Source organism: Larus michahellis, chromosome 4 (assembly GCF_964199755.1).
Source record: "Larus michahellis chromosome 4, bLarMic1.1, whole genome shotgun sequence".
In the NCBI taxonomy this organism is placed as follows: Eukaryota; Metazoa; Chordata; class Aves; order Charadriiformes; family Laridae; genus Larus; species Larus michahellis.
This window is the reverse complement of record NC_133899.1, coordinates 42979380-43081698: the sequence shown is the minus strand read 5'-3', so window position 1 is coordinate 43081698 and position 102319 is coordinate 42979380. Positions and strand designations below refer to the sequence as shown.

Sequence of the window (102319 nt, the reverse complement as noted above, 5' to 3'; positions counted from 1 at the left end):
TTCAGGAGTTTAAATGATTCGGGTTAATATTGTACAAGAGCAAAAACCAATAGGAAATAGAAAGCTACTGCATGTATAATACTATATTGGCCACAGTAATATGAATGCTTTATTCACTGCTGCTATTCTACTGGGTTTGTATTTTAATATTACCAAGTAGAACTCTGAGTGATGCTAAATTACTGTAATGCCAGAGTTTTGCATGAGAGACTTTCAGAGCTAATTTGCTAAGTATCAGTTAAATCTTTGTCAGAAAAATTATAAATTCTAATGAAATGTTTATTTATCTATTTGTTTGATTTTCCTCTTTCTTCCCGCACCTTCCAAGCTACCCTTCATTTTAACTGCAGTTCCAGAGCTTTCTCTTACAAATAAGATCATCTTCAGCTAATGGAAGAATTTATGAGTCTACATTGTTCCCATCTCAATGTGTAGTCTTCATAACTGTTATCTTTTATTCCAACTTTTCTAAGGTTAGCACAAAGAGATTCAGTTTCTATGTAGAAATATATTTTCACTGAAACAGCCTCTTTTCTTTTCCCCTTCCTCCAAATCTAATCTTCTCTTTTGAGAAATTGGTTTACCGTGGTGGATTTGAGGTATAATTGCTAGAACTACTTAAATGGAAGAGAAAAGTATGCAGTGTTGAGAGTGGTCTCTAAAACAAATATGAAGAAATACGGGGATTTAACCAGATTCCTGTGTAATTTCTTGAGGAATGGCGTTCCTTAGTTCCATAACTCTTGATGCTTTGCAGCATTACTGGATCTCAAGGTGGTTTAGAAAGTGGCTTAGCTTCTTCTGTCTTCCAAATTTCTGTTGTCTCGAATGTGTTTTAAGTCAGCCATTCTTGGTATGTGTGTTTGCAAAGCTGCTATGGCACAAATTTTCCAATTATAATATATTGCAAATGTGTTTTCTTTTTGCCTCTGAATGTCTTCCCCTGCAGGGCAGGGAAAATTATTTTACTAAAAACATTGGTATGTAATGTATATGTGGGAGGTCAGATAATGTGAGATGTATAGACTTGTTTTTTTAAGTGGTCTCATGATATGCCTGGTCATGTTTGCTATCAAGGGATTAAACTTGCTAATGAAATAAAATTGAGGTGGCCTTTCTGTTCTTACTTAGAGATGTTTTCACATCAAATATGTTGATGACGGATGCAAAAGTATATTCAGGGGTCAGTGTTAACGGTTTGTATTGGTTTGCATTTGAACAGAATGAAAGTGCTCCTGTTCCCTTGGAAGTACTGATAGATTCTTTAATATATTTTGTAATTAATGCAGAGCTATATTTCTGACAAGATTTTAAAAAATAAACTAATTAAACTGTGCACTGTATGTTGCATCTTTATTCATATGGATGGCTATTCAAAAATATTAACTGGTAGAGGACCTCTGTGGTAGCTTCTCTGTCTTGTGTGTTTCAGAGTTGACAGGTTTTTGATGAGAGATGCCGTGGATCATAGAGCACCAAGAAGGCAAAGAATGTATTTCAAGGTAAAAAATTTTGTTATTTATAAAGGGTAGTGATAGTTTTATTCATTACTAGAAGACAGTGTAATTGATGATAAATCGAGTGTTCTCATGATCATCCTGTAATTTAAGATGCAACTCTGAAAAATACTGCACACTCTCACCTCTGGCCACATCCTGCTTGCTTGTTATAGTTGTCACAAAAACAACTATGCCTTGAAACTTTTTGCAAGGTACTCAAGATCAGAAACCAAATCTCTGTTGGTAAGAGAAATAAGTGTTTGCTTCATGGCAATCAGGTAATTTATCTCAGCCACAGAGGCATTCCGGATCTGCTTTTTAACAACATCTGCAGGAAGGGAAATTTTGACTGTGAACTTCATGCCCTATAGAGTGTATAATATTCAAGACCTTCAAATTCTTCTGAGGAAACTTAGTGGTATTTACTAGACATAATATCTAATGCAGTGCAGTTAAAGTCAAGTTAATTATGACTTTATCTTTTATACAAATTGGTCGTAATAGCTTCCATAAGTAATGGATAGGCAAGCATGCTCAGATACCAGTATCTGTTCTGTTAATCCATTTTTAATGGTCCATATTTTTAAGTACACTGAAATCCTCTTTTGATGAGATGAAGTAGTAATGGCCTTTTTTTAAACAGGAAAAATAGGCATATGCAGCTGCACCTATTAATAGAAAGTCAACACACAGCAATAGAAGATGCCAGGAATATAAAAGTATATTCACACCCATGTAAATACAAGTGTCCCAGGTACCTGTACATTTCTGAAAAAGCTTGACTTTGTACTACTGAACTAGATGTGGCCCAAGATATTCTGACTAAATGTTTTATTGGGCAAATACCAGTTTATTGCAGCAACTTCACAGGAAGAGTATGTTTGTTTTAGCTAAAATCCTTACTGGTGCAAAACCAGTTGCTCTGCTGCCTTACTCGTCCCCAAAAAGCACCAGCCCAGCACTAAGGCCGTTCCATCTGGAAAGAGAAAGCGCCTTGTGCAATTCCTTACTATGCTATCCTGTGTGAGTGCACACAGTGCCAGACTTCAGCTCTTCTTGTGCCACGTCTTCCGTTTAGGTGTTGTGATGACTTAGCCTCTTCCAAGACAGCATTTACAGAAGTCAATAAAACTTCCTAAATTAGCCTCAATGAGGGCTGAGTATGCTATTAATGTGCAACAAATACAAGGCGATAGAATGGGAAGTGAATGGACCAAAAAGGGTGAGTAGGCTGTCTGGAAACTACGCCTGTCTGGATGAAATGAATAAGATGGCTGATGAATTCTGCCTGTTGCATGTTTTGGCTCAAAACCAAAACAACAACAAACAAACAAACAGACACACACGCACAAACAAAAGAAACCACCAACCTCAAACTGTCACTCATACCACTTAAAGAGGAAATTGTTACGCTTGCACGAAAAATCACCAAAGGAAACACACTTCACTGTTGCCCTCATGATCTTCCTGCCACCGAGCCTTTGTCTGCTCCATCTGGAAGAGGTGGCTTGACAAGGCTGGACTGAGTGGACCCTGCTGCCACCACCACCACGCTTATAGTGTCTGAGAGTCTTAGTGACCTGGAATACAAAATTCCAGTATCTCTGGCCTTCATGTCTTTTTCCTTTACTGGTTTTAGTTCTTTTCAATTAAAGCTAACCTCATCAATAAAAATACATGCCTCTGAGCTCAGAGGCAGCCATGTGACAGTCACTTTGAGCTTGTCAGGGTTCAGAATGCATGAAGAGTTTCTGCGGTCTTTTTCCAGTTTGCAAAAGATAAAAAAAAAAAAACAACGCACAGACAACTGTCCTTGTTTTTCCTATTCTCTCTTTTTTCACTTCCTCTTGCCTGCAAGGGAGCAGAAAGACATTCTGTAGTAGTGGTCATAGCTTGAGTCCACCCTCACTCATGTTTTATTCCAAGCAGAACTGTTATTATCGTCACTTCTTACCCCCTCGAAAAGACTGCAATTTTCTTTATTTCAAAAAATACGTGATATTGTAAAAATGAATTTACCTTGCTATTTTATGATAGAAGAGCAGCAGATAAAGGCTGAGATACAGCACCACAATCTGTCTCTTTAAAACCTGGGGCCGTGCTTCACTGTCTAGTCCTTTGGTGATCGTGTTGTTTGAGCCCGTTCGTTCCACTGAAACAAGCACTCGGGTTTCACAGCTCTGAAAGGCTGGTGTTTTTTCCTCTCAGGCGGAGTAGGAAAATTTGTGAAATTGTGCGAGAGGAGGAGACTGTGAAACAGGAGAATAATTTCCCTATTAGCTGGAGTCCCAGCCTCAACTGATGCCCCTCCTTCTCGTTTCAGTTTGTGCTCTGACTTACCTCTGACGTGATGCAGCCCAGGAAGGTTCCCGAGTTTAGCGATTTCATCCTGCTCCTTTGTCCCACTCAGCTCTTCTTCACCTCCCGGAGCTAGCTGCTCTCCCCGTGTGACTGTGGGTGGTTATTTCGGCTGTCACACAGCGCCTGTGGAGCCAGTCACCCAGTGCTGAAGCTGGGGAAAGTCCTGGTCTACTCCCAGTCCTGAATGAAGACCCTAGCTTATGGTTTCTCAGTGAGGTACCATCCGCTTTGACTTCGCTCAGCCAGACCTGACAGGTGCCAGCCTGTAGCAAAACGAATTCATAGGCCACACGTTATGTTTTCTGGTGGCGTTTATCTGGGACACTTACCCCACTCAGCAATGAAGGGGCCAAAGCATAGACATAGCAGTGTTTTGGCAGTCGGATACTGACAATTTTGGAAAAACTCTCCTGCATTCTCTCAGCTTATTAAAAGCAGAAACGATAGCTTGCTAAAAGCCCTGTGATGAACTGTCTGAAAATGTGTGTTTCTTAGCCCTCCCAGACAGAATCTTATTTCCATGAAATTCAGCCAACAATTGACACAGTGGAGGGAAAAAAAAAAAAGAGGGGGGTGGGGGGGGCAACAAGGCAAACCTTACATTATTGTATCTGATCTGCAGAGAAGATTGTTTTCTGCAGAGTCCTGATTCGTCTGCTACAGACCAGTGTTTGTTACGTGTTATTTTTCCCTTCTGCCTTCAGCAGCAGGTACTCCCCTGGCTGACCGCTTGCACAGCAGCAGGGGCTCAGGCGAAGGTGCCACGTGAAGCCCATGAGCTTGGCTTGTCAAGTCCTACAACAGTATGCTTGAGCTTAGCATTTTTATTTCCGTTCTGGTATTCACGCGTGGACTTGTTTCCCTCCAAGATTTAACTTCACTTCTGTTGCTGCCTTTAATTGAGTGGTTTTTTCAGCCAGGTGTGAACTTGGGTTTTGCTAACGGGGTGTTGAGGAACCCAAGGTACTGCCAAGGAAAAGGGAAGTGTACAAGTTTTCCGAGTTTCAGTATCACACCCAGGTGTGATAAACATCACACAGTGTGGAGTTTAGATTTACCCAAGCAAGTGCCTGCAGTGTGACTCACCTCCTAGAAACAGCTCCTTGGGCTAACACTTGGGTTTCTTCATGCCAAAGTCACACATGGGCGTGTGCCTGTCCTCGGCATCCTTCTAGTTACTGATTCAGAGAGTGAATCGCTATTTAAAATTGAGCTCAGTGCTCTGACTTCTTTTGTTTTGCTACAGCTATGGCACCTGGACTTAAAAAAAAAAAAAAAAAAAAAAAGGGAGGGGGGGGAAAGGAGTAGGTACAGAGTGTGGTTTGGGATTCCGTGGAAATAGAGGGAGTTTAGACTTTATAAGGGTAGAAAACACAATGATCTTGAAAGGCAAGTCAGTACTGTTGGGAAAGGGAGGGTCAGACCGCCGAACACCGTGACCAAACAATCAAATAGCAGGACAGAGATGAATGCCCACGGCGGATTCCTTGGTTCCTTGCACACTGCTTTCAGACAGCAACGGAAGCCAGTGTGTGAATGCAAAGGAGCCCTATTTTAACCTCTGCTATCTGCTTTCTGGCTGTCATATATTGTCAGTCCAGTTGTAATAGTCTCAGATAAATATAATAAAGATTATAAACTCAATACAAAAATAAAAATATATAATGTAAATATGTAAAATTAAATACATATTTTAAAAAATTTAAATGTAATAATATTGATAGTGTGTTAAGTATATACAAACATAATGTATAACTAGATCATATATAAATGCACAAAGTATATAAAAATATATAAAGATAAAAATCATAAACTCTAATATAGTCTCAGTCCAGTCCAACTGTCCCCAGGTTTCTGAGCCAGAACTGTGCGTCCAACACCTTCACATGTCCTTATGAAAACCAGAAAGGGTAAAAGCAAGGGTAAGCCCTTTTGATTAATTTCTAACAGCTGCAGTAACGTACATGGTTGCGATAACAGAGCTGGGCTCTGGAGAGCATCTAGATGCATTTAAAGGTACTGCACCTAAACCCTCTCTCAACTTAATGGTAATCACTGGACAAAGGTTATTGCTCCTGGAAAATGTAGCTGAGTAGGGCACCATCAAACCACACGAAGTGGGGATGATGCCCTTCGAAGAGGCCACCACATGGAATGGAAGAATCACGGAATCATGGAATCTTCAGAGTTGGAAGGGACCTCTAGAGATCATCTAGTCCAACTCCCCTGCTAGAGCAGGATTGCCTAAAGCACATCCCTCAGGGCTGCATCCAGGCGGGTCTTGAAAATCTCCAGAGAAGGGGACTCCACAACCTCCCTGGGCAGCCTGTTCCAGTGCTCTGTCACCCTCACTGTAAAGAAGTTTTTCCGTGTATTTGAACGGAACTTCCTATGTTCCAGCTTGTGCCCATTGCCCCTTGTCCTGTCACTGGGAACCATTGAAAAGAGCCTGGCTCCGTCCTCCTTAAACCCACCCTTTAGATACTTGTAAACATTAATCAGGTCCCCCCTCAACCTTCTCTTCTCCAGGCTAAAGAGTCCCAGCTCTTTCAGCCTTTCCTCATAAGGGAGGTGCTCCAGTCCCATAATCATCTTGGTTGCCCTACGCTGGACTCGCTCCAGTAGTTCCCTGTCCCTCTTAAACAGGGGAGCCCAAAACTGGACACAGTACTCCAGTTGTGGCCTCACCAGTGCAGAGTAGAGGGGGAGAATGACCTCTCTCGACCTACTGGCCACAGTCTTCCCTGTGCAGCCCAGGATGCCATTGGCCTTCTTGGCGACAAGGGCACACTGCTGGCTCATGGATAATTTGCTGTCTACCAGGACCCCCAGGTCCTTCTCCTCAGAGCTGCTTCCCAGCATGTCCGCCCCTAACATATACTGGTGTTTGGCATTCTTCCTTCCCAGGTGCAGGACCCTACACTTGCTTTTGTTGAACCTCATTAGGTTCTTCTCTGCCCAAATCTCCAGCCTGTCCAGGTCACGCTGGATGGCAGCACGGCCCTCTGGAGTGTCGGCCACCCCTCCCAGCTTGGTATCATCAGCAAACTTGCTGAGGATACACTCTGTCCCCTCATCTAGGTCATTAATGAATATATTGAACAAAATTGGTCCAAGTATTGACCCCTGAGGGACACCACTCGTTACAGGCCTCCAACTGGACTCTGTGCCGCTGATCACAACCCTCTGAGTTCTGTCACACAGCCAGCTCTCGATCCACCTCACTGTCACCTCGTCTAGCCCATACTTCCTCAGCTTCCTAATGAGGATGTTATGGGAGACAGTGTCAAAAGCCTTGCTAAGGTCAAGGTAGATGACGGCTTGATGACGGCAAGGTAGATGACGGCTAGGTCTACGGCTCTCCCCTCATCCAGCCAACCCGTTATAACATCATAGAAAGCTATCAGATTGGTCAGGCATGATTTGCCCTTGGTAAATCCATGCTGACCACTTCCAATAACTTCCTGTTCCTCTACGTGTTTGGAGACGACATCCAGAATGAGTCGCTCCATTACCTTCCCAGGGACAGAGGTGAGACTAACCGGCCTGTAGTTCCCTGGGTCCTCCTTCTTGCCTTTTTTGAAGATTGGAGTGATGTCAGCCTTCCTCCAGTCCTCAGGCACCTCTCCTGTTCCCCATGACCTTGCAAAGACAATGGAGAGTGGTCTAGCGATAACATCTGCCAGCTCTCTCAGCACTCGCGGGTGCATCCTGTCAGGGCCCATGGATTTATGAATGTCCACCTTGGCCAAGTGGTCTCTGACCCGGTCCTCCTCAACTAAGGGAAAATCTTCCTCTCTCCAGACCTTCCCCCTTGCCTCCAGGGTATGGGATGTGTGAGGGACGGCTTTATCAGTGAAGACCGAAGAAAAGAAGGCATTCAGTAACTCTGCCTTCTCTGTGTCTTCCACCACTAGGGCACCCGTCTCATTCATCAGTGGACCTATATTTTCCCTAGTTTTCCTTTTTCTGTTGATATACTGGAAAAATCTCTTCTTGTTGTCTTTAACTGCTGTGGCCAAGCTGAGTTCTGATTGAGCTTTGGCCCTTCTAATCTTCCCCCTGCATAGCTTTGTTATATCTTGATAATCCTCATAAGTTGCTAAGCCCCTTTTCCAGAGAATGTAAGCCATGATATGAATGTAAGCCATGAATGAAGAGATACCCACACGTACAGGGTGCCAGAGCTCACCCTCTCACTCAGCCCCTCCTCCAATGAAACGCTTTTGTCAGGGAACTGCCTTTACATCCAGTTTGGTCTAGGATTCCTAGCGCAAAATTAAATTAAACTCCTGAAAGGCAATGAATGTTAACAAAAAGTCAGAGCAATGAGGTCTTTCCAGAAAGAAGGCATACTGGCCTGCACATTGGTGTAGTAAGCTCCTAGGGTTCACCTGCAGCACAGAGTTATTTGTAATAGGGCAAGGACAACCAGCTCATGAACAACTTTCTCCAGGATTAGACAGGACATAACCCACAAGACTACACGCACAAATTAACATGCATTCGTCCAGTTATTCATGCTGAAAGCACGGCAGACCAGTCCAGCTGCTTCTGACTGAATCATCAGTGCTTTTTTATATGTTTGGTTTTTTGGTTTTTTTTTTCCTCTGGTGGATCGGGGCATTATCTTCAAACTAATTTATGGCGGGGGTCTTCCAAAGCACATCACCAGTCAACTGTCCTGCTCTCAGTTCTTCTTGACCACTGTAATTCATACTGAACATCCATCTCTTTGGAGGACTATTTACACAAACCTAAAACTTCCCTGTCTTTAGGAGATCATTTTCTTGCAGTTCATCTCCAAAATTGAGAGGGTTTTGTCCTTCCTTAATTTGTTGAATGTTCTCTTTGTAGCCTCTCAGCCCACAAAGACGAATTTTCTTTTCATTTAGGCCTCAAGCTCCATGTAAGGTCTCATGTGGAATTTTTTATTTTGGTCTCAGCCTTTTGCTGTTTTGGGGCCTATCATAACAAATCTCCATTTTCAGATGAGACCTTCCATCCCAATCTGCCTCAGCTTGTGGTGCTGCTCCATGTCTGCTGTGGCCACAACGCTTTGTGCCAGGCTTTCATCACACACTGCTTTTCCTGCCTCTCCTGCAAGCTGGCAGCCAGCAGGGAGATACTTTATTTTGCTTTGGCAGAATTTTGTTACTGAGTCAACGCTTTCCTCAGAAAAAAACCACACATTTTCTCCCCATCTCTTTCAACAAGTGGTGTCGTTTTGGACTGGAAAAGAAAAACGCCAAACTCAGGCTTTGTTCCTGTCACTTTTGATCCATCAGAAGGGCAACGTGGACGCACCTTCACACCTATATTGTTAGTCCCAGAGTGTGCAGCAACATAAACATGTACAAAACCTATCCTTCCTCCTAGCCTTTGATCTCCCTGTACCTGCAAAATCTGTGTCTCAGGGTGGAGGGAATGTTTATTCCTCCAGACTTTCAGTTGATTAGTTTACTAATTCATTTGCTCGTCCAGTCTCCCAGGCACCGTTTCTCAGACCAGGACCCTGTCACCGTGATGGCAAGTAGCACAGAAAGGAACGTCTCTGAACAAGCAATTCTGACACAAAGCAAGGTAGAAACAGGTATGATTTTTATCCTTTGCAGTGTGACCTTCGACCCTTAAAACTATCTAGGCCTGTTGTTACACTCTATTGATTGTCTTTCAGATACGCAAGCTGATCTGTTACAGTTTGTTTAGCCACCTTGCTTCCCTTCAAGGTCACAAGATAAACTTCCATTCAACTGCAAGCTGAACCCCTGAAAGGCCAATGGATAGTTTTCCCACACAAGGGTCCTCTGCTGTCCAGTGACCTGAAAAATTGACCTCCCCCATCCAAGGCTTTAACAGTTATGTTTCACGTGGGTGGCTTGCTAACAGAGCTGCAGTTTTTGTTATCTGTGTCGGAAGCAAAAGAAGATTCCAGCATTAATGGCAGGACCTCGTTAGTCCCACTGCCACAGGTGGCTACTCACTTCACTAAAGGCTGCCCTGCCCGTTCAGCGCAAGCCTGCTTTGCTGCTACAGAAGCCACATCTCCACCAGAATTTTGACACAATTGTCTGTTTTCTGAAGGGGTGATCGCAGAGCCTGCTGGCAGCATTTGATACCCATGATTAAAGGCACACACAAAGAAACTGGGTTAGATCTCCCAGTTTGGACTTCACACCCCCCTGTGGTTAGAGAAACTTTTCACGCTGGCAGTGAGCCCTGTAGGGCAGCCATGAACTCCTGCCCATCGGTTTCTACTGGTTACATTTACAGACACATTGCTGGATAGAGCAGATCTGCAATATTGAGGTAAATATGGATTTATCAACTTCAGAGAGAAAAAGGACACCTATATTAGCAGTCTCGGGGAGACAGAGGGTAGGAGACAGGTTGAAGGGATATACTGAGTATGGACATGGCTGTTGCTGACCCAAAAGCTTCGTCTCCTGGGCACACACCTTGCCTTCACCACAAGCAGGGCCAGGGACTGTTTGTGGCGCTAAGCACTGGACCCCCTTCAGGCCTGGGCCCTCCTCCTCCCAAGAATGTATTTTCTGCAGTACTACCCTGTCCTGCCTCTCCAGCATTAACAAAATTAACTTACCTGCTTTCAGAGCCACTTTGTGCCTCCGTGCAGGGCACAGGCTGGGCACAGCTGCTGAACCAGATGCACCCACAGATGGGAACAGGAGGTAAGGGGTGCCAGCGGTCCTGGGCACAGCCACGGGGAAGGGAAGGCTGGTTTGCAAGTCGGGTAAGAGACAGGGCAAGTGACAAAGGACAAATTCGCTTTCTTCTAAGACTCTCAAAAGCCCATTTGAGGCTCCTCCACTAAGGGCAACCCCAAACAAGCACTGTAGAAAAAACACATCTGCAAAGTAAACATCCACTCCCTCAAAGGCCTAATTCTGCTCCACCTGCCTTTCCACAGCCCCTGCAGATAGCAGCACCTACTGCTGAATGCACCCTCCCTTACGGTTTTGTAGAGAGCTGAGTCTTCATCACCCTTGCTAAACCGGAGGAGGTGTGGATAGAGGCCTGCTGCTGCCCTCTGAAGGCATCTGCCTCTGCAAGTGAATCAGCTAATCATGACAATTAGTCAGGGAAAAAAAAAAAAAAAGAAAAACCAGATGGGAGGGGTACAATTTCCACTCCACATTGTAAACCTCAAGTAAAGGAGGATGGCAATAATGATGCAGACAGCCAGTGGATTAGATCAAGCATTGGGGAAAGTCAAAGAAATGAGCTTTTGAAGATGGGCTTTTTTGTATGTTTGGCTGACAAGCATGGGCGTATTGTTCGCACCAGCTTATACATTTTAATAAGCCAGGAGGGGGCTCGTGGCAAATGCTACCAGGCCTCGTTTACTTTGGCATTTATTTTCATTTCAAAGAGTTGGATTTTAAAGACTAGGGGATGCTTTCTTTGACAGGGGAATGACTAGGCAGTGGCAGCTGCTTTTTGCTGCAGTGCTGTTGAGGATGAGCCACGGTTTTTAACCAGGACTATGAGTGCAGTGGAGAGCACACCTCCAGTCTGCTCCTGGGGTTTCAGGGAAGAAAGATGTCTAACATTTAAGAGAGAGAAGAGAGACGAATGATATCTAGCGTCAGGCTGAACGGAGGGGCTCAGAGAAGCTCCATCTGCACTACCAAATGCAGTGATGCTCAGCATGTAATAGCTGCCCACCGCTGCCTTCTGAGAAAAAAAAGGAGACAGGGGAAAATCACAAGAAATCCCCTCCTGGCTCCCCTCTCCAGCACTCACTCAAACTTGTAACGGAGAGTCATTCTGACTCCCTGAGAGTCAAAGTTCCAAATGCACATCGGAGCTCCCCTTCCATCCCCAACAAAGGGGGAAAAAATGGATTAGAGCAGGGTGTTTCTTGTAAACGTAGCGCGTATACCACCTAAGGGGGACTTTTCGCATGTACTCAGTCCCCTCCTTCAGAGCAGCCTCTCCCACCCTCTCATCTCTTATATCCAACCGCACAGCAAATAAATGGTAATTCACTGGCCTGAGATGAGCCCGAAGACAGCAGGTTTAGCACTTGTAATAGCGAAGCTGCCCATTAGAGATAGATACACAGGAGACAAGGGAGGTCGTCTGGTTTCTGCTCCAATAACCATTCATATATGTTAATCAATGAGCATTTAGTGTGAAGCAGATTAAAAACTCAAGTGGAAAAGAGGGCTTGCTTACTAATAATGGGTGTAAATCAGTATAAAAAGCTTACAGGGTAGGTGATGCACGGCACAGATTCTGTGTTTTCTTGCTAACATTGAATACATATAAATTCTGTTACTTTCCAGGTTGTCCTGGTGCAGTACTGACTTGAACCTGAGCGTCTTGTAACTGGCCCGTCTGCTTTTTGAGGAGCGCAGGCAATTCTCACAGAACTCATGATTTTGGGTTAAAAAGAAAAAAAAAAAAAAAAGAAAAAAATATTTTCAATGATGATGATAACAACCACAGAAAACTCCTGGGTGTGCAGCTGTCTTCATAAATTTTGAGATCAGAAAAAATGATTCTGTGACTCCAATCCATTTTCCAATGTAACAGAGGTTGTTACTGCACAGCCTATAATAATTACGCCACAAAAATTACAAATTAGCTCTTGGCATAAGTGGGAGTTAGTTCTGAAGCCTAATGACAACACTTCAAACAGAGACTCTCTGAATATTGTTGCAACCTATGGCTACTGCGAAGCTGCTCTGTACTATAGCAGGAGCTTAGCATAGGGGAGACTCTTCAAGCCATTGTATTTTCATATTTTTTTTTAAGGAGTTTGCATTCCTTTTACTCATTGAAAAGTCTGATGACCAAACTATAATTAAGCCTCTACCCCACTGTTATACCAATTATCTGAGAAAAGATTAATCTAGGCAGCTATTTCCTTTACCTGCATACATTTTTTCTTTATTGTCTTCCCGTATGTTCTCCCATACAGACGTCTCTCCTACACGCACACGCATATTCATGGCCCAGAGAGCGTGTTGGCCATACACAACAAGCAACTACTGATTAATAATGACAATTTTCAGTTCACTTATTTCCTCACTGGAATTGTTATTTCTTTTTGTCATTTGGACTGAAGAAAAGCAGCCCAAACTACTAATACACCACGAGCTGCCACTCCTTATGTACTTAGGACAGCTTTCACTAGACCAGAAGTGCTTGGGGCAGGACTCATCCCCTGGAAGGGATGAACTTACATATAGGAGAAACGTAAACCGGCACAGCAATTACACAGCACTTGCTCTCCCAGCTGGGAATAATGATTGGCTATAACTAACACAGGTACTCAAGATATCTTCAGGTGCAAGTAATGAATGAAGGGCAGCCAGTTCTCAGGTGGAAAGTGGCAGGTATTTTACTGTGTGCAATTTTGAGCATTGTGTTAATGAGAAAGTGCTGTTCCTTTACTTCCCATCTGCTTTAAAAGCTGGCATTTCTGTTCTGAAGCTTTTGTTTAATTGGCCATGTGCTTGATGCCCTCACCAGGACCTGTTGGATAGTAAGGGGGACAGTAAGCACTCCCCAAATGAGTGGAGATGTAACAAAATCCCATTTAAGCTGTTGTCTTGCCGCCAGATCCACCTTCCACATTTGAAAAATGAATAAGACAACTAATTATCTCCTCTTTGCTCAAGGGGATGCCAAATACTAGCCATGCTCTTCCCACTTTGAATTAAGAGGAAATTTTGTCCCTCGCAAGACACTCAGTTTCTGCCCTCTGGGACACACAGGCTACCTGTAAGAGCCACATATTTCCAGTCTGTCAGCTCAGGGTTGTAAGCACCAAAAGACCATTCCTTCCAGGGGAAACCATTGCCATTCAAACCTCAGCATCAATCCAAACCCTGCAGCGCTTCCCCTGTTGCCACCAGAGCCAGTAACAAGATCTACTGCATTTCTTCAGATAGAAAATAAAAAAAAAAACAGGTTGTTGCCCACACAGCTGGGGAGAAAAGAAGATCTGCTTACTGGCAATAAAAACATTCTGCTTGCCTATGGGGGATGTCAGGCAAAAGGCCAGTTGTACTAAGAACAGATTTCTGCTGAGGGCCTCTCAGTAAGTTTATGACAGAATTGTACAGACATGGAGAATAAATCACTTACCTTAAGAAGAGGAGACAGAGTAAAAAGAGAAAACAGATTCGGTGTGCTGGGAAATGACTCAGTCTAGGTAATTATCCAATTAAAAGGTAACAGACAGACTTTAGGAGGTGGTGAGAGAAATCTCTTCGTCCCATTCCATCAGCTCTTGCTGCAAGCTTTCTCAAGTGGAAGACCACGAGGGCAGAAAAGACCTGCCCTGCGCCCCTGTCACGGCTGTGTGACAAGGTGAGTGGCGAAGAAGTGTAACCTCAGACCAGAACCCCGTATCCAAAACACAAGCGTTTCTCACGCCGTGGCTCTGGGACAGAGTCTTTGCTCTTTGCTTCCAGGGGACTACGGCTCTGCAGGCTGAGAGCAGCCCTGGTGGGGAGCAGCCCCTCATCGCTGCCCCCTGGTGCTGCCCCCCCCCCCGCCAGCAGCCACAGGGTGCAGCTTTCCCACCACTTCCAGGTTCGCCCAGTCTGCCTGTAAAAGGTATGGGCTTGCAGAGGCTTGTGTATCTCACATGGTTGTAAAAGTGGTGCTCGTGATCAGACCCTCGGTGTGGTTTACAGAACGAGTTTTGTTTACTTCAGTTTACAAAGTAAAGCCATGAGTTTTAATTCTCCCTAAAACCAAAACAACTGGGGAAGTGCATGATTCAGAGTGGCTTGGTGCAAAGTTTTGCAAAGTAACAGACACAAAATCAAAATAATTCAAATCATACATACATGTAAAAAAAAAAGGAAATTCAAGTTAAAACCAGGACTGGATTCTTATTAGCCCTAGAGATGATCCAAAAATATTTCAGGAAATAAATAAATCATTCTAATTTCCACCATAAAAGAGGGCACTGCTCACTAATCCAAATGGTTTGGGTATTTACAGAAGGCAAACAGATCAGAGAAATAGAAACAAGAAAAACATTCATAAGAATGAACTGAAGGGTGCTGCAGGGTGATTACCTCCCCACATGTCCCACTGTGACTAAGAGAAAGCTTTAAATCACTACAAGGGACCAAAGAAATTTCTTTTGAGCAGGATGCCATCATCTGCCCCATGCTGGCGGGACTGTGCCGAGGTGAGACCAGCACGGTCTACTAGGTTTGGCTGTCACCACAGAGATTTTGAAGCTCCACCATAATCCATGGCCACCCTGGGGCAGATGACAACAAATAAGCTGGCCTGCTCAGTCCCATTTATGAATAGGAGGGCAATTTATCCTAGAATCCATCTGAAGGGAAGAATTCTTAAAGCCACATCTTCCTGGCCTCCACTGCGCGGTGCGTGCTCCGAGGAGGAGGCAGCCAGCACAACTGAATCCCTGTTCTTCAACACGTAAGCACAGCTGGTGATCAAAACACACACCATTTCCACAAAGGCCAATAGCTAGAGTGCCTTAGGTGACTGCAAGAAAAAGCAGGCCCTTTCAGGTATCTCTTTCAACATTTGCAAACCACAGGAGACAAAGCAACACCCTCTTTTACAAAGACGGTGTGAGTTGCGCTCAACACTAGTATTTCTGATGCTTTGTTACCAAATAATAATCTGCTTTTGTTTTGCTGCACATGCTACTAAGGCCAAATCCTGACGGCTCGGAGCTGTACTTCTGGTCCAGCCAGTGGAGCAGAAGATGCTTAATACCCAACAGAAGCAGGGCAAATTCTGTAGTTAATGTGATATCATGCAAAAAAACATCCTGAAGGCTCATCCTAACCTTCTGTTTCCTTGTCAAGACAGGCTTATTTACAGTCAGTACCACAGGGACTAGACTTGAGTGGCAGTGGTATTATAACCATATTTTTAATGGGATTTGACATTTAAGGCAGCATTTCAGTTCCCTTCTAAGCCTGTAATTACACTTGCAAATCTGCTTAGCAAGACATCAGCAGAGTATCCCAGGGGACTGCTCGAACAGATTGGTTTTCCCACAGAAGCATTATTTGAGTAGCACGCGATGCTACAAAGCAGACAGTGTGTACTGCAGTGCCTGACACGCACACTTGCAAACTGGACCCACTCGTAATCTTCAAAATAAAAACAAAAACAGAGACTGCAAAAAGCCCTCACTTTATCTTAAAAGAAACGCTGCACTGAGTCAGATACCACTGGAGGTCAGGAGCACTTCACGAATACACTACCAAGACAGGACTCCTTTCTACACCCCGCTGGTTATCTTTGGTCTCATGAAATGTGCAAGTGCTAAAAGTACCAGAGCAGCCCAAGGATTAAATTCTGTTTGTCACCTCCTGGTCTGGAACCAGTGGCCCAGTGCTGAGAAGCACCTTTATGTCTCCTTCATGAGTGCAGTCTCTGCCTAGCGTCTCCTTCCCAAAGGAAAGCAATTTAGATTTCTCCTTTCCTTGTAGCCCTACCACCACTGAAATTTTGAAAACAAATTGCTGCCAAATGCCAGGATGCTCAGGACTGTATTTTGCCCCCAATTTACAAACCCGCCCCTCCTTTGCACCCAATTTACAGCACTATCCCCAGAGATACGGCTGCAACCAAATAAAGTACCTATGAAGTACTAAGCTGAGACTCCATGTATACCCAGTTCTCTTCAGGTCTGGGGGGGAAAAAAAGACTGATTTGTTTGGACTTGGACATTTCATCCATGCCGATGGGAGGCAAAGTGAAAGATCATCTTCTCTCACCAGTCACCTGAGCAGATCTTTCTGCAGGACGCAAATGGTTTCATCCCTGAGTTCAACTTTAAAAGAGAGAAATGCGGTCCTCAGCCATCACCATTGTAGCACCAGAAGCAAAGAGAACATTTAGCACAGGGGTCTCTGCCGCAGGAACAAAGAGCAAACAAGCAGCACAAAGCTGGGAAAGATGGAAAAAAGCAGAAAGAGGCTAATTTGTATTATACCAAAGAAACAGAAGGAAACCTGAGGCCAAAGTGTTTGGACTAGTAGAGAAAAAAAGCTTAATGAAGGTAGACTACGCTGTTCAACAGCGAAACCCTTGCAGCCCTCAGTGCTCATTTGGGAGCAGCCCGGTACCTCCACCAACAATGATCCCAGACAGGCAAGAAACACAAATCTAGAGAGCATTCCCAAAGAGACACAAGGCCATTTCAACGACATGAGCAAAACTCAATTTTTTCTCTTTTTCACCAGCAGGGATGACATGACACTTTGTCCAGCTTAGTGCATACAGTTCTCCTGTCCTCAGCAAGATTTCTTCTAGCTGACCGACGTGCAGTTCAGCTCTGCAGGGTCCTGCCTACTTGCTGCCGTGACTCCCTCTGGCCCATCAGCAATACTGGGCTCACTGGAGCATTGCCTGTGGCTAAAACTGGGCTGCAGGAGGAGGCATTTTTCTGTACTGTCTGACTCCTCGATCACCATCCCTGTGTGCATCATGGAGGCCATTGCCAGGAGCTGAATATCTGAGTGAGCATTGGCAACAGTGTGGCGACGGATGCTACCACATTTCTCCAGGTAAGCCTCACCCTCCTGCTCTGTCAGTGGGGTCAGGGCCATCTCGCTGGGCTGCCGGCTCGTCGTCGCGTGAGATGAATAATTCAGTACACCGGTCTTAGGACGGGATCTGGAGTACCTTCTCTCTGGAAGAGAAAAAGGAAGCAGGAACGGTCAATGGGGCACGGACAAAGCATCATCTGAACTGCTAGGCTGGCCTCAGGGAACAGAGAAGACTCAGTGTGCAGCCATAGAGCATCCCACCTCATTACCACCGGGGAACAGTCAGGTGCTCAATTAGTTCATACTGCCAGGGTTTTGTAAAGGAGGTCTGACTCTCCCTGGGTAAGGAGATACTTCCCATTCTGCTGTAAGGCAATGGTGCTGCTCTTTGCAAGAGGAGTGAGCCAAAAAGTAACAAGTCCAGCAAAGGGATTTTCTTCAGCATCCTGATGGTCTCCCCTCTTACCCCAGGGTGGTGAGGACCAAGCAGGAGATCTCACCAGCAGGTTCACTAAAATCAGTGGCACTAAAGTGGCACAAGTCCCCAGAAAAAGCATTCAGTGAGGTCCTGAGTTGCCACCCCTTTCTCTGGAAAATTTCTCTCAGGAGATGCTGTTAGCTGGCATCAACATGAAATTCCTGATGCTTACATTGCGCTGCCTCTCTAGTTGCCTTGGGAAAGGTTGTTCTGCTAGCATTAACCCATTGTCTTTTTTAAAGATTATGCAAGAAAAAGAACATTTTGTCCACTTTAAAACATGTCTGGTTTGGGGGCTAGACACTGAAAACACCTAACAGCGCACAGCAACAGCCCACAGCAGCCCAGGGTGAAAAGCGCAGAAGAGGAATGCAGTACTTGCAGAGCATGGTTGAAGGTGGTGACACAGAATTGATGGGAGCAGGGTCTATGATCTGCTTGGCAAAAACATTAAGGGGGAAAAACTCCTGGTTTGAAACTCAAACCCAAGGCGCAGACCCCAGCCCTGTATCATGAAGCACCATTTCAATTCTGACACTGAAAACTTTAAGAAAAGCAGGGACAGAGCTTGTGCTGTGACTTGCTGTAATTCACTCCCCTAGCAGGTTGATTCCGACAGTATTGCTTTTCACCTGTTGTCTTCCACCACCATGCAGCATTGCCATCCCCAAAGCAGCTGATAAAGCTATTCCCTACCCGTCTCTCTGTTTCTCACCGATTTCCTTGAGGTGCAGGGTCTCATTTCATAAAGTTGGAAGCCTTTAAACCATATAAAATACTTCACCAAGACTGCAGAGCACAAGAGGTAGAGTAACAAAATGCAAAGCAAAGCATTCATCACTGAAGGTTATAAAAGAGTTTTGGAAGCTTGCATCAGGAAGAAAAGCAGAAAACTCTACAGGGAGTTTGGGAGGAATGCGTGAGCAGCCAAAACTCCAGCACTGGCAGCAGTTAAACTATGACAACACTTCACCCCACTGCTGCCAGTAATACATTCATTCAAAATGATTCTTTTCATGCTTAAGTGGATGTGCAAATAATTTTTGAGGCTGGTTATGGTAAATATTTTCTTCAGGTGTCATCTGCAGTTCAAGCCACAGCAAGCTGCAGTGTTGGAGGACGTTGGGAGAAAGTGATTCGGGGGGGAGCCACACAAGCATGCTTTGGCTCTGCACCCCTCCTTGCAGCTCCGTCGGCAGCAGCAGGCGAGCACCCTGGCAGAGCACCAGCATCACCAAACCCCACACTCCACATTAGCATTCTGCTGCTGCCCGTGCCTGGGTCTTGGAAAGGTACCCTGGCATAGAAAAGACTGAAATAATACTGGTGTCACCAGCAGTAGCTGCTTCTCCACCTTCTCCGGTATTTATCAGGGCTTCATTTCTGAATTCTGTGAACAAGGTGAAGTATTGATACCAAAAGAGAGAAGCCGGTGGTGGGGGCAGTTATATACTTGCAACATGACCGACCCAGGCTGAGATTTTTAAATGCATTTAGGTACCCATCTCCTGTGGCCGCTAGAAAGTTAGATACCTTTAAGAGCTGGTCAGCTCTTGGGCTGAGAGGAGAAAGAGAGCTTAGTAGCCTCTCAAGGTAATGGTTCATTGCACCCCCCCCTCATCCCATGATTTAATATTTACATTATGTCTATCCTGCAATGGCTTCAGCTATGCAGAGCAGACTTAGCTAACTAGAGAGGTCTGAGGAGATTAAACTGAACTGAGCCATGCAAAACATGGCTAATTTTCCAGACTACACAGCTGCAGATTTTGTAGTCAAGAGCTGAATCTTTATTCTTCTCTTTTCCTACACAACACATTAAAAATTAAAACATGCTTCATTTAAACAAGGACAGCTTGCAGCCCTTCTTGAAAAGCCAGGATATGCAGGAAAAAGAAAAATCACGGCCATGGCCTGATGTTCACTTAATAGATAAATAAAAATATTCCCATGAGGAAAAAGTGCCAGTTTTGTGTGTAAACTTTTAGTGCTGCTGAAAGAGCCAAGCCTGATGACCTGAGAGATTAAAGTCCACTAAGAGCAAGCATAATATAGGAAGCAATAACATAAAATTATTCCTGCCCGACCCTGCCTTCACGTGAACTGGTGGAGATTCTTTTCTGTCATGTCTGCTGTAGTAAAACGGTCAACTAGTATCATTAGTTACATCAACCGCCATGGTAGTCTGCAACCCAGCTGGTCTGTATTCATCATTTCACAGGCTTATACACAGCGTATGAACTTGTGTACATATCTGCATGTGTGTGTACTTACACTCACTGACTAGCAGACTGCACAGAGCTGATGCACATGCCAGTGTTTCAAAGTCTGACATCATTCAGCTCTCAAATACAAACAGAACCGGGATGGGGAGATTGTAAAAACCTGCTGGTATTGACGGAAACACCGATAGTAATTCAGAAGACCACAGTCTTCCCCTCAGACCTATATCAGCATGGAAACAGGAGCATTGCACCACCTCCTGCATGCAAAAATAAATCAAAGGTCCTGAGTTTGACTATACGGAAGTAACTACTATAATCCAGACACCCTGCAATAAGCTGAGCTCAGAATTGAGCAGAGGTTGCATACTTTAGTTTGGAGAAACTAAACTTTAACTCCTCTCCTCCCTTCTATTCTGTTACAGTCAAGCTCCTAGTTTCTGTCCCAGATATAGCAGCATTTCACCATACTTTTCTCGCCACCATGACCTTTTGAGATGATAAGGGTGCTGCTCAAACACTGTGCTTCAGATGCAGCTGAATGTGAAACACTGTAGTAGACAGCAGAAGAGCTAACCAAGCGACAGAAAAGGCCAGTTTTGAAAATTACTGAAACTCCCCTCCAACACCTCTTACGGCAGTCTTACCCACCAACCAGGACAATGCTAACACTTCAATGGTGGACTTGGAAACCCAGCTGTTTAAGTATCTGAGTGCCTTTGATAACCTAGACCTTCATCTGTGTCAGTCCCTGACCATAAAACTTCACAGAAGTTGGGACAGGGAAGGGAGGAGGAAGGTGGTGGTATGAAATAAAGTGAAGAGGTTAAAGTACAAAGTGTTCAAATTTTATCTGATGTAGCCACGGGAATCATCCAGCTTCACAGGATCACAGAAAAGGTCCAGTATCCTGCTGTCATAGCAAAACGGGGAGGACTCCAGAGAAACATGTGTTGGAAGCACATGTGACAGAGCTGGTGGCACTCAATGGAAGAAGTTAGAAGAATTCCTCGGTCTCCCTCCATCAGCAAATGTTTTTCCTGAAGTTGTAGCTCTAAGACCTAGGACTGGGAAGGCTTGCCTGGGCAGTTACAGGAGGCCAGGTGTTGTGTAACTAACACAGGAAGAGGAAATGCAGTTTGGTCACCAACTACTAAGGCTACTCATTCATCAGCTTCAGTGAGGAAACAGGCCTGGCTTTTGGCTTCTGAATTTGCTAATTCAGTTAAGACCTGATACGTCTCTGCTCTTATTTTCTCCCCATAACAGTAGCAAAGACATTCTTAAGACATCAAGCAATGCTTTCTAATGCCAAGGGTCAGGGCTGCAAGAAACTGCACAGAGGAGTTAAGGGAGTTGAGGAGCTTCCCTCGGTGGAAATTTTTACGAGCAGGTTAGCTGAAGAAATGGCTTATGTATGACTGACCAGGCAGTGAAAGAGAGAGATGGACAGTGAGGTATTTCTCAGTGTTTATTCTCTTCAAGGGAGGGATGACCTGACTCTTTTGAGGAAAAAATATCTAGAGATTATTTTTGTGCAACAAAAATTAAAATCCTTCATGATGAGAATCAGGTAAAAATTAGGTTAAACTCTGAACATTCATGTATTACTTTTCCCCCTTTATTTTCTCGACCACAGAAGACAGTCTCTTAAGGGAGCTGTCACGCATAGTTCAACTGAAAATTTTATTTCTATTTTGGTGCGTTATAGCCAGGAACATAAACTGGGAGGAGTTTTTAAGGGGATTTTTGCAAGCAAACCCAAATCATCAGTGATGTTAGGTTTAACACGTGGGGGGAATAGGGTGAATGTTTTATCTTTTCTATTCCCAATTTAAACACTGTTTCTTAGACAAGTGGATCCCTTCAGCATACTCCATCCTTACAATGCAGGTTACAGCTAATTTACATGGGCAAAGCAAGAAGGGTGGGAACAGAAGAGCAGGTGGGAATGCTGCCCTCTACGAACCCCCTCTGTGAGCTGGGCTGGCCCCTATCACACCTATCTGTGCTGCACTCCTCTCTCACTTTAAATCAAGCGTAAGATACAGCAGCCTTGCAGGCTGAAGCCTTATGTGTATTCACAGCTGTGATCAGACACCTTTAGTTGCATTTCTCAACACTCGTTCATCTTGACAGCTCCAGTCCAGAAGGCAGTTTGGCCTCCATAGCATCTGTTGAGAATGCAAGCGTACCCAAAGCACAACGGAATGTTTCCAAAAAGCTACTACAGGGAACCTACTGGGCTTCATCATCATTACAGGCTGCCCAGTGAGAGAAGAAACTGGTTCTGAGAAGGCAAAAAGGTGACAGAAAGAGGGAGAGAGGAAGAGAAAGAAGTTTGATTAAAGGTGGGAGTTAAAGAAAAGAAACCACCACCACAGCAGCACTTTGGAAATACCAAGATTATTTGCAGAAAAGTGCCGCTCTGCTGTCAATGTTGTGTAATGCAAACACAAGTTCTCTCTTTCCTCCTGATCAGCATAGGGTGCAGAAGGGGCAAAAGGCCACCTTGGAAATACACACAAATAAATGACAGCTAAAATCCAAGTAAATACAATTATTTTAAGGCACAAAAACTTTACAATGCCAGTTCGTGTGAATTATTTTTTTTTTTAATGACACTAATGCCTTGTTCAGCTGGTGGAAATCCAGGATGTCTATAAACTTCAGTACAGGTCAGGCAGCTACCTTTCAAACTATCCCAGCAGCATGCAGACGTCCATAAACAACAAAACAATCAAATTTGTTAAGGCTCAACTTTTATGGGGAAATGTGACCTAGATTTAGCCTCAGGATCTGCAAATCAATGTATACTGTATAACATGTTCACTTGCATAAAAGATATTAATTTAATTGCCCAACAACCACAAGAACAAAACTCTTCCATAGTTTACCTAAAGTGATGCCATGAGTTTGTTACAGGCACAGATCATCTGAATCCTGATAAATCCTTCTACCGCAAGACCATCTTTTCCCGGTGCTCCCAACGTGTAGTACAAGACAGGTTGTGTGTCTCCAGCTTGCTACAATTTGCATCAAAGCAAAGGCTAAAGCTAATAAAAACAGAGGGAGACTGGAGCTTTCTTCACTTGTTCTATTTAAATCTTCTTGACTATCGGTACGATCAGTATCACTATGCCCATTTCTTAACTAGCCAATCTCTTCTGGCTGGCTGCACGTGTAAGCAGAGCTCCTGGATCACGCATGGAGCAGTTTTCCACTATAAGCACCCCCTTCCCGAAGTGAAGTGCCAGTTCTCTCACTTAGACCCATTTATCCACAGTCTAAACACAGATTATTTTTTTTAAAGAGGATCCTCAGATGGAAGGAAGACTCCATGCAAAAAAACCCCTGTAATTCTTCAGAATGAGCATCCAACAGCTTTACTGTTTGCGAAGGCTGGCTGATGCAGCAGTAAGCGTGGGAATCCAGGCAGCCGAAGCAGGTTAGCCAGCAGGGCGAGAGCAGGCAGCAAAGGGCTGGGTACAGCCTTCCTCCAGGGTGAAAGCAGTACGTCAGGCATAGACCAGCCCACCTCCAGAGAGAGGGGAGACTTTGCACGCGTGCGTGTGCGCAGTGGTGAGGCAGTAATAGTTCACTTGGTCATGGAAAATAAAAACCCTGTCACAAAAATCTATATTCAGAAACATATTAAAAAGGACCTTCTCAAGGGTGTTTTAGCCTTTGTTTTCTGTCTCTCATGAAGTCATGCACTGTCTCCTTTCCTAGCACAGATGTGCACTGCCTCACGTTAACCAACCTGTGTACCCCACCAAGAGCTTCTGTACAATGCACATGTCTTACCAAGCAAGCAGGTGCTACCGGAGAAGCTGTGATCCTCACACAAACCCAAGTACGGTGATACCACCTGCTTGACCAGTTCTTCCAGCTGTAGGTATCCCTCACTGGGGCCAGTAGGCTCATGGACACTCTGAAATTCAAACATAAAAAGTCAACATTAACCTCACATAGTTCTGAGTAAGGTTTTTGAGTAAAGCCCGGAGTCTGTCAAATATCTCTGCACTGGAATACCCCAACCATATCAGTAGAACATTTGGAGGAGCACAGCTGATCAGCCCAAATGGAGATTCAGGTGCCATTCAGGCCAACCTCCTTGTTCAAGTCATAGCCATGACCCTATGGACATTGAGCGGCTAGCTGTCTTTTGTCTGACCAAGGGATAGGTAGGTACAAGGTACCTCAGCTCACACTGAGGATTTGCACAGTGTAACTACAGCGATATAATTATATCAGGGCAGTGCTACCAGGAAACGTCGGTTTGTAGAAAATCCTTAACACAACTTGGGCAAAGCACTGCTCTTTGCCGAGGCAGGACTGCAGGAAAAGCACCCTCTGTGGTTCAGTTTACAGCTGTGAAGATGGTAGATAACGCTAGCCAATTTAACAGTAATTTTAGAAACAGTTCACAGACCTAACTTCCTGCAAAACCTCAATAAGCTTCTCTTTCTCAAATGCATCGCTTTGAGACCCTCTTTGCCCTCAAGATTCTTTTATTAAAATATTTCAGGGAAACGGAGCTAGAAAGTTAGTGTCTCCTGCTATTACAGTCTGGGTCACTGGGAACATCACAACGGCGAGAACTCATACATAAATACCAGCTTAGCCACTTTGCAATTTTGGTTGTACTTCAGAAAGTTTCATTCCCTGCCACTCACTATAGGGTATATAGGAGAAGAAATAAAAGTGAGATGAACCCAAACAGCCACCTGTAATATGGTATTTTGCATGGCTGTCAGGCTGGGCAATACTGAAAGATAAAACAGCTGGTATACTTGGCTGTATTTGGCATGCTTGGAAAACACTCTCTTCAGGTCTGGATAAAGAGGATAGTCCTCACAGAAGGTCTGGGTCTTTCCAGAGAGGCCTTCGTAAGATGTATAGCATTTTGCCTGCTTCCAAAAGGTATTCCTCTTCTCCTGGGCACTGCTCAGCATCCCAGCCAGCCAAGGGGGCAGCATCAGGCAGCTAGCAGCCACGGCTTGTTCAAATTCCACAATTAGCTGTGATGGAGATTCGCCTGTCATTGTAAAGCTGAGAAATCAGAAGAACTAGGGCACAAAGAGGCATTCAGAGGAGCTGGGAGATGAAAACTGATGTGAAAAAAGCGTTCTGATTCTATTCCTAGCTGGGAAGGAGAGGTACCAAGAAAAATACAAACACCCAACCCTTGCATGGCAACATCCTTACCTGTTCCCAGGAAAGTTCAGGACATTCAAATTCAGATCTCATTTCTATAGTTACAGCTCACAAATAAGCACACATCACTTCCCCTTCATCACACCCTCTAGTGTTCCCCCTCTCCTTTCCAGGGCTTGTATTAGTTCAATGAGGTCGATATACCCAAGTGTCAGACGAAGAAAAGCAGAGCCTCCCCACCTGCAGAATTAACAGCATCTGGACAATGGAAGCTGGGAGCTTTGTCCGGACCACAGGAAGAATTTCTTCCAACTTTACTTTTAGCAAGACCAGGTCTCTGAAGCCAAGAAGAGCAATCTGACGGATAGTCAACTCCTGACCCTGAAAAACACAGAAAGCAAAATCCAAGAGTTAGTAAGGGACATGTGAGCATCATGCCAACATATGTACGCAAGCAGACAGAAAGGGTCTATCCTGCCGTTGCTGCTGTGGCAAAGCACCCCCCAGCTGCTCATGTTGAGGATTCATCCCTCTTGGTCCCGCTTTTTGGTCACTTTGGTCGCTTCCCTGTCAGTCTCTGTTCCACACAAATTCCGAAACGAGTAATACCTCATCTGAGGCACCACTAGGTTTGTAGTGAAGCCAAAAATGGGCCTGTAGTTCTCCAAAAGACTACTTAATCGTAAAATCCAACTACCATCCAATTTGGTCACAAACATCCAAAGTCCAGGATGGATGCGTCTTGTGCTTTTGCCACTCAGAGCTGAGAAACCAGAGAAGGTTTGGTAGCCTGTCTGCTCTGTGTTGGGTCATCTTTTTGCTCAACATCTGCACTTTAGACCTTGCTGATATGACGAAAAATCCACAATTCAGTCCATTACAGATTTTAGGATTTAGGCTAGAGCAAAGCTAGCAAGACTGCTTGTACCAAACATCACTTAAAAAAGCAACAACTTTGATTTCCACTGTAAGGCACTCCGTATCCTCCCAGTTACTTTTTTTACATTAACGACACAAGTGAGCAGGCTTAACAGATGAAGATGTTGTAATATTTCTCAGCATATTTTAACACAATTGGATTCCATTTGGCATTCTGGTGTTACCGCCTTTCCCTCTGCTATGCTTAATGTCCGCATGACTTTCTCTTGCCCCACTGCAGCTGAACAGCAGAAATATTCCTCCCAGCCCTGCCCAGCACTTTCCAGCCTGAAGAGTTTCCCTTGTTCTTCCCAGCATGTTAATCTCTGCCCCATGGTCTGTTTGGGAACCATTTTATGGTCTCCATAGCACACTCAACACGGCAAATATTTAGCTGGAAGGAATTAACAGCAGTTAATCATTAATTCATAATGGCTTTAATGTCATAATTAACAGCATCATCAATATGTAAATATGAATTAAAGCCAATAGCCTGGAGAGCAGCTAGGCCATAATAAAAGCATTTTGCTGTTTTAAACCATCGCTGCGTGTTTAGGAGCATGGAGGTGTAGAAAAGATCAGTACATATGTCTGAACTATATTTCAACAGCCGCACACTTTTTGTTTATATCATGCAGTTTAGTCCCGTTAACTTCATACCCCATTTCAAAATGCAAACATCCTGCTGTGCCAAACAAAACCAGATTTGCTATTCTTTTTCCACACTAAGTAGTTACATCAACAGCTGCAACTATACAAAAACCAGTGACCTGTTTACATAGTTTCCCTCTGTACAGCAGTTTAACCGACTTGGCTGCTTAAAGGTCATATTTCTGCAACAGCTATGAGCCTCTGGTTTAAGCTTAGCTGAGATAGGAAGCTACTTCTAGTTACTGCCTCCAGTAACATACGCTCACACATTTGGCTGGCTTACTTTCATTCTGAATGGACAGTCGCTGGGATCACAGAACAGCACAACCAAATAATCATGTTGACAGTTGCAGCAAAGGATGGGGAACCAACAACAAATTGGCTTTCCCACCTACCAGAGTAGCACACGAAGAACTGCGACTTGGTGAAAGAGATTTGCTAGATGAGCTCTCTTCACATGTGGTGACACACCATACAAATAAGTAAATACAGTTCTCTGTTTGTAGGAAGAGCCCAATCTTGTTATAAGGGCACTGGCTTGGGTTAAGAGCAATTTCTTATTTCTTGCTGCACCAGCAGCTCTCTCTGTTGTAGCCTAGGGCAGCTTACTCAGAGTCAAATTCTTGGATGTATTTAGGTGGTTTAAATCCGTACATTTGTGTAGAACTTAATTGCCTACAAAGCTTTAAATATGCTGACTGTTACCTTTTAGTTCTTCATCCATAAAATGGCGATACTTCCCTAACTTCACAGCTTCTGTGAAATATTTTTGAGTGACTCAGATATTGTGACAAGACAAATACAGTAAGAAAGTTATCGTTTCAAAGAACCTCGACATCTCATAGTCACACTTTCACCACTACCACCAAGTTACTTCCAACTGCTTTTGTTCAGTTTCTCATTAGAGACATTTAATAGTAGAGGAGTAGTTTTTTCTGATAAGTGGCAGAATTATTAGCATCGGTGGGTATGACACACAGTTAGCTCAGCTGTTTCCACAGTGCACAGACAGCTGCAGTGCAGTCAAACCCCTGCTTAAATAGATTTGGTCACTCCCTGACTGAGAATTAGTTGCAAAAGGAGACAAAGGGATGATATTATAATTGTGCAGTTTTACCTGCCAAACACCTACCTTTAAACATCTGCAGCAAGGAAAGAATAAAAATAAACACAGCAGAAAGGTTAGTGTCTGTCTTTACAAAAGTCTTTTCTGTCTTAGGAAATGCCAACTTTAACAGGATTAGAGGAAAAGGGCAACCTTTGAGCTTTACCTGCTGCCTTTCAAACAATACAAGGGAAAAACAATTTTACAAGGCTCTGGAAAGCGTGTCTTGTGGAAGAGGCAAAAGTCAAGAGGAGGAGGCTAGCATTTCCAAGAACGTCAGTCTCCTCATGCGGTACATTTTTATTTTCCTCCGATGGAAAAGAAGATCAAAATAGGCTGGGGAGGTAATTGGACTGCTCATGTGGAAACCCTGACTAAAATGACATTAAAAAATGATACAGCTCAACGCTTCTGATGGGCTTTCAAAATACTGACTGTAAAAAGGTCCTGCATAAAGTTGTTCATTCTTCCTCTACCTTCCAAGACTTGCTTGTCCCGTTATTAAAGCTTTAAAAAACCCAACAGAGGATTTTCCAAAGGTACAACCGGAACATAAGCACTCCAAAAGTAGTTAGGATGAATTAAACACATTTGCTCCTGATCTAGTCTTCAGATTTGTCCCTCTGAAGACAAGTTGTCAGTGTTGTCATCTGTACCATCAGAGTCCCAGGTATTTAAAAATGGAAGAACTATAAATAGAAATGGCCCAGAGCTTCAATCTAGACAAGGTACAGTCCAATAGGTTCGGTGTTCAAGCTTAGCTAAGCACAGACAGAGCGTAGACAAATGGGAATAAATTCAGCCCAAAATACTGTGCTTGCCCAGTAGATTTTAGCAGTCCTTCTTGCACAGTTAATGCTGAATTGGGCAAACTCTATTTCCTCCCAGATTTAATTTAAAGATTTTGAGACCTCTTTAGCCACTGGACAAACAGTGCTGCTGGAACAGAAAAGAAATTTACATGTGCCGTCAGCAGACATTGCAGTTACATTGCTTCACCTGACTGAAGACTAAATTATAATTAAGATTACCTGGACTGGGTAGAATATTGCCTGGAGTGTAGGAAGCGTCTCTGTAAAATAGTGATCCCAGATTTCAGCCAGGACATCAATGCGATCCTCACCTACAGCAACAGAGATTGGGAGCAAGAGCTTTAGCCATAGGGACACTAAAACCAAGTTGAATTTTTCCACTACTCTGATTCCCAAATAAGAGATACAAATCCACTCTTCACATTCACGGTTTCTGTCCAAAACCGGACATCACTCAGCTAAGCTTTGCCTTAACTGACAGAGGCACAAGGCTGCAACCATAAATTTCTCTGCTGCTTACCGCGAAGAAGACAGCTCTGTGCAAAACACGGGACCAATTCCAACAAAAGAGTGAGCCCCTTTTCAACCAGATGCTTTAACTCCACAGCAAAGCTGTGTAATCTCACAGCTCACAGTTAGCGTGTTCAACTAGCCTGGGAGCACGGCTGCATGTTAGCAGCTGAATCTGAAAACCAGGAGGTCACAACTGTTCTGCAGCAACTGAGTCAGGGAAACCATTTGCAAGAGCTGAGCCTCCTCCAGCATCCTCCCACTCCGGACACAGCAGTCCGGACCTTAACGAGACACAAAGCCACCATGCTCCTCTCAAACATGGCAATTGGGAAGGTTCCCAAATGAAATCCACTTGTGGCCACCCCTCATATGACTCTGACTCAAACAAACACCCCCAAATGTAAGTAGGTCTTCAAAATGAAGACAGACTAAGTCATGCAACTGGTGATTCCCATAACAGGAATACAACTGTGGTCAAAATCCCATTATTAACAAAAAATGCTTCACTGAACATAATCATTTGAATACATATTTTAAATTATGCTTATAGGCTTGACTTACAGAGCTGTGTGTTCCTCAGCATCTGGGCCTAAAACTTTTACATTTTTTAGGAGTTTTTTCCTGTCCCAAAGACCAAAGGTATACAATGTTTTTTCAAGTTTTAGAGATGTTCCCCAGAAATTTCAGGTCAAAATACAGACCCAGGTTTAATAACACAAGTTTCTGACAAAAGGGTTTTCCAGGATAACCTTCCACGGAGCATCAGCTGGAGCTCACAAGCAGTCAAGGCTCAAGGAGCAGTAATGGGCAAAAAGAACAGCTGCTCAAGAACGCTTTGAAGGCTCAGCCTCAAAGTCAATAAAGGCCCTACAGAAGGAACCGGAACACACGTAAAATTGCAACTCAAAGGAATACTGAAGTGCCTTCCTCATCTGGAGGCTTCCTTATGGGCTTTCATTGTGATGGCCGAGGGTGGTGCTGCTTAGGACATGACCGGAGAGCAGAGAGCCAGCAGGACCAGCTCCTGCAGACACTTCCTTTTGAGCAGAGCCCACCGACAGCCACAGGAGGGTTCAGAGGGCGGCTTCACCATGTCAGGTATGACTCCAGCTTCAAAACTGGAACTGCAGGCAAACGAGCACCTACCCCCAACACCCCCATAACAGCTACCCATTACCAGAAACTGCCAACTGTAAGTGAAAAAGACAACAGGAAACAGACTAATTGAATGTTTAAATGTTTCCCTCCTCTGCCTCCTCCCCAGGACTGCAAGAAACCTACATGTTATGAAAGAAAGTTGTCCATGAGTCATCTCCTGCAGAGATGCCTGCCCTCATGGGCAAAGAGGCTCCAGTGTCACTTCAGACTAGGGACTAGGCATAGGAAGACCGTTTTGCTGTCTGGCTGGGAAACTTCATCTTACCCAAACTACTTGAGCAGCTGCAAACTACTCCCAGGCAGCTCTCAGCTTATTACAGACTGGAACTCAATTTTCATAATGCTAAAACAGATATTGAAATAGTTTTATATGAATACAGAAAATGAAACCTATGATAAGCTGCACAGCACTTGATCCGAAGAGCTGACAGCAGCAGGGAATGTACCCATGTTTAGGAAAATGCATGAGTCTGCATTTTTTCCTCCCTTACAGGGCCGGTGTCAAAGAAGCATGCACCAAGTAGGAGGCTGGCAAGTGCACAACTCCTTCAGGGTCCGAGTCCTACAGCCTGCTGTCTGGGTGGAGAAGTTACTCGCTGAAGAACGGTGCGGAGGAATCCAGCACCAATTATGATGTGAGATTAGAAGTGTCTATTGGCATTTAATGACCCAGATACAGCAGATTGGTGATTAGCGAGGGATCTTCCCTACAGGCTACAAAACTGGGTCAAACCAAACAGCAGCCTAGTTTTGAATAAAGACATGTGAATAAAGACAGCTTGCTCTGCTTGACCAAACCGTTAATAAACGTGACTAACTCCCCACACAACCAACAGTCGCTGCGCCACGCTGGCCTTCATCCACAGGCTCTGCGGTAGCAAGTACCCCACTGGTTTGAACAGAACTTCACATGTGATCAACTTCTTTCCTGAAGGATTTAATTCCCACCCAAGTGACTGCTTTTTCTTTAAATTTACGTGAAGCCTGTTAGTTCAGCTCTCAAAAGCATGCCACCATAACCAAAATCATGCTTACATCAAGCCGCAAATCACATTGAGAAACAAAAGGCAGAAGGCAGCTTTCAGCAGTTTTGCAAAAGAATCCATGTCCAGCCCAGAACTGCTTTAAGTCCAAGTTCAACTGCCACATGAGAAGCACATTCCTGGTCTTGCGATGAAGACGTTGCTGGTGGGAGTGTTTTGGCTACGTGGCTATTCATATGGCCCGCCATCCCTTAAGCCCCACAAGGGCTGCGGTGCAACCTGGCTCCTGAGAGGTTGTGTGACACCCTAAGACAGTACCAGAAAGGGCTGTATGCTTTCCAGACATGCAAATCATCTTGTCTGACCAAACATCAAAGCACAACTCCCAAAACAGGTTTCTTTCTATACTTGCCTTCACACAGTTTAACCTTCTCCTCTAGAAACAGCAAGCCTTTCACAAGGAGCTGGTTCTGCCAAGAGAGAATAGAGAGAGACATGCATTTGCCTTTTTTGAGATTTCAAATAAACATGGAAAAATAAAGTTTTTTCAGAATTTATCCACTTTGCATTCAGTTATCTAAAGATTAGACGTGCAGTAGTACTTCCTTACAGCACCACCACCAGACCTGGTCTCACTGTGAGTGCTGTACATTCATTAACCCCCCTTCTTGTTCAGCCAGACATGAGAACACAACAGACACAGCAGATAGCTGAAACAATTGCCATAAGTGGGAAGGAAGGACCTGCCCTGGTCACAGGGAAGGAGTCAAGAAAATAAAATGCATGAAGAGTGCAGACACACGTGCTGTAGCTCAGCCATATGATGAAGGGGATCAAAGGGCCAAATGCTACCAAAACGTCCCACTCTCTTCTTCCTTTGCACTATCTCAGTGTTTGCCTGGCTGGACAGTAAGGCAGTTCATCTCCCTAACCCTTAGTTCTCTATTCCTACCTATTCTCTTTCTATGAGGCTATGTTTTTTTTGCTATATTGAGCAGTTGGATCATCTCAGTACGCAGTCTCAAGCAGCAGGAGACAGTCTTTCTAGATAACTATCATGGACCAGACAGATCAAGGTATCGATGTGCCTGTTTGCAGTTCAGGGCATCTAAATGTCTGATAAACTTTCTGTTACAATTTCCCCTAACATAAGAATGGTGCAAAAACACCTACCTTTTTGTTCTCCCAACCGCACTACGAGAACCAGATATTCTGAAAAGCTTTGAGAATCCCAGAGAAAGGAGCTGATATCACCACATAACACATGCTGCCTGTCTGAAAGGATTCAATATCAGGGTAGTGCACAATATTCTGATACTTCCCTCTCTCTCTCTCATATGTTCATCCTCCAGCTTTTGTTTTTAATGGGTAACCAGGTCAAAGTTGCACCTTTCAAGCTTCCATCAGCTGAGGAGCAAGGCACATCTTTCTTCACTCCCAATGGACCCAATTACAGCACTGCCTGGACACCACCGCGGCCTCCTGATGAGCTGCTGTACCGCACACCTGCCTTTGTGCTGCTGCTCTGGGTGATAGACCTGCCTCCTGTAACCATACACCAGCCTGGCTCTTAATGACACACACAAGCAGGTAACCGTGTAAGCCACCCCAAGCAAACAGAGCAGCACACCTCTGCGTCCTCCCTACTACAAGAAGCAATACTAAACTGGGGTACTGTTGAAGGGAATGAAAAGAAGGAAATGTTGCTCTGTGAGATCCTCTGCTTGTACTTCGCTTTCCAGAACAACAGAAAAACTTCCCACTCGAGTCCTACTTGTTAGCATCAGACATCATCGAAACATGTTGAAAAGGAAGGTCTCTTCCTTAAATTGTGTCTAATCAAACAGACTCCAGAAGGCCTCTGCAAGTAAGACGGAGGCTGAGGGACTGAAGAGAACATCATACCTCCTATCAGTAAGGAAACATTGTCCTGGTGGAGAATTTATATTCAGAAAGCTGTTGGGTAAGAAAATACTATTGAAATTAATATTAGGGGCTGAATTCAAGAAACTCCTTTTGCTTTGGAATCTCACCTCATGCAAGGTGAGCTCTGAGACTCTTTGGGGCTGAGTGCCACTGCGGTACCAGAGATAATTTTTTCCATTGGCATCTTTGTCAATATCTCAGCAAGAAGGGCCTGGAAGAAAGAACAAGCCATACAAGCTCACCACTCATCTCACGTGCCATGGGTAGTAGCGGGAGCTTCATCAAAAATTTCATCTCATGGTAAGACAAGACTATATGGACATTGTCTTCTTCGTGGTGTGAAAGAAGTGTGGTGTTATACAACAGAGAGGAAATGGGTACCTTTCCTTGGCTGTTGTCCCATCTCATGGCTACTTCATCCACATTAAAACATTAACTCATGTTTTGCTACGATGGCTTACTTGTCTTAAATTAGCCAGATGTAAGTACTTTTGAGACACTGCTTCAAAAAAACCCCAAGACCTGCATCCCCTAACGTGTATCCAGAGTTCAGCCATGACGTAAGGAGGAACGGCCATCGAATTGACCAGTGGTAAGCTCTGTTAGTAGCAATAACAGTTAAATATTGTATACTGCATACAAGGGAAAAATAATTAATGGTCATCCTCGTAATTAAGGTAATTTGGCCCTGCTAGCAGATGGCTTTTTTTCAGAATTAAACCTAAAAGTATTTAGTTTATGGTCTTATTCCCAAAATAATGTAGAATTCAGCTTCCTTTTAAATTAGGTACACAACAAAACCAGAGCATTTTAGGAGCAACACACAGGATGAAACTGTATTATTTGAACCACCCATCCAAGTCACAAGACTTTTGACCTTTACTAGCTCTAGCAGAGTGCAAAAGCAATCCTATCCATCCAGTACAGTCAAGCTATAAACAACTCTACTATTAAAAAATCCTAGGAATTTCAGCACAGGAATCAGAGCTGACTTCAACAGTCTTGTTTGTCAGAGGAACATGCTAAAATTGCTATTCGGCACACAGGTGACCATGTGGAAACAGGAACCCAAAGCACTTTTGCGTGTGACCTTCTGAACCCACTCACAAACAGCGTACAAATGACTCTCATCCACTGCACTTGAAAAGCTGTGGATGCAACAGGTAAAAAGCAGAGCTCTCTGGCAACGCTGCAGACAACAAGGCAGCTGCACTTCTCCTGTGTGCTTCACGGAGCACACGGCTGTCAGTTTGGGAGAGGGTACGCTTTGGTCTTCGGTGACTCCTTCCACGACACAGACGCCCAGCCGAGTTAGCGGGAGTGGAGGGACCTCCAGTAGGACATGCTGAGGGCCTGGCAGCTCATGCCACCTCCGTGACCTGTGGTATCTCACCCTGCTTGCAAGAGCTTACTCATCTTAGCCAAAAAGCCATACATTTATTCTGGCAAAAAGAAGTCCACTTTCTGCCATTTTTTTGGACTTGAATTCCCCCCAGTAAAACAATTTAATTCTTTTTCCTGCAGAAGCCTATTTTCTGATGTATTCACTGTCACCAACATGACAAAAGGCTACCAAAGGAAGCTGTAGCGAGTCAGTGAGAAATTTTTAATGGCTGGGGGTACTTTGTCTAGGGCTCAGTCCTCAGTTAGGGTGAGTGTCAGGGCGGAGAGAAAGAGAAAGCCAGAGTTCCCAGCAGGGCGCAGGAGGAACGGGGCTGCCAAAAGATGGGTAAGCTGCAAAAAGAACATGCCTGGGGCACACTTTTCATCTGAGCGATGATCATAACAATTAGCAAGTTGCATAAATAAGTTCACATAACAAAAAAGAATCCTGCAACCTTACCAAACATTGTTATCAGCTAAAGGAAGGTGATGGTTTTGCAAGAATTCTTTAACAGAAATATAGGCTTTGGAGGGAAATATTAAGTTGTCGGGATCTCCATTCAAATTTTAGATTTGTTCTGCAGAAATAAATGACTACACATGTCAGGCTCTGGAGAACAACAACAACAACAAAGACTTCCAGGAAAGAACAATGTGAAAAAGAAAGGAGGAAGAAATCTGGAATGGAAAAAATTACAAGGGGGAAAAAATATGAAGCCCACTTACTCTGTAAATATGTTTCTGTCTGAACAATAAAATCATGTTTGAAGTGATATTGCACTGTAATCCTTCCGAATGCTTTCATTGTATTAATAAAGTACTTCAATTCTTTATTTTTCAACCGATAGCTCAAGGTAATTACCTCTCCTATATATTGCATGGAAAAATTACAGCTGGTCTTTAATACTGTGTCATTTTAAACTAATACATAATTAAAAAGTATATACACATATATATATATTAGGGTGTCATACTCGTTTTCTTGTGTTTCTCTCAAGAAATACAAATTCCTTCTCTATCTTCACTAGAACATTAGGTTTCAATTTATATATGCTTCCTGAGCACTGTGGACACAATTTTCCAGCTACTTTGCTTATAAGTTAGTATTATTGATGCTTTCTACTTTCAGAGATTTTTTTGTTTTACAGCTATGTCAGCAAACAAAATATACATTTGTACACCTTTATGGGCAGCACAGTTCTATCTATCAAAAATAGATATATTAATCATCACCCTGTAGTAAATAATTTATAATGCTCTTACGAATGTATTACCAGTAATTCCATGTGCTAAATAGATTGCATCATCTCATTCTTAAGGTATCTAAAAAAAAAAAAGCTTAGCTTCATATAGTTCTGCAGATGTTTCAATTATCCTCTCAAATTTTCCCTTTTCTTGTGGAAGAGAGAGACTTTAAAAAAAAAAAAAAAAACAAACCAACAACCACAGCTCATTTCCCTTCTCTCTGTCTTAAAAATACATGGAAATTTTACTTATCTGTCTTTTCCTCTAAAGTCACAGGCTTAGAAATGGATTCAATTCAAACGTTACCCTCTGAGATCAAGCCAGACAGGTAAATTTTCATTAAAAAGTTCTACAGGGTTCAGGGTTTGCTGACAAATCAATACCATCTAATAAACGCAGCAAGCAAGACCAGATCAAGACTCACACCAAGTGAGACGGAAGGGCGCAGTTATTTGAAAAAGTTCAGCTCCACCTACCGCCTCTTTGCAATGACGGCTGAACTGGGCACTTGGGGAGGCAGTTATTCCCTCCCCTCCCCAAAACAGCTTTCCCTGGATCCCCAGGGTGAAGTCCTCCTGCTGCTGTTGGGACAGCACAGGCTGCTCTGCACTCACTGCAGGTGCTGCAAACCCGCCCCCTCTCTCACTACAGTGGAGCATGCACTGCAAGGGAAACAAAAGCCCCAAGTCAAACCCCACATGTACATGCAGTTGAGAAACGCGGGGAGAGATGTTTTGCAGCAGAGAGACGTGAGGTGGTGAAATCTCACAGGTTGAAGCCCCCCCCTACTTTTCTCAGTGCAGAAAACCACAATAGCTGTTTCAGGTATCGCACCAAGAAGTGCAGCTAACACAAAGCCTTTAAGTAAGTTTCCAAATGAGTTTTGGAAGACAGGATTCAAAGCTCCAGAAAAATCACTTTTCATTTTTTATGCGGCAAAGGCCCTCCCATAACGTGTGTGTGCTCACTGCTCTTGCGAAGTAAGCTGCGCTGAAATCATTGGGAATTAAAAAAAAAAAAGTGAAGGCAGTCACATGTCATGCTGTAAAACATAAACACTTTCCAGGTAATTCTCTTTTTTTCCCGGCACAGATATTTTCCCCTTCCCCTCCTCTGTTAGAGAAATTGAGGCGAGTTTCTTCATCCGTACCCAGAGGAGCAATTGGAATTCCCACAGCACAATGACTGAAGGTGGAAGCTGTCCCAGGCGCAACAGCTGGGGCTCCTCTATCAAACCAGCAGGGCCAGCAAAGCCAGGCACCTTCTCCCTCGCTCCACCTTGTCAGGAGCTGGTCATCCCCGACAGGGGCCATGGAGACCCTTGCTGTGTGGGCTTCCGCTATGCTCCGGGCAAAATGGTACACATCTGATTTTGCCAGAGGCAAATTAATTGTTGCCTGTCGGGAGCACTCTGCCAACAGCGTGGTCGCAATGACGGCCTCCGGGCAGAACCCACAGGAAGGATTTTGAGGCAACAGCCCTGCCACTGGCACAGCTTGCTCCGCTGTGGATAGTACATTCAAGTAGGAAGGTGGTGAAAAGCAGCTAAGTAGTTTTGGCAGCAGCTCCACAGAAAACATTAAGGAGGCTCAAGCCATCACAGGTGACTTCATATCTTGCCTGAAAGCTGTGTCCCTGCAGTGTAGCAAGGCACAAAGGAATTCTTCTGCGCATCAAAAAATATTACTATTTCCCAATAAGCCACTACTCTTGGCGGGGGGGGGGGGGGGGGCGAGGAGGAGTTTACAGAAACACACATTTAATTACAGACATTAAGCCACATTAAAATTAACAGATTAATACTAGTTCATCAAACAGAAACATAGTTTGGAACAGGAGTAAAATGATCCAGGGCAAACTCAAAAAAATTGACCCCATTTTACTGGGTGAAAAAATCAGTCATTCTTCTACACATTACAGCATTTCTTAAATGCAGCCCCCTCTCCTAGCCAGCTGAGGTTTTGTGTTCTAGTGTTAAATCACAGTTTTACAGGCTCTACAGGCACATCGCCGTTGCTTCTTGGATAATCCAATCTTAATTTGAGAAAAAAGGCATCACTCAAACTTACTTGGCAAGTATTTTCCACGAAGTTATTGCCAGTTGCACACAAACACCTACCTACTTTTTAGTAGTGTTTTACAAAATGCAAATCTGCGTGAGCTGCAGCACCTCGTACCTAGACCATCCCCTCCCATCCTTTTCGTTTCTCTAGAAAGAGGGGAAATAGTGACAGAAGCAGAGAGATCACTTCAATCCTATGTAGAGAACAAATGGCAAGATAAGTACGAAATGACATCCTAAAACGGCTCTTCTAGAGACAGCCTTGTTCAAAACAGATAAAAAAGAAAGCCGGCATAAAGAGAGCAAGTGAGGCAGGGAGAGTAAGAAGGAGAGCAGACCAGGCGGGTGGAGTAGGCGGCAGTGCTACAGGCTCGACCATGGGGTGCCAGTGAGGCAGCAGCGATGGGAGAGCCCCACGGCCGGGACCGGCTCTGCGCTAACGAGTCACTGCTCCAGGCAGGAGCCCTGCTTAGCCAGGGCATGGCACGCCAACCCACACTACGCTTTCAGCGATAGCAAACAGGCACCGTTTCAAGTGAATCACGCACGTCTACGGAGCCAATGCGCGCAGGGCCTGAAAGCAGGTCTCCCTGCTGCCTCTGCCACCCAGGACTAGGTCCTCGGCTCGGCTCGCAGGAACAGGGCTGAGCTGCTGGGTGACCCCATCCATGATAACGAAGCTGGGCAGTTGCCATGGAGTCTCTGGAGCTGCTCCATGAAAGCTCAGTCCTAGAAAGTGCCAGATGAAGCAGAAGTAATTAGCTGACCTGCATCAACAGGGGTTCCCAGCCACTGAGGACAGAAATACAATAATAAAGACCAGCTTGACCCAAAAGAGTATTACAGACATACAGCTGAGCTCTGCAAATCACACAAGTGTGAATTCTCTCCCCCTCGTGTGGTGGCCAAGCTGCTGCAGCCCCTGGCAGCAGGCATGAGGCATCACTTGGCCAAAGAGCTAGCACTGCCATTAACCAGCAATAACCACCACTCCGATAACATACACAACTATTTCCTTGCCTTGCTATGAAACAGGTAGAAGTAGAAACCTGGTGCCAAGGAAAGTAATGTCACATGCACCAGGTTTTTCCCTTTGTAAGCAGGAGAGAGAGACAGAGACATTTTCAGCTGTTAGCGTGGCTTTACAAAGAAGACTTTCAAAGGCTGCAACCATCACGAGAGTTGCTGGACAGGCAGGAGTCCCAGGAAGACATGCAGCAGGGACTACATTGGTATTACATGGTGCCACAGTAAAGGGAAGAGTGCACGTTGGCCCCTACTACTGCAACTGCCTTGCCCAGATGGCTAACCTACGGCGAGGGGGACTCTGACCACAGTAAGGTTCACCGCTCCCACTTCTGACCGCTCTAGAGGGAGAGGACAAAATCAGTTTTGGCTTGGATCCAGGCTTGCCTTGTCACTGCTGCTGCTTACTGTCGCAGCTAGCCATTATCATCTTGCTATTTTGACTTTGCTCAACTCCCCAGCAAAATGGGTGCTCGCACGTTGCGGTTTCAATTGTTTTGCCTACACACAGAAAGCCGGGCCTAATTCTGAGTCAGGACCTGTTGCCTCCCGTGGCTCTCCACTGCAGCAGGCTGGAAATTGTGTAACAGCTTTGCTTCTGGTTTTAAGACATCAAAGCTCTCATTGGATTAAATGAGGAAATACAGTCCACTCGCCGCCCCTCATCTACCAGCTCTGGCAGCACAGGCAGTAGATGTCAAGCTGGAGAGGTATCAGCTTTGGGCATCTGACTTTCTGCATTTGCAGCCCATGGGTGCTGGGAGACGTTACAGTGCCTGGGAAACGTTACAGTGCCTGGGAAGGGATCGTGTCTCTCCACCTTGGGAGCAGACAGTCTGGAGTTAACGTGCGCAAACCGGGCAGTTCTGCCAAAGTGGCTAGCTGTGAAATAGCTAGCCATTTCCATTTTCCCCCGTGAGTTTCAAGATTAACAAGCCCCCCCGAGAGTGAAAAGAAGCAGTTTATCCTTTCCAAAGGTTTTGTTTCGGGCTGTTTGCAGCATCAGGAAGATAATGCATCCATTTATCAACGCTCACTAGTTTTATATTTCAAAAATTTTCTCTGCAACCACGAGGGTCAGACAGCATGAAAATGAAAGGAGCTTATTTGAAAAATCTTACAGCTGCCCCAGAGAAGTGCCGATTGCCAATACACCCTGTTCCCCCAAAATGCCAGCCTCTTACCTTCCATGGTCATAGGATTCCTCCCTGTTGTGGTTCAGCTGACCACCAGAGAACTAACCCAGCAGGGAGAGCAGATGGAGCCCTGCTGGGTTACTGAGCAGAGGGTACAAAGTGCCCCTTTTCAGCAGCAGGAAACAATCAGACCAGTTCATGGGCAAAGCCAGAAAGTCAGTACTGGAAAACCTGGACCATGAAGAATTGCTTTAAGGCAGATCTGCAGCAAATATTACGAGTCCCAACTGTCTGGCATTTACACTCAGACTCCGTTCCAAGGAGATGGCTTGTATATATAATAGGGTTGCTAAAGCAGCAGATTTATAAACACAAATCTCCTACAGAATGAAACATCTGAGTTCCCACTGAAACCCTTACAGGAATTACATTTCTCTTTCAAATACTAAACAGACTCAGTAACTCTGGTATGATGACAATTTGGTAGCAGACTAAGACTGCCTAAACCCCAACCGTTTCTTAAGCATTCCTTCAGCAACTTCAGGAACCGGTAATTTGCATAAGTGTTGGTGAAAAAGACTTGTGAGTAATCAAGTCAAGTTGATCACAAAGATAGATTTGTCTCATTATAAAAGCTCTGCTTCATTTTAGTCTTAAACAGTCAGTGCTTGGAAAAATTGCGTGTCGTGTGTGTGTGTATAAAATAGACATAATGTAAAAGCCAGAACTCTTAAAACAATGGAAAATTTAATGTAAAAATTATCTTAGTAGCTCCTGTTACAAGGGCTGTGGCATAAGAAATGGAAAGCATTTAAGTCAGTTTATCACATCTCAATATTACATGGTGCAGTTAGTTGCTGCTAGGATATTTAAAACTGCCTAGTTACACATGAGAGCAGATCCTTCAAGGTCCACTTCAATCTAAGAGAACAGTAAACTTGGTTCTCAGATAGCTTTTCAGTGGGCTTTAACAGATGTAGGAATAAGTCACTGCTTAACGATGCTCTTCCACTCCACTCCCCACCCTGGTGACCCTCCCCCATCACCTCCCCACGTCAGAGGTGACGAGCGCAACAAGTCGAAGGAAGTAGCTGAATATTTTATTTTTTTTTCCAGGATATTTTTCAGCCAAATCAGCAGCCTGGTTCAACTCTGCTCATTTTGGTGGGAGCAGTATTGCTGTAAATCAGCTGGCATCAGCAGTGAAACTGAACCCACAGACAAATGAAATAATGTTGTCAGCCCTTCCTTGGCACATGAATAGTCTTTTCCCACTCCACAGCCGGTGGATTTTTGAGTAAAGACATTTAGGAGGGAGCAGTAACTTTTATCACTGCCATGTGCTGTCAGTCTAGAATCAGAAATAAGTCTGCATCTTAGCTCAGAGGGGGGAAAAAAGCTCATTTCCTACAATAGCCTTTATCTCACACTTTGTCTCATGGCTTGTCAGCACCAAGAGTTTTACTTCAGGCTAAGTTTGACGGATGCCAAGCTATTCTTTTTAACACTGAGCAAAAAAAAAAAAAAAATCTCAGAAATTAAATTTGATCCCCAGTGGCTTCAGTGGTAGAACAGCAGCTGCAGGTGAACTCGTACGTATACGCTGAGGTATTTGCACAAGTGTGAACAGAGAGACAGAAAAACAAACTCAGAGGTCGGCGCAGCCAAGCCCTTGCACTGCACGCTCTCCCAGGCGAAGGCCACAGCTCTCAGCAGCAGTGCAGTGCTGAGTACCTACTTTGCAATTGTGGCCTGCGGATGAAGTCGTGTAGCCCTGCCATTAGGGTGAAAGAGCACATTTTTTGCTCCTGCTTTTGCAGAAGATGGTGCTGGTGATCAGATGTTTCTCCCGGGAAAAGATCAGATGCCCTTGGCTTGCTAAGAGAGACGCAACACGGATATCCAGCCTCCAGCAGTGAGCAGGCTGTAGCCTAAGCAGTCCCTTCAGTCGTCAGCTTTACTACTAAGAAATCTAAGGAATCTCAGGAATACCGCTAGCCCCGGCGTGACTGTGACAGGCTTCAGGTTTACAGTCTAGAGGAAGAGAACCACACTCCCAAACCCCAGCACTGGGAGCCATCCGGTCCCCAGCAGTCATCGGCTCTTCTTGTGCAGCGACACGATGCAGCTGTGTCTTACTCAACACTGGAACCCACGCAGGCCTCTTTCAGTACATTCTGAATTTTCAAAACCAGGTAACAGTCATATGTCAGCACCTCACATCCCTCAGGACTGAGCTCAGCCCCACGCTCCGTTGAGCCTTACGGGTGCGTGAAGTTGCCTCTGGACATTTTCTGCTTATTCCAGCCTTGCAGCGTGCCTGACACTGCAGTACCTGGGTATCCGATCAAGACCTGTCAACTTTCAGTTCGCCACATATATTTAGTTGCAAACTTCCATCTGCCTGTTTTTAAATTAGCAGGAGCAGTAGCAGATTTCCACTGAAGCCAGGCAGTTTGCACTACGGGCTCACAGCCTTTCTGCCGGGCTGCCACCAGACCCCACTCACGGTCTAGGAAACGTCCCAGCAGCTGCATCTTTCCAGTAAACGACTTATGCAGATAGCGTCTAAAGAAGTGAAACCCTTGAGACAGGAGTTTGCTTCTCACTTGATAGTACAGCGTGGGTTGGGGTTTTTTGAGGCATGTAATCTAATACTGATAAGAAACACCACTAGCCTTTTTTTTTTCCCCTTTCTGAGCCGTTAGTGAAGTACACAGCAGCATCAACCGCTTCAGAAGGTACTGAAATTTTCTCTCTCTTTCTCACTCTCTCTCAAAGGGAAGAAAACCCTCTTGTTTTCGGCAGCCACCCTCTTTTTTTAATCAACACTACACCAAACAACTTACAACACTGAAAGCCATCAGTGCGCTCTCAAAATCATCCAACACACTTTCATGTGGTTACATTTGAACCTCTGTGTATCTGGACGGTATCGGCAAAAGGCAGTAACACTTATTCATGTTTATGATTGATCAGGTCTTCCCTCATCCTTCTTTTTTCACTTTTTGGCAGGTTGTATTTATATTTGTGGGACTAAAAGGCAAACAGTACCCAGGTTGATTTCCTGCTGATAGGGACTTCCTTCTCTGCCCCCACTAAAACAGACCGCCATTATCTTTTCTCTTCCCCTTTGCTGGTGCCTGTTGTAAAAAACCTACTCCTGAATTCTCTGTACTAGAGAAATAGGGTGAAAAAAAAGTATGAAAAGGTATCCCAACTGACTTTAAAAGTTCAAGTGAATTCTTCTTGACCTTGCCAGGCTACTAGCATCCTTTCTTAAGTGCAAAGGAAGATTATCCCTAATTTAGCACATACACCCATAAATATGATTACTCCCAAGGCTGTATGGCCCACATTAAAAAAGTCCAGTACCTCCATCGCCTTCTACAGCAAAACAAACATGAAACTTGTAGGCTACGTGCATGTAAAAAGGGGCCTTGATTTTTTTTACAGGCTAAAAAGCTGACGAGAGCAAGCTTCAAAATAAAGCAATCAAATAATGTAATACCTGAAAGTAATCTGTGATGAAGGATCCAAGTTCACTCTTCAGCAGCCGTCTGTAGACAGAAGGAATGCAGCCATGAAGTAACAGCCATTGCTGGTCATTTCTTACAGGTATATCCGCACTTTACTACCAGTCATTCCAAAGAAACATGAGTATACGCAAATGTGTCATTTTGGCCACAGCTAGATTTCTTTTACATTTAGGTATGTATTCTACAAATGCTCACAAAGGTTATTCTCAAATTATGAAGGAATGAAACAGTTTCCCTGAAGTCCTCTATTTATAAGCCATACACCTAGAATAAGCAAAAAAAAAAAAAATCCAAAAAAACAAACCCCAAACATTTACCCCCCTGAATGCACAGAAAGTTGGGGAGACAACTTGAAGTTATTTAGTTTGAAATTCATCATTTTTTCTGCTTTTTGTTTAAAAAAAAGATGCCTTTAATTTCACTGAAAATAGCGTATCATCTCCCTAATGCTGTACTTCCTTTTCTCTTGGAAGTAGAAGGTGGGAAAATAAGGAGAGGAGCAATGAAGTAAACACAAAAGCAGAAGCTGTGGCTTCCCCATGACTACTGCGTTAAAAAAAAAAAAAACAACTGAAAAAAGGTATATTTCTCAAGAAAGATATTCTAGAAATTTAATGAAAGGTGTTTTAAATACAGGCAGGCAGAAGTCACTCTAAACAAGAATTTCTGATAAAAACTGTTGGATTTTAAACCAGACTGTAACAAAAGTTTTAAATTCTAATACATATTTATATTTCAAAACTCCAATATAAAAATCAGGATTGTTTTACATCAGAAGAAGCATTAAAAAAAAAAAAAAACAAACAACTCTCAAAGTTCAGAGTATTTGCACTTTCAGCTTTCAGTGACTGTATCAGTAAATTCTGCCTACAATATAAAAGGCACCCAACAATTCCCATTGCAAAACATTGCATTTTTTTTGTGTTCTAAGAGTTCTGCCTCTCACCAACGTGAAGTATAATCAAGAGTGCTAAAAAATGGCATTTAAATCAGGGACCATCCAGTTCTCAGGCTGGGTTGTTACTAACAAACCGCACCACTTTTTCTTAATCTATGCTGAAAGTGGATTTTGACAGCAGCCTTACTCCGTAACTATTTTGTTTCTACATACATTCGCATGCCAACTTGCCTTTACTCTCTCGCACAGAGCGGCTACATTCACCCTGCCCATCTCAAAGAACATTTCTATTTCTGTGAGATTGATAAACCAGATTAAGTCTTTGGGGGCCTATTTGCCAGAAGGTCTTGCACCAGCTTCAGCAGAATCCAGGGTGCTCTCCACCAGCTGATTGAGGAGCCCAAGGCAGGGCTTCACCTCACGCAGGTAGACCAGCAACCCGAGGCTTGCACCCTAGAGAGAACTCAAGGGAGGGGTCTCCTCCTAATCACAGCCAGGTCACCTCCTGCTTCCTGAAATCCCATCTCCCGAAGGCATTTCTTACATTTCCTCTTGCTGTGACAACTGACTTTCAGAGCAGTAAAAAAAAAAAAAAAAGTATCTAGTGATATCAAATCACAGCAAGATAAAAACTTGGTGGCAGCAATCCAGAGCAAAATGTTGCCACCTGCTCAGCTCCTGGTCCTGTCATTACTGTCCTACTTCAAAACCCTCCTGTGCTTCCCACTGTCAAATAGCTACGTGCTGTGCAGAATCTGTGAGTCTTTTAAAGCACTGTGTTGGCTAACTTCCAGCGAGGACCTGAATGGAGAGCTACAAACAAGGAAAACGCATCAGCTCGGCCCAATGGCGCACAAGAGTTGGCCATCTGACAGGTCTGGCTTTTTGCCCACTGTCAAGCTAGAGGTTCACCTTGTGCGCAGAGAGCTAACACATTGTGTTGGGAGCAACATCAAAAGTCACAGGCGAGAGGCTGCAGGTGTGCATGCAAACATACACGCAGATGTATGTCCTTTGCTCCTTAGATGGGCGTTAATGAGTTACTTCAACATTAAAGTGGTCTATTTAGAGAATGACATTTGGAAATGTAACCAGTGCTCAGGGCACCTGCAGGAACATTAATCATGTATTTCAAGGTGAGTGCTTCCAAGTGCTGCCTGGGAATGCCTGTCCATGGAAGAGGGCATTTCCCTTCCCACCATCAGCGCTGCTTACAAAGCACACACAGTTCACAAAGAATTTCCTGTTCTTCACCCAGCTCTCGACAGTCTAGATCCACTTCAGCAACCAAGGTGAAGAGAGCATGTTGCAGCCCCTGGGGCTATTCTGCCCAGCGTAACTTCCGTCCCGCAAGGCCGGGCAGGAGCACCTGCTTGCACTGGGAAGGGAAAGCAGGCTGCAGCCACTGCGGGGGGGCAGCAGCCTGGCAGGCGATTCACAAAACCCAAAGTCTGCCAACAGGCTGTGGGTTAGGGTATTCCCAAAGTCTTATGACACTTGTTTTTCTTTTCACATACAGAAATACTCATCCCATGGAGAATTAAGACTGTCCCAAGTGCTTAAACCTAACTTGAAGGCTTCTGACCTGAGCACACTGAAATACCATTAAAGCATGAGACACTGCCCTCGCTCAGCTCTCAAAAGGAATTATATTAAACTTTCACCTTTGGGACCAGACCAAGTAGTGCAGAGTCTTGCGCCCTGTGAGCTGCATTTATTTTGAAAGTAGGGAAAGGGGTGGTTTAGACTGCTGCTTAATATGTGCTTAGCCTCGATTGCCGTTTGAATCTTGGCACTCAGCAAAAATGCAATAGGGATGAGGGGGGAGCATATAGAAGGAGAAGTGGAGGCCTATAGGACAGCATTCATAATGAATGAATATGGCTGTAGTGGGAAAGGGAGAGGGAGGAAGAACTACATCCATGAGCTCTGACCATGCCCCTCTTAGCAGCACTTGGAACCAAGGCAAGAGTACATTGCTATTTACCTGCACTGCAGTCCTATCTATTGCTAACCAAACTTTCCAAATAATCAGAATGAAACCACAGACAATCATGAAACCTACTTTAAAAAAAAAATATGATACTTTTAATCATCAGTGGCATCAGTGTTAGAAAACGTTTATTAGGCTTTTAGGTTTTTTATCTTCAGGGTTCGTATTTTCATGTCTTGCTCTGCAATTACCATGTGAAGATTAGGCTTTTAAATGAAATGCTGTGTTTTGCTTTCATTTTATACACTCTGTGGTCCCAAGAAGCTTGGGTTTAGAAAACAGATGCTACTACCATCACGAATGCCCTGATAAAAATGTGTAAAAAATAGCCAGAAGAGGTAAACTCCCTAGGAGGCAACAAAATCCTTATAATCTAAGTCAAGACACATCCTGTCCTTGTCAAAGATACACATCCACACAAGTCAGAGAAACGAAGTGCCCCATGCCATTCACTCCATCCAATAGCAAAAAATAAGTCAGTCTGAAACCCCAAAGCTGTGCTTATGTTTCCTTCGATCCCTGCTCCTCCCATCAATATCCTCTAGCTGCGGTTCTGTAGGGGAACAAAATCAAGCAAACACCAAACAAGCAGACAGAAATCCCTTTTCATGCATTTCAGCAACTTACCTGATATTTTCATTGAGGGTGTAAAGTTCATTGCTCTGCAAGCCTCCCCCTTTGAACACATTTATCACTGCTGTTTGAACACTGCCAACAAAGAAATGATACAGTAGAACATCCATAAATAACAGCCACCAGTATGATTTAACACAGAGCTCAATGTGAGCTAGCTGCCAAACGTTAAGTGGTTACAATGGGGTAGAGAGGTTAATTGCACTTAAATGCTTCCACTCTTTCTCCTCTGGGAATTACCACTCTCATTTACCTACCTCTCTCATGGGAGACAGAGCAGAGCCAACCGCAAGTTGTGCCTAGTGTAAGCAAGGGAAAATTGTTACGGGGACACTGTTCACAGAGAACACGTTCACACTGGATATATCTTTAACACAACTGTTTAGGGGATCTCTGCTGCGTGCTGCAGGCTAGTTGCTATGAGGAGGCATAGACGCTTGGCAATATCTGCCAAACACATCACCTTGCATTATCCAGCAATGCTAGCAGGAACCACAGGACCCTGGCTGTGCTGGAAGGCATTCTGCAGCCAGCATCACCTCAGTCAGACCCAGCTTTAAGCCCTGTGACTGCTTGTAAGATGCTGTTGGAGGATCTTCTAACTCATACTTCTCTCACCAGCACAGACGAAGCCATAAAGCGACTGCATACAAGATGGTTTAGCAGGACTAAAGAATTGCCATGTAACAAAAGGAGGTGTCATTCCCTTAACAGGCATTCCCTTCTGCGGGCCTGTTATGGCATTTGCACGCTTCGCAGACCTCAGCTCACTACCCTGGCACAAAACTGCAATGTTTTAGCCAGGATACTTTTGTGTAATAGTAGTAAACTGAGCAAAGCCAGTGAAAGAAAGGGGTCTGCAGAGTGCAGAGCTGGTGCAAGGTGGCAGAAGGGAAGGTGGGAACACCCACTTTTGGTAGCAGCAGACCATTAGATCAGATCAGGACATCTGACTCTTCACCCTACACATTGTTTTTCCAGTTGCCATCGCTGCATGACACGCACTGCAGACAGGATTCAGCTGTCAATAGGAAATGCTGGTAGAAGCCACAAGCTTAGCAGTTGTCAGAGGAACTTGCCTGTGGTAAAAGCTTCATAATATGCAAGTACATGTCTGTTGCGCATTAAGAAACTGGCCTGTATTGCAGTACTAGGAATGTGTTTTCCTAAATGGTACTTAAAAGATGCAACTATTAACAAAGAACAATTCTGGTTTACTTCAAGACAGTACCTCTGAACAATGTTGGCCAAAACCAAGGCTGAACAATACTAGGTCTAATTTTTTCACCTCCACGGAGGCTTTCAATGCCGGCAAAACTTGGGCATGGCAAAAATTCATGCGTGCTTATAAAGAGACAAGCTTAGCCATAAATGATCTGCAGCACAAAGATCAGACGCTCACGGCCCTTATCGCGGGGCTGCTGCAGGGTGAGAGCTCAGGCCAGGTGGGTCCTGCTCACCTGTTCCAGGCGGAGTTGGAGCTGAGCTGCAGGGCCTGCCGAGCTGCCTGGAACCGCGGCAGGTCACTGAGGACTGGGGAGCTCATGAAGCGAGGTCGGGGCCTTCTGAACGAACCCATCTTGTGGATCTGGAGAGCAAATAACGGAGCTACGGTGAACCCTCCAGTCATAGGGCCAGGTGGAGTTGGAGCAGGGCCGTCAGAAAGTCTCTTCTCTTGAAGGTCCAAGAGTCAATCTCAGTGATGTCAACGAGTCTTCAAACCTAAGGACTGAGACTGCAGCAAAAACGGAGAGTCAGCCTTGGACTAGCAGTTCTTCACAGCATCAGGTTGTGACATGGATATGCATCGCAAGGCGGTGAAGGAACAGAAGCAGTCCTGCAAAGCGAAGAGAAAGGAAAAGAGCAAGACAGAGAAGAGAAGGGAAGGGTATCATATCCCATTAATAGCAACTTTGGGCAAATCTTCTAGAATTCTTGAACAGCAGCCCCTTTTCCTATCCTGCCCCTTAAATAATGACGCAACACAGCTACCCAGAAATACAAGCATGATCTTTCTTTCCGTTTCAATTAGCAGAGATGTAAGAACAGAGGTGCTTAAACTCTTTTGCCAGAGACACTTTACAAGTACCTTTAAATATATATAGCCATTCAGCCTGTATAAAATAATAGAAAATAAGAGAAAATAAAACTATCCCACTGTCTCACCAGAAAGGAAGAAAAGATTAACAATGGAAGAAAAGACAAACAAAGACAATGTTTCTTTTTTTTTTTGAGAAGTGTTGTGCAAGTGAATAAACCCACTTGTTATCAGTCCATTACAAAAAGGATACAATAGGGAGTTTCTGCAAAAGTGGTCTGACAACCAGATACTTTGAGAGTAAGCAGGACTTTTATGTTTGTTTTGTTTTCTACAGAATGAGAAGTAATTGCTAGGCCAAATACAAAATGCTCGTATTTTCCACTCCGATCATCATCTCCATATAGATGAATATGTAGCCCCAAGTAAACCACAGAAATAGAAGAAGTTAGCTCGGATAAAAACCACAGAAAAACTTTGGCAAAACTTCCGTACTTCAAAACCTCCCCACTTCAGATGAATACAAGCAGGAGATGTAGATGGCAGATTGGAGAATGGAGATGTGGGAGAAAGGAGAGAGGAGGGGAAAAAAAAGCAAACTAAAAAGTTGTGTAACTGAGCTGCACACAAAAGATGTCAAGCAAAATCTTCTCTTTTCCGCTACATCTTCAGCATGAGGTGAGAAGAGCCAAAGAAATGTGCATCTGCACAGTGCTTCTAATTTGACTAATGCTCAGCTTCAGGAAACTCTTTCCACTCCCCAAACCGTAATTAACTCTTTTACATGTAAGAGGACAGCTTTCTTCCCAGCCAGCCAGCCCCATTTCACTCTGAGCTCGCTTTGCTACCCCACCTCCACATGGCCTTGTCACATTCTGATGAACCACCATGAAGCCCTCGCAAGCCTTTGCTGTGCCACCGACACCACGTGCCCGGCCACCGATGAAGTTAACGGAGAAAACACAGAGAAAAAAACCCTAATTTTTTAGGCACTGAAACATTCAGTACTATCATTCTTGGTGCTATTCAAGAAATAAATACGGTTGTTATTCCCCTGCAAGCTAAATACAGCTTTCACAGATCTTTGTGGAAATGGAACACAGATACAAGTGCAACTTTTTTCTGTCTTTAGACAAGTCCTGGCTGTCTCTAGAGATGACAAAGCCCAGACAGTCTTTCATGACATAAGCTTAGCCTTGACTGTTGTTGCTTCAAAGTGCAGAAACCTGTTGATTCTGTAGCTGCTCTGTTCCAATTAAAAAAGAACCACCAGATAATAACAGATCATTTCACATTGCCCACACATTTTCAATCTGCCAGCAAATTTCTTTATGGGCAACTGTAACCACGTCAGAAATCATCAGAGGAATAAAGCTACGGCACCTTGGAGAGCCGAGGGCAGGCCTTTCTCACAACATACCGAAAGGTGTCTGGGAGGCAAAGCCTAAGTACAACGGACGTTTCTGTTGCAAAACAAGTGCTTGTGCCAATGCTTGTCATCCCCAAGTTCCAAAGCTGACAGCGTGAGGGGCTGAAGGAGTGACAGCTCACTTCTCCCAGCAGTGCAGTAAAATTCCTAGCTTAACGATTTTTACACAGGGAAAGCAGCATATATTTTTCAGAGCTATAAAATGCAATGTGTTACTTTAGATCCGTCGTAGGCATTTAGCAGGGCTGGAAAGCGGTGGTTAAGATGCCTGTGCTAGCCCACAAGGCTCCTCCTATCACTGTCCCAGGTGCCATAAATGCATCTTTCTCCCCAGCAATGCAATAATTTTATAAAGCTGCATTTATATTAATTTGAGTTAGATTAATTTGAAAGCTTGAATTCAGAAATGTAAATCAGGAGAACAACCTCTCTGCCTTCATATACCTATATTTAAAGTTTGTGTAGGAAATTCTTTGGCCTGTTCTGTGCGAGAGTTAAAACACCACGACCAGGAAAGTCTCTCCTGAGCGTGGGCTATGGATTTATGAGACAGCAGAACCGTGGCATTACACAGGGCCCCACGACAAATTTCCTGAACACTTCTTACCAAGGGAATGTGCTTGTTTCTGCTCACGGAAACATACACGTTGTTTTTCTTAATCTCTGTTAAAGTCACCCAGACAGATAATAACAAGCTCTGGTCTGCGAAGAGCAGATAAGACACCCCTCTTCCCCCTTCCTCCCCCAACCCTAGTCTGCAATCCCACGTTACTGTCAAGTCAACCTTACTTTAGGTTCTCATCAGGAATTTAAGACAAGATCTTCAGCCTTAGGACCAGATTCAGAGTCTTATTTTAATTTTTTCAGTATTCAGTGATACAAATCCATCTTATCTAAACCGGTAACTGTTAAACGGCAGGCACAGCAAACTGTTACTCTGAAGAAAGGCGAGCCACCAAATGGTATCCAAACGTAACTGACCCTCAAGTTATCGGAACTGGAAATGCCAAAATCTGTGAGAAGGACGATCCTCTCCCCATGCCCACAGTCTACTTACTTAAACTATTTTCAGAGTTTCATAAAGCTCAAAGTAACAGAGCATTTACTAGAAAACAGACTTTTGGCACAAGTAGTTTGCAGATACTGTGGACCTGAAGATACAACAAAGCACCCAAACCCAACCAAATACTTCCATCGGACCAAGTTTTCCTTTCACAGCAACTAATTTCCACTGAAAGTTTTCCCCAAAGCAAGGCGGCCTTGTAAATACTGCTTCATTTTTGCAGGGAAGTTGAATTAGCAGTTTGTTGGCAACGTCCACGGTGTGCATTCTCCAGTGTGCAATTTTTTGGCTTTTTATTGTGAGAAACTACCCTTGTGGCCAGAAAGGCATTGATGTAGTTATAGGTTAGTAAGAAGCCCTCATAGTATTCAGGCTACTTTAGCTATTGGGAATGAATAGTATTTAGCAAAATGCTGAGTACAACAAAGAACAATTATTCTCTTCAGTTTGTTGTGAGAACTCTCATAGAATTGCGTAGAGATATTCAGAAACAGATACTGTCCTCCTAGAGGCCTTCAGTCCAAACTCCCTCACATCTACAGTCTCCTCTTCCTAAGCTTAGAGTGTTTTAGAAGGCTACAAAACAAAACCTGCTTCTAATAATCATAATCTCATTATTTATCAATCACAGAACTAGAAAAAGTTTTAGAGAGAAGCAATTATTATTTTTCCCCTTTTATAGAGAGTGAAGGGAGACACCAGGGTGCAGCGTGTTCAGCCACCGAACAACACTCTCCCCATTGACTATAAAAGGCACAAAGACCTGGAGACTAAAGTGCGGCGACAGCATAAGAAATACAGCCACACCGAGATAATGCCTCACTGCTACATGCTCCAGCTGCTGGGGCAATGCTTCTCGTGGCATCAGGACATTGCAAACTGCTTGCCAGCTGACGTATCCTAAAACATTCCCCTCTCTCCTCATCTCGCTTAATGACCCTGTGTGTCATTTTTGGCAAGAAGCTTGACATAAGTAAGTCAGAGATAGGTATTGCTCTTCCTTCCCTTCATCTGTCCTACCCCTTGGCCATTTTTTTTCTTCTTATCCTTGATTATCATCTCAAACCCCAGCTATCAAAACCCTCTAGACCTCTAACAAAGCAGATATGTCATTTGTGTAAAACCCAGAGTGAGAAATGAGTGCTTCAAGTGAGCAGCCTCTTCAGAGCTGGAAGTCAATGTTCTCAACTGGGGAGGGAAGCAGGACGATGAGTCAATCTGACAACAATGTAATTTCATCCACTTGTAATTCATCACATCTGAGTAAACACTTTTAGGATTAATCTGAATCTTTAAAGAGAAGAATCAAGCATGGAGATAAATCCTTTTCCAATGTACATAGACACAGGCATTTATAAAAACATTACAGTCATCAATCTAGGAATTTTTTATCATTTGTTTTCTGCTAGCCATGAAAACCAACAGAGAAATTATTATAAAATGATTTCATGAAAAGACCTTTCCTTCCCAACAGACCATAATACATCTGACTCTCCGGAGAAAAAGCAAGATCAGGCAATATACCTCGACCTCTCTCTCTCCACTAAAGAAAGAATAACCCAAAGAAAAAGTTGGCAGCAATTCCTCCAAATTATGAATCTTCATGATAATCTTGAGCCAAACAAACAAAAAGCCCATGGTAACTGAAAGTTTACAAAAGAACAGATCATTTTAAATTTCTCCGATGCCTTCTCTCAAAACTCAGAGCAACAGCTGCTAATGGAAGTGACGGGGCAGAAAAATCTACAACTTCCTTAGAGGAAAACTTGCATGGACACTACTTCACACCAAAAAGCCACAAGTCAAAAAGTAACTTTAAACCAGGTGGCAAGGGAGGGAAAGGGAGAGTGGAGAAATCACAGGATCCTCAATTCATCCATCTCCCAGGTCTCCTGAAACAGAGCAACAGAGAATGAGGGGTTATCCAGATATAAGTGATGTTTTGCCATTTAAACTTTTCTAAGTGGTAAAAAACCATCCCCTCATTTATTTGCTATGCAGTGATACTGAAAAGTGGAAAAGCAGCCCACAACCTGTAACTTCAGGTCTTTTAGGTCATCACAAATACACCTGCATATCCATGAACTTAGTTTATATTCTGAGAAAACGCAGACAGCATTTGCCACTGTTAAATTTACAACACATTCAGTTCCTCTTCTAGCCCCCAGTTGCTCAGTTTCTTAAAAATAAACAAGGTGTGCTTTTCAGAAGGAGAGAAGGTGATCAAATCAAGATTTATTCAATAACTAACAAAGTTCCTTTCTGGTTAGCACTGATCAGAAGCTGTATCTTAGATGTAGGTCAGAAGTCACTGAAAGCAAGAGCGTCAAAAATTTTGGAGGTAGTCTGGGGCCCAATCTTAAGTCATGGTCCTTCCTACACCCTCAGCCTTTCATGCCTTCACACCTTTGGAAATCTGACTCATGAAAATTTTAGTGCTTAATTCACAGCCCATCAAAACCAATAGGAATCTAAATATTGGTCTTAATATGGTTTGAGTCAAGCCCTGAAACAGCAAGGAAAAGTGTAGATACTTTCTCTTGCGAGCAGACCCTCACATAAGGAACAATATATCTCCAGGTGTGCTCACCAGGAGACATTCCCAATTCAGGAAGGCAAATGGATGAGTGTAAGACCAGCCTTCAGGTCTGAGAATCTTGCCAGCAGGATTGATTCAAGTTGCAGACTTTAAAAGACAGCCTCTTCCACCTATATTATATTAATGCCACTTGTTTCTGAAAAGCCACCGACAAAACCAGCTCAGAAATTTTGCAAAGGGAAAGTCCCATGAAGCTAATATCAGGGATCACAGGCCACAGGCATGCCCCCGCTCCTCAGCACAAGGGCAGGATCCAGGTGGGAAGGCCTTCCACCTCCCAAGACAGGTGGGAAAAATATCACCAAAAAAATATCCCTCTAAGCTCCTTTAATGGGGCTTTAAAAATTATTCATAGAATCATAGAATTGCCTGGGTTGGAAGGGAACTTTCAGATCACCTAGTCCAACCATCAACCTAACTCTGACAAAATTCCTGGGAGTTGGAGAGAACAAGGATTCATCTGGTATACCTCTCCTTTCCAAAGCTGACTCAATACAAAATAGTGTCAAATTTTTTTTAAATTATTATTCTTTTGCTGGGCTACCCTACCATGAAGGCAGCAACTTGGTGCCCCATAAATAGTCTGCAGTTGTTCTGCTGGCCTCACCTGTCCTTAATTAAACTTGATAGATTTTAACTATCAAGATAAAGTATGTAAAAGAATTGACATCAACAGAATATGGGGAAACAGCCCTCTCAATACAAAGTGCTGACACGCTGGTATGTACCCCCATCTCCAACAATTTTACTGCTGCTCTTTGACTACCCAAAACAAGAGCTCACATTCCCTGTCTTCCTAGGATACAACCATCTCCACAAATGAGACCCCAGCATCCCTGCCTTCCTCCCCCATCTTTTGCATATTCCCATTTCAAATCAGACACACATCATGCCTTTATTTGTAATACATCTCAAACAAATTCACAAACAGATCTAACTTGGTTTTGGTAGCAGAGCCATGTAACATTTGAAAAGAAACTCAGTGGTTTCCACTTAGTTATGCTTTGAGTTACTGAGGTTAAAGCAAACCTGAAACTCAAAGTGAAACTCTGCTTAGAGTGAGAGGAAATATATGAGAAGAGGAGCGGGAAAATCCTTTGCTTATATCCCTCTGCAATTCAGAGACCACTGCAACCCCTTTGGAGTTGATGGACAGTTAGAAGTAAGACTGCTACTGCACATCTATACACATGAAAATATAATTCCTCATAAAAAAAATGTAAGAAATAGTAATGTCACAGAACAAGCCAGTTCAACGTGAACTAAAGAGATCAGGTCATAGTAAAGAACATACAGAAAAAGAAATATTTTGTAATATAGGAGTAGTGTCTAAGATGACAAAGTTATTCTGTTCTCTACCACAGGTTTTCTGTGTTATTTTAGAAACATTACTTAATTCTTGGGACTCACATCATTCAAAAATGGAGAAAATTGTTATGGCTATTAAATGGTGCCACGTGTTTGCAAAATCCTCTGAAATGCCTGGGTGGAGAATAGAGAACACCTCAATAGAATCACTTAACTGATCAGTACGAAGCTAGAGAAAAATTTGAACTAGATGCACTAACTACTGATTTAATCTTGTTGAAATGAATTGCACTCCCTGCATAAGAAACTACCACATCAAAAACCTAGCTATGAAAGGCAAGAAGCAAAAACGTAGCGGAGTTTCAGTGGGGAAAACTGATAAAAACTGATAAACTTCATAAAACTGATGGACTGGATTGGGGCTGAAAAAATACACTTACCTCTTTAGTTAAATAAAACCCCCATCTAATAGAGAGGAAGAAGGAATAAGAGAGGGAAAAGTGGAGGTATATCACCATTTTCTGATTAACTGAAAGTGTTAGGGTTTCTTAGGCATTCCGTAAAGTTGTATCCATGACAGCTACAGTAACCATCCTTTCAAAATGAACTCAGTGCAGTGCTGTCCTAATCCACAGCGGCTGGCACAGATTTTTTTAAGCAGCAAGCTTAACTGCATCTCTCTTTTGAGTTTCACTCACCAAGATGTAGCTCACTTCAGACAGCAGAATTAAAATCATCATTGCTTTGTCTCCAAATCTATAGCAAGGCTTTGGTCAAGCTGTTACACTCTAAAACCCGTAACTGATTTAATAGCAAAATGGTACTCCAAGGAGCTCAGGCCCCCAGTTCAGTGGCCTATGTTATTCCCAGGCCTACCAGTCTTAGACTCTTTGATTACCGGAACGACTTTAAATCAGTACAGCTACATGGGAACAAGCCATAGCATGAAAACAAGAAAAAAAGATGACACACGCATAAATAGTTATTTCCTTCCACTGTCAGGAATAGCATTTAATAGCTGCACTAGTAAGTGCGTCCCTACTGGAGCAAAACAGGCCAGGAATGTATCACTTGAATGACACAATTATGAGTATGCTATCAAGCTTTTTGCTGTAGAAAAGGCCTTTGGATTGAACTGACAAATGTGTTTGCAAACCCAGAAACTAATTTAGCAGCTTCAACCTGTTTCCAATAACTCCCAAGTAGCATCTGCTGCAAAATTCAGGAAATACGTGTATTAACTCGTTGAGAACAAACTCGAAAGTACATTGAAAAGTCTGTAGAGATCACCGCAGTTTTGCGTAGCATACGGAGAAGCTGTTGGCTTGTATTTAGAAGGAATAAAAACCATAGCTGCTCAACAAGTAAACAGTTCATACGCAGTAGTTACATGAGCAGCAGAACTAAACCAGCCCTGCTCTCCCACATCACGCTCCCTCCTGAATTTCACACATGCAGGAGGGGATAACTCCTACCAAGAGCCCTTCCTGCAGCATGGGCTCTAAAAACATTTTCACAAAGCTCAGAGAAACTTTATCCTTTTAGGCCTTTCCTTCCTTGGTTAAACATGGTGAAATTCACAAACTATTCATGAAGTTACAAGAGGGGAACAGACAAGGGACAGCCACAGAGAAGCTTTCTTAAAGATGCCAGGCAGAAGCATGAAGGGGCAGAGAACACAGTTTCAGAAGCTAAAAAGTCCTACCAGTCTAAATGTAACGATGTTTAATTTTCTAGGAATGTGAATCAGAAAACATGCAGGATACGCTTCATCAAAATCAAACAAAACATCAGCAACTGCTATTATTTTACGAACTATCTCTGCTGCAACTAGAATGACAGTCTATCATCTTTGTTCTTTCTTGCACTTCATACTTATTCCTTTTTGTTTCTTTTTTGGTTTTGCATTCCTGTTGTTGTTACTAAAAACATAAGTATACCCCACATTTTTAACCCTGGGGCTACAAAACATGGCAGTTAAGTAGCCTGCTTACACATCACAGCCCATCCTCAGACAGCTCTAGTATAACCGGGTTTTTGCTAAAATCCTCAGCACAATCTTCCATCCTCTGAGTTGCACTTAGCCCCATCTTGTGTAGTAAGAACAGGTTGTTATGCCTTACTGAATAAGCCCTGGAACCCAGCACATACTTGGTGTGTATTTATGCTTCAATTCCCATCAGCAGAAACAATGACTACAAAAGGCCCTAAGTTATCGGGGAAAAAAACCTCAAATGCTACAGGATCCTAGAAAAGTCACATATGAAAACTAAACTCATTGAAAATGAGTGACAGAAAGGATACAACTGTAGTACTTACTTGCCTGCTACTTCTAAGCCCTTGATGATGCAGTCAAGTCCCATTCCTCCACTCCTTCCATAAGAATGGAAGCTACATCTACTTATTTCTCAAATAAAAAGTTAAATATCTCACCTATTCTGTGTCTTTGGTTGCTGGAAATTTAAAGAATTGAAATTCTTACAAAAGGGATTGAGGAGTCAGCAAACACTACCTGTGCTCCAGATGAACTTTGAAAGTGAACGTTGGAAGTCTTATCAGCCTCAGCTGACATCAGACAGCCCATAAACATATTGCATAAAAGTAATTAAAAGAATTTTATCCTGAAGGCAAATGAGAAACTGTCACCTTAAACTCTGCTGTAAAACTGCAAAGGGAAATATTGCTATTAAATTGACATGGCAAAAAAGACTTCTATATGGGCTCGAGTGCACTTGAAGTTCTCTGCCCACCCTTCACGCTGCCAACTTGCAGGTACCATCCATGTAGAACCCAGTGCAGTGCCGTGTACCTGACGACAACTATTTCAATCAGAGATCCAGGACACCCCCATCACAGACAACCATGGAATAATCCACCTCTGGAAAAGTTTCTTCCTAGCTTCACCAAAAAGCAGCTGCTTTTCAACCCAAGTCCAAGAATTTTCCTCCTTCCAATATGTTCTAGAAGTCCATGGCACCAAAATCTTAGCAAGAATCTGATATGTTGTCTATGAGCTGTGTATCAAGGGCGTACATTGTCTTAGATTAATGTGAAACTTTCATTGTCTTTTGGAACACAGGTTTTAGTTCAGTACTTGTTACAGCTAAAAGAAAAGTCGCAAACCTTCTGAGGGAATCTCTCGGCACTCTGCACGCTATGTGACAGGTCATTCAATCACGATGATCTTGCTTGTCTGTAAAAAATATAAATAACTTTAATAGGAGAAATTTAATCTAAACAGGAAAAAAAATATAAACTGTAAGTGCTTTTACATCACAATTCTCCACTTACCTACATAGAAATGCCATTAGATTTGGGTTGCTACCATAGATCGTGTTCTCAAACCTACCATCCATCACATGGCTGTAAAATAGCTGGCATAACTTACTGCACGTATTTTCAGCTATAGGTCATTTTTTGTTGCCAAAATGCTAACAAAGCTCTTCACAGGGGTCAGAGGACAGAATTTTATCCCTAGCTAGGTGGTTTCCTAGTTTCAGGAAAGCGAGTTTATCAGAAGAGCACAATGTCTTGTCTCCACTGAAAAAAACCACGCAGCCTACACATAAGCTTCTGTGTCTTGTGCACGCTGCCTGACTGTGAAATAAGATCTATGGATATATATTAAATACACATGCATATACAGCACTATATGCAAGACATAAACAGCTCTTGCACACTGATCCAGGTACTCATGTGTTCTGCATAACCGAACTCTTTCATACCACAAAATTGCAGCACTGCCTATAAATACTCTCAGCACTTGTTGCTGACAAACAAAAAATCCCTCTAGTTGAGACAGCCCACTTACATGAGCAATTCATCATATGACTGGAAAAGGCAGAAAAAAAAATAGCTGTGCTTTGGACTATTCTTTTCAGCATAGGCAGCCAGGAGCTGCATTGACTGGGGTCACTGCTGGCATGACGCGCAGCTATAGCCGATGTCCCACGGAGGAGAACGTGTCAGGGGGCAGGTTTGGCAGTCGAAGGAGCTGAAAAGTAGGTTATGTCCACGAAAATGGAATGTACTGTAAATATTCCTAGGGCAGAGAGGCTCTGAGTGCTTGCCGGGGAAAGACGGGTGGCATCACCAAGGGGGAGAGGCTCGAGAGAAGAGGCCTGCTACTCACGGCTTTTGTCTCCTCTTGCAGTGGCTACACGCTAATTCAATTTATTTAGAGAAAGAGAGGAGAAAACTCTCTTTCTCTTCACCCCCCTGTTTCAGAATTATTGTGTCTCCTGGGGGAAAGGCTTAGACCGAGACATTTGGTTTGGAAATGACTCACCCGACAGAGCTACGGAGCCGGAGGGTCTATTTTTAATATTTTCAAATGGAGAACTTACCCAGGTTTTATGCCTGCGCTTCGCTTCAGAGGCACTGCCGGGCGAAGGGACCCGGCTCAGCCCGCTCCCTTCCGCAAGCCGCCCCCCGGTAAACATCCCCTTCGCGCCGCCAATGTCGCCCTACGGGTGCCAGCATCGCTGCCAGCCCCGGCGCCTCCGCGGGCAGGGGCAGATGCGCCCGGCCGCCGCCGAAACCCCCGCGGCCGCGCAGCCCTCTCCGAGCGGAGCCCGGCGCCCGGCAGCGCCTCCCGCACTCACCCCCGCCGGGCCGCGGAGCGGGCGGCGGCGAGGGGCGCGCCCCCTCCGCGCCACTCCGCGCCGCTCCGCCGCCGCCGACCGACCGACCGACCGACGGACGGACGTGCTCCCTCTTCGCCGCGATCTGGCGAAATTTGCCACCAACCGGCCAGGATTATACACTTCCTGGCTGCCGGCCAGCCTTTATTTTTACAATCTGCCTCTTGCTGGCTCCTCCCAGCAGAGACAAAAGGCGGCCGCCCGGGCTGCGGGCAGAGCAGAGCCGAGCCGGGCCGGGGCGGGCGGAGCGGGGCCAGCGGGGGCTGCCTCCCCGGGCCTCCCGCTCCGCTGCGTGGTGGGGGAAGCCCGCCCCGACCCGTCCCGTCACAGTCAGGAAGTTTAAATTCTTCTGACCTTTAGCGAGAGAAAGGCAAAGGAAAGGATGGAGGAGCTCCGGAGGCCCTGCCCGGGGCAGGGCGGCCCCAGGACCGGTGCCCGGTCGCCCCCAGGGCTCTCGCCGACTCGGCCGAGAGATGCTAGACCTACGGCCGGCTGCTGGCAGGCCTGGCTCGGGGCGCGGAATTTGCCTTCGCGCAGAGCTACAGATCAAGAACCGGGTCGTTACGGCCAATAAAACGTGCAGCACGGGGGAAGGGGATGTGCCGTGTAAAGATAGGGCTTATTTTATTTTGATCTCACGGTTCAAGGTTCCTCTGGCAGCCGCAGCCCCGTGCAGTTTGCTCTGTTCAGCTGTCACAGTGTGCAGCAGGTATCAGACAGGAAACTGCTGAAAAAAAAATGACGTGTAATTCGGGGTCCTTAAGGAGATTAAAAAGCCACAATTAGTCGCAATCAGAAAGCAATCGCATGGAACATGTAACTCGCATAGTGATGCTAACTTTTGGAGAGCTACTTATTAATTTAAAGCTCTGAGATTTTCAAGTTTTCAAAGGAGACAGAACAAATTTTTAAAATAGCGTCATTTTCTCTAAATGAGTAAGAGGCTTTTGTGGATTAGTTTATGCATGGTACTGCTGATGCTTGGTAATCCAATACATTGCTTGTTAAGAGAATTCAAATCGTACCTTTACAACTGACTTGCATCTGGTCTTTAAATGAGAAAAACTGATGCTACTCTGTAACCAGCATGTTGATCCATCAGCCCGTGCTGGCATCCTCTAGCACTTTTAAGTTGTTCCGCAAACATCCATAGCAAGCTTAGATGAGAACACTTGCTTGTTTGTAGGAGAGGTATTCTTATGTCTCTTTTCCTCCTTTTTGATCTCTAGATGTGTAAAAGCAAGACTCACTGAGGTATTGTGAACCTGCTGCCCATTGCTACTACTAGTTACACAAATAGGATTTACTGTTAGGAACAAGAAATTGGTACCTGGGGCTCGCAGACAGGACTTTACTGCAAGCTATATGAACACATACAAAAACATGTTTTCTGTCACAGACAGAGGCAGCATATGATGAGAGTTGATACCTATCCAGGACATAAAATTTTAGTGCGTCTGCTAAGCTACTAACAATTAAAGGTGCATATTGTTATTCATTCTCTACCTGCTCTTCAAGCCAACAGTCACTAATTTTTCAGAGACAGCATTGCTGAAGTGTGTTTGAGTGGTGGTCTCAATCTGTGGCTGATGACATAGCCAAGAAGTGACCGCCACTATGGGTAGACTGCAGAAGAAAGGATGTGATTTATCACAGTTGAACTGTTCTCCAGGAACCTGCCTGTGAAGAGAATGGTGACCTGAAATACCTGGTCAGGTGGCATGCTCCATCTGAGAGAAATTCTCAGGTTTTCTAAAAATAAAAGGCACATAAGCTGGCATCTTTCCCCAAATTTTAACTCACATGGTTATAAATCAAAACTTGACAATACATTTCAGGTGTGGGACAAATACCTGCACATGCAGAGTTGTGGAACACCAGGTTTACAAGGGGGAAGGTATTCACTATACCCATGTGGCTCTAGCTTCAGGATTACCGCTGAGGGACCTCACCGCCACAACACAGACTTACTGTGAGCATCCTGATGTGTCTGGGCTTACGCTTGTGGGAGAAGAGGGAGGAAAGAGCTGAAAAGACCCCTGACACTGCACGGGGAGGAAGGGGAAGGTCCTCTTTGATTTCCTTATTAGGAAGAAGTGAGGCTTCTGTGGAAAGGGAAGAGTCCTTGTCACTGGGAATGAGGGTCCCCAGTTATCTTAGGCAGGAGCGCAGGTACTGGGAAGAATTTAATATACAGCAAGGGCAGACAAAAAAGACAGTTAGGAACATTAGCCCAGCAGAGAGAGAGAAATTACTTAGGTGGGATTCATTTTGCCTAGCTTTAGCTATCTGAGATTATGCAAAACGCACATGGGTTTCGAAGTTAGGTAAAGTAAATCCTACCCTGGACTTTACTCGAGTGGAACAGGGTTGCAGTGAAAGGGAAGTTGCAGTGAAGAAAAAAGAGTTATGTTTAGACTGACAGATGAGAAAAATTACCTTTAATAGCTCCTTTTTCACTTTTAGCTTTGGTTAGAGCAAAAAGAGAAGAATATGGTTTCTAAAGAAAGCTCCTTGCCTTACACAGGCAAGTGATAATTTACGGACATCTGCTGTCAGCATCGAAGCCAATACGTGTTGCAAACGGACGGCCGTGCACTTTGTGTGAGAGGAATCGACTCTTCTGTGGCCTTGTTCAAGTCTACAGCATCGTCTCAGAGAACTGAAAAGCAGGCAAATTGACAAGATCAACAGTGTTCCTACAGACATTTATATAATGAACGGAAATGTGAAAAATAGCTACAGCCTTAATTTTGTTTTTGACACTCTGCCCCAACACCACACATCCTCTCTGCAGCACACTCTATAGGAAGACAGCCCTGAGCACACACACGTCCTGCTCTCACACAGCCTGCTGTTCAATAAGAGCCAAACCACAAGATTTGTGACTAACAGATGTGACCTTTAATTGGTTTGCTTTGTAATGCATTTGATGACGGGATGAATCCACAACATATCGCCTTTGCTTTGGCTGCGTGATCCAACAGGTCTTCAGCATCATGTGCTTCCCAGAAATGAGTTCTGGGAAAAGCTCTGCAGTGTGGTCTGTGAGGGGGACAATGAGGAGAGTCATCGTTTCTGAAGTGCATTCCTAACTCTGGTACCAATTTTCAAAGAGCTGAGGGTTGCAGCTGAACCAGGTTAAGAGCTCACTGTCCTTTGGTTTCTTTTTATCCCATCCACAAAAGATCTCTTTCCCTTTCCATCTGCTGGGATAGCATGTATTTGCTCCAGCTGTCCAATGAAAGATAGAGAGAGAGAGGGCACACAAGCAAGCAAGAAAAATTTGACTTTAGTTAAAGTGGATGATTTTGACAGCAAAGGATTAGGCAGTAGCTATACTTTAAGTTACCTTGCAGATTCTAGCAAGGACTGTGGGGCAGATGGCCAGGGGTAATCTGGCAGCAGCAACCTCCTACCCCAGCTCAGACAGTGAGGACAAGAAGTCGGGCAGTCCTCAGTGACATTGTACAAATTATTTAACAATGCGGTTCACCTTTCTTTCGGGTCTGTAGTGAGAAAATTCCATGTCTCAGTGATCCTATGAAGTTTAAACAACTCCTGCAAAGAAAACAAAATAAATTAATTTTTTTCTTTTGTTGTCCGTTAATATTAATTTCTATGGTTTCAAGCTTGGGGAGGTGAGAGGAAAGGAGGGAAATACCTCCAAGCTGTGGGGTTGAGGGTACATTATTCTATTAATTTCACAAGTCAAAGCTCTGGCACAAATGATATTCAGGAAACAAAATGTAATTCCACAGAGAAAAATGCAGCTATACTACATCTGGTGAAAAATAATTCGAATCACAGCTATTTATTGGGAAGAAGGATTCTCAGAAGCTGTAATGCTGAAAGAGACCTAAAATAGCAGGAGAGCAGACAGCAAGTTAGACATGCCTGTAATTTGAGATGACAGGAGGGGGGGGAAAAGCAGAAACAAGAAAACAATGGGATACTAGAGTCCATAAACAGAAACTGTACTAAAGGCCTCTATTAGTGGTATTGCAGCGTAAACCCCCTGGAATACTGCATTCAGTCCTGAAAATCTGCTCATCAAAAAGACATCAGCAAACACAAAGGAATTAATTTTTTAAAAAGTACAAGTGATGAGGATTGATTTAGAGATGCTGTCATATGAGTTGAAAGAGGTAAATGCAGATGTGCACGGTGTGTAGGACACAAAGCAATAAAAAGTAGGCACCGCGGGAGAACAACTAATTACGTTTGCAGAAGTGAGAGCATTATTATTGTGAGGAAGGAGAAACTAGGATGAAATGAGGCAAAAAGATGAGGATGAGTACTGTTACAATGGCTTGGCTGTAAGATCCACTGCCTGGTGGAGCAGTTGCTCCGGGAGACTTCTTCTTGCCGTATTTTAAATAAGCATAACACTACTGTTTATCCCTTGGCCTACCAAGCACCATGGGCTAGTTGATCTTTTACAGAGGAATTTTCCATCGCTAATTTCTGTGTTTCTAAAGCTTCCTCCTCTGTAGAGCACTGTTTGTCACATCAGGGTCAAACCTCTGAGGAGAAGACAAACAAACTAGTCCACAGGGAGAGAAGATCTAAATGAAGTAAAGAACTAAAGCATGTTTGTGTGTGATACTTCACAGCCACACCACAAATCATAGCCAGGCAAAGGCAGTGGCAACGAACTTTCCTTATATTGACCTCTGCTAGAAACCATACTATAAGTTTCCAGAGGACACAAGCAAGGAGAAGAGACTCTTCTTTCCATCCTCTTGCTTTAATTCTTCCCATCCCACTCCTGACTTCATTTCTTTCTCCAATATCTCCATCTGCTCCATCTCCCTCTTGCCTTTCATCCCCAGGTCAGTAAACTGAATGTTTAAATTCATTACTTGGAACTGTATTACATCCATCCTAAACACCATCTAATCTGGTTTATATACCTTAGGTATCAGAGTGGTATGTCACATTTTTTAAATACCATGTTTCAGTCAACCCTCATAGCAGTTCCCACCTTCTCTGACACCTCAGCCATTTTTGAAACACATGGCTGTCCTTTTGCCTTTTGTTTTCCCTGGTGGCCCTCTTGTGGTTTCTTCTACCCCCTTAATTGCTCCATCATTGTATCCTCCTTCAGCTTCCTAAGGGAGAACTTTTTCTTTTCGTCACTTTTGTTCTCCTTCATCTTGTCTCCAGGTAATTTCACACACACAAGAACAGATTAACTACCAGTGCAAGGTTGTATTCTCTACTCCAGTCCTTTATCTTCCTTTTCCAGTTTACTATGCTATACTATACTATAAATGCCACACCACACCCTACCCCACCCCCCAGCCTATACACATTTATTTGGGCATTGTTTTTAATTGAGACCTTTCTTTATCTAGGTCTTCATATTCAGGCAATGTCTAAATTTTGCAGATACTTTCTTGTGTCTTCTTTTAAATAATGTCCTTACTTATCCACGGAGCAATATATCTCATCCTGAATTTAGTCACTTCATATCAAAATTACTGTGATATCTTTTCCTCCAGCTTTAAAAAATATGAACTTCAGTCATATCTATGCAGAACAGTGCTACAAATGTCATTGCTCTCGCCTGTCACATTGCAAGCAATACCTTTTACTTTCCATCCCTCTCTTGGCCCATCCTTCTCTACTTATCACCACATCTCTCAGCCTGTCTTCTTGTTACTTCATCTTCTCACATCATGGTTTTGCTGAAGTTTGCTGTGATTGGCACTGAAAAAAGCCATCTTGCACTCACACTGGCTTTGGCCTTTAGCTCTGCCCAGCACTGTCGCTCCCTGGTGCCACCAAATATCTATGTGACTGCACAGTGAATTGGATAAGGAAGATGAACTGGGTTACAAAAATGACACTGCCCTCACTCCCCAGGGGGAGCTTGACCTAACTGTGTTCCATTTATCAACAGAATCCAATGCCTTGGAAATAGGCAATTGGACCCATTGTTTTGCGAATCACAGGGATACCAGCCTAAGAGCCCAGGAGAACCTCAGTGAGTGCCCTTAGTGTGAGGAAAACCCCGAAAGCAGCACTGCGAGCTTTTCTGCCGTGTGTGCTGCCTTGCTGTGAGGCTGCTCCATGGGGCTCACTTTCAGGTCATTTAGGATCTGTAGGCTGTGCCAATGAAGAGGTCACTGCAGTAGGTAATTTTGGCAAGGTGACCAACAGCTCTGTTACCAGCTGCGGAGAGGTCTGATATTTCATGTACCAGCTGTCTGCTGGCAACAACTTTGGGCTATATTGTCTTTCAAAGCTGCACACCCAAAAGAGTATGCACGTGGTGTAAGGCACCTTTCTTATGGCAAAACAAGTGAATCACTAGGTGTTAGATGACTCTTATTGGTGAAGGGATACCAAATCACAACGCTCTAATTACAGGAGGTTTCTAAGGTGCCTTCCTTTATTCATATTTGACTTGCTATGATTCATCTGTTGGTTTTCAGTCTGTCTTTTTTTCACTTCCTACACCTCACTTGCTGAACTCTGCGGGACAGAAGCACTCGAACACAGTGAAAGCCACTACCAGGGGTAGAGCTTTTTTAGTGAGAAAAAACAGGCTTTCCTCCTTAAAACACCTAAATGCATCTAGCACCCTCACTTTCGTGTAACCCTCAGAGTGAGCTGAAGTCAACAAATCTGTGTGGATGCAGCACAAGGACACGTTCACCTCCTGAGCTGACTGGCACAGGAAACAGTTTATTCAGGGGCCAAGAAGAAATCATGTGTCGCACCAGAAGCTATCACAGTGGCTCTGCCTATATTTATATTCAGAAAGAATGTGGGAGAGACTTGAACCCTCCCAGCCGCCCCATAGTTTGTGGGATGATGAGCAGACATGCCTTTTCCCCTTGGAGCAGGTTTCTCATTTGTTGTCAGACAGCACATGCTGCTGATTTTGCGCAGTTGCTGACAACTTAGCCTAACCTCCCAGGGGTGACACTGCCTTCCTTGATAAAGGGAGGAATGACAGAATTCAGCCTGCTGCCATAGTCTGAATTTACAGGTTTACAGCTGGGTTTACACAGAGAAAGGGACTGGCAGAACCAGTGAGTTACAACTCTGTAACTATATCCCTCTTTATTGACCAGTTAAACTCCTTGAATAGACGCTCTTGTCTGGCATAGGTATGTCGGTGACTTCTGGCATAGAAGTGATGTACACGGTGAGGCTATACTGTGGGATTAAACTAGAGAGGCTGAGAAGGCTTGGTGGACAAATGGGGGCATTTGAAATGTGAACTTCATTTGAATATACAGAGTAAGATGCAACTGCCCAGAATACGCAAGGCTTGTGGTAGTTATGTGGATGATAAAGTGAAGGACAGCTTCGTGGATTATTCCTTCATGTTATCAGATGCCTCTGATCCCAAATTATCTGTTGTTGTTAAATAGAACCTTTGTACCACAAAGGCACCATAAAGCAGGAGGAAGGATATAAAATGCTAGAAGTGCTGCTTGAAAGAAGGCGCAGACTGTGTATCAATCTTCTGCATAGGACGAGTCTTTGCAAGCCAGTAGGGTCTGTGCACTTGTGGAATTCAGCTTGTGATTGCCAGAATAAATGTCTTTAACTAGAGAATCCCATATGCACATGTTCGTATTGTTTACAAGCAATATTGTACAGTGGCCAAATGGCTGTGTATACAGACATGCTCTTCTCCAGAGAGCTAACGTGTGTGTTTGAACACCAGCTGTGGAATCTGTGTCTAAGGCTCTGTGTTTTTGTGGAAGAGAGTCATATTCTAACTGCGCCAATATGAAGCTGGGCAAATTCAAATTGGTTTGACACATCTCCAGTTCTCAGAATTTTTCTCAGTCTCTCAGGTTTTTGATTCATTTTCAAAAACTCTCCACAGAGACTGTTCTTTATGTGGAACTTACCCTTGTGCCAGGTGAGACTGGAATTTCACCCTTTCATAAAGGTAATCCGAGATTTTGTGTGTGCGCGTGTGTCTGTGGTGCCAACTCACTAGAACAGACACAGAGCCAACTCTTGGGCTTTGCAACCAAAAATATTCAACAAATAAGGCTGTTAGCCTTCCTCTTTTCCTTCCTTCCCTTTCTCCCTCCCTGCCTTCCTCACCATTTCCACACCTTGCTGAAACATGTGAAATCAAAACAGCAAAAATATTCCAAGTAAACAGTAATTTACCCCGGATTATTACTCACTGGATCCATGCGCACCATGCCCTGGGCAGGCATCCTCCCTCGCATCTGCCCTCTCCGCAGCAGAAAGTGCATCTGCTAGGTCCTGACTGAGGAAAGGCACAGTCCTGAACAGTGGAAAAAACAGTGAGACCTCAGTAAAGCAACGCTTGGGCTAGCACTGCCTTAAATCATGGGCCAGAACCTTTACCAAATGAGGCACATATGCAAAGAGCAACAGACTATGGTGTTCGCCTACAGCGGGGGAACTTGCCTTAGGAAGGGACTCTGTACTAAGCTGCACATAGCACATGGCGTTGTTCAGTGAGAGGTGATGTTCAGGCCTAGGTAGGAGATTTTGGAAGTAAGAAGCAAAAGCAAGTACAGCTACATGTTGTCTGACAGATCCATTTTTCACCATTAATGATCAACTTGCTTAAAAATTAGTAGTTCCCCCACTGAGAGAGGCTTGCTTAGTCTAATTGTACAATCGTTACAAGCAACTGGAAACAGGGAACCAGTCTGGGAGCATAAATCTCATCTCAATAAGGCTAGCAGGGACACCAGACATTGTGTTTGTTACTAGACAATGTAACTTATTAATGGCCAGAATGGGTCATTTTAGTTCAGTTTTCTGTCTCCAACAGTAGCCAAAAGTATATGCCTTGGATGGACCATAGGACAGGAAAAGCGTATAGAAAGATGACTTCTCTCAGTCATTTCTACCACTATTTTTACCTGTATTAGCTAAGTTAAAGCTAGCAAGAGGTGCTCCCTGCACTTCAGTCACTCGAGAAGGAGCGATTGCAGATGTGTTTGAATTTATTTTCACATCTGTGTTTTCCAAAGTCTGCAAAGACCAAATGTCTTGCTGGAGAAAACTGCATGGCACAAGAATGTCACACATTCCTGGGAGGAGGCAAAGAGAAATAACTGGGTTAACATGAATTACCCTATGTTGCTGCCAAATATGTAGCCACAGCCTGAACTGCAAAGTCAATGAAGTCAATCCTACCTAGCCATAATCTGATTCCATACTGTCCCCTTCTGTAGACACAGTGGTCATAAAATTAACCAAAAAAAAGTCTTCTTCTGTTATAAATATGTAAGTTTAAGCAATGAAATCTTTTGTCACCCCCATTACCCTTGAAAAAGACATTTTGCTGACATAAAGGTATTTTTTTCATCTGATGAAAGTTGCAGTACGCAGCAGTGCCCAGGGGAATGACGGTCTGTATGCACAGGATACAGTCTGCCTGCACCTACCTTCTTGCGTGAGCCTGGCAGCAGGGAAAAGAGGGCAGAAAGAAGCAAGACTAGCAGCTGACCCGTGGAAGATGTGGATTCCTGTAGCTGCAATGAGTTATTACCACTACAATGAGCTTCCAGTGTTTACTGTACACATCCAGATTGGTATGCGAGGAGATGGTCTGTCTGAATAAATAAACAGAAAAGGCCAGGGTCCAAGTCTGACTGAACAATAGACTGGGGAGAATGTGAGCCTCCTCTTTAGCTGGACTTCCCTCCAGGAAACCCAAATTGTAATAAAATCCTACTGTATCCTGTGCCCTAGTCTGGGGGTGTTGGCTCAGTTCCAGCTAATCATGTAGATCGTATTTGCAGAAGGAGGTGAGTGCAGGCTGCTGGATGCAACCAACAAAGTATTTTGGAAGAAACCTCCCTGTTCTAGATGGGAGGAGAGTTGGCCTCAGCATTTTGAGAGAGGTTCATCTGTTCAAATGAACAGATGTGACTGTTTCCTTAGTCAAGTCGCTGGCCACATGGCAGACCTAAAAAATTCCTAACTCCTCTCCTGCCTCCTTATCTTGAGAAATGGGAATGGCTGTCCAAACACAGCGATTCTCATAATCCCAGACAAAGGAGATTTCTAGACTCTGAGGCTCCCACTTCAAGATATCTGGGGTTTGAACTGTGCGGTATTTGAGACCTGTTTGGATTAGTGAGTCTGCTGAACATGAAGATTCTCTTCAACGTATGAGAAACTAAAGCATCTATTTTTTCAAACTGTGGCTTTAAACTGACCAAGAGAAAGAGAGACTTGGGACAGGAAGTTTCTAATGAGAACCGATATCAAATCCCGAAGCCAGGCTGTAAAAGAAGCAGTTCTCAACCTTCTGTAATCAACCAGCCAAACAGTTTTCGGGGGGTGTGGGGGTGGGGGAAATTAGGGAGTGTCTGGAGCATTTTATATACTACTAGTCTTTGTCAATTAGGAGCTCAATAAATAAAGCACTTAATGTCTAGTTAATAAAATGTTATGATTTTAGAAAAATTAAATTACATGTCATAAACACAGGCATTTTAACTGGAGATTTTAACTGGAGTACTGATACAGCTTGCTGCCTTCCAGCAGTCAGAAGTCAGCAAGTGTTCCATTACCTGTGCTTTTACATGTTATGGATTGATAGTGGTTCATAGTTCACAGACTGATTGAATTGACTGACACTGTTTTGGAGCTTGTGATGGTGGATTTGAAAATCAAGGTAGCTGGGATCTCTGAATGCTTTGATGTTTTTAATGTCACTTCAGAAAGGGCTTTTTTAATATGCTGCATGTTCATATCTGAAACTGGTTAGATTATTATACCTGCCTTTTCAAAATCAAGGTAGAGCCTTTTTTTTTTTTTTTTTTTTTTTTGGCAAAGAAATTAGATATTTTCACGTCTTTTAGCAGGATTTGGAAGTAGACTATTCCTATTTTTACATTTCCTGTTCCAGGAAGGAAAGAAGGTTTTTCAATTTTATTTATTTTTTTTTTTTTGCTACAGACCTTTCTTTCCTAGTTGAATCAAATCCGACTTGGTGGTGATACTGAAACAGTTGTGCTTCCTGTTTGCTTCTGCTTAAGGAAAAAAAGTTATAGTATGAACTGCTGAAAATGCAGCATACTTTTCTGTAACTAATTAACATCCCACTTTCTCCAAACATTGTTTAACAATTACTTATCAATGTAAGCCCTTACATTAACTAGTATCTCAAATGCCTTTCCTTTTTGAAATGCAGACAGGAAAAGTATCGAGTATGTTATGAGTACTCTTTCTGCTCTACTGTAGAAACCATTTTTCTCTAGGACTTCTGCATTGAATCACATTGAATCTTATCATAGAAGCAGAGGTAAATGCTAGTCCAAATCCAATTTGGATTGCAATATACTGATTTTTACCCGGGACGTGGGATTTTTTATGCAATTCCCCTTTTCCCCCCCTCTCTTCCTATAGTTACATTGTAATTTTGTGTGCTGACTCAGCTGACACACTCCACTCTAGAAGTGGCTGCATTTTCAGCAACAACTGAAGTGTTTGCCACTGTACATAAGCTGTGAAATAGTTTAGAAGCTATAGAATAACATCCTCACCGCTATCAGTACATTTACAGCAATAACATGCCACTTGTAGTTATACTGTGTAAGCACTAACTCATTAATGATCATAGTCTATGGAGAAGCAAGAATTTCAGGGTACATTTCATATATGTGGGAATGAAAGAAAAAATTTGAGCCTGATTTTCAGTAGGTCCTCTCAACTGCTCTTAAAAGTCAGGCAAGGTTACATCTGCATGGTAAGGTCAAGTAGACCAAGAATCTGTAGAGCAGATGCTCTACACACACAGTTGATGCTGAGGTTCTGATATGCACACTATGCATATTCCATTTTTTTTCAGTTCAAACCACCTTAATTTGGGTCCCCTGGACTAAACGCCTATTGAGGTCCAAGCACGTTAGGTGTGCTTCTGGAGAACATTTTCCATTTGAATTTCACTCAACAGAATCTCATCTCTGCACTCCAAAATCAGCCCCTGATGCAAAATAAAACACAGACAATAGAGATGATCCATAGAGTTGCATCAAAACTTCTGATCTGAACTAAAACACTAGAGACACGTCACAAGGATTGCTGGCAGGATTGCTGTAATGGTTATACTCTGTCCAAGATTCACCTTACTTCACTAGGCATTACAACCACAGTGCAGAGAAAAGGCTTAACAGACTGACACATGGTTCTGCTGTTTCCAAGTTGGTATATGAGGTCCTACATTTAGGCACATCTCCCGAGGTATAAAGTAACTATACTTGTCTAAACTATAACACTTTGTATCTGAAGATATGAGAATTCATTCTGCTTTATATTACAGACATGCTGATTCAGAATAGTTGGTGACACGAAGCCGCCTTACTACCAAAAATCTGTGTTTGTATTGATTTAAGCATTATTTTTACTGGTGGAAGCAATTTTTCTTGAGAGCAGTGCTTCAGCTCCATGGTATTCGTGTCCCTGAATAATGAAATTGCATAACGCTACATCACCGTAAGGTATCACAAAATGAGGATTCAGGCAGCAATGTTCCCATGTAGTATTGGCATGAAGAGTTACAGGCAGAAATGGAGAATCCTTTAAGGCATTGTTCACACCACTGTACTTACATTGCCTTTTGTAATCACAGGTTTGTGTGGTGTGTGGATACACTGGAACTATAAAGTCAGCCACCAATATCCAGCCTTTCTGTTTCATGCATAAATTCTCTTCCCGAGCTGACACAAATCCTCAGCAAACATATAGTTGCCAGAGGAACACTCTAACTATAAACTATATCTGCAGTTGTCTTCTCTGAGTTCCTATTCCCTAAGTAGTGGCTCTTCTGCCAATACAATCTGTCACAGTGAAGATGCACACTCTGGGTAAAAGCAACCAAGTACCCCAGTGATGGGGCAACATCAGTAGCTATAAGCCAAGGAATGGCTTCCTTGAGTTGATGTTAGACTTATGGTCATTCCATTTAACCTTCAACTAAGGTAATTTAATAACCGTATCAGAAGATATTTTTAATGGAGGAATACTGGGGACCCTGGTTTAAACAACAGCTATCAAAACAAAACAAAACACCCCAAATTGTAGCAGCCACATCTTTTTTTAAGGTTGTGACGCTCCTCAGCACCCCTTCAATCAGTCTCTGGTACCACAAGGCACCATGCATCAGTTGATGCTGATCTGTAGCATTGTACAATGCTGTCATTGTGGGGACAAGGAATGAAGTCAAATTGTTTGCCGGATGCACCAGTCAGCAGGGAACAAAACAAGCACACCAATGCTTAGGTGCTCTTCTCGGCATGGCAAAGGATTCAGATAACACATCAAAGTAGATAACTTGGGTGCCAGGATTAAATTCAGCATGTCCTAAGAGGCTGGGGTTTTCGCAAGCGCCACTCTGCAGTTTACTGAGAGGAAAAGACCATAAATCACCACAGACATAAAGTGTTTGGAATTTTACAAAAAAAAAAAAAATCAATTAAATTAAATTAATAAGAACCAATGGGATACTTGCTATATATACACAATAACTTTATGCTTTCAGAAGCAACTGTGCAGAGTGCAGTTCCTGTCTCTGCTGGCTGCCTCTGTCCCTCTTGCCCAGGGTGGTGGCCTGCCACCCCTCGCTGTGGCACCCTCTCCCATTGTTACCTTGCCCTCCTCCAAACCAGACCTGCCAAACCTCATGTGCTGAGCGTGAGAGTCACACCAGTGGCTCCTCCTGCCACACCGCAGCTTGGTTCACACCTCATGTGCTCACAGTGTCACAGCTGCTGCTCTGCATAGAAGCAGAGCTGCTGGGCACAGCACGGCATGGCTGTGTGGCCCCAGACAGTGCTGCCTGCAGCACAGCGAAAGGACATATGGAAAACGTTTGTTTTCAACTCCAAACAGGACCTCTCTCATGCTTACCACTCCGTGCCTGTCGCCGTTACAGAGTTAGGGTCTCTGCAACTCTGAAAATACACTTAATGCATTTATCTTGGTGTACCTCATTGTTCCCAGCCTGTTCCATTTCTTAATCAGGAGGGAACTTGTGCTGACTCCTGTAGGAGAATAGCAACATGGACATCAAATGCTGTCAGAGACTGAAGTGAAATGAAATATTTAACTTTTGGGCAAATCTGACTTTGGGCTTTATTAGTGAATGTATAGTTCTTCTGAGCCTTGTGAACTCAGGAAAAAGTAACATTGGCTATCAATCATATCAAAGAGAAAAACAAAATGCATAGGCAGTGGAGGCAGGGGTACACATCCTGGGAAGATTATAGGGATATGGCCTGGGAATACAGTGCCTTGTCTAGGGACATAAAAAATATCAAGAAGGTTTTCTTCAGGTACATAGGACAACAAAGAAAGATGAAAGAAACTGAGCAAAACGGGAGACCTGGCTACAACCGACATGGAGAAGGCTGAGGGATTCAACAACTTTTTGCCTTGGTCTTCACCAGCAAGTACTCTAGCCATGCTGCCCACCTCACAGAATCCAAAGGAAGAGACTGGGAGAATGAAGTACCACCCACCATACAAGATCAGGTTCAAGACCATTCTAAGGAACCTGAAGGTGCTCAAGTCCATGGGACCTGCTGAGACACATCAAAGGGTCCTGAAGGAACTGGCAGATGAAGTTGCCAAGCCACCATCCATCATATCTGAGAAGTCATGGCAGACTGGTAACGTTCCCATTGACTGGAAAAGGTGAAACATAACCCCCATTTTAACAAAGGGAAAAAAAGGAAGACCCAGGGGACTACAGTCTGGTTAGTCTCACCTCTGTGCGTGGCAAGATCATGGAGCAGATCCTCCTAGAAACTATACTAAGGCACATGGAAAATAAGGAGGTGTTTGGTGACAGCGAGCGTGGCCTCACTAAGGGCAAATTGTTCCTGAGAAATTTGTTGGCCTTCTACAACAGTGTTACAGTATTGGTGGATAAGGGAAGAGCAACTCATGTGATCTACCTGGACTTGTGCAAAGTATTTGACACTACCCTGCACAACGTCCTTGTCTCTAAAATGGAAAGACATGGATTTGACAGGTGGACCACTTGGTGGATAGGGAATTGGCTGGATGGTTGTGCTCAAAGGATTGCAGTCAACAGCTCGGTGTCTGGATGGAGACCCGTGATGAGCGGTGTCAGTCAGGGATCTGTATTGGGACCAGTATTATTTAAAATCTTTGTCAGTGACATGGACAGTGGGATTGAGTGCACCCTCAGCAAGTTTGAGGATGACACCAAGCTGAGTGGTGTGGTTGATACTCTACAGGAAAGGGATGCCACCCAGAGGGACCTTGACAGGCTTGAGAAGTGAGCCTGTGCGAAATTCATGAAGTTCAACATGGCCAAGTGCAAGGTCATGCACCTGCATCGGGGCAATCCCAAACATGGATACAGCCTGGGCAACGTGTGGATTGAGAGCAGCCCTGTGGAGAAGGACTTGGGAGTATTGGTGGATGAAAAACTGAATATGAACCACAAAGTATACCCACAGCCCAGAAAGCAAACCATACCCTGGGCTGCGTCAAAAGAAGCGTGGCCAACAGGTTGAGGGAGGTGATTCAGCCCCTCTACTCTGCTCTCCTGAGACCCCACCTGGAGTACTGCATCCAGCTCTGGGGCCCCCAGCATAAGAAAGACATGGACCTGCTTGACGTGACACCTCTTGCCTCTGAATAATTTGAGAATGGAATTTCCACAACAAAGCAGATCAGTAGTCTACAGCATTTTTCACCTCACGCACCCCGGTCACTAATATGAGTTATTTTACAAAACTCCGCAGAAGAGAGTAAAGTATAGGCTGACAACTGAAAGCTTCTTTGAGAGGCTGGCTCATGTCCTGAAATTATAGATGCGCAAGCGCAGCTGCATTTGTGCCATTTCTAATGGGCCAAAGGGGAAGCATCTAATAAATATACATTTATACAGAGATAAAACACCCCTCTGGGGATTTGCTGCTTACACCTGAGGAAGTGAACAGTGACAATAGCAGATAAATAATGAAAAACAAATTATGTTTTAAAGAGCCCTTTAATTTTAATAGTCCATGGTGATGTTAATAATACAGGGAAGGACATTTTTTAAGCATTTATCTTGACATTCACCCTTATGCTGCCTTGGTAATTTAAGCATGTGGTTGTGATGAGGTAGAGCTTTAGCAGAAGAAAGATAATTTATATAATTTATATTCCAAATTCTTAGTTTTTACAATCCTGGTCTTCTATTTTGAGGCATTACTAGAGACTTTTCTGAGTGTACGGAGCATACCTCATCTTTTCTGAGTTTTAAGCCACCCAAAACGACCAGAGAAAGAAACCACTTTTTGATTGTTTTCTGTTGCAATTATATGCATGACCAAGGCATTATTGAAATAAATTAAGGCTTTATGATTTTATTACTGTTTATTAGCACTTAAACCTAGACTTCTTTGACCCAGCCACCATATTAACACAGACTGAAAACACAATCCTAGCTAGTAGGGCAGAAATAAGACCTTCATAATTGTCATTTCAAACCAATAAAAGGCAGCAACTGCAACAAAATGGGCCTGAATGACTTCAGCATTTCCTTGATGATGGGATGTGAATCCTATTGCTTACTAAGATGTAATGGCGACTGTTCACTCACCTACTCTCATACAAAATGATCTTATGGGGTTCCTGTTGCAGTTCTGGGTCACAGTCACAACTTTACAGCTGTCCTTACCTCCCAGCTCTGCAGGCAGCCTGAGCTGCAGGGCCAGTGACACGAGGTGAATGTGAACAGGCAGTTTCTTGAAGCGCGTGAGTGCCTGAGGCCAGCTTGATCTGCCATTGCCCATGGTACACCTAACAGCCCAGCACACCTGCCCTTACCACAGACGCAAACTGAGCCCAAGCACGGCTTGGTGAAGTGCTTGAACATTGGCCTCTTGGTGCATTTTGTGTAGTGCCCTGCAAATCTACAACCAATTCACGTAACAGAAGCCAACAGCTCTGCATGCTCTACACTTACAGTCTGTGCCTTGCTTTGGAGAACATCGCACTGGTTTATTCCCAAGTCTTTGCTTACCTGCAGGCAGCATTGCCATCGCAGGAGGGTGAGCCGGTGTATGACTGGCTTCCTGCTGGGAGAACCCAGGCACGCAGTGGTTAAAGCCAGGCAGTGCAGAGAACGGTGACCAAGTGGGGTTAAGGCTGTGGAAAAGCAGAAGGGAAGCAAGAAAATTTAGCATATGAAAAATAGTTCAGCTGAGACTATAGGCTGTGTCACAGCGACCTTGGATTGTGCCTGCAGCTGACTACAATGGGCTGTGCTGTAGCAAGACTTTGTAATGAATACAGAATATTAAACTGATGAAATGCTTTTACAGCTGGTTTGTTGATACTGGCATCACCGCACTCTCAGAGTTGGTACTTGATGTTTCACTCAGTTCTGAAGCCTAAACTGGCCAGAGGTCACCACGAGGGCCTGGGGCCCTATCTGTGTGCAGAAACTGCTCTCCTGCCAGTAATGGTGCCCAGGAATAGATCCTACTAACTACTTGCTACTGAAGGTAAGTTCCTCTGTTGGAAGAAAGAAACCACACCACTGAAACCTGCATGCTTGAGGCCTGCTGTTTTACATACCATGTCTTGAAGGAGCTCTTTCTGGCAGCTGTTGTCAATCGCAGTTAGCTGAGGAATTCCAGCATGTTTGCACTTTCCCTCGCTGCCGCCCCCTCCAAGTTGTCGCTTGCACAGTGTGGCAGTCATTTTCAGTGGCTGAAAGGGAGAGCTGGGAGCCCGTGCTGGTGCTGGCCTTTGCTTTGCTGTCTAGCCTCAGCACGGCTAAGTCACACTGAGAGACACTGACATTCAAAAGGATAGCGGGGAGGAAGAATTTCCCCTCCAGTGATTTTTAATCTTCATATTTATCCTTTGCCAACTCTGCCGTTTGTTTACTTTTTTGCTTTTATAAGAAAGATTAAATGTCTTTCTTTTGTCCCTGGTGGCTTACTCCTTCTGTCTTGCCAGAACTAAATCTGCTATGGTGTCAGGGTTGTAAATACCTCAAGGAAAATGTTTCAAAGCATGCTTTAATTTGCTTTAAAAAAGAGGATGCAGTTCCATTGATTTGAGATACGTTACACAGAATTTTCTCCCAGGAGTTTTGCGAGGATCAATGAATGGTTGTTACATCTGGATGAGAGCTTGGATAAAGAAAGTTGTAAAAGCTTGATGTTCTGCTTAGACCAAATGCTTTCTGATGGAAAATACTCAGCTTCTTTTCATCCCGATGACACTTTGCAGTTTGAACACATTCATAATCTTGTGAACTGACACAGTCTGAACTGTCTATCAAATTTTATAGGGACTGTCTTGCAGCAGGGCGGGAGAGAAAATTACCTTAGATGAACTGTTAATGTGCAGTGCTCTCTTCACAACAGTGTTAAGCTGCTCAGTTTCCAGTTTTAATACCGACAAGTGTCCACAGACTTACATAGCACACAGAGAGTATCAGTTAGCACAGAGCCTTACAGATCACATCTGTCAGTAGTGGTCTCACCCTCTAATTTGCAGTCCCGTTTGAAGAGTCTCATGTATCAGCAATTCAAACTGAAAAGGCACTAGCTGCTTCAGCTGAGAGGCCAGGGAGGAAGGAATACTGTCATCTGAAAGACGATTGAGAACTGACCCTGAAGAGTATGCATTAACCACATGGGTTTGCTCCATTCCTTAAAAAATCATAACAATAAAACCCTGTCAGGATGACAGCTGTTTAGTGAGTAAAGATGAGGCCAAATGCCACATAAGTGCAAACCGTAAAGTTCTTGATTCTACATTACCTGCACGTTGTTTAGCCACTGCAACAGACAACAGACTGACAATGCGCAGGTTGCACAGCCGTGCAGAGTCAGGCCAACGTTGCTAATCATGCCCGGAATGTACCCTAAAAGGTCCCACCCTACTCTCACAAAATTCATGGGTTTCATCAACAGAAATAAATGTAGGAAATTTTAAGATGAAAAGAGTCTAATGCAGACAAGTCCTTAAGGCAAGGATTACCTGTCAGGTCCAGTGATCAACACAGAAACTTTCCCCAATCACGCAGACCAATCAATTTGTCTGAATTGCAGCAAAAAGAAATATGTGTTAAAATGCTAAATGCATTGACACCTTGCACCACGGCTGCAAAGGTGTCTAAATTTATGCACATTCAAAAGTTGCTGTCAAGTAGTCTCATTTGTATAGCTTTTCAATATTTCTAACTGATTGGTGCTTTATTTCAAAAAAGCGTACTTAGTGCCCGCCTGATGCTTTCTGTCTGTACATCTCCAAATTCTTCACAAAAGTAAATACAAGTAGTCTTGCCCATTTTTAACCTATGAGAAATCTAAGGGCCTTGACAGACAAGCTGTGACAAATCTTGCTGTAGTGTCCAGAGAAATTATAAATCCGATTCTCTCTCCCTCTACAGGATACAGCTGTCTCTGCATCAGGATTGCCAGAACGGAGGTATGCCTGATGCTCTAACACCCCAGTGCCATGTCTCTTGCCCAACTGGCTGAAGGCAAAGATGTTTGGAAGCTAATGCATCAGTCTGCACTCCAGTGGATGCTGCCCAAGCCGGCTTTTCTCCTGCTGCCTTTCCTGTGGAGTTGGTAAGTGTTGGCAAGCGGATAGGCTTTCCACTTGGTCCCCAAATAGTCTACGTCCAGTTGGATCAACATATACTTGATGTCATATCTCTACTGCATTAATTAAGGAGCTAAGTCCTGCATCTTCTAATTTGGAAAAGGATAAGCAACTTCATTACTAGGAATCTGCTTTTTCTTATGAGCGTTAGGATGCTGTTGACATTGATTGTATCAGCTACTCACCTTGTGACATGAACATATGGAAGTAAAGGGAAAAGGTACAAGCAAAGCTCCCTTTTTTTTTTTTTTCATGCAAGACAAGGGCAAATTATTATTTCCTTTTTGGAAAATGGAAAAAATATCTGCTTTGATATTAAGTATTTTCGCTCACAATGCAGACAAAATTTACAGTGAATTTTAAAATTAAATTATTATTGTTGCGATTCAGGCTTTTAGAATTCTTCCTGGTAGCTATTTCAAATAAAGACAACGCATTGTAAAATTGCTGGTACTGAGCAATTACAGTTCTCACATAGTGGAGGCCAGATTTATTTTTGATCTTTAATGTTATGGTGCATTTAATCACAGTGCAATGAAAATACATAAGAATGTCATGGTTATTTTCCAACATCTCTAAAACTGAATTCCTTCTCTGTCTGCATTATAACATCGGTTTTAATTTATATATTATTTCTTGGCCCTATGGCTATGATTTTCCATTCTGTTTACAAGTCCACAATAGTAATGCTTTCCATTGTGAAAGATATGCCTTCATTTTAGAGGTATCAACAGGAAAAGGAGACAGTAAATACCCCCATGGTATAGGATTCCATCTCTAGTAATAGGTACGTGAATAGCTACTTAGAAGTGAAGAACTGGTACTACGTTATACCGTAAATATTCTTAGCAGAAATCTCTGCATGCAAGCTATATTGGTAACAACACATATCTCATTCCTAAAGAAGTAAATAGTTTTTTTCCTGTATGTATGTATTTAAAACAGCTACTTTAATTTTTGTCAGAATTTCCAGAAGTTTTCTGGTGGGGAAAAAAAAAAAAAAAAAAAAAAAAAAAGCCGGGGGGGGATAAAGTAGAGGAGTTTCCTCACTGTTTTGTTTGTTTGTTTTCAGAATTGCCAGACACTTTCCATCTCTGTCCCCCCGCCCCCCGTGGTTTAAAGCCAAACATTGTCACAGATGAGCAGGAGAACTTCTGGCACAGGGATTTCTGGTGCTGCATATGCAACACCCTCTTACAAATTTCATGTGCATTTTCCTTACCTGACCTAATAAGAAACAAAAAGAGAGAGAACACAAAGCTCCTAACTTCTAACTGGTAATCTTTTATAAGCAAGTCTCAAAGTACATCGACTACATCCAGTTCAGGGGCTACAGACTACTATGTTTTTCCGTTCTGTGCATGAACTATGAAAACCTTGGCTGTACCCATAACATAAACAATGAGAACCAAAGTATTATTTCATACTTGGGGTATTTTGCTTGTACTGCCTTCACTAGCAACCTTTAAAGTAATCAGTACTACCTGGAAAACACTACAGCAAAGTAGTGCTTTTTCCTTCAGCCCTGTTATTACAGCTGGAAAAATATGGGCAATATTTCGTCCCCACAAGCCCTTCTTCAGGACATTTGCATGTAGGATGTTTGAATTATAGGTCCACATGACTCCTGGCTGGCAGTGCTCTCAGCAGGGGTGGACTCTTGTGTTGGTTTAGAGACCTGCTTGTATCTAATCACAGCTACCTCATGTCTGGCACTTGCATTTAATAAGCAAGAAAGGGCCAAAGGAGACATCAGAAGCATCTGAAACAGCTACTGTTTAGAAACAAATCTTTATGTTCTAAAGGTCTCTCTATACATTTGAGATTGTGTTAGAGTAGCTACATTAGCACAAAGGCTTTCTCACAGCATCTAGTGAGTTTTTCGGCTCCCATTAATCACCTAGGTTCCTGAGCATCTTAACCAGCAAAATGCTTTCCTTTTGATGCAGCTGGCCCTGATTCCAAGCGTTTTGTCAGTAAAGCTCAACTGGTTAGAGGGCATGGTGTCTGCTTTTACAGCCAACATCATTTCAAGCCAGTTCAGTTTTCCTGGTTGAGGAGGCTATTACGGTTTCTCTAGGTTCACCACTATTTTTATGACTAGCAAGTCCTTAGGAATCTACATTTCTGATTGAAGTCAGAGGCTTTCTACATCTTAATAAAGGATCAGCTGGCAGTTTAAGCAACCTGTGTTTTATTCATTTTCAGCTTTTCACTTGATCCCTTTTGCAAGCATTTTTCTCCCACACTTTGGAAAGTGAATCCATCTTGTTTGCTGCTTAGTTTCTGCATCGGTCACCACCTCAAGGCCAATCAGGACATGCTTGGTTCTCACTTTTTGAGTCAAGGTGCCAAGACACTTGCTATTGTCTTATGCTCTGGGTCAGTTTTTAATCATATTTAAAATTGAAGGCCGCTCCCATACTAGGTATGGGAAGTGTCAAAATTGTCTACAAAGTTTTGTCAACACAGCGATGCTAGCTAGAAATAGGAAGAAAAAAAAAAATCATAGCTCTGCTGGCAGCACCTCCCACATGGATGAGAGTCTGCCCCCACGCTGAGTAACGCAGGCAGCCTGCAGGCAGGTAACCTGTGGGCAAGACAAATGCCTCTGGCCTGGGCACTCTGCACCTCCCCTACAGAGCTCTGACAACACACCCAAAAGAACCCGTGTTTTGTAGCCTAAGGATTAAAATCCTGTATTTTAAGCTTTTATGCCTGCTCATGAACTGCAGTCTCTCTCTGCCCTTAGGCACAAAAGCTGAGGACTGTGGTAATCTCTGGTGACTGGTGTTCGTGAAGTGGGTTAGGTGGAACAGAGAGATCGTGTCTGCTGGAAAGCTCATTTTAACTGGACCAAAAGGAGTGAGGACAAGAACGTGGAAGTTAGATTCGTGACAGTAAACTAAGCATGCTCTAAACTGTTTTCTGGCACAGAGACCAATGGGCATAGGACGGTTTGCAAGAGCTGCTCGGCTCTTGGCCTCTCAGACAGGGTGGCCACATGCACACTGCTCGTTGGGGTTGCTTCCTAGTCCATGCCAACTCCTGACCCTGGAGCTGCTTGGGAGAACGACAGTCAGGATGAGTGGAAACCACGCCAAGAACAACACTAGCAATTTAACAGCAAAGGCCTCAGGAATGTTCTCTGACACTTTTTAGTTGACTGGTCGATGCAACCAGACATCTAGGGAGAAACTTGCCCTCCTGGTAATAATCTAAGCATGATTCCCAGTAACAACTACAAGCAGAAACTTCTGTCCTAGTCCTGTCATGAAAAGACTGATATATCCATCAATATGTAAGACAGTATAAATGGGACTTTAGAAAGTTGGAGACATTTCAGGAAATTCCTGGTTGGAGAATATGACTCCAAGTACTAGTAAACCCAATTTTACCTGCATGCTCTGTGAAGATTTCTTTCCTATTATTTGCTCTTTGCTGCTAAAGAAACACCATTAAAAAAACAAATGATGCAAAAGTAACTGAGGAAAAGATGTCTCTCACACTTTACCTTGCTCAATCTCTAACCAGAATCACCTACTATGTTGTTCTTTTCTTCAGGGCAGGGCAACAGCTTCACTTTTCCTTGCAGGAGAGAAATAGCACCCACCCAGCACGGGTGTGGTCACAGAGTAGCCCTGCCTTGCCGCGGACAGCCCATAAGGAAGAGACTTTGTTCTACAACATTGTTCTGCAACAGATACTCCAGTGAATACAGTGTAGCCTGGGAAAAAACTAATAGTTCTTCCCATCAAATCCTTAACATCCCAAAGATTTCTCTCCCAAGGAGCTTAAACAGTCAAAGCGAGATAGAACTGTGTGCTTCTTTCCCTGGAGTGTAAAAGGTTACGGTTCTCCAGCCAAGAACTGTAGGGAAGCTAAATTTATTCCTTTCCTTTTTGACTTCTGAAGGGGGGTGGTGGGGGGTGGTGAAGGACTGGCTGGAATGGGTTTGTCAAATTATTTGCTTGCTTTTTTTATGCTTATTTTTTACCTTGAATATATTAGGAACAGCAAGACTGACTTTTCCTCAAAACAAAGCCCCTCTCAGATACATTTATTTGGGGCTGTCACTTTAGTTGATGGACTACAACGAATATGACATTTTTGCAAAGTGTTGATCTGTCATTGGACTTATATAGCTATGTATAAAGACAGAGGTGTGTTTTAAACTGACTTACTGAAATTATTTCATTGAGCTTTCCATCCCTTGATTTTTTGCCTTGCTTTATTCTGTCATGATAGCTGACTTCTGTTGAAGATAAATACTTCACGCGTGAAACGCACACAATTCTTTCAATGCTTTGTATTTTCTCCCACTTACCTCCCACTCCTATTTTTATTTTTTTTTTAAAAACAAAAATGGCTGGCAGTCCCTCTCCATTAAAAAAGTCAAAGGGCACACAGGCCACTTCCCTCCTGATATTTTCCACGGAGGGAAAAGTTTAAATCCCTCAGAGTCCAGCAGAGAGAGCTGACAACAAGGGAATTGCCCCTGCCTATTCCTTGCAAAGTACCAGTAGATACAGAAAACTAGGACGACTTGCTATTTTAAGTGAAAAGGCAAATGAAGAACTATTCTCCTACTGCAAGCCCCAGGAGGTCCCCAACTCCCACCTAGCCCTCAGAAGTCATCCCTTCTTGTCAACCGTATTCAAGTGATTCCCAGCCTGGGTCCCTGCTCCTCTCTCCCCACATGAAACACCAATTCTGGAGGCTTTTTTTACATGGCTGGGAACAGACATCACAGACAAGAAGAGCAGACAGCAGGTAAGTATACATACCCACACACCCACGTCCTCTTGTCCAGGAGATCCTGAATTTAGAAAGCTGTCAACAGTGTTTAAGAGTCTCATAGTCCAAAGACTGTTCACTCACCCAACCCCCTGCAGTGCTATTGCTCACGTGTGTTTTATATAGACGCATCTGGAATACTTCAGGAAGGATGATTCTCAGATACGCCAGACTGGCTCAACCAAGAGAGAGAGACAAATCAGTCAGTACTATAGCTGTGTCACCCAGGCCTGAGTGCAGGCAAATGTGCCCAACTCAGAAGCAGAGTTTAATTTTCAGACTCAGTGACTGGTCGAACTAACAGCAGTTTAGCTCATGAGATCCAAGCCAGTTCCTGCACATAGGGTTATACAGATGCGTCTGCAGGCTCAGAGCTCACAGCTAAGTCCCACTGGGTGAAATAGACATGAAATCACAATAAAAAAAAGGCTGCAAGAAGACCTAAAAAGGTCATCCAATGCATCTAATTGTTCTAAGTGGTTTGGTGGGGTTTTTTCAAACTCAGAGAGAATTGCCTCTGGCATACCAGATAATTCAACTGGTGTTTCTCAAAACTTTCTGATAAGCACACTGATCACATGGCCAGCCTTCCTTACACAATGCAGTCTCACCCTTCACCCCTTAGAACCTGATTTTGGAGGTATGGACCTTGAAGACACCTACAGACAGTACGCCAAAGGAAGAAAAAAAAAGAGAGAGAGAGAGAGAGAGAAAGACAGAAAGAGAGAAAGAAAGACATACTCACCCTCAGATAAAGCATTTTACTAAGCACTTCTGCTGGCTTCTGACCATGAGCTACAAACAACATTTCATTTTTGACACTAAATCAAACTTGTCATTATTTCCTCATAATTAGAAGGCTCCCAGAGTGAGGAAATGGCAACAATAGGAGGTGGGCTGGGGAGCAAATTCAGTTCGATGCCAGTTGTGCTTACTGGCAGGCAGCATCTTTGTACTGAGTGTGTGACTCACAGGTAAATGTTCAGTCTTGCTACATACTCCTGTGATATTTAGCAATGACAGTGTTCTACTCCCGCGCCCCCTCCTCTCCCCCCCGCCCCACACCCTTTGCATCTCTCCACCTACTCGTCTGACAAAATTACTCTGTGCAATTAAGTCCTTGAACTAGGCACGGATCAATTTGATTTTGCATAAGTTTTGTAAAGTCATTGCTTTAGAAAAACCCTGAAGAAAACAATGCCCCTCTTCCCCAGCTGGATACGGAATTTCAGAAGTTTTACTGCTTAAAAAAATTCTGCTTACTGCTGACTGTAGAAAATGCTAGTTTGATTGGTTTGGGAACAAGACAAGCAGGCAGATTATAAGAGGTCCAATGATGCAATTACAACACTAAGTGATATCCTGTGAAGAATCCCTATGTTTCCTTTAGGCTTACTTGTTCAGATTGTAACACAGTGTTGTTTTTCCATACTGCCTTCATTCTGTTTATTCTTTCACAACCTCTAAGCTTACTGCTGATGTTAATAAATGCCCACATTTATTAATGCAGGACTTTATGTTATACAGTCAGTTACATTACCTACCTGTCACTCAGGTGACAAAAGTGACCTACCTTGATTCCCCTGAAGGCAGAAGCAAGGTCAAGACAACATGATTCCAGTTTCCCGGCTCTTAAATCCTGACCTCTAACCACTACCCAGTATTTTTTCCCTTTGGGATGCTGTTGTTTAGCCCACTAACTCTGCAAACCTTCCACTTTGGAAAGAAAAAATAAATAAAAAATTAAAATTAAATTCAAATTAAAAATTATCTTTCCCTTCATTTTCTGGTCTATTTCAGTGTGTATTTTACAGATGCTGCTGTAGTCGTGTAGGTGGAAAATGATTGCTGTGGCATCAGTAGATGAATGTCCACCGCTAAATACTTTCAGATACCTCCTCTCAGGAAGGAATAGGCAATGTTGTCTGTGTAGCTCATTCTCCTTTTCTGATCAGAGTATTGAGCTGTAGAGTACGGTCGCCTGGGTAAGCAACTGCCATCCGTGAGACCTACTGCCCACTCGGTCCTGCCGCTTAAACTCAGCAGCAGCACAGCAGCTCTCCCAGGAAGACTCCACCATGAAGATGACTCCCCATGGCAGGCACTCAGCTTTACCTAACGTACTGCCTGAGCCGGGTTAGATTTGTTGGTGACACAACGCCAGAGAAAGCAGTACAAACACATGGCAGCTCTCCAAACTGATCAGTCATACTAACTCATTTCAAGAGGCCACAGATGGTAAACTCATACCCCAAAATAGTTCCTCCAGAGCCTCGTTTCCTGTTGCTCATGAAAAATGATGGAAAATAAAATCCTCTCCTTTGGATTCTTCTGCCCTTTAAGGCTTCCCAGCATGAGAGAGGGAAATTGGTTCCTCTGCAAGAGGAAGCCCTTTTCCCTGCCAAGCTTGTGAAGCCCAATGCAAACAGCATTTACGTATTTGCATTTCTTACCGTCTATTATCCTGCTTACAGAACAACGCCAATGGAAATGAGGATGGGGGTGCTGTGACAGAAGTGGAGATCACAGATGCCCTGGAACCAGATGTGCCGGGAATTACACAAGGCAAAGAGAAGACTATTTATCTCTCTAAAGAGGACTTATTTAAATCCTTTACAAAGTGAAAGATACACACAGTTCGCTAAGATAAGTCCTTATCGTTGCAGCAGCGCAATCATAAATCCTTTGCCTTCAGTTCCATCTGGCTGAAAACAGAGCGTTTACAGCTAAATTCTGCATCCAACGTAGAGATCTGCACTGACGGTAAAAAAAGCAAGCAGGCCGGAGAGGGCGAGGCCAGATGTCTAGGGCTTGCCCTCGTCCCTCCTCCCTCCCCACCGACACCGGGCTCCTGCCACGCTGTCGGGCTGCGGCCGCAGGCCCCGCTCGCGCGGCGCACGCTCCCCCGCACGCCCCACCGCGGGCGGGGGCCGCTAAAGCCTTCGGCGCGGGGCTGGGGCTTCAGAGCGCGATAACGCGGAGTCCCCACACAACGGCGGGACTTCAGCGCCCGGCCGCACCGCCCGCGGCCCCGGCCCCGCCCCCGCCGGCCTCAGCTGACAGCGCCAAGATGGTGTCGGCGCAGCAGGGGGAGCTCGGCGCCCGCCTCAGCTGACAGCGGCAAGATGGCGGCGCTGGGGGACGGGGAGTTCGCCGCCCTGCAGAGCCTGCTGAAGGTGAGCGGGCTGTCCAGCCGCTGGGGGACGGGGCGCCCGGCCCGGCGGCTGCTTCTCCCAGGCCGCGGCTGAGCGCCTCCCGCTTTGCTCCCCGCCAGGCGCCGTCGAGGGACGCCGTGCGGCAGCTGTGCCAGGAGTGCTTCTCCAGCCCGCCCGCCGGCCTCGGCCCGCTGGCGCAGCGCGCCTGCCCCGGCCTCGCCGCTGGCCCCGAGGAAGCGGAGCAGGTAGGGCCGGGCGGGAGGGAGAACCGCCGGCGCGGCAGCGAGCGGAGTGCCTTGGGGAATATCCCCTCCCGCTGCGCGGAAACGGGGCGCGCAGGAAGGAGCGGGCGGACGGGACCTCCCGCCTGGGCCTCGCCGTGCGGGCAGGGAGGGGAAGGCAGGGGAGGAGCGGCCAGCAGCGGCGCGGACGCCAGCGCAGGGCTTAGCCCAGGCCCTCAGGAAGGTGCGCGGCGCCATGGGGCTCCGAAGAACCGCGGCTGCTGCTGGAACCAAAGTGCACCGTAAAAGCCGTCTTCCCCCGGAGGCACAGCCCGGATGGGCCTTATAGGGAAGTAGATGAGGCGTGCGTGCTAGAGGACAGTGAGACCTCGGCCCCTTGCCTGTTAAGGCTGTCACGCAGTACTAGGGTGACCAAGGCTTTCCTAGTGTTGGTTGGACTGCAGAAGCTGTGTCTCTCCTCACTACTGAAGGCCTATCCTGTGCTGTTCGTAATGCTTTTCAACTCAGCAGAGCCCTTTCTCCTTTTCCTTTCCTACAGCTGGTATCTGCTTTGCACAATCTCACCAGGCACGTTGTGTACCACGGCTTGACAAGGGCAGAGGATATCCTGTCTCTCTTTCCAGAAGACTTCCACCAAAATCTGAAAAACCTTTTGACTAAAATAATCTTGGAGAATATGTGAGTGCTACCCACCTGCCATTTGCTTTCATCTGGAAAGTTAAAGCCTGTGTATCTGGTTTGATATGTGGCTAGTTGGCAGCATGCAAAGTCATGTTTCTATTTTGTGTATGCCTTGGGCATAATCACAGTTTGGGATGAGCAGAGTTGAATGAAATATGTCATCTGAGTGTAATGGCAAACAAAACACAGCCATGGGTACAGAGGGTTTTCCCAAGACCTTTGGAATGTGTGTGGGCCTTGTTCATGTAATGCAAAGCCCCTTTTATCCTAACAACTCACCTGTGTGGTGAAAAAAATACTACAGAAGATGATAAAACTTAGAGGGCTAGATTTCAGCACTACAAAAACAGATTGGGTAGCATCTAGGTGCCTGTCCGCTTACTGCCTTGGCTTAGGTGCAGAGGCACTGTATGTGGTACAGCGTATGTGAGGTGGTGGCAGAGGATAGCAGTTCTGTATGCTTGTACATCTCACTGCTTGGTAGCCCATTGCTTTAATAAATGCCTTAAGTGAGGCACACTTACAGAAGAACAAATAGTTGGTCACCAACCTGCCTGCCATTGCCCACCAGTGACAGCCTTTCCTTGGCACTCAGTGGCATAGGCAGTCTCTTCCCTGCTTACTGCCGCAGCTCTGGTGACCCTTCTGTCAGGCATAAGCCACTCTGAATGCTTTCCCTACTTTTTTTTTTTCTTTTTTTCTTCTCCCCAAAAGCACTGATGATACTTTCTTTTTCTCTTCTCTACTTTTTCACAGCTCTGCTTGGAGGAATGAAGCACAAGCAAGTCAGAGTAAGTAGTAGTTCACATCTTAATGCAATTAATGTTTCCTGAGGTCATTGGAGCTTAGTGTTTAGATCAGTGCATCACAACATGTTTTCATAATGTAGCACAGGGGTACCCCCATTTGCCTTAGGTGAAGCTGTATGATTGTGGCATCACAGAGTTTAGCAGAGGCCACAAACTTATGTTCAGGTCTGTGCTGCTGTGCTAAATTGTTTCCAATCCTCAAGCAATTCCATTTAATGCTCAATCTGTTACAAACTTGGAGAGTGCCCTGTATAGCAAGTATTTGCAAGACTTCTGAAAGTTAACCATTCTGACCTCCCTATTCAAGTCATTTACTGATGTAGGTATTGTCGTGGGCGGAGTGATTAACTTCACTTGTAAGAGAGAAGTAGTGAAATATTTATTAATATAAAACACTGATTTAACAAGGTTAGTAGTGAATGCGACGGTGTTTTACGAGATTCGATGGTAAGGTACACTTGATTATTTACTGCCTAGAGGACAGGCTCAGACAAGCTGTCAGGGAGACCCTCCTCTCGAGTCACGAGGTTCAGAAAGGACCCCCTTGCTTTCTAAACTCCTTCTCAGAGAGGAGTCTAGGTGCAGCTGGATCCAATGCTAGTCCCAGACTTGGTCAACGGTTTATGTCTAATGAATCCTTTATATCACTTAGCTAAGATTTCAAAGTGTAGCATGCTATTAGTCGCTTACTGAGAATCTGTTGTGGCAAGGAATCTCTCAACCTTGAGGAGCAGAACCTTAAGTGAGCATCCCCACTCAAGGGGAGATCCTGGTGTGCAGCCCGCTGCTGTTCAGGAGAACTCAAAGGGCTCTTGGGCTGTCCACTACTTATAGAGTAAGATAATTGATCTATAGCCGTACTAGCATGGGAAAAAAATATTTAGGTCCCCACTCCAGATAGCGTTTTGGCTGTCATACCCCAAATTGCCATCCATCCCCCAAAGTCCAGGTGCAACTCATCACAACTCCCACTGATGGTTATGGCTTGAGCAGGAGCCAGGGGAAGGGGAGAGCACACCGCCACACATATTGAATAACTTTGCACTGTAAAGGATATGTGTATGTTGGGGAATACCTTACCTTGCACATCTAGTCAATTCTGTGCATTCTTTCTCTTCTGCTCATCAGGAGGTACACTGCATGTATTCATAACTCTGCTTTTTCTTCACCTTTCTAAACAGTGATGTAATTAAGGAATGCGAACTTTAACAATAGCATCATGGGCAATGAGTTACATCCCAGTTAGGGGTTCCATGCAGCTACAATACTTTTTCTTTACAACTGTAGCACTTAGAGGCTCACAGATGGGAGCTGATGCATAACAGAGTACTTCGAGGTATGCTAGGATCCTCTTTAGTCTTTTCTTTGCCTGCAGAAGAGAACATCCAACAGGTAAACAGTATGGCAGGACCTGGAAATATACTATCCCTCAAAGTTTTAATGGAGTATAAATTGGGAGAGGGAAGAAACTACTATGCAATGCTGATACAGAAAATACAGCAGTTGCTTACACTAAACAATGTTCTAGTGTTATCAAGACACATAATGCTTTTCCCTTATCGTTAGCATTAGAGGAAATGAGAGCAAACATGACACACTAGCTAGGTCTTCACAAGGCTGGGTGTGTGGCTCTTGAGTGTCAGAGCAGAGCTCCTGGGTGCTCCATGTCATTGTATTCATGAATTTTTAACCCCGTTGGAATGAGATTGTCTTCTAGGAAATAGTGGATTGTTTTAGTATTGCCTGACATATATTACATAGGGACCAAGGCAGTGTTATAAAGAACAGATACTCCAACTGATTGATCTATGTTAACATAAAAACGTTTCCTGCCTCTCCCAAGCCACTAGCAATCAATCTTTGCAAATTAACATACAAGGCTAAACAGATGCATTTTATGTTGTTGCAAATGCTGCCAAGTGCTGGCCCTGGCAGAGTGTGAACTGGAATTCGTTCCAAAAGCAAGAGCAAGGCAGCCAGTTCTGCACTGCCCCCTGGAGCTCTGCTCAGGGGAGCAGGAGGAGAAGGGAGAGCCTTTCCCCAGACAGAAAGAGGTATTTCTGTAAGCACTGTTAGGAAGCAATTTGAGCATCTGGACTCAGTAGGAAGGCTAACGATCAACCCTTGGGGAGGAAACTAGGCATCTTATGATAGGAGGAAACCAGACAGGCTGCAATTGCCTATTGAGACCCTTCTTCCCTTAGCACTCAGCAGAGGTTTAGTCGTTGCCTCTTCATCCCCCTCTGGTACCTTTAAATAGATGTCAAATAATTGCTGACAACCAGGTTTGATAAGACTTCACAAAGACTCAAACCTACCAAGCACCACAGCTGAGATTTTTAAATTAAGTTTGAGAATAAACGATCACCTCCCTACAGATCTTTTATGGGGTTGGTCCTAGGTTTCATTCAAACTTCTTTGAAAATCCCTAGCTGACGTAAATGGGAACAATGTTTCTTCAGGCACCCTGGAGTCATTTATTCTGACATAGTTACAGCAGTTAAGCCCCTTAGCTGCAAATTCCCATTTCAGACCGAAAGGGCTTGTCTTTGTTTCCTTGTCCTTAGCGTGGACTTTCTTCTAGTGAGAACTTATGTTTTTTTTCCCAGGAAACTGAATGCTGCACTTTCAAACATAGGAACTATAGCTCAGCTCTTAGCTGAAAATGGAGTTGAAAAAGGTACAAGAGGGGTTCCGAGTCTTATAAATGTGACAGTAACAAAGTGGGAATGATTTTATGCCCTGTTAAACTGCACCTGACAACTTGTTTTCTTTACATTTATATATTAAACAAGGAATTTACCTTACAGACATTTTCCAAATTTCTGGATTTTGGTGCTAAATTGCATTTTACCACTGGGCAGTAAAGGGTTCAGGCCTCATCTTTTAACACTTGCTGTTGTTATCTGGTTGGATAAGTAATTATGCTTTCCTTTGGTTTGTAGTTTCTGTGAGAAAATGCTTGTAAATCTGAGATGAAAATGTCAATACTGTTTCTTTTTCTGGGTTAAAATATTATAATTTTTTTTTTAATGAAAGTAGGAATCTTGTCGTGTTCAAACAAGGGGGAAAGGTATCTGCGTGCCACCCATCTAAACACCTGCCTCAGTTTCACTTGAGTATATTCTTCACACTTTCCTTGTATTTATTGCTTGCAGCAGAAAGACTCTGTTGAAAAACATTATGCTCCCAGGAACTGACAAAGAGCACTTGCAGCTGGCCTGTTGGTGCCAGAGTTTTGTTGGGAGAACCTTAATCTCATCTTTTATGCCAATTTGCATGATACTTAAGGACTCTTGAGGGTTCATATGTGCAGTGAGCTTCTTTAAGTACACACCATCATGAGACAATATCCCCATCTGCTCTCTGCAAGAGATAGCTACACAAATTTCTTGTCACAGTGGCTAAGTCAGACCTGTCCTCCTTCCCTTGGAAGGCTCATGATGTCTCTAGCCCTAACCTATTGATGTCAGTATTGCACCAGACTATTGAATGATTTCTAATTAGGATGATATCTTCAATATTTTTAACAAATTGTCAGGACATGTGAAGATTGCAGTTTACCAATACATATGCTGTCCTGCAGGATGCTTTTGTTCACACGTTGGGGAGCTTGAAATAACATATTTTATACTGCTTAAGATGTATTTTATACATCTTAAATGACTTTAAGATCATTCCTGTGTGCTTTCTTGCTAGTTAGAGAACAGAGCAATGAGCATGTAGGTCCCGGAGCAACTCATGATGAGTTGCCCCCAGCAAGGCAGGGGATGAAGAGTTGGAGAAGATGTCTTACTGTTCCCCTTCTCGCAGCTGCTTTGTGACTTTAGCTATGCTTGTCGTGCACTGTACCATCCTTGTGTATGATGATGGGAGAACCCTGTTTGTCCTTCCAGTGTTGTGAGCAGGCCTTCAGAGACTGGCTTACTGCAGAGTGAACATGATGTGAAACCACGTAGTAGCACTAAAGTTGTACACTTCCCAGGGCCAGAAGTAGAGAAGCATGCATATGGTGGTAGTCACAGGTTCCAGGGTCTGGTGTCATCATGTGCTGCTGGGCTTAACAGACCCATATTTTTTTTTTTAATCCCTCAGTCTCCTTGCCTCGGCTGGTTGACATGGACTGGAGGGTGGACATCAAGACGTCTTCAGACAGCATCAGCAGAATGGCAGTCCCTACTTGCCTGCTTCAGTTAAAGGTGTTTAGCATGTTTAAGTCAGCATGTTTAGCTGACTACGTTAGTTGGGAAACGACTTCTGATTATTAATAAATTCCTTCACTGGCTACATCTATCAATAGCTAAACTTACTGCTTATATTCAACAGAGTTATGGATCCCCCCCAGCCAGTAAATATGGGAAGGGTGGGTTTCAGAGAAGGATGAAAAAAGTCTAATTTCTGTGTGTGGGATGGGGTTAAGTATCCTGTGTGGTATCTGCTAAGTTGCTTTTGATATGGATGTGGTTTCCTTCCATGAGTCTCTTCAGAATTTCCCCATACTCATGGCAATATGTTTACTTGCACTCTTCCCATGGGAGCACACTTCACTAGTGAGGTGCGCAGCTTAGAAAATGTGCCGTGGTCCTTCAGGATGGAGCTGGATGCCAAATTTAAAGCACTTTTCTTAATCTATTTATTAAACACTGATTTTTGTAGTGGCACTGGAAAAACACATGAATGAATTTTTCATATAGCTGAAGTCTGTGTTCCTATTTTCAGATTCAGGAAGATGTTGCTTTATGTGGAAATAGTCCTGTTGTTTCTGCACTGACTGTGGAACTGAGCAAAGAAACCCTGGACACTATGTTAGAAGGTCTAGGAAGGATCCGCGACCAACTTTCTGCCGTTGCAAGCAAATGAATACTCAAGGGCATGGATTCCAGCAGCGAGGAAGGGAAGTATTTTCCACCTAAAGCTCTCATAAGTTGCAGCCCAGTGTAACATGTCTTCTGTTTTAACAAAACAAAATTAGAGAGATGTCTTTATTGTGTTAATAAGATAGCTTTTGAAAAGCTAACACATAAACATTCCTTTGGGCTGATGCCAAAAAGTGTTTTCCTAATATGTTGTTGAACAAAAGCTGGTCTCTATTTCAGAAAAGGATTTGCGGGCTCAGAGCTTGACTTAATCACAAAGATCATAACTGGAAATAGCAAATAGCTGCAGCCAATGAAGCAAGTGCTATCTCTCTGCCCCGAAATTAGGATCTGAAAGGCTCAGGCTGGTTAATGGACTGCCTTATGGCATTAGCAGACAAGGAGGTGCTTCCCTCTGGAATGTGCATATATTGAGGTGCATGCTGGATGTAGCGGTCTCTCCCCCTCAATGAAGCACAGCCATTCCGCAGATTGTTATTACAGGATAATGCTTTGAAATAGGGCAATTATGCTACAACACATTCCCTTCTGATCAGCTTCATAGCACCATTTGCAAAATGACTAGTCTGAACATCTTTAGCCGCAAGTAATTTCCTCCTTCTGTTTCAAAAGAAAAAAAAGGAGTTCAGATAATTCATGTTTGGGTTTATTGAACTCTGGGCTTTGCCTTCACTGCACAAAAAGCAGACTGGGAAAGTAAATTGTTGGAATTGTTGGCTGTTTTCTGTACTGTAGGAAACTGTTCTGTGGCAGTATGCGCCTCTACTTCCACAAAGTGTTCTCTTGTTTGTTTGTATAAATCTTCATTTAATTAAAAAATGAACTGCTAATTGATTTTGTGAATCCTTTTCAATCTAGAAGAGACGTTGTCCTGGGTTACCTCAGCCTCTTTGTGATGGCCCCTCATTTCTAGGCTGGTTTAATGGACGTTCACGTTTGTTGCTGAAAAGGGATCTTTTGTTTCCTGTTCAAATGGATTCATCTTTTAAACCCTCTTCTCTTCATTATAACACAGTTTTATGGGACCTTTATCTATGGGCATCAGCTCTGTGCAATATTTCAGGTGATGATCTTGACCTAAAACTTTATAAATATACGTACATTGAAAGTGTGACAGAGTAAGTGCAGAAAATGAACAAAATTCAGACCTCTTTCTGATGAGCTTCTATAATGCTCCAAGCTGGAAGACTGGATCCAAATACTTTATGTCAAAGTCCCACCTTTCATAATAATGTATCAAGATGAGGTGTATGACACGTCACTTGTTAAGGTCTACTTTGAGCAAAGATTGTAATGCTTAGTACAGTATCAAGGTAAACTGGTAAATTTCATATATAATTGGTAAATTTGAAAGGAGAAGATGGATACTCAAGAATCTGTTCCGCAAGATCCAAGCTATGAAAAACATCTCTAACATACTTCTTCCCTTTGAGGAAGTTTTGTTGCCTTTGCAGCCTAGCTGTACAAAACTCTCAAATAGTTTATATTGTACAGTTATTTGAGAAGGTAAGAGTCAATGAGGAGGTAAATAAGGCATAATGGAGTGCTCGTAGTGTTAGAGAAGCTGAGGAAGTCAGTGCACAGAGGAAATCCTTGAGGTAAATACTGAAGTTATAGTCAAAATGTTGTAGGGCCTAATGAAACTGATAGTTGCATGGAGTTCTCATACAAAACCATTATATAACTGTACAATAGCTGTAAAGAAAAGAAAGACTTAAAACTGAAAAGGCTATTCAAGTGTCAGAGTGATGCTATCTGCAGGTAGCTAAAAGTTACTCACGGAAACTTAATAAAGGGGGCTGTCCACTGGATCAGAGGCATGACAAACATCTGATGATTTTGAGGGGGATATCTCAAGTCATTCTGAAGAAGATACTGGTATTTTCTAGCCCAAGATTTAGGAGGCCTTCAAATCTTTGTCTAAAGCCTATGTTCTTGTTAGCTTTTGTCGCCTTTGCTAGAAAAGCTGAGACTGCTTAGAAAAGGTATATAAAACAAGAGAGGCTGAGCTGAGTAGACTGTCATTACCTGACTGGCAAGAGTATTTCACATTAAAGTCCTGCTTATAGAGACTGCCGCACAGGGAGAGAATAATACAGAGTCATAGAATGTGTTGGGTTGGAAGGGACCTTTAAAGGTCATCTAGTCCAACCCCCCTGCAGTAAGCAGGGACATCTTCAACTACATCAGGTTGCTCAGAGCCTCATCCAGCCTGGCTTTGAACGTCTCCAGGGATGGGGCCTCCACCAATATGTCTGCTATTGCAAGCAATCATATGCTATCATTTCTCATAAAATGATTGCTGTCTTAAAATCAGTTAGATTTTTATTCTCCCTCCACATATTGCTGCTATTTGGTAGGCCAGCCTAAATGCATTCAGCACTACTTAATTATCAGCTTGTACGTGTGCCAACACTGTTGTCTTCCACTTCAATTAATGGTCTTTAAACATTCATTTAAAACGGTAAAAGACTTTACAAGGCTTATGATGGTTTGGTAAAGGTATAACAGTTACTTTGTGTTTAGGTTTTGGGTTTAATGTATGAAATTTACATATTCAAGGTCTTCCAAAACTATCACATATACAAAGTTTTTGCTTTGTTTATAACTAACTAACTGAGGTGTTATTATTTCACTTAGAATCACAGAATGGTTTAGGCTGGAAGGGACCTTAAAGATCATGTAGTTCCACCCCACCCCCCCAGCCATGGGCAGGGACACCTCCCACTAGACCAGGTTTCTCAAAGCCCCATCCAGCCTGGCCTTGAACACCTCCAGGGATGGGGCATCCACAGCTTCTCTGGGCAACCTGTGCCAGTGCCTCACCACCCTCAAACAAGTTATTTTGTTACTAGTAATCTGATTTAGAATTTTTTTGACCTAAGTACAAAATATTAATTTCAATTTTTTTCATATATAATTTTCACTAGAGATAGTGGAGTTTATATTTAACAATATATATGGGACCCCCTGCCCAGGTTAGGACTGAATCTCTTGTTAAGTGAACATCATGTCTCTTAAAAATCACAACAGCCCAGCTTAATCTCAGTTCTTGGTACTAGGATGATCACTTTTTGCAGTATAATTTCCTCAGCTGCTTTATAAATGTTATTATTCTGAGTCATAACAACTCCTACAAAAGTAACCAATTTAATGAATTCACCAGTCTTTCTCACGTACCCCCTAAAAGATTTATCTCACTAGGCTGTAGAGAGGTAAAGTAGGTGCTTACAGTTGTAATAAATCAATAGCAGCCCTGGGATTTTAGGAATCCCACCTCCCCAGGCCCTTTTCTAACTTCTTGACCCCTTAGAAACTTTATTCCATGACATATTAATTGCACTAACTGACATGTTTTTCTCCCCTCTACGTTGTGCAGGCAGTTGCTGATTTTTTACTGTATTTTTAATGTAAGAGGTGAATAATACTTGAGACTTTAGGGCCTTGCTTATTGAGTAACTGTCACCTCCAAGGTGTAATTGATTAACATCATGTAATTTAGTCTCCACCTGGTTTACCACTTTCCAATAACCACATCAGGAGTATCACTGCACAAGCACAGCCCTGCAGCATTACAGCGCAACACCTTGGCTTACCCACCATCAGTATTCGGTAGTCTTGCCCAGCATTTTCCGCCAACTGTCACGGTTTGCGTTCACCTGTCCCCTTTTTGAAAGCACTACAGCTGCATTACAAACAGGGGTGAATTAAACCTCACAAACTACAGCAGGGAGACTTCCGCAGCAAGCCTGATAAGAGTGTGCAAGTGTCCTGAATTTTTTAGTCACACTCCAAAATCAATAGGTATCCTTAGAAGCTTCGCTGTAGGCATCAGTTTTTAATTGACATACAATAACTATCTATCTGTGAAAACTTAGGTGTTATACTGTGAGTAGTCAGTGACCAGATCATCTAGTATAGCAATTGCCACACAGGGCACACGTGGCAATTGCTAAACAGTCCTTGCCATTTTAAGTACGTAACAACCTGACTGTTCCTGCATCTGCTCAACACTCTATAAAACCTCTTCTCTGGGGTTATTAAAGCATACAAGTCTTGCCACTGACGTTGCTGCTACTGAAGCATATATGAAGTATATAACAAAAATATCAACAGTGTACCCACCCTTTGACATAAATTCACTGTCTTATTTTACCGAGTCCCACAGGAAGAAGAGGGACCACAGTAGGATCAGAGCTGGCATTGCAAGCCGGCAAACTTCCTAAGCCTTCCCCGACAATCTTGGTTTTTCACAGACAGACACATGAGAACGAAAGGAAGGAGTAAAATAAAAGAAACTTTCCTGGAAGCGTAAATGTCTTTTCCCCAGGAGATGGCGAGCTTGGTCTCCAATTTTCATTCCCTCACCAGGAAGCAGCCGTCTGGGCTGACCTTCTCAGAAGCTGGGAGCAATCGAGTGCCTGCAATAGCCCGAACAGAACCATTCAGTTTAGCAGCAAAACGGAAAGGGGGATATTATTCAGTGGTTAGCAAAAGGTCTCTCATCTGATAACACATTTGTGGGTTGAGGCAGCTGAGTACATTTTAGGGGAAGCTGGCAGAGATGGTAGTAGCAGACGGTTCTCTGCAGCGCGCCAGTCACTTTAATCACAAAGAGGTAGGAACCCTTCCTTTTTTTGCCAGGTTAGATGCAAATTCCTCGGGGACAGCTTTGGCACCCACAAGGGAAAGAAGAGCGTTGTATTTAAAGGCATGCTGACAACTTGGAATGTTTCCAAACTGGCCCATCTGAGACAATGCAAGTTTTGCAGAGATTTATCTTTAAATAGCCATGAGCAGGGCACTGTAAAAATCCTCTCTGGAGAAGGAAGTAAGATGGGGGGAAGGAAAGTGCCTTCTCTCCCAAGCATGTTACAAGCCAGTTTTAAACAGTGCACTAATCACAATGGCATTCTATGTATTTGATCTCTGTCCTCCATGTATATACAAATTCTCTGGTTGCTTCTCTTCACTCACTTCTGCTGCTGCTGTTAATACAAGGCCTGGGATGAAAGCTTCCCATCTCCTTGCTGACCCTTCTGCACCTGTACCTCCCAGGAGGCGGTCTGGGAGGGGAAGCGCTAATGCACACCAGCAACACCGACACGCCACAAAGTGCGGTCAACTGTGCAAACACACTGAACAGCAACAGTTAAATAGCATCCCGTTCGCATCCTTACTCTCTTCGAGTTACTGCTGTTGTAAAAGCCTGGTTTGGAACAATGCATTACATTGTATATGGCTTTGTGGGTTCTGTCCCCCCCCCCCCACCCCCCCCAGGAAGACACAATTTTTCAAGTTGACAGCATCCCTTTATGCTGATGAGGTAGTGAAGGTAGAGTGCCAACTAGCAGCAGAAATATAATAGCATCCATTAGAGCTGTTAGCTAGAGTCTGCCTGTGCTTCTGTTTGTAATTTAGAGGGTTATAACTCAGCCATGCAAATAAGATGCAGGAGAAATTTTACATTGAAAATCTGTACCTTGCAGTGGGCTTTTTAGTTTGTTATAAAAAAATAAAATACCAAATTTGCCTTGACGCTCTGGACCATGCTGTAAGGAAGAGGTAAGAAACCTAAGTGAGAAGACTGCAGTATACCAATGCCTGGCCTTTGCACTGACAGGGAACCGGGCTAATTGGAAATGCTGACACCTTTACAACGGTGTCAGTGACTGTATGTCCAGGGGCATCCAAAGCCCTATTCTGTACCAGCAAGTCTTGAGGCAGACGTCATCATTGCTTCCAGACAAAGTGCCATACAAGTCAGCAAAGCTCCCTGAGCTGTGTCTCTGCTCCACACAGCGGCGGCGTTACGCCTGCATAACATTCACTGGAGATTTATGACCAGAATCAGTAAGTTACCCACTGCCCAAAATATTTTGGTTCCTTAATGCTTTGTGGCATTTAGGCATTGGTGCCTCATTCCCAAGCCTGTTGCTGCATTTGTCTCATTTATGTGCCCACATAGAGACATGACCCATACTTTTGATTACTTTTTTTTAATCCGCTAGTAACAGTCAGTATTTTTCCACGCTCTACTAAACCAGAATGGCAGAAAGTCATGGATAATCTAGAAAGTTTGATCTGAATGTGGACAAACAACTGATACACTTTTGTAAAGATGTGTGGTGACAAATAAAGAATCAGGAGATCAAAATGAAATGAAAGAAACACAAAAGCATGACTGAGTGCACTGCATAACTGAAAGGCATGAGAAGTGCATTTAGAGACAACTTCCCCCCCCCCTCCCCCCCCCCCCGGCCTCTCTGTAAAGGACATGAAGTGTGTACGTGGCCATCTGTGTCTCAGGATGTTTTCCTTTTCCTGGGCGCAGATGGTAAGCTTCAAACATCACTATCACTCTCATCTACCACACCAGCCCTGTAAGCCATTTACAGTACCTACGCATTGCTTTCCAGTGACCTCCTTTCTCCCTTTGGTGGTATCTTAGAAGTTATGGCTAATATTAAAGGCACTAAAACAGGCACGTTCAAAGCTACCCTTGTGGCTGTGGTAACATAGTTCTCTATAAAGCAAAGACTGTTCAAATGGAATGAATGCCAAACACGTTTTTGCCTTGTGCTCAGGAAAGAAACAAATTATTCCTATGCTTCAAAAAAAAAAAAAAAAAAAAAAAAAAAAACACCAGCTAAGCAAGAAATGTAACCAAAAAAAATATTTAAAAAAATACACAGACTATCTTAATGCCTCTCTTGAAGCAATGAAGAGAGCTATGAAGTCTGCTAGTAGCTGAAAATGAAGACTTTCAGGTGATGAAATTCACTTCATTGGTAATTCTCTAGAGAGAGGGAAAAAGCTTTGGGGATGATCACTACATACAAAATAAATATGCTGGTCACTAATGATACTTATTCTTAAATACAGGCAGCTTATTCTCGTTAGCAGGGTTCTGGGGAAGGAGTAGCGTCTAGCATAGGACTGTTTTAACAGTAGGCAGTGGCGCATCTCTGGACCACAGCCTGGTTTTGCTTAGACCTCTGCACGCCCTACGAGAAATCAAACCTCTCACAGCTCCTTGGATGCAGAAACAAAAAGGGCCCGATAAGAGCAGCTGCAGCTCTCCAGGCCCGTCAGCCGTGACCGACCCTGGGCAGTGGGACTGAGTATGGCCTTTATGGCAGAAGTGGTGGCCCTGATGTCACGTCTGGGACCCCAGTAAAAGTGCAGCAGGTGGCTTGGGTGGGGGCGAGAGCGGGAAATGCAGACTTCTGAGCTGCGTGCTTGTCGCTGCCGTGGCTCTTGAGCATCTCACTTTACCTCTGTCTTGTGCCTAGCAGGGAGAAAGCTAGGTTACACCTATTTGCAGGGAGAGAGGGTAATTAGCTGATCCACTTGATATTAAGCCTCTTGAAGTGCACAGGCAAAGGAAGCTTACAAGTGTACTGAGGATATTGCCAAGAAAAAGATGTCAATGCCAGAGTATTGTATTCCCTGTGGCTATTGTGTCCCCGGTGCCAGAGTATTGCGTTCCAGAGTATCGTGTTCCCTATTTCAGCACAGGCTGAAATGATTTTCTTCTGCCTATGAAGAAAACAGTGTTTTGCAGAATTTATCACTCTCCAGTTCCTCAGGAGCCCAGTACCACGCAGCTTGGAAAATACAACAGGGTCTGTCTGATGGCTGAACTGGAACCTGAATCACTATTACAATGCTCTTCAAAGGAATGGCATCCGGCTGGGGTTTGTAGCTGAGAGCAAGCCTTCACCTCTCCCTGACCCACTTTAAAAGTTTGTCCTTCTACTTCATTCATATGAACGGCTCCAGAAGGAAACCGTGAGCGAAGGCCACAATGAAAGGGCAG

At 43.8% G+C, this 102319-nt stretch overlaps 2 protein-coding genes and 1 long non-coding RNA gene across 8 annotated transcripts; 1 reads left to right on the top strand and 2 right to left on the bottom strand.

Annotated features, from left to right (window-relative positions):
* Positions 1-14525: 14525 nt before the first annotated feature.
* Positions 14526-60621, bottom strand: PRR5L (proline rich 5 like). Of its 4 annotated transcripts, none has more exons than XM_074584285.1 (10): positions 60275-60621; positions 58794-58863; positions 48694-48968; positions 47228-47308; positions 43682-43730; positions 31805-31862; positions 28958-29049; positions 25493-25633; positions 23900-24026; positions 14526-17535 (listed from the first exon to the last, which is right to left on the bottom strand). In XM_074584285.1, the coding sequence occupies exons 3-10, from the start codon at positions 48861-48863 to the stop codon at positions 17153-17155; spliced, it is 1101 nt and encodes a 366-aa protein (XP_074440386.1). In that variant the 5' UTR covers positions 48864-48968; positions 58794-58863; positions 60275-60621; the 3' UTR covers positions 14526-17152. The 4 variants fall into 4 exon arrangements, with proteins under 4 accessions (XP_074440386.1, XP_074440385.1, XP_074440387.1 ...); XM_074584284.1 differs by having other exon boundaries at positions 48694-49070; positions 60275-60501; XM_074584286.1 differs by having other exon boundaries at positions 60017-60318.
* A 2576-nt stretch (positions 60622-63197) lies between these two features.
* LOC141742323 (uncharacterized) lies at positions 63198-87766 on the bottom strand. 3 transcript variants are annotated; one of them, XR_012586664.1, is made up of 6 exons: positions 87187-87760; positions 77888-78975; positions 77331-77455; positions 68482-68585; positions 63666-63874; positions 63198-63547 (listed from the first exon to the last, which is right to left on the bottom strand). It is a non-coding gene; the product is annotated as an uncharacterized LOC141742323 (long non-coding RNA). The 3 variants fall into 3 exon arrangements; XR_012586666.1 differs by having other exon boundaries at positions 63810-63874; positions 87187-87754; XR_012586665.1 differs by lacking the exon at positions 77888-78975 and having other exon boundaries at positions 63810-63874; positions 87187-87766.
* Positions 87570-95327, top strand: COMMD9 (COMM domain containing 9). The gene is made up of 6 exons (XM_074584281.1): positions 87570-87909; positions 88008-88133; positions 88669-88808; positions 89568-89602; positions 93716-93819; positions 94340-95327. The coding sequence occupies exons 1-6, from the start codon at positions 87859-87861 to the stop codon at positions 94478-94480; spliced, it is 597 nt and encodes a 198-aa protein (XP_074440382.1). The 5' UTR covers positions 87570-87858; the 3' UTR covers positions 94481-95327.
* The last annotated feature ends 6992 nt before the right edge of the window (positions 95328-102319 follow it).

Bases quoted from the DNA above. Each gene is read 5' to 3' on its own strand.
- PRR5L (XM_074584285.1), bottom strand. From the start codon at position 48,863: ATGACTGGAGGGTTCACCGTAGCTCCGTTATTTGCTCTCCAGATCCAC. The intron at 29,050-31,804 runs GCAAGTATAGAA...CTGTTGCTGTAG, and splicing joins GAAGGTTAAACTGTGTGAAG to GTGAGGATCGCATTGATGTC. The intron at 24,027-25,492 runs GTGGGGAGGCTC...TTTGAATTTCAG, and splicing joins AGATGCTGTTAATTCTGCAG to AGTGTCCATGAGCCTACTGG.
- COMMD9 (XM_074584281.1), top strand. From the start codon at position 87,859: ATGGCGGCGCTGGGGGACGGGGAGTTCGCCGCCCTGCAGAGCCTGCTG. The intron at 88,134-88,668 runs GTAGGGCCGGGC...CCTTTCCTACAG, and splicing joins GCCCCGAGGAAGCGGAGCAG to CTGGTATCTGCTTTGCACAA. The intron at 88,809-89,567 runs GTGAGTGCTACC...ACTTTTTCACAG, and splicing joins AAAATAATCTTGGAGAATAT to CTCTGCTTGGAGGAATGAAG.